This window comes from Lepidochelys kempii, chromosome 1 (assembly GCF_965140265.1).
Source record: "Lepidochelys kempii isolate rLepKem1 chromosome 1, rLepKem1.hap2, whole genome shotgun sequence".
NCBI lineage: Eukaryota > Metazoa > Chordata > Testudines > Cheloniidae > Lepidochelys > Lepidochelys kempii.
Genome location: NC_133256.1, coordinates 350,745,774 through 350,866,222, shown reverse-complemented (window position 1 = coordinate 350,866,222; position 120,449 = coordinate 350,745,774). Strand labels below are relative to the sequence as shown.

The window sequence follows — 120,449 nt, the reverse complement described above, 5'->3', positions numbered from 1 at the left end:
GGGGTGTTAGGGGACGAGAGCTGAGGAAGCGTTGTTCTAAGTCAGCCATAAAAATGTTGGCATCCTGTGGGGCCATGCGGGTACCCATCGCAGTGCCGCTGATCTGAAGGTATACATTGTCCCCAAATGTGAAGTAGTTATGGGTAAGGACAAAGTCACCAAAGTTCAGCCACCGGGTTAGCCGTGACATTATCGGGGACAGTGTTCCTGACGGCTTGTCGTCCATCTCTGTGTGGGATGTGGGTGTAGAGGGCTTCTACATCCATAGTGGCCAGGTGGGTGTTTAGTTTCAGTTCCTAACAGCCAGAAATTTTCTGTGATGAATGGATCCACTGACTTTCCTGTTGAAGGATCCAGTGTGGAGAGCTTTGAGAAGGGCTCAGATGGGGTGAAAGCTGTTAAGGAAGTTGAAGAGTCCTCTAGCCAAGTGGCTGTGTTGGGCCAGCTTGTTGGGGAGACCAGGTTGTTGAGAGAGGAATGTCTCCATGCTAGTTCTGTGAAGGAACAGTCTGTGGCCCAGGTTCAGAGGGACGACTGGGGAGCTGAGTCTGCGGAGCAGAACAGCTGGGCAGTTAATCTCTCGAGCGTGCGGGGGATGGCAGGTCTACTCTCATCTCTAGACACTGGATAGGACTCGTAGTCTCTCAGTGAACTTAACATCTGATTCCATGTGGAAGCAGAGCTTGGTAAGGGAAGGACCACGGAACTTGGAGTCTGGCTTGTTAGTGAAAATGGATAGTTTCTCTTTAAGACAGAGTCCAGCCTTGGAATTGGTAGCAGTTAAGGATCTGAAAACTGGTGAACTGGCTTCTGTCTGGGGTAATGCAAATTACTTGGCTGGCAGGGAGCAGAAGGACTTGCTAATAGCTGTTAGCACAGAGAGCACGCCCAATCACCCAGTGAATTCCATTAAGCAAGAGAAATCAGGGTTTGATCCTTCAGGACAGGAAGGAAAGAGACACCTTAATTTTGCAAAGGGAAGCCACAGGCTAACCCTAAAAGGCCCAAACCCAAGTGGTATTGAGCCAAAGGGGTGGCATGACAAAAATGGTTGTAAATGGACACTTGCAATGAATTTGTTGTTATTGCTAATGGTAATTCTTGTAACTAATGTGTTGCTAATACCAAAAACTGCAAAAAGGTACAATGTGCCTAATCTTTTGGAAAATCCCTTGAACATGGTAAAAGGAATACATGAGAACACACTTTGTGTTAAAAGGCCTTGTTATACTGATGTTTCACAGTTAATGCCTGTAAACAGTCTTGGAACTTTTCACAGGGGAAAAGACATTCCAAACCTGATGTGCTGTATGAAAAGGGAAACTGAGGCACACTACCATATTGCTTTCATGGCTAAAGGCCAAGATTCCTATACTATGGACAACATTAATATCTACATTGACTTGATGTTAATTGGGTTTCAAACATTTGCCAGAGATTGTATGGATAAGGTAGCTACGTTCTTTAGCTCTTGGCAAGATCACATGAGACATACAGGAACCATGCTGGAAAAGCAGATCCAATCCGCTATTGTTCTAACCAAGTTTTACCTTGAGTTTGTAAAGAGATTCATTCATGTTATTGAACATGACTTTGATGAACCATTTCTGTTCTACACTGGTACGGCTTCGAACCCAATACCAGCTGTAGTAAGACAGAACCCAGGATGGGGAGCTCTTAGGATGCAGTCAGTGACGTTTGTGTCATCCCGTCCTGCACCAATTTTGCGTTGGGGCTGTGATGTTATTGACTTGAACTGGGACCGTATAGATCATCGTTGCAACCAAGGTCCTGTAGTGGCACCAAATCTTATATAAAGGGGGTCAAATGAGGTGTCTAAGACAAGGTGATGGTTGGCTGGTTAGGATGATGCTGTCTGTGTGTGTGTATCATTTTTGTAGTTAAAGTTATGAATATTGGCTCTGTACTGTCTGTATTTCAAACCTGTGCTCTGCTTCTGGGTGATGCCCCAGACAAGTTGGGGTCAGCTCTGCCTAGCCTGCTGGATGGCCCATTAAGGACCATCAGCTACACAACTGACCCGTTGAGAGAAGGCAGACACACCTTGTGACTCAGCCAGGCATGCGGGGACCTGCCTTTTGGACAGAACTCTAAGGTTTTTCTGTGCCATGTGCTGGATAGCGTGTCCTTGGGACAAAGAAAGCGAAGACCACATGGCAAGAGACTATAAAAGGGTGATGTCTCATCTCCATCTTGTCTTCAATTCTGCTTCTTGCCTCTGGAGGAACCTTGCTACAAACTGAAGCTCTGAACAAAGGACTGGAGGGCCCATCCCAGCTGGGGATGTTCTCCAGAGACTTGATTTGAACCTGCCGTTTATTCCATCACTGCTACAAGCCTGAACCAAGAACTTTGCCATGACTGTATGTCACTGATTCCATTTCACCAATTCTAGCTCTCATCTCTATTTCTTTCCTTTTATGAATAAACTTTTAGATTTTAGATTCTAAAGGGTTGGCAACAGCGTGATTTATGGGTAAGATCTGATTTGTATATTGACCTGGGTCTGGGGCTTGGGCCTTTGGGGTCGGGAGAACCTCTTTTCTTTTACTGGGGTGTTGGTTTTCATAACCATTCGTCCCCATAACGAGTGGCCCTGGTGGGGATACTGGGAAACTGGAGTGTCTGAGGGAATTGCTTGTGTGACTTGTGGTTAGCCAGTGGGGTGAGACCAAAGCCTTCTCTGTCTGGCTGGTTTGGTTTGCCTTGGTGTGCACAGAAACCCCAGCCTGGGGCTGTCACTGCCCTGCTTGAAGCAATTTGTCCTGAATTGGCACCTCTCAGTTGTGTCCCGCCAAAACCAGCATCATTATAGGGAGCCCCCCGGACGGGGCAGCTCCTGGGAAGGGCTCACTGGCCAGGGATTGCTGCCGGCTCTGCACGGCCCCTTGGGCAGGGAAATGAAATCCAGGGCCCGGGGAGGAGCAGTGGCGATGGGAAGGTGGCGCCGGGCACTCACCTGCTCAGGGTCATAGAGCCCGATCCAGATGTCACCAGCTTGTGGGAACTGGCTGAGGTACCTGGTGTGACGCAGCAGGGTGGGGGGAGTGTTGACCTGGGAATGTGGCAGGGGAGTTTCACTGGGGATGGGAGACCTGAGAGCCTGTCACCTGAGCCAGGAGGAGGAAGGGAGAGGTAACACCTCTGCCCGGGGAAACTGGACAAAGGCTGCAGGAGGGAGCCTGCTGGGGGGATTTAGTTTCAGTTTGGGGCTGGGTGGTGGAACGCAGGGAACCCCAGGGCTGGGATCTGAGCTCCCTGCCCCCCAGAAGGACTTGACTGAGGGGTCCTGGTTGTACTGTTGCCGGCACCCAGTGCCGAGAGGCTGAACAACAGCTTGAGTGGTTCGTTACCCGGTGTGCTACACCCAATAATCACAACGGGGTGGAGAAGCAGAAAAGTTTATTTGCAGCTGCAAAAAGGTACAGGGAGAATAAAATCTCAAATCCTGCACAACAGAGCAGGAAGTTACACAGGCTTTTATACATCCTTTTTCCCAGCATACTTATCCAATAGCAAGCTGCTCCAAGTATCCATATAGCCAGCCAATCCAGTTCCCAGCTAGTTCCCTGATTCTCTGTATCATTTGTTAAACTATACATAAAGCTGCTTTATTCAGCATTGTTCTTCCATATCTCCCCTGTGTGGCCTTGCTTAGTTTCAGGCAGTCTGACTCTGCAACATACTGTTGCAGATTCTCAGCATAACTGCTGTGTGTGCCTCCAGGCGGGGGGGCCAAGGACACTTGGGCCTAGCACGCAGAGCTGCTGCGAGTGCCTCCAGGCGGGGGGGGGGGCCAAGGACACCGGGGCCTAGTGCAAGGGGGCTTCATCGACACTCGTGGTCTTCCATCCCCTCGAGTTACCTAGTGGCCATGCCCCAGTGTTCCCAACAACTCCCCCCTTTGAGAACACTCAACAGCCTTGGCTCTGAGTTTTCTCACTTGGGCTACTTATTTCTTTACAATATGACTTTGCATAAGCACTTTGTGATAGCCCTGAAGAGAATGACTTATTAACTTTTGCAAAAGGGCCCTGACACATGATACCGCACAGCATAATACCAGTAATACAAGCAATACAGGAAAGAGAAATTTCAATAGCAGGCTAAATAAACCACCAAGCCAGGACGACAAAACCCCAGCCTGAAAACAAGGTTTGCAACCAATTGTTCTCTGGGGCAGTATAGGCATCCTGTGCTCCGGGCTCGGGCCTGGGCCTCAGCCTGTACCACCTTTTCATAGATCTCAGAACTGCTATCATTTACATATACACAACATCGGGGCCCGACGGGGGCACAAACCCCTCCTTGGGATGCCAAGAGATAGTCCAAAGCCAGCCTGTTTTCGAGGGAAAACGTCCTGAGCTGCTGAACCTCTTTATTTAATGTTTTTACTGCTGACCCTAAATCACTAACCGAGTCCTCTAACTCTAAGGCCACTTTCTCAAGTACCATCTGCAGCCTTACAGTATAGCGGCCTATGCCTGCCAGGGCTGGCCCGGTAAACCGTGGCGCTATTCCCAGTACAGAGCACCCTACCAGCTTCTCGGTTGTGAGGGGATTCTTCATATTGCCCGCCAATGCCTTAGTCAGTCGCCGCAGGGTCTTTTCTCGTGACTCAACAGAGGTGTCTCGGGCATTTCTAATCTTTCCTTTGGGCAGTGTGGCAGTTATGGAAAGATGAGGAACTCCATGAGCTATATAACAGCTACCTGTCCAGTTGGCTGGCAGCACCTTGTAAGCCTTTCGGCCACATACAAAATAGTGACCCTGTAGGGCCCAGTAAGGACTGTTTCTTAAGGGGATTTCTGGGATATTTAAGGCTGCTTTTTTAAACAGTTCATATGCCCCTAGGGGGGCATCCCATCCTTCTGATTGGGTACAAGTGGGGGCATTTCTAATTGTGCCATTTAAATTACACTCGCCATAGGGATCACTACAAACCCACCATTGGCTTGCTATGTTGGAGATATTAACTGGACGGCAAGTTACATTTCCAAACCCCTTTTTTGTGGTAAGATTATTTGTAAGTGTTTCCCTAAAAGGGGAGGAACCATTACACCCACACCGTTGGCCTCCCCTGTTGGTCTTTATTTAATACCCATCAGCCCACTGTGTAATAACACAGGAGCTCTTTCCCACAGGATGCCCATAGGGATCAGATTGGCTTCGGGTAAAACATAACACTCCCTCAGTGAGTACTGCAACTGAATACTCCTGGTCCTGATAGGTGGCTTGCTGTAAAGAGGTCTTGTTCCAGAACGGTGAGTCCGTTCTTTTCTGCTCTTTGGTGGTGGCTAATTCTGCTAGGGTCAAGGGCAGCATGTCAAGGGGCATTCCCGTTTTGGGGGACAGTGGAGTTGGAGCACATACCCAGCAATCAGTCTGGTTTGTTAAAGTAGCAACATGGTGCGCAAGCAAAACAAAGGAGTTATGCTCCCGATATGCACAATTTGGAAATACCAATACAGAGAATAACAATGTTACCCAATTAATTATTACCAGAGTCTTCCCAACCCAGGGTCTCCAGTACCTGGGTGGGCCCATTTTAGCATTAAGGTGTCCGCTATTTGTGTCTTTTAAACAGTAGCTTTAGCCCGAGATCGTCACTAGATGAGGAGTCAGCAGGTTGGACGGTCCACTGTTCTGCTGACGAGGGGGCAGGTACGGCCTTCAGACGAGAGTGATGGATCCAGTTCTTGTGTCCCTCGATCTTTGCCGCTGTATGGGAGATCAGCAGGACGGTATAGGGTCCTTTCCACTTTTCCTGGAGAGGCTCGTCTTTCCAGGTGCAAACAAGCACAGAGTCACCGGGCTGTAAGGAGTGGACGGGAGAGTCCAAGGGGAGAGGCTGGGAATTCTTGGTATACCTGTGAAGAGACAAGAGAACAGCAGACAGGGAACACATATACTGTGACAAAAAAACATTACCCAACTCCCATTCCCCTGACAGAACCGGGGTGCCATTCATGGGCCATGCCCTTCCAAACATAATTTCAAAGGGACTAAGCCCTAATCTACCCTTTGGGAGAACGCGGACACGGAGCAGGACGAGGGGCAAAGCATCAGGCCATCGCAGTGAGGCTTTTTGGCCCACTTTTGAGAGATGCCGTTTAAGGGTCTGATTGGTCCGCTCCACTACCCCACTGGCTTGCGGTCTCCAGGGCGTGTGGAGTTTCCAGGGGATCTGTAAGGCCTGTGAGATGCTTTGAATGATTTTTGACGTGAAATGTGTCCCATTGTCAGATTCCATCCACAGGGGGAGTCCAAAGCGAGGAATGATCTCCTTAACAAACTTGAGGGCCACTGTCCTGGCAGTGCAGTTACGGCATGGGAAGGCTTCTGGCCATCCGCTGAACCGATCCACTATGACAAGGAGATATTTGAACCCTTGGGTCAGGGGAAACTCAGTAAAGTCTATTTGCCACACTTGTCCGGGGCCCGGAGTGGGTTCTAGGGCAGCTGGTGGCACAGGATGTCCCGGTCGGGGGTTATTCTTTTGGCAGACTAAGCAGTCCGCTTGTACCTGGGCAGCCAGGGGTCGGCGTCCGGAAGTGATAAAGTATTTTCCATTAGCTGGATAAGTGCTTCCCTGCCAGCATGAGCATGCAGCACCCCAAAAGCATACTTTGAATCAGTAAAAATGTTGACCCGCTTTCCTTTTGACAGTTCAAGTGCACGGGTCAGGGCTATCAGTTCGGCAAGCTGGGCAGAGGTCCCAGCAGGCAAAACTTCAGCTTCCACAGTGTCATGGAGGGTCACAACAGCATAACCCGCCCTCCTTTGCCCATCTATTACAGTACTGCTACCATTAGTGTACCACTCATAATCTGCATTTGGGAGAGGTACATCCTTTAAATCCGGACGGCTGGAGTACTGGACATCTATGATCTCTAAACAGTCATGTTTCTGTTCCTCTGTTTCTGGCAAGAGAGTGGCTGGGTTAAGGGAGGGGCAAGGCTGTAGGGTGACTTCAGAGTTCTCTAACAGCTTAGCCTGGTACCGAGCAATGGAGCCTGGGTGAGCCAAAGCCCTCCCTTTGCATCCAATAAGGCTCGGACCATGTGGGGAGTATAGATTTGCATAACCCCTCCCAATGTTAGCTTCTCGGCTTCCTCAAGCAATAGGGCAGTAGCTGCGACCGCCCGTAAACATGCCGGCCAACCCTTTGCAACCTGATCCAATTGCTTAGAAAAATAAGCCACAGGACGCTTCCATGCTCCTAACAGCTGTGTAAGCACTCCTAGCGCCACCCCCCTTCGTTCATGTACATACAACTGAAACGGCTTAGAGAGATCTGGCAGGCCCAGAGCCGGGGCTTCCATCAATTTTCTTTTCAGGATTTTAAGTGCCCTGTCAGCCTCTGGGGTCCAATAGAAGGGGTCATGATCTGCTCCTTTTACACAGTCGTACAGGGGTTTAGCCCACAGTCCAAACTCTGGGATCCATATCCTGCAAAAGCCTGCCATACCCAGAAATGCCCTGAGCCGCTCACAATTATTTGGAGAGGAACTTGACAGATAGATTCCTTTCTTTTTCTTGAAAGCTGACGCTCCCCTTGCCTTAGCTGTAACCTGATCCCTCTCCACCTCAGACAACAGGGTTCTCAGGAGGATATTACAGTCGTCTCAATCGGCTTGTGACTACTGAGGCACCCCTCAAAGACTGATATAAACCTGCTTGGGTTCGTTGAGAATTCCCCAGCCTGTGTTTTAAAAGCTGCTAAGTCTATTGGATTGAACGGCACATGGGTGTAAACTTGCATAGTGGTAGCCTGACGTCCGTCTGCCCCTGGGCAAGCCACAACAGTCTCGGTAAGCAAAGGATAGAGTACCACCGAGGGGGCAATCTCTGTAACCCGAGGCATCCTACCCTTATACGGTGGGGGTGTGGGGGCCGAAGGGGACACCGGCTCTGCCATTACAGTGGGGGTTGGGGTCTGGGGACTAACATTTGTTGCTACCGAACCAGTCGGAGTCAGATTACAGTGCTGTAAAATATCTGGTCAAGTACATAAAGTCAGAAACAAATGCGCATACATATGTTCATTCCATTTACCCATTCACTGACAAAACAAAACTAATTGGAGGATCGTGTTGTAATTAATTGACCCTCCTGGTGGCCACCACTCCTGGTCCTCTAGTTGATATTGAGGCCAGTCAACTGTACAGAATCGTTTTAATTGGCTCTTAGTCATCGGATCCGCACCAAATACCTTCCAGTTTGCTAGAATGCACTCTAGGGGCGTACACCGTGCCCTAACCTCTGAGCTCTGTCCCTGTCCCATACCTACAGGGTAACTCTGGGCGTCCCCAGGTTCCAACAGAGCATATAATCCGGATTTTAAAGGATCCTACCTGATCCAAGGGACCGGTTCTTCACCGTGGCCCTGCAGCTGCTCCTCCCCCACGTCTAAGGGACCGGTTCTTCACCGTGGTCCACAACAGCTTCTCCACTATATGAGTGCGTTGCACCGTTGTGCCCTCTGGGGTCGATCAAATCGCGTCTCCTCCGAGGCCCCCGATGAACTCACCGGTGCGCGCTGGGCGTCGGTTCTCGCCGCAATCCTCGACCTCCAGGAGGGGTCCGGGCAAGGCTAAATTGCAGCCTCGAGCCCACCCAGGGACGCCAAAACCTGTTGCCGGCACCCAGTGCCGAGAGGCTGAACAACAGCTTGAGTGGTTCGTTACCCGGTGTGCTGCACCCAATAATCACAACGGGGTGGAGAAGCAGAAAAGTTTATTTGCAGCTGCAAAAAGGTACAGGGAGAATAAAATCTCAAATCCTGCACAACAGAGCAGGAAGTTACACAGGCTTTTATACATCCTTTTTCCCAGCATACTTATCCAATAGCAAGCTGCTCCAAGTATCCATATAGCCAGCCAATCCAGTTCCCAGCTAGTTCCCTGATTCTCTGTATCATTTGTTAAACTATACATAAAGCTGCTTTATTCAGCATTGTTCTTCCATATCTCCCCTGTGTGGCCTTGCTTAGTTTCAGGCAGTCTGACTCTGCAACATACTGTTGCAGATTCTCAGCATAACTGCTGTGTGTGCCTCCAGGCGGGGGGGCCAAGGACACTTGGGCCTAGCACACAGAGCTGCTGCGAGTGCCTCCAGGCAGGAGGGGGGGGGGGCCAGGACACAGGGGCCTAGTGCGAGGGGGCTTCATCGAGGAGCAGCTGCAGGGCCACGGTGAAGAACCGGTCCCTTGGATCAGGTAGGATCCTTTAAAATCCGGATTATATGCTCTGTTGGAACCTGGGGACGCCCAGAGTTACCCTGTAGGTATGGGACAGGGACAGAGCTCAGAGGTTAGGGCACGGTGTACGCCCCTAGAGTGCATTCTAGCAAACTGGAAGGTATTTGGTGCGGATCCGATGACTAAGAGCCAATTAAAATGATTCTGTACAGTTGACTGGCCTCAATATCAACTAGAGGACCAGGAGTGGTGGCCACCAGGAGGGTCAATTAATTACAACACGATCCTCCAATTAGTTTTGTTTTGTCAGTGAATGGGTAAATGGAATGAACATATGTATGCGCATTTGTTTCTGACTTTATGTACTTGACCAGATATTTTACAGCACTGTAATCTGACTCCGACTGGTTCGGTAGCAACAAATGTTAGTCCCCAGACCCCAACCCCCACTGTAATGGCAGAGCCGGTGTCCCCTTCGGCCCCCACACCCCCACCGTATAAGGGTAGGATGCCTCGGGTTACAGAGATTGCCCCCTCGGTGGTACTCTATCCTTTGCTTACCGAGACTGTTGTGGCTTGCCCAGGGGCAGACGGACGTCAGGCTACCACTATGCAAGTTTACACCCATGTGCCGTTCAATCCAATAGACTTAGCAGCTTTTAAAACACAGGCTGGGGAATTCTCAACGAACCCAAGCAGGTTTATATCAGTCTTTGAGGGGTGCCTCAGTAGTCACAAGCCGATTGAGACGACTGTAATATCCTCCTGAGAACCCTGTTGTCTGAGGTGGAGAGGGATCAGGTTACAGCTAAGGCAAGGGGAGCGTCAGCTTTCAAGAAAAAGAAAGGAATCTATCTGTCAAGTTCCTCTCCAAATAATTGTGAGCGGCTCAGGGCATTTCTGGGTATGGCAGGCTTTTGCAGGATATGGATCCCAGAGTTTGGACTGTGGGCTAAACCCCTGTACGACTGTGTAAAAGGAGCAGATCATGACCCCTTCTATTGGACCCCAGAGGCTGACAGGGCATTTAAAATCCTGAAAAGAAAATTGATGGAAGCCCCGGCTCTGGGCCTGCCGGATCTCTCGAAGCCGTTTCAGTTGTATGTACATGAACGAAGGGGGGTGGCCCTAGGAGTGCTCACACAGCTGTTAGGAGCATGGAGACGTCCCGTGGCTTATTTTTCTAAGCAACTGGATCAGGTTGCAAAGGGTTGGCCGGCATGTTTACGGGCGGTCGCAGCTACTGCCCTAGTGCTTGAGGAAGCCGAGAAGCTAACATTGGGAGGGGTTATGCAAATCTATACTCCCCATATGGTCCGAGCCTTATTGGATGCAAAGGGAGGGCTCTGGCTCACCCAGGCTCGCATTGCTCGGTACCAGGCTAAGCTGTTAGAGAACTCTGAAGTCACCCTACAGCCTTGCCCCTCCCTTAACCCAGCCACCCTCTTGCCAGAAACAGAGGAACAGGAACATGACTGTTTAGAGATCATAGATGCCCAGTACTCCAGCCTTCCGGATTTAAAGGATGCACCCCTTCCAAATGCAGATTATGAGTGGTACACTGATGGTAGCAGTACTGTAATAGATGGGCAAAGGAGGGCAGGTTATGGTGTTGTGACCCTCCATGACACTGTGGAAGCTGAAGGTTTGCCTGCGGGGACCTCTGCCCAGCTTGCCGAACTAATAGCCCTGACCCGTGCACTTGAACTGTCAAAAGGAAAGCGGGTCAACATTTTTACTGATTCAAAGTATGCTTTTGGGGTGCTGCATGCTCATGCTGGCCTATGGAAGCAAAGGGGAATGCTGACAGCCCAAGGCTCCCAGTCAAGTACGGGCCCCAAATCCTCCAGCTCCTAGAAGCTGTACAACTCCCCTCGGAAGTGGTGGTCGTACACTGTAAAGCCCATCAAAGGGAGGATCAAGATGTGGCCAGAGGTAACGCCCGGGCAGATAGAGAGGCTAAGCATGCTGCCACCCTGCCATCCCCTCAGGCTGAGAACGCCCATATGCATGCCCTTATCCCATCAGTAGGGGAGCTTCCAACCCCTCAGTACTCTGGGGAGGAGAGACAGCTAACTGACAGACTCAGTCTCCGGGAAAAGGAGGGATGGCTCCATTCCCCAGAAGGGAAGGTCCTCTTACCAAAGGGCCTAATCCGGCCAGTGCTGCAGAAACTACATCAAACCACTCATGCTGGCAGGGAAGCACTTATCCAGCTAATGGGAAAATACTTTATCACTTCTGGACTCCGACCCCTGGCTGCCCAGGTACAAGCGGACTGCTTAGTCTGCCAAAAGAATAACCCCCGACCGGGACATCCTGTGCCACCAGCTGCCCTAGAACCCACTCCGGGCCCCGGACAAGTGTGGCAAATAGACTTTACTGAGTTTCCCCTGACCCAAGGGTTCAAATATCTCCTTGTCATAGTGGATCGGTTCAGCGGATGGCCAGAAGCCTTCCCCTGCTGTAATTGCACTGCCAGAACAGTGGCCCTCAAGTTTGTTAAGGAGATCATTCCTCGCTTTGGACTCCCCCTGTGGATGGAATCTAACAACGGGACACACTTCACGTCAAAAATCATTCAAAGCATCTCACATGCCTTACAGATCCCCTGGAAACTCCATACGCCCTGGAGACCGCAAGCCAGTGGGGTAGTGGAGCGTATCAATCAGACCCTTAAACGGCATCTCTCAAAAGTGTGCCAAGAAGCCTCACTGCGATGGCCTGATGCTTTGCCCCTCGTCCTTCTCCGTATCCGCGTTCTCCCAAAGGGTAGATTAGGGCTTAGTCCCTTTGAAATTATGTTTGGAAGGGCATGGCCCATGAATGGCACCCCGGTTCTGTCAGGGGAATGGGAGTTGGGTAATGTTTTTTTGTCACAGTATATGTGTTCCCTGTCTGCTGTTCTCTTGTCTCTTCACAGGTATACCAAGAATTCCCAGCCTCTCCCCTTGGACTCTCCCGTCCACTCCTTACAGCCCGGTGACTCCGTGCTTGTTCGTACCTGGAAAGACGAGCCTCTCCAGGAAAAGTGGAAAGGACCCTATACCGTCCTGCTGATCTCCCATACAGCGGCAAAGATCGAGGGACACAAGAACTGGATCCATCACGCTCGTCTGAAGGCAGTACCCGCCCCCTCGTCAGCAGAACAGTGGACCGTCCAACCTGCTGACTCCTCATCTAGTGACGATCTCGGGCTAAAGCTACTGTTTAAAAGACACAAATAGCGGGCACCTTAATGCTAAAATGGGCCCACCCAGGTACTGGAGACCCTGGGTTGGAAAGACTCTGGTAATAATTAATTGGGTAACATTGTTATTCTCTGTATTGGTATTTCCAAATTGTGCATATCAAGAGCATAACTCCTTTGTTTTGCTTGCGCACCATGTTGCTAATTTAACAAACCAGACTGATTGCTGGGTATGTGCTCCAACTCCACTGTCCCCCAAAACGGGAATGCCCCTTGACATGCTGCCCTTGACCCTAGCAGAATTAGCCACCACCAAAGAGCAGGAAAGAACGGACTCGCCGTTCTGGAACAAGACCTCTTTACAGCAAGCCACCTATCAGGACCAGGAGTATTCAGTTGCAGTACTCACTGAGGGAGTGTTATGTTTTACCCGAAACCAATCTAATCACTATGGGCATCCTGTGGGAAAGAGCTCCTGTGTTATTACACAGTGGGCTGATGGGTATTAAATAAAAACCAACAGGGGAGGCCAACAGTGTGGGTGTAATGGTTCCTCCCCTTTTAGGGAAACACAAATAATCTTACCACAAAAAAGGGGTTTGAAAATGTAACTTGCCGTCCAGTTAATATCTCCAATGTAGCAAGCCCAAGTGAGAAAACTCAAAGCCAAGGCTGTTGAGTGTTCTCAAAGGGGGGAGTTGTTGGGAACACTGGGGCATGGCCACTAGGTAACTCGAGGGGATGGAAGACCACGAGTGTCCATGAAGCCCCCTTGCACTAGGCCCCTGTGTCCTTGCCCCCCCCCCCCCGCCTGGAGGCACTCGCAGCAGCTCTGCGTGCTAGGCCCAAGTGTCCTTGGCCCCCCCGCCTGGAGGCACACACAGCAGTTATGCTGAGAATCTGCAACAGTATGTTGCAGAGTCAGACTGCCTGAAACTAAGCAAGGCCACACAGGGGAGATATGGAAGAACAATGCTGAATAAAGCAGCTTTATGTATAGTTTAACAAATGATACAGAGAATCAGGGAACTAGCTGGGAACTGGATTGGCTGGCTATATGGATACTTGGGGCAGCTTGCTATTGGATAAGTATGCTGGAAAAAAGGATGTATAAAAGCCTGTGTAACTTCCTGCTCTGTTGTGCAGGATTTGAGATTTTATTCTCCCTGTACCTTTTTGCAGCTGCAAATAAACTTTTCTGCTTCTCCACCCCGTTGTGATTATTGGGTGTAGCACACCGGGTAACGAACCACTCAAGCTGTTGTTCAGCCTCTTGGCACTGGGTGCCGGCAACAAGCTGATCCAGTGCCCTCATGCTCGCCCCTGGCCAGAGCCCAGCGAGCGAGTGGGGTGCCTAGGGCATGGCATTTCTGCCAGCGCCCCGGCGCTGACGGTGATACCCAAGCCCTGCCCCCACATGCTCACTCCCTGTCTCGGACCCACCTGTCTCCTGCCTCTTGAGGCCCGTCCCCGAGGTCCCTGCTCCGAACGCTCACCTTCCAAATCTGCAAACGCCTCTGCCCCTGAGTAACTGCCTGCGTGAGGCACTGCGTACCAGGGCCTCACACCCGGGCAGAGCGTGTGTGTTTGCAGCACCAGGGCGTAGATCTGAAATGAGGCCACTGGTGGGGCTAGAATCGCTCGGCAGGAGAAGGGAAGGGATGGCAGACCCGGGCACAGGGAAGCCTTGGGCAAAGCAGCTGGAGTGTGGGGAGTGCTGCTCGGGGAGGAGCTCCAGGGGGCTTAACCTCCACGTGTTCCACCTTGCCCCACGGACACTGCTAGGTTTAGGGCTGGGCCTCGCTGGGTGTCCATTTCATACATTTCTTGTGACTGTATTTTTCTTTCCTCTGCCTAATTCTACTCACCTTCCTTCTGCCCAAGTTGTCAGAAGTAAGTGCTGAGGTTTGGGATGGTCCTTCATTGCTGTAGGAGTTTCTCCCAGCCTGGGACCAGTCCCGCAGAAAGCAGGCGGAGAATCTTTACCCTGGCTGCAGACAGCTCCCTGGGGCCAGACGAGTGGGGCTGTTGCCCATGGTCTTTGTCCTGGCTGGGTCCTGGGTCACTGAGCAGCATCCTGAAGATAAGGAGCGAGACCTTGAACTTGGCCCAATGGTCTCTGGGAGGCCAGCGTAGCGAGTGGAGGGCGGATGCGGCATGCTCGCGGTAGCCAGTGCTGTTGGGGAGATGCGCTGCAGCGTTCTGTGCCAGCAGGAGTTGTTTAAGAGCGACCAGCTTCATGCCCAGCTGTATTGCGCTGCGGCCGTGCCGCTGGGAGGTGACGAGGGCGTGAGTAACTGAGGCCAGGGCACCGTATGCAGGACGGAGCAGGGTCTCCTGGACAGACAGAGGTGGTAGAACACATTCCCTGCAGATGCTGCCATGTGTCAGGCTGCCTGGCCCGCCCTTCTAAGGGGAGACAGGTCCCAGCTGACCCAGCTGATTTGCCTCCCCAGGTGAAGAGTGTGACGGGTTACCCCTGGGGTGCCCTTGGAACTGGGGTACCACTGAGCCCTCCTGACCCACCAGCCTGGGCTCCCTTCATGCTGTACTGCTGAGGCAAGCCAGCCAAGCCCTGTGCCAGGCTTCAGAGAACACATACACACACAAACACCAGTTACTCAAGTGCACTCCCCTCTGTAGTGTAAACCCAAAATTGTCCTGCCTTGTGCTGCACAGAGAACTGTATAGCGTCGGTTCATGGAATCCGCCCCCTCCCTCGGGGTGCAGGCCGATAATGCAACAGCTTTTTGCCACCCGCCCCCCCCATCATGTTTTCCACACTCTGGTCTTAGACCAAACAAAACAAGTTTATTAACTAGAAAGGATAGATTTGAAGTGATTAAAAGGGACAGCAAACGGATCAAAGCAGAATACCCAGCAAATAAAACAAACACACAAACTAAGCTTAAAATACTGATGAAACTGTTGTTTTAGGCAGATGGCAGAGATTCCTGAAGGCCGGCTGCACTTGCTTTCACCTTAAATCTCCAGTTATTCCGTCCACAGGCCAGACACCCTCTAGCCTGGGTTCAGCCCTTCTCCTCTAGTTCTGTCTTTTTCTCCAGCAGCCTTCTTTCTTGGGCGGGGAGCCAGCGAAGGATGACCCAGGATGATGTCACTCCCCTGCCTTAAATAGTTTTTGCTTACGGTGGGAATCCTTTGTCTCCCACCCCGTTCAGTGGAAAACCACCAGTATTCTCATGGAGTCCAGTACCAGGTGACTTGGTCACATGTCCCCATAGGGCCACCATAGCCATGACTCAAAGGCTGTTTGCAGCACCCCCAGGAAGGCTCCCTCCCCACCGGGTGGGAGATTAGCATCTTCTAAGACCTATTGTTGTTGTACCAATAAAATAAAAACCAGCAGGATCTTATTAAAGGGAAAAAGGCAAAATACCACATTTATTGTGAATACAGAAAGAATCATAGTAAGCAGTTAGTTATAGCTATAACATTCCATTCAATCTCATATTTATTCTCACATTCATACAAACACACACACACACACATACACACCCACACACACAGGTTCTGCAAGGTTGTTATCATAGTTACCAGCCTTAGAGTTGCTCATGCCAAGCCACTGGCCAGGTGGCCTGGACATGAGGAGGGAGCAGGGCCTTGTCAGATGCTCATCTGATGCTCCTGGAAGTTGGTTTGCAGAATCAGACCCCAAAGTTCTCACTTTTTAGAGTCTATTTTTATAGGAATTTCTTCCTATGCCAGTCTATGGGAATTGCTTCATCATGCTGTTGCTGAATCAATCAGCAGATAGCACATTCCTGACGGCTCCAAGATGTTATCTTGTTCTTTGGTTCTCCCATTCTTGAGGCTGTTGGGTGGATTCCAGTCTGCCCTCCGGGGGGGGGGGTCCCCTCTGGTTATTTCCACTTGACGCCTTCTTCAGCCGATGGACACTGGATTCTTAGGCTGGCACCTCCCTGATCATTCAGTTATTATCCACACCAAGCATCCATCCACATCCATCCTCTATCTCTATTTTAATCACAATGGTTAATACAACAAAAGGGTGGGGAGTCTCTGGGTGCTGTTTCTGTTGTTAGAGTATTGCTTTGAGTCTCTCTCTCTGTGAATTGCTTTGAGAACAGACTCTGTCTTAGAATGTACTAACACAGTTAGCAGCTTGCAAGTTTCACACAGAGAGGGAGAGAAACAGCACCAAAAACCAAGAGACCTCTTAATTAGTAATACCCTGGAATTTAAACTCTGGGGAATCAAACTCATTTGTGATTTTAATACAGAACTTCTTTAATATGATCCAACATAATCCCCCTTTTGACACTAAGATTTATAATCGTCAGTGTCACTTTCTATGTAGCCTATTCAAGAGAAAGTACTGTGAGGCAATTTGAGTTTGTGATTCCAATTCATGCCACATACATGATCCTAGTGATGTATCTTTACTACAAGGTTCTGGGGCATCAGGCAAGGTGAGGCACACCCACTTTTGAGGAGTCCGTTCGGTACAACCTCTAGTGTCCAATAGCTTCCCTCCCTCCCCAGCCCACTGGCTCAAGGTCCAGGGTAGCCAAAAGGATCCCATGTGTAATATGGGGAGTGGGTTAACCTTCAATACCTTTGCCTCCAGGGACTGTTGGTGTGCAATTTTGACAACAATTTCTCCCATTAACAAGTCTGGTTTACAATACTGGAAACATATTGCATCCATTCATATTGATAAGTGTCAAACAATGATCTCTTTCTTTTTTAACAAATGCATCAAACCCTTAATATTTCCCAATATGACCCAGAACATTTTGTGTTCCAAAGTAGCTAGGGCAAGTATCTGCATTTCAGTGCATCCCATAGCTATGGCTGTGTAGTTTCCTATTTCTAATATTTTTTTTTTCTTATGGATAAGCCATGTGGTAGTATTAAGCCATTACTAAAGATTCCATTGGCCTTCTAGGTTACCCAGACCAATTTGGACCAAGTCTACATTGGCATGTACTTGTTTTTGTATCAGGCTGTCCTGTAGCTGGGACAGAAAGCTTAATTTATTTTTAAGTTCCTGCAGGTCTTCAGTATTTTTTTTTTTTTAAACACACAACAGTGCTAGCAACAACACAAAACACAAGACAAAACATAGAACACAGAACACAATTTCTATTGTGACAGTAGATTCATGGTATTGGGTTGCTTTTCAGCTGGCAGCTTTTCCTGATTTTCTGAAAGACAAAAAGAACATGTTTCTACCCCTTTTGGGGTGGCAGATTATTGCTTAAAATATTTCTTTTACAAATACCCTTGCTGATTGCAGGCAAAACAGAGAAATTGCCCCCATATTTTCCTGTTTTTGTTCTATAGGCAGGCCAGGTTTCAAAGGCTTTTATCTTTTAAGGGTTATGGGGAAATTATCCCACTGTTTAGTCATTAAATCCCTGAGTTTTCCTTCTTATACAGCAGACCAAGTTTATAATGTTTTTCCTGCTGTGTTAAGCTTTAAGTTTTATTTACAGGTAATAACTGAGAAGCATCATTACCATACGACCTTAAAGGATTTTTCCAAAAATCATACACACTATACGTTGTTACAGGGATACTTATTATCATTAAATTTATTAAAATTATCTTGTTATCCCATGCCTTTTATTTAGACAATTTGTTTGCTGACCAGGTGTGTCCTTTATCTGCAGCTCCTTTGTGCTGCTAGTTCTTTCCTTCCTTTATCATTTAGGTCATTTGCATTTTCACAGAAACTTCCTGCTTTTGGATTTAAAGCCATCAGCAGCTCAGAGACTCTATCTTAAAAGGTTTCAGAGTAACAGTCGTGTTAGTCTGTATTCGCAAAAAGAAAAGGAGGACTTGTGGCACCTTAGAGACTAACCAATTTATTAGAGCATAAGCTTTCGTGAGCTACAGCTCACTTCCTCAGATGCATATCGTGGAAACTGCAGCAGGCTTTATATATACACAGAGAATATGAAACAATACCTATTCCCACCCCACTGTCCTGCTGGTAATAGCTTATCTAAAGTGATTTCCAGCACAAATCCAGGTTTTCTCACCCTCCACCCCCCACACAAATTCACTCTCCCATGGGCTATCACCAGCAGGAGAGTGAATTTGTGTGGGGGGGTGGAGGGTGAGAAAACCTGGATTTGTGCTGGAAATGGCCCAACTTGATGATCACTTTAGATAAGCTATTACCAGCAGGACAGTGGGGTGGGAGGAGGTATTGTTTCATATTCTCTGTGTATATATAAAGCCTGCTGCAGTTTCCACGATATGCATCTGAGGAAGTGAGCTGTAGCTCACGAAAGCTTATGCTCTAATAAATTGGTTAGTCTCTAAGGTGCCACAAGTCCTCCTTTTCTTTTTATCTTAAAAGGGACACAATCAACTTTCACCAGAGTTTTGATTACTTTTAACTTCTGCTTCCCAAACACACAGCAATATGAAAAAGAAAACCCAACCTATTGTGGCTCCCTTTGGAGCCCTAATAGCATTTTAATTAAGTAGCATGGTATGTTTGCATTTCTTTTGCCCCTTCTACAATAAACCCTGCACATGTTCTGGGGCAAATGCACATTCCTTCCATAGTTTAACTTCTATAACATTATCCAGATCCATTTTTACATAAGGTGTCACTATTTCTTTTTTTGCTTACAGAGTTTTCATGTACCTTTATCAAAGTGACAGTCTGATTACTCAGAGCCATTTTAAGACTCAGTGTTTCTAACATTGCTTCTTTTCGTTTTGTGCACCTCACCCCTGCTGCTGCTTCAGAGAGGCACTGTCTTTTTTAATTTTTTTTTTTTACTACAACTCTCATCTGCTATTTTGTTACAAAAACAAACAAACAAAAAACAAACAAAAAGAATCCCAAATTTTTTTTTTTTTATATTCTCCTGATTTTGACTGCCCTGCTGCAGCCACAACTTAAAAACATTTTAAATTTTGTAAAGCATTGAGTTACCTTTTAAGGGTTAAATGCCAAATCCCAAAGCCAAACAACACTAATTACCTGTGTCTAGCAAAAAGGTCTGTCAGTTTTGCAACTTTGAATTAAAGAGTCAAATGGATTTTTAGTGGCATTATTTAAAACAAAAACAAAACTAACTGGTCCTTAGAACTTTACATATTTACACACACACAGACAGATACATACACGTTTTCTTTTCCTTAACATCCCTTCCACACTGCTCTGTTTTTTACATCTTTACATTCCCTTTATACATTTGAGGCAGTTAAGTTCCAATAGAACCCTCTTATGTTCTTTCATCAAATTTGACTAAATTGTCCAGTCAAATGATTTTAATCAGATAGTTTATTTTTGCCTGGCTAATTTACAGACATTCCTTTGGAAAAGGGCCCATTTTTCTTTCAGAATGGCTGCAAAGAAACCAAGAGTGCTCTAACACTTTTCCTTTTTAACATTTTCGGTTAAAAGTTGTTTGGGTGAAATACAAAGTTTAACTGCTTAATTCCCTCCAGCCTCTGCAGAGTTAACTTTTTTTTTTTTTTTTTTACTCTCTTTTCTCTTTGTAATTATGCCTGGGGGTGCCGTACATAGGACCTTCTCCCCCTTTACCTGCCTCCCTCCAGCCTCTGCAGAGTTAACTTTTTCACTCTTTTTGTATTCCTGAAGTGCCTCTTTCACTATTTTCAGCTGGCTTTGGATATTTGTAGCCAGCACCTTCCAATTGTCTGCTCCCTTTTCCATTTGTGCCTTTTCCTCTTTACATGAAGACAAGCGGAGGGAAGAATCCTTACATGCCTCCCACAACAGCCAAATTGCTGCTGCATCTCTTTTGGCAGCACTAGAAGGTTTGTATATGAGGATATACTGAGCCAATCTATCCTCTAGGTCCGAAATAGTGCAGACATCAGCTAGGGCTTGTTTAGTCCAAGGACTGTGCCCAAATTTTTGAAGGATTTGTTTAAAAGGTGTAATTTCTTTAACAAAAGGTGAGGTTGGAGTTCCTTCTGACTCCATTCCTCCCTCTAGTACTGGCTTACCCTGTTTTCTTTTAAACATCTTAACATGGATATTTCAATCTCTTTGTCACTGCTGGTATTACTTAGCAAGTGACACAGCCTAGATTCTGAAATCATAGCTTAATCTATGCGGTTTTCCCCTGCTACCTTCCCGGAGGCCAGCAGGTCCAGTTAACCTATTTCTCCCTGCTACCTTCTCGGAGGCCAGCAGGTCTGGTTAACCTGTTTCTCCCTGCTACCTTCTCGGAGGCCAGCAGGTCCAGTTAACCTGTTCTTCCCTGCTACCTTCTCGGAGGCCAGCAGGTCCTCTGCTACCTTCCCGGAGGCCAGCAGGTCTAGTTTAATCTGTTTTCCCTGCTACCTTCTCGGAGGCCAGCAGGTCCCCTGCTACCTTCTCAGAGGCCAGCAGGTCTGGTTTAATCTGTTTTTCCTGCTACCTTCTCGGAGGCCAGCAGGTCCCCTGCTACCTTCTCGGAGGCCAGCAGGTCTGGTTTAATCTGTTTTTCCTGCTACCTTCTCGGAGGCCAGCAGGTCCCCTGCTACCTTCTCGGAGGCCAGCAGGTCTGGTTTAATCTGTTTTTCCTGCTACCTTCTCGGAGGCCAGCAGGTCCCCTGCTACCTTCTCGGAGGCCAGCAGGTCTGGTTAACCTAATAGAAATGCCTAGCTCACTAGAGCTGGCGGTGTGCACACCAATATTTACAATAACTGAGGTTTTTTACCAATATTCCCCCTTTCGCAATTCTCCACCAAAATGTTGTACCAATAAAATAAAAACCAGCAGGATCTTATTAAAGGGAAAAAGGCAAAATACCACATTTATTGTGAATACAGAAAGAATCATAGTAAGCAGTTAGTTATAGCTATAACATTCCATTCAATCTCATATTTATTCTCACATTCATACAAACACACACCCACACACATACACACCCACACACACAGGTTCTGCAAGGTTGTTATCATAGTTACCAGCCTTAGAGTTGCTCATGCCAAGCCACTGGCCAGGTGGCCTGGACATGAGGAGGGAGCAGGGCCTTGTCAGATGCTCATCTGATGCTCCTGGAAGTTGGTTTGCAGAATCAGACCCCAAAATTCTCACTTTTTAGAGTCTATTTTTATAGGAATTTCTTCCTAGGCCAGTCTATGGGAATTGCTTCATCATGCTGTTGCTGAATCAATCAGCAGATAGCACATTCCTGACGGCTCCAAGATGTTATCTTGTTCTTTGGTTCTCCCATCCTTGAGGCTGTTGGGTGGATTCCAGTCTGCCCTCCGGGGGGGGGGGGGGTCCCTCTGGTTATTTCCACTTGACGCCTTCTTCAGCCGATGGACACTGGATTCTTAGGCTGGCACCTCCCTGATCATTCAGTTATTATCCACACCAAGCATCCACCACATACATCCTCTATCTCTATTTTAATCACAATGGTTAATACAACAAAAGGGTGGGGAGTCTCTGGGTGCTGTTTCTGTTGTTCGAGTATTGCTTTGAGTCTCTCTCTCTGTGAATTGCTTTGAGAACAGACTCGGTCTTAGAATGTACTAACACAGTTAGCAGCTTGCAAGTTTCACACATAGAGGGAGAGAAACAGCACCAAAAACCAAGAGACCTCTTAATTAGTAATACCCTGGAATTTAAACTCTGGGGAATCAAACTCATTTGTGATTTTAATACAGAACTTCTTTAATATGATCCAACATTGTTCTCCCTAATGGCCCTTCCCAGCCATCCATCCAGACGGCTTGCATTCTGTCCAGTGGGCATTCTCCAAGTGTAAACACATTTGTAATAGATGCACCGACAATATTCCTAACTTCAGATACAAAAACGATCCATGCTTATGGGGAGGATAATCCTATTCAGTAAATGGAAACCTTGCCAGTGACACCTCACATGCCGTATCCTGCACAAAAGACATGGTCATTGTGCCACACTCATATCGTAACAGTATTACTATGAAGAATATGAGGCGTAATGCCACAACGAGAATGATGTAAGTCACATGATAGATGATCGTGTGACTAGACTTGGCCTGTGGAGGGGCTGGGGGTCGTAGTGAGCCAGAGGGGGGCTGCAGGCTCCTGCAGGGCTCCCTGAGGAAGGCAGTCGAGGCTGGGGAGAAAGCCCTGTCCCCAAAGGAAAACAAACTTCCAGCTAGGCTAAGCCATAGGGTTGCCAACTTTATAATTGCAATAAACTGAAGGGGGGGCTCTGGGCTGGGGCAGGGGTTTGGGGATGAGGGGTTTGGGGTGCAGGCGGGGGCTCTGGGCTGGGGCTGAGGGGTTCAGATTAGGGGAGGGGGCGAGGGCTCTGGCTGGGCGTGTCCCGTACAGTCAGTCAGCCTGTCACCACCTCCTGCTTGTGTGGGTCCATCTCCCAGCAATGGGAGAACAATTCCAGAGGGAAAAGTGTGATCATCATATCGCACAGCTTGGCGGGCAGGGTGTGTGTGTTTGGGGGGCAGTTCTCAGAAAGGGGGTTAAACCATTGTGGTGCCAACCCCCTAACTGGGACCTACAGGAAACCCACACCATGTCCCCCTGGGGGATAGATCTGCCCCAGTTCCTGCCCCAAAGCTGCCCCGATTGCCAGGCAGTGACTGAGCAGCACTATTGCCTGCCCCCTTGGTCCCTCAGGGGCCCCTCTGCACTGGGGTGGGAGTGTTGGTTCCCTTAACTATCACCACCTGGGATGATTTGCCCATTCAGCCTCTTCCACGGCCCCTCCCCCCAGCAGTGCTATGCCCCCCCGCCCCAGGACCAGCGCCCAGCACAGGCTGAACTCAAATCCCCAAGGCTACAAAACCAGACAGACGGACAGGTGAGTCCCTGCCCCCTCTTCTCCCCTCTCCCCTCCGCGCTGGGTGCTGGGCTCTCAGTGGCAGGCGAGCTCTCAGGGCCTCATGGCCATGCCCTGTGTGAGCTGCCTACCGGGCTATCCACCACCCACAGGCCTGCCCCCCTCTCCCCACCGCACATGGACGGGAGCTGAGCAGCCTGTCCCAGAGAGCGGTGCCCAGGGCCCCATGCTCCCCGGCTGGCACTGAACCGGTATCTCCCTGTTTGTGACTCCTGACACATCACCCCCTGCAGGGTGGCACCTGGCCCCCATCTCACTCCCGCAGCCCCAGAGTGTGACACTGTATGATTAAAATATGGCCATGTTTGTCATTGTTGTTACCACTGTTACAGAATTGCAACAAATCCTATAGGAAGTATGTCATGTACGGTATGGAAAAGTTACAATCAAATATGATTATCCTCTTTATATGCATGTATCATTTTTGTATCTGAAGTTATGAATATGGACTGTGTACCTGTATGTCAAATGTGTTTGCTTCTGGGGTAACACCCACAATGCAGTTTGCATCCAGTCAGGCCAGCACATTGTGAATGGACTTTTCAAGTTGACGGCCCATTAAATGACACTTGGCTTGCAGGATGGGCCTTCCTGTGGAGGCTTTAGCCAAAATATGGGTAACAGCTGCTCCTATGGCTCATCAAAGCAGGCAACGGCATGTGACTTGTTCATGTGACCCTGGACTCCATCGTGTGCCTGTAATTTCCCACAGACTAAGACTCAGAGCATCCCCTCGACATGGGAGAAGGTATAAAAGGCCCTGGAAGCATCTCCATTGGGCCTCTTTCCTGCTCTGATCTCTGCACTATGGACTTACACTAACAGGAGCATCTTGGCTATTGCTAAGGACCTTCTAATCTTTTGGAAGTTACCAGAAACGTTACAAGCCAGCAGTTTGTTACATCACTGCTGCAAACCTGACCCAAGAACCTAGCAATGATTCTCTGTATACGATTGCTTTGACCATTTAACTCTCTCCTCTATCTCTTCTTTTATAAATAAACTTTTGGATATTAGATACTAAAGGATTGGCAGTGTGATTATTGGGTAAGATCTGAGTTCTGTTGGCCTGGGTATGTGGCTGATGTCTGGGGATTAGAAGGACCCTTTGTTTGATTACACTGGTTTTAAGTAACTGCTCATCATTAAGTGCAGTGTCTGGCTGGTGAAACAAGGACTGGAATACCTAAGGAGACTGCATTATTGACTTCTTATTAGCCAGTGTGGTGAGACAGAAGTTTACGTCGTCACTGGCTTGGTATATCCTATGAAAGAATAACCACTAGTTTGGGGTGAGTCTGCCCCTATTCCTCAGCACTTTGTCTTGAATCTGGCATCCTCAGCTATGTGATCCACTGAGGCACAGTGACAGACCCTACAGCCCTGTGACAGGGTGCTGGGTACCAGCCCCCTGCCACGCCAGCCCAATTAAGGGGAGTAGGTTGGAGCTGGCTGAATAGGCCTGTGCCTGCCTGGCAACTAGCAACAGCTGTCGCAGAATTAGCCAGGGGCTATGTACTGGGGTGGCTGCCCCACTCCTATCCTAGATGGGGCTTTAGCAGGCCAGGGAGGCGGTGCAGGTGGGCGGCCAATCAGAGAAGGCCTGCTAGGGAGCCAATCAGAGGCTGAGTTAGAGACAGCCAATCGGAGCCAGACTCAGCCACATATAAAGACTGCCTAGGAAGGGAGCAGGCAGTCTCTCCCTGGTGGTCAAGGGAGGAGGATGGGCCCTTCTGCTGGAAGGGAGCATCTTGGACAGAGCAGTGCTGGGGAAGGCCAGAAGGAGCTGGGGAGCTCTGGCCAAGGAAAGGCCAGGCAGGTGCATAGGGCCAAAGGGGAAGTGGCCCAGGGACAATAGCAGGGCAAAGGGAGAGAAGGAGGGTGGAGAGCCTGCTGCTAGAGGGTCCCTGGGTCAGGACCCAGAGTAGCGGGTGGGCCTGGGTTCCCCCCCTTCCCCTTGTGCTACACTGGGCTGACGAGGAGCGTGGCCTGATCCAGGCTGTGGCTGGGCCCTGCAATAAAGGGCTAGACTTAGAGGCTGCAGCTGTCACCTACAACTGGTGCAGATTGTGGATAGCTGATAACACCAAAGCCCCGGAAGGGGGTGAGCCTGGAGCAGAGGGCACCGCTGGAGGGCAGCGTCCTGAAGAGGGTGCTGCTGAGCGGGGAGCAGTGAGGGTCCCCGAAGCAGCAGAGCAGGCCAGGGGCAAGGCACCATGTGAAAAAGCTGCTCCATGACTGGACAGAGTGAATTCCTGGTGCAAGCAGTGGGAGGCGCCAGCGGTGGTGAGTCCTAACCCCGTCACTGGCTATAAAAGGGCTGGGAGGGAGGAAGTCGGGAGAAGGGGGAAGAGAAAGGGAGAGGCCAGAGGCTTGGGTCTGCTGCATGTAAAGCCTGGCTGGGAACTAAACCTATACATAGGGGGAATGGATACAAATAAAGTGCATTGGTGATTGCATCCACCTGAGGTGTCCCTGACTGGTTTGGGCGGGCAGTGGGGCCAGAGGTAAGAGGGGCCCAGCTGCATCTTGCTACAAGCTCCTAATTCCAAATAGCCTCCATATTCCCCCCCCGATCCTTCCTCCCTCTAGCCCCCTGCCCCCCATAAGCTCCGTTTCCCCCTGTGGGGGAGGGGCTGATGCTGTGATGGGAGGGGCAGCGTCCCCTCCCTGCTGGACAGAGGGGCAAGAGGCGGGAGAGGTCGGGGCATCCAGGCTGCCCACCAGCTCAGTGCTCCTGAAGACAAACTGCTGAGACATAAGCCCTTGTTTCAGAGGCCTGGTACAAGGCAGGACCTGCTCACAGAATTTGGCAAGAACAGGGCTGATATTGCAGAAATAGACATTCTTAAGAAGTGCTAGTCACAGAGTGCTCATGCAAACACATCCTGATATCAAGTGGTACCAGAACATCCCAATATCAAGGATGATACAAAAACATTCCCCAAGCATAACAGGAACACACTGACCCCTTCTAAAAGATAAGGTCAGTATGACTGTACTTAATAGAGACATTTTGATTAAACCAAAATGTACAAGGTGATGAGCAATAACTAGCCATGTAAGGGGGGCAGTAACAACAGTACCTATGTCAGAGGGGCAGTGCTAACTTGTTTGTATTAGGGTATAAAGATTTATTTTAGAGGGAGTATTTTTGTCTAAACTCGGGAGGAACAGAAAGTCCCGCCATTCACTGAGCTGGTCCATTGTTATGGGCACACATGTCTTAGTGGTCCAGTAAAGTCTGCGGGATACTAGTACTGTGCTTTGTCGACAATAAACCTGGTCGGGTGCCTTCGTCCCTTAACGGATTTTGTGGTTATTGGGCAGTTCGCTCGAGGTCTGCAGTGCCAGCTGTCTGTGCAGGGCTGGGGTGGCACACAGAGGGAACACACACATGCAACCAAACATCTATCAACATCTAATCACAAGAGTAACATTACCAAGAGTATTGGCTTGAAAGAACCCTGGGTAACCAAGTCACCAGAGAAAGTTGAAGCTGTTATGATGGCGCCTCACCCTGAAGATATGTCACAGGTTCCTTCCTTTGGTTTGTTAACTATTACCATAAATTCTTGCCAAACCTGGCTGCAGCGTGTTACCCACTGAACCAGTTGCATCAGAAAGGGAAATGCTGGAATGGACCAAGCAATGCAGAGAGGCTTTCCAGAAGGCAAAGCAGCTAGGTATGTCTGAGCAAGTGTTAATTCACTACAACCTGGAGCTAGGAATCTCCTTGGCATGTGATGCATCATCCTATGGAATTGGAGCAGTGATCTCCCACATGATGCCTGGTGGTCTGGAGTGAGCTTTTGCTTCCAGATACCTAGGTCCAATAGAAAACAACAATGCCCAGCTAGACCCTGAGGCCTTGAGTCTGGTCTGCAGAGTTAAGGAATTTGGGCATTCTCTGTTTCCGTTTATGCTTGTGACGATCATAAAAGTGTTGGTGTCCATTTTTAGCCCCAAAGGGGGCATACCAGAAATGGCTGCTGTTCATGTTCAGAGATGGGCTTTATTTCTGGGGGCCCATAACTATGATATCAGATTTAAGGGAACTTACGTAGTGGTATCCTGTTAATTAAATTGTCTCGTTAAGCAACTCCCATCTTTTCATGTATTTATACCTGCTCCTGTATTTTCTACTCCATGCATCTGATGAAGTGGGTTCTAGCCCCGAAAGCTTATGTCCAAATAAATTGGTTAGTCTCTAAGGTGCCACAAGGACTCCTTGTTGTTTTTGCTGATACAGACTGACCCGGCTGCCCCTCTGAAACCTGTTAAATGTTTTACTAGTTCTACCCTTTAAAACTTTCTTTTACCTGAATCAATATCAGAAATCGACCTGTTTCAAAGTACCTGGTGTAATGGGACCTGAGGGCAGCTGGAGGATGTTAGGGAAACATTATGACAGGCTTCAGAGTAACAGCCGTGCTGGTCTGTATTCGCAAAAAGAACAGGAGGACTTGTGGCACCTTAGAGACTAACCCATTTATTTGAGCATGAGCTTTCGTGAGCTACAGCTCACTTCATCGGATGCATATGAATGTAGCTCACGAAAGCTCATGCTCAAATAAATAACTTGATTATGTAAAGAGTTGTCACTTTGGATGGGCTAGCACCAGCAGGAGAGTGAATTTGTGTGGGGGGGTGGAGGGTGAGAAAACCTGGATTTGTGCTGGAAATGGCCCACCTGTTGATCACTTTAGATAAGCTATTACCAGCAGGACAGTGGGGTGGGAGGAGGTATTGTTTCATGATTTCTGTGTGTATATAAAGTCTGCTGCAGTTTCCACGGTAAACATCTGATGAAGTGAGCTGTAGCTCACGAAAGCTCATTCAAATAAATTGGTTAGTCTCTAAGGTGCCACAAGTACTCCTTTTCTTTTTGCGAATACAGACTAACACGGCTGTTCCTCTGAAACCTAACCAACTAGTGAGTCATGCTGACTTAGCCTCATAATTAATTGCTTTGAACCTATGGGAAGCAGATATCGTTCACCTTTTACAGCAACAGTAATTAACCCAACTCACCAGAGATACCACAAGGTCATTAGTGGCCCAGCCAGGGCGAGCACCTAGGTCCTTAACAGCCACTTAGCCACCCTGCAGCCCTGGGCCTGCTGTCTGTGCTTGGCTATGCAGACTATCCAAGGAGGCCTGTCTGGCCAAGCCACCTCTCTAAAGCACCCTGAGACACCAGGTGAATTTGCCTAGCAAAGAACTGAGTGTGCCAGGATGTCTAAGAGCGCAGAGAGCAGTTATGGAGGAAATGGACATTACAGAAAAGAGAAATTTTCTTTGTATCAGTCTTCCCCATGGCAGTTGTTGGGCAGATTGCTGCCCTGGACCCGCTCTTTCCAGCTCATGAAGATTGGGAGGCTTGGGAGTGGCCCCAGCTTCATCCCAGTGGGAGGCACTGAGGTGGTAGGGTTGCCAACTTTCTACTCACACAAAACCGAACACCCTTGCCCCACCTGCCGCAGGAGGTCATCTAGTCCAAGCCCCTGCTCAAAGCAGGACCAACCCCAACTAAATCATCCCAGCCAGGGCTTGGTCAAGCCTGACCTTAAAAACCTCTAAGGAAGGAGATTCTACCACCTCCCTAGGTAACGCATTCCAGTGCTTCACCACCCTCCTAGTGAAAAAGTTTTTCCTAATATCCAACCTAAACCTCCCCCACTGCAACTTGAGACCATTACTCCTCGTTCTGTCATCTGCTACCACTGAGAACAGTGTAGAGCCATCCTCTTTGGAACCCCCTCTCAGGTAGTTGAAAGCAGCTATCAAATTCCCCCCTCATTTTTCTCTTCTGAAGACTAAACATCCCCAGTTCCCTCAACCTCTCCTCATAAGTCATGTGTTCCAGCCCCCTAATAATTTTTGTTGCCCTCTGCTGGACGTTTTCCAATTTTTTCACATCCTTCTTGTAGTGTGGGGCCCAAAACTGGACACCGTACTCCAGATGAGGCCTCACCAATGCCAAACAGAGGGGAATGATCACTGTTATACCAATAAAATAAAAACCAGCAGGATCTTATTAAAGGGGAAAAGGCAAAATACCACATTTATTGTGACTACAGAAAGAATCATAGTAAGCAGTTAGTTATTGCTCTAACATTCCATTCAATCTCATATTTATTCACACACACATTCTGCAAGGTAGTTATCATAGTTACCAGCCTTAGAGTTGCTCATGCCAAGCCACTGGCCAGGTGGCCTGGACATGAGGAGGGAGCAGGGCCGTGTCAGATGCTCATCTGGTGCTCCTGGAAGTTGGTTTGCAGAATCAGACCCCAAAATTCTCACTTTCTAGAGTCCATTTTTATAGGAATTTCTTCATAGGCCAGTCTATGGGAATGGCTTCATCATGCTGTTGCTGAATCAATCAGCAGATGGCACATTCCTGACAGCTCCATGCTGCCAGATGTTATCTTGTTCTTCGGTTCTCCCGTCCTTGAGGCTGTTGGGTGGATTCCAGTCTGCTCTCCTAGGGTCCTCTGGTTATTTCCACTTGACACCTTCTTCAGCCGATGGACACTGGATTCTTAGGCCGGTACCTCCCTGATCATTCAGTTATTATCCACACCAAGCATCCATCCACATACATCCTCTACCTCTATTTTAATCACAATTGTTAACAAAGCGAGATGAAAACAACAAAAGGGCGGGGAGTCTCTGGGTGCTGTTTCTGTTGTTACAGAGTATTGCTTTGAGTCTCTCTCTGTGTGAGTGGTTGTTACAAAGAATTGCTTTGAGAACAGACTCTGTCTTAGAATGTACTAACACAATTAGCAGCTTGCAAGTTTCACACACAGAGGGGAGAAACAGCACCAAAAACCAAGAGACCTCTTAATTAGTAATACCCTGGAATTTAAACTATGGGGAATCAAACTCATTTGTTATTTTAATACAGAACTTCTTTAATATGATCCAGCATAATCCCCCTTTTGACACTAAGATTTATAATCGTCAGTGTCACTTTCTATGTAGCCTATTCAAGAGAAGGTACTGTGAGGCAATTTGAGTTTGTGATTCCAATTCATCCCACATACATGATCCTAGTGATGTAACTTTACTACAAGGTTCTGGGGCAACAGGCAAGGTGAGGCACACCCACTTTTGAGGAGTCCATTCGGTACAACCTCTAGTGTCCAATAGCTTCCCTCCCTCCCCAGCCCACTGGCTCGAGGTCCAGGGTAGCCAGAAGAATCCCATGTGTAATATGGGGAGTGGGTTAACCTTCAATACCTTTGCCTCCAGGGACTGTTGGTGTGCAATTTTGACAACAATTTATCCCATTAACAAGTCTGGTTTTACAATACTGGAAACGTATTGCATCCATTCATATTGATAAGTGTCAAACAATGATCTCTTTCTTTGTTTTAACAAATGCATCAAACCCTTAATATTTCCCAATATGACCCAGAACATTTTGTGTTCCAAAGTAGCTAGGGCAAGTATCTGCATTTCAGTGCATCCCAAAGCTATGGCTGTGTAGTTTCCTATTTCTAAATTTTTTTTCTTATGCATAAGCCATGTGGTAGTATTAAGCCATCGCCAAAGATTTCATCGGGCTTTTAGGTTACCCAGACGAATTTGGACCAAGTCTACATTGGCATGTACTTGTTTTTGTATCAGGCTGTCCTGTACCTGGGACAGAAAGCTTAATTTATTTTTGATTACCTGCAGGTCTTCAGTATTTTTTTTTTTTAAACACACAACAGTGCTAGCAACAAGACAAGACAAAACAGAACACAAAACACAACTTCTATTATGACATTAGATTTATGGTATTGGGTTGCTCTTTAGCTGGCATCAGCTTTTCTTGATTTTCTGAAAGACAAGAACATGTTTCTGCCCCTTTTGGGGTGGCAGATTATTGCTTAAAATATTTCTTTTACAAATACCCTTGCTGATTGCAGGCAAAACAGAGGAATTGCCGCCACATTTTCCTGTTTTTGTTCTATAGGCAGGCCAGGTTCCAATGGCTTGTCTTTTAAGGGTTATGGGGAAATTATCCCACCGTTTAGTCGTTAAATCCAGGAGGTGGGGTACCTCAGTTTTCCTTCTTATACAGCAGACCAAGTTTATAACATTTTTCCTGCTGTGTTAAGCTTTAAGTTTATTTACAGGTAATAGCTGAGAAGCATCATTACCATATGACCTTAAAGGGTTTTTCCAAAAATCATACACACTATACAGTGTTACAGGGGTACTCATTATCATTAAATGTATTAAAATTCTCCTGTTATCCCGTGCCTTTTATTTAGACAGTTTGTTTGCTGACCAGGTGTGTCCTTTATCTGCAGCTCCTTTGTGCTGCTAGTTCTTTCCTTCCTTTATCATTTAGCATTTGCATTTTCACAGCCGTGTCCTGCTTTTGGATTTAAAGCCCTCAGCAGCTCAGAGACTTAATCTTAAAAGGGACACAATCAACTCTGATTACTTTTAACTTCTGCTTCCAAAACACACAGCAATCTGAAAAAGAAAACCCAACCTATCCTGGCTCCCTTTGGAGCCCTAATAGCATTTTAATTAAGTAGCATGGTATGTTTGCATTTCTTTTGTCCCTTCTACAATATACGCTGCACATGTTCTGGGGCAAATGCACATTCCTTCCATAGTTTAACTTCTATAACATGATCCAGATCCATTTTTACATAAGGTGTCACTATTTCTTTCTTTCTTTTTTTTTTTTTTTTGCTTACAGAGTTTTCATGTACCTTTATCAAAGTGACAGTCTGATTACTCAGAGCCATTTTAAGACTCAGTGTTTCTAACATTGCTTCTTTTCATTTTGTGCACCTCACCCCTGCTGTTGCTTCAGAGGGGCACTGTCTTTCTTAATTTCTTATTTTTTTTTTACTACAACTCTCATCTGCTATTTTGTTACACAAACAAACAAACAAACAAACAAACAAATGGGCTAGCTTAACGGGGGAGGGATAGCTCAGTGGTTTGAGCATTGGCCTGCTAAACCCAGGGTTGTGAGTTCAATCCTTGAAGGGGCCATTTAGGGATTGGGGCAAAAATTGGGGATTGGCCCTGCTTTGAGCAGGGGGTTGGACTAGATGACCTCCTGAGGTCCCTTCCAACCCTGATATTCTATGAAAAACCAACCAACAAAACAAAAAGAATCCAGAATTTTTTTTTCTCCTGATTTTGACTGCCCTGCTGCGGCCACAACTTAAAAACATTTTAAATTTTGTAAAGCATTGAGTTACCTTTTAAGGATTGGTTTCAGAGTAACAGCCGTGTTAGTCTGTATTCGCAAAAAGAAAAGGAGGACTTGTGGCACCTTAGAGACTAACCAATTTATTAGAGCATGAGCTTTCGCTGTAGCTCACGAAAGCTTATGCTCTAATAAATTGGTTAGTCTCTAAGGTGCCACAAGTCCTCCTTTTCTTTTAAGGATTGAATGCCAAATCCCAAAGCCAAACAACACTAATTACCTGTGTCTAGCAAAAAGGTCTGTCAGTTTTGCAACTTTGAATTAAAAGAGTCAAATGGATTTTTAGTGGCATTATTTAAAACAAAACCAAAACCAATTGGTCCTTAGAACTTTACATATTTACACACACACAGATAGATACATACACATTTTCTTCTCCTTAACATCCCTTCGACACTGCTCTGTTATTTTACATCTTACATTCCCTTTATACATTTGAGGCAGTTAAGTTCCAATAAAACCCCCTTATGTTCTTTTAGCAAATTTGACTAAATTGTCCAGTCAAATGATTTTAATCAGATAGTTTATTTTTGCCTGGCTAATTTACAGACATTAGTTTGGAAAAGGGCCCATTTTTCCTTCAGAATGGCTGCAGAGAAACCAAGAATGCTCTTTCTCTAACACTTTTCCTTTTTAACATTTTCACAAAGTTTAGCTGCTTAATTCCCTCCAGTCTCTGCAGAGTTAACTTTTTTTACTCTCTTTTCTCTTCGTGATTATGCCTGGGGATGCCATACATAGGACCTTCTCCCCCTTCACCTGCATCCCTCCAGGCTCTGTAGAGTGAACTTTTTCACTTTCTCTCTGCATTCCTGGAGTGCCTCTTTCACTATTTTCAGCTGGCTTTGGGTATTTGTAGCCAGCACCTTCCAATTGTCTGCTCCCTTTTCCGTTTGTGCCTTTTCCTCTTTACACGAGGACAAGCTGAGGTAAGAATCCTTACATGCCTCCCACAACAGCCAAATGGCGGCTGCATCTCTTTTGGCAGCACTAGAAGGTTTTTACATGAGGATGTATTGAGCCAATCTATCCTCTCGGTCTGATATAGTACAGACATCTACAAGGGCTTGTTCAGTCCATGGCTTATGCCCAAATCTTTGGAGGACTTGTTTGAAAGGTGTAATTTCTCCAATGAAAGGCGAGGCTGGAGCTCCTTTTGGCTTCATTCCTCCCTCTACACCTGCTTTACCCTGTTTTTTTTCTTTAACATTCTAACGAATTTTTAACTTCTCTGTCACTCCTGATTTTATTCAGTGAGTGGCTTCTTTGTCTCCCCTGGTTTTACTCTGCGGGTGACACAGCCTAGATTCCCTGAACCTGCTACTCCTTATTTCAGCAAGTAGCCTGGCCTGGTCCGTGGATCTTCTTGCTGTCCCTGATACCTTAGTGAGCAATAGGGCTTAGGTTTAGTAATCGTAGCTTAATCTATGCGTGTGTCCTCTGCTACCTTCCTGGAGGCCAGCAGGTCTGGTTAACCTAATAGAAATGCCTAGCTCACTAGAGCTGGCGGTGTGCACACCAATATTTACAATAACTGAGGTTTTTTACCAATATTCCCCCTTTCGCAATTCTCCACCAAAATGTTATACCAATAAAATAAAAACCAGCAGGATCTTATTAAAGGGGAAAAGGCAAAATACCACAATTATTGTGAATACAGAAAGAATCATAGTAAGCAGTTAGTTATAGCTATAACATTCCATTCAATCTCATATTTATTCACACACACACACAGGTTCTGCAAGGTTGTTGTCATAGTTACCAGCCTTAGAGTTGCTCATGCCAAGCCACTGGCCAGGTGGCCTGGACATGAGGAGGGAGCAGGGCCTTGTCAGATGCACATCTGATGCTCCTGGAAGTTGGTTTGCAGAATCAGACCCCAAAGTTCTCACTTTCTAGAGTCCATTTTTATAGGAATTTCTTCCTAGGCCAGTCTATGGGAATGGCTTCATCATGCTGTTGCTGAATCAATCAGCAGATCATAGAATCATAGAATATCAGGGTTGGAAGGGACCCCAGAAGGTCATCTAGTCCAACCCCCTGCTTGAAGCAGGACCAATTCCCAGTTAAATCATCCCAGCCAGGGCTTTGTCAAGCCTGACCTGAAAAACCTCTAAGGAAGGAGATTCTACCACCTCCCTAGGTAATGCATTCCAGTGTTTCACCACCCTCTTAGTGAAAAAGTTTTTCCTAATATCCAATCTAAACCTCCCCCACTGCAACTTGAGACCATTACTCCTCGTTCTGTCATCTGCTACCACTGAGAACAGTCTAGAGCCATCCTCTTTGGAACCCCCTTTCAGGTAGTTGAAAGCAGCTATCAAATCCCCCCTCATTCTTCTCTTCTGCAGGCTAAACAATCCCAGCTCCCTCAGCCTCTCCTCATAAGTCATGTGTTCCAGTCCCCTAATCATTTTTGTTGCCCTTTGCTGGACTCTCTCCAATTTATCCACATCCTTCTTGTAGTGTGGGGCCCAAAACTGGACACAGTACTCCAGATGAGGCCGCACCAATGTCGAATATAGGGGAATGATCACATCCCTTGATCTGCTCGCTATGCCCCTACTTATACATCCCAAAATGCCATTGGCCTTCTTGGCAACAAGGGCACACTGCTGACTCATATCCAGCTTCTCGTCCACTGTCACCCCTAGGTCCTTTTCCGCAGAACTGCTGCCGAGCCATTCGGTCCCTAGTCTGTAGCTGTGCATTGGATTCTTCCATCCTAAGTGCAGGACCCTGCACTTATCCTTATTGAACCTCATCAGATTTCTTTTGGCCCAATCCTCCAATTTGTCTAGGCCCTTCTGTATCCTATCCCTCCCCTCCAGCGTATCTACCACTCCTCCCAGTTTAGTATCATCCGCAAATTTGCTGACAGTGCAATCCACACCATCCTCCAGATCATTTATGAAGATATTGAACAAAACCGGCCCCAGGACCGACCCTTGGGGCACTCCACTTGATACCGGCTGCCAACTAGACATGGAGCCATTGATCACTACCCGTTGAGCCCGACAATCTAGCCAGCTTTCTACCCACCTTATAGATGGCACATTCCTGATGGCTCCGTGCTGCCAGGTGTTATCTTGTTCTTCGGTTCTCCCATCCTTGAGGCTGTTAGGTGGATTCCAGTCTGCCCTCCGGGGGTCCTCTGGTTATTTCCACTTGACACCTTCTTCAGCCGATGGACACTGGATTCTTAGGCCGGTACCTCCCTGATCATTCAGTTATTATCCACACCAAGCATCCACCTACATACATCCTCTATCTCTATTTTAATCACAATTGTTAACAAAGCGAGATGAATACAACAAAAGGGCAGGGAGCCTCTGGGTGCTGTTTCTGTTGTTACAGAGTATTGCTTTGAGTCTCTCTCTCTGTGAATTGCTTTGAGAACAGACTCTGTCTTAGAATGTACTAACACAATTAGCAGCTTGCAAGTTTCACACACAGAGGGGAGAAACAGCACCAAAAACCAAGAGACCTCTTAATTAGTAATACCCTGGAATTTAAACTATGGGGAATCAAACTCATTTGTGATTTTAATACAGAACTTCTTTAATATGATCCAACATCACATCCCTTGATCTGCTGGCAATGTTCCTACTAATGAAGCCCACAGTGCCGTTAGCCTTCTTGGCAAGAAGGGCACACTGTTGACTCATATCCAGCTTCTCGTCCACTCCTGTAACCCCTAGGTCATAGAATCATAGAATATCAGGGATGGAAGAGACCTCAGGAGGTCATCTAGTCCAACCCCCTGCTCAAAAGCAGGACCCATCCCCAATTAAATCATCCCAGCCAGGGCTTTGTCAAGCCTGACCTTAAAAACTTCTAAGGAAGGAGATTCCACCACCTCCCTAGGCAACACAGTCCAGTGTTTCACCACCCTTCTGGTGAAAAAGTTTTTCCTAATATCCAATCTAAACCTCCCCCACTGCAACTTGAGACCATTAGTCCTTGTTCTGTCCTCTTCCACCACTGAGAATGGTCTAGAACCATCCTCTCTGGAACCACCTCTCAGGTAGTTGAAAGCAGCTATCAAATCCCCCCTCATTCTTCTCTTCTGCAGGCTAAACAATCCCAGCTCCCTCAGCCTCTCCTCATAACTCATGTGTTCCAGACCCCTAACCATTTTTGTTGCCCTTCGCTGGACTCTTTCCAATTTATCCACATCCTTCTTGTAGTGTGGGGCCCAAAACTGGACACAGTACTCCAGATGAGGCCTCACCAATGTCGAATAGAGGGGAATGATCACTTCCCTTGATCTGCTCGCTATGCCCCTACTTATACATCCCAAAATGCCATTGGCCTTCTTGGCAACAAGGGCACACTGCTGACTCATATCCAGCTTCTCATCCACTGTCACCCCTAGGTCCTTTTCCGCAGAACTGCTGCCTAGCCATTCGGTCCCTAGTCTGTAGCTGTGCATTGGGTTCTTCCGTCCTAAGTGCAGGACCCTGCACTTATCCTTATTGAACCTCATCAGATTTCTTGTGGCCCAATCCTCCAATTTGTCTAAGTCGTTTTCTGCAGAACTGCTGCCTAGCCATTCGTTCCCTAGTCTGTAGCGGTGCATGGGATTCTTCCATCCTAAGTGCAGGAGTCTGCACTTGTCCTTGTTGAACCTCATCAGATTTCTTTTGGCCCAATCCTCTAATTTATCTAGGGATGATGGATTTGGGGTGTATGGGGGACTCCAGGCTGGGGCTGAGGGGCTTGGAGTGTGGGAGGGGGCTCTGGGCTGGGTCAGGGGGTTGAGGGGGTGAGGGATCCAGCCGGGGGTTCAGACTCTGGGGTGGAGCTAGGGATGAGGGATTTGGGGTGTAGGAGGGTGCTCTAGTCTGGGATCGAGGGGTTTGGAGGGCAGGAGAGGGATTAGGGCTGGGGCAGGGGTTTGGAACATGGGAGAAGCTCGGGGTGAAGGCTGCGGGAGGTGCTTATCTCAAGCAGCTCCTGGAAGCAGCAACATGTCCCTCCTCTGGCTCCTATGCGGAGGCACGGCCAGGTGGCCCTGCATGTTGCCCCATCCGCAGGTGCCGCACCTGCAGCTCCCTTTGGCCACAGTTCCCGGCCAATGGGAGCTACAGGAGTGGCGCTTGTGGCAGGGGCAGCGCATGGAGCCCCCTGGTTGCCCCTCTGCATAGGAGCCGAAGAGGGAACATGCAGCTCCCAGAAGCAGCTGCACGGAGCCATGGCAGGTCGGGGGCCTGTCTTAGCCCTGCTGCACTGCCGACCGTACCTTTAACTGTTTGGCTGGCGGTGCTGACTGGAGCCTCCAGATCCCTTTTCAACCGAGCGTTCCGGTCGAAAACCAGACACCTGGCAACCCTATGAGGTAGTGTAACGATGCTGGTTCTGGTGGGACCCAAATGAGAGTGCCAATTCAGGACAAATTGCTCAAAGCACAGCAGTTACAGCCCCAGGCTGGGGTTTCTGTGCACACCAAGGCAAACCAAACCAGCCAGACAGAGAAGGTTTTGGTCTCACCCCACTGGCTAACCCCAAGTCACACAAGCAATTCCCTTAGACACTCCAGTTTCCCAGTATCCCCACCAGGGCCACTCGTTATGGGGACGAATGGTTATGAAAACCAATACCCCAGTAAAAGAAAAAAGATTCCCTCGATCCCAAAGGACGAAGCCCCAGACTCAGGTCAATATACAAATCAGATCTTACCCACAAATTACGCTGTTGCCAACCCTTTAGAATCTAAAATCTAAAGGTTTCTTCATAAAAGGGAAAAGAGAGAGACGAGAGCTAGAACTGGTTCAATGGAATCAATGACATACAGTTATGGCAAAGTTCTTGGTTCAGGCTTGCAGCAGTGATAGAATAAACGGCAGGTTTAAATCAAGTCTCTGGAGAACATCCCCAGCTGGGAGGGGTCCTTCAGTCCTTGGTTCAAAGCTTCAATGTAGCAAAGTCCCTCCAGAGGTCAGAAGCAGGACTGAAGACAAGATGGAGATGAGGCATCAGCCTTTTATAGTCGTTTCCGGGTGTACGAACCCCTCTTTGTTCTTACTGTGGAAAATTACAGCAAAACGGAGTTTGGAGTCACATGGGCAAGTCCCTGCACACTTTGCTGAGTCCCAAGACGTATCTGCCTTCTCTCAATGGGTCAGTGGAGTAGCAGATGGTCCTTAAGGGGCCATCCAGCAGGTTAGGCCTAAGTTTGAAATACAGACGGCAGAGAGCCAGTATTCATAACTTCAACTACAAAATGATACACGCATATAGACAGCATAATCCTAACCCCAAACCATAACTTTGTCTGAGATACCTTATTTGACTCCCTTTATACAAGATTTGGTGCCAGTACAGGACCTTGGTTGCAACAATGATCTATACGGTCCCAGCTTATGTCAATAACGTCACAGGTGGGCCTTGCAAAAAGCCCCGCCCCGTGCTCCTCACCTTCCCCCAAGGTCCCACCACTGCCCAGGCCAGAAGCCAGGCCATGGTAAGAGCCACCCAGGGAGCCCGGGCCACGGTGCCGAGCCCTGGACTTTCACCTGCCCTGGGCATCGCACCCTGGGGGTGAGTACATGGAACAGGGGCTCCTCTCTGGCACCCCCGGGCATCCCTTACCACAGCCCGGCTCCGGCTTCTGGGCCATGCTGGGGGCCGTGAGGGAAGAGGAGGATCAGAGGGCGGGGCCTTGGGGAAGAGGAGGATTGGGGCGGGGCCTTAGGGGAAGAGGAGGATTGGGGCGGGGCCTTAGGGGAAGAGGAAGATCAGGGGCGGGGCCTCGAGGGAAGAGGAGGGCCAGGGGCCAGGCCACACAGCGGGGCAGGGCTCCTGCATGTGTCCCTCTCTTACCTTTAGAAAAGGTGATCCCCCTAGGCTGGTGGGGGATCAGGGACCATGAGCAGTGGCTGTTCTGTGCCTCAGAGTTGCCAGCCCGAACTCCTGCTATTCCAAGCTCCCCGGAGCATCAGCGGGCTGCAGCCCTGGGTCCTCCCTTGGTCCCTTTGGCTCGTTCTTGGGCAGCGGCTCTCTGCCTGTTAATCCTTCACAGCAACGGAGCCTCTAACCCACTGCCCGAGGCCCCAGGACCAGTGCTGGCTCCCGAGGTACCCCAGTAGCCTAGCCCCCCCCCCCAGACCCCACCAAAGGCTGCAGCAGCTGGGCTCTCAGGGCCCGCGGTGGGTGCAGCATAGCACACAGGCAGGCGTCATGCGGGCCTGACACGCCGTCGCTCTTAACTTACCAGATGAAACACAAGAGAACATAAATAATCCTGATCCCAACCGGAACCCCTGGACGCCAGCCCCCTCACAAGCTCCCCTGCCTTGGGGCGTCCTAGGGGAGCCGTCGGAGTTCAGCAAGGCTGGTTCCCCCAGCTCGTCAGGCAACTTCTCATCCTGAGCTGGTGAGAATGGCCGAAAGAGCTCCCCCTTGTTGGGACCAGCCAGACCCATTGTCAGTCCCAGTAGGTGACCTTGTTGCTAGGCGGCCTTTGTCCTGCTAAGCTGGTTCCTCTGGGCAGCCTTTTGTCTAGAGCGATTGCACACTAGTGCTTGGCCACTAGGTAGGCAGCCCGCATTGGTTAGCCCGTTGCCACCCCCTTTCACGTTCCAGTCCAACACATGGGCAGATGCACGAGAGAGACGACAACCGGCGCTCACACTCAGAACAGAGATTGCAGCCTGGCGAAGATACATCCAAAGCGTTTGTCACTTACTATAGAACTCATTGACGGCACAGACAGACTCCCTGGCTCCTCACCCAGGCTCCTCGCCCAGCACTAACAAAGGTAGGTAGCCATGGGGTGAGGGGTGAAGTGTTGTCATGGGTCAGACACTGGCTAAGGGATGGGAAACCCAGAACAGGGTTAACTGGTCAACATTCACCATGACAAGAGATTAACAGCAGGGGCCTCAGAGTTCCCTACTAGGTCCTGTGTTGTTTCCTACATTTCTTAATGATCTAGAAAGGAGGGTGAGCACTGAGGGGGCAAAGTGTGCAGATGGCACAGAGTTATTGCGGTTAGTCATGGGGAGCGAGGGCTGCGAGACACTTCACAAGGCCCCAAACAAGCCAAGGAGACGGGCGACATGATGGCAAAGGAAGCTCAGTGCTGCCAAAAGCCAGGTATTGCTCCCGGAAGGGAATTCTCTGAACTGTCACACACCTGGTGGGGTTGTGCATCACCCAGGAAAGGGCCCTGGGTGTCAGCGAGGAAGCTCCATGGAGAAGTCTGCTCGATGTGCAGTTGTGCATAAGGGACAGGATGGAGAATAATACATAAGAACATATGTAAACAGAGTCATCAAGGCAGAAGAGGATCAAAGGGTGCTCAAAAAGGTGAGGAAAAAGCAGCAGGGAACATCCTTCCCTATAGACTTTTTGAAGATAAGAATGGCCATACTGGGTCAGACCAAAGGTCCATCTAGCCCAGTATCCTGTCTTCCGACGGTGGCCAGTGCCAGGTGCCCCAGAGGGAATGAACAGAACAGGGAATCATCAAGTGATCCACCCCCTGTCACCCATTCCCAGCTTCTGGCAAACAGAGGCTAGGGACACCATCCCTGCCCATCCTGGATAATAGCCATTGACGGACCTGTCCTCCATGAATGTGTCGAGGACTCGAACCCCAGACGGCACGGTTCGTTGTCTGACCGCAGAGAGACAGGCAACACCAGCAAGGTCCGAACACAAGCTCTTTATTGAAGAGTGCACACAACAACAGAGAGCAGCCCGTCTCCAGGGAGAACCAGCTGCCTCTTAGGTAAAACTCATAGGTTTTATAGACAGTTCCGTCGTGTCACAGATTATTTATGAAGCAGCCCCCCCCATGTTAGTTAAAAGTTCTCTTTCTCTATTATGCATGCATACCTACCCCCCATTGTATATAGCTTTTAGCAAGTCGTAATGCCTCACCAACTTTTTTATTAGTATGGGTGTCAAAACAGGAGACGAGGCATTAAGAATAGACATAGAACTGAAACAGGGAGTGGAGACAGTGTGTCTCCTTATCTAAACAAACCGTTCGCATCTGGTACGAAAATGCAGGAATGCAGGCCTCCCCTTTCTCACTCCCTGCAACTTAAACAAGTATTCTTTTTATCTCGTTCAGAGACTTTCCCAGCAACCCTTATTGGCCTGACTTTGGTTCAGTTGGCATAACTGCTTCATGTTTTAATTTTTTTTTCCTCACCTAACAAATGTATCTAGTTCTTTTTTGAACCCTGTTATAGTCTTGGCCTCACAACATCCTCTGGCAAGGAGTTCCACAGGTTGACTATGCGATGTGTGAAAAAAATGCTTCCTGTTGTTTGTTTTAAATCTGCTGCCTGTTCATTTCATTTGGTTACCCCTGGTTCTTGTGTTAAGAGAAGGAGTAAATAGCACTTCCTGATTCACTTTCTCCACACCCATCCTGATTTCATAGACCTCTCTCATATCCCCCCTTCGCCGTATCTTTTCCAAGCTGAAGTCTCAGTCTTTTCAATCTCTCCTCATGGCAGCCGTTCCAGACCCCCAACCATTTTTGTTGCCCTTTTCTGGACCTTTTCCAAGTCCAGTGTATCTTTTTTGAGATGGGGCGACCATGTCTGCAGGCAGTGTTCAAGGTGTGGGTGTCCCATGGATTTCTATAGAGCCAACATGATATTTTCTGTCTTATTATCGACCCCTTTCCTAATGATCCCCAACATTCTGTTCACTTTTTTGACTGCGGCTGCACATTGAGTGGATGTTTTCCGAGAACTATCCACAATGACTCCAAGATCTCTCTCCTGAAGCATAACAGCTCATTTAAACCCTATCATTTTATATGTATAGTTGGGATCATGTTTTCCAATGTGCATTACTTTGCATTTATCAACACTGAATTTCATCTGCCATTTTGTTGCCCAGTTCCATCAGTTTTGTGAGATCCTTTTGTAGCTCTGTGCAGTCTTGAGTAGTTTTGTATCATCTGCATATTTTACCACCTCACTGTTTACCCCTTTTTCCAGATCATTTATGAATAAGTTGAATAGCACTGGGCTCAGTACAGATTCCTGGGGGACACCACTATTTACTTCTCTCCATTCTGAAAACTGACCATTTACTCCAACCCTTTGTTTCCTATCTTTTAATCAGTTACCAATCCATGAGAGGGCCTTCCCTCTTATCCCATGACAACTTACGTTGCTTAAGAGTCTTTGGCGAGGGACCTTGTCAAAGGCTTTCTGAAAATCTAAGCACACTAATCCACTGGCTCCCCCTTGTCCACATGCTTGACCCCCTCAAAGAATTCTAGTAGATTGGTGAGCCATGATTTCCCTTTACAAAAACCATGTTGACTCTTCCCCAACAAATTATGTTCATCTCTGTGTCTGACAATTTTGTTCTTTACTAGAGTTTCAACCAGTTCACCTGGTACTGAAGTCCGGCTAACTGGCCTGTAATTGCTGGGATCACATCTGGAGCTCCTTTTAAAATTTGGCGCCTGTGATGTTATTGACATGAACTGTGACTGTATAGACCATCGTTGCAACCAAGGTCATATAGTGGCACGAAATCTTGTACAAAGGAGGTTAAGTAAGGTGTCTATGAGGAGGTTATGATTTTCTGGTTATGATTATGCTATCTGTATGCATGTATCGTTTTTGTGTTTAGAGTTATAAATATTGGCTCTGTACTGTCTGTATTTCAAACTTGTGCTCTGCTTCTGGGTGATGCCCCAGCCAAGTTGGGGTCAGCTCTGCCTAGCCTGCTTGATGGCCCCTTAAGGACCATCAGCTACACAACTGACCCATTGAGAGAAGGCAGACATGCCTTGGGACTCAGCCAGGCATGCAGGGACCTGCCTATGGACAGAACTCTGTGTTTTTTCCACGGCTTGTGGTTGGAATAAAGGAAGCAGAGGCCACATGGCAAAAGGACTATAGAGGGCAGAAGCAGGATCTCCATTTGGTCTTCAATCCTGCTTCTTACTTCTGTAAGAACCTTACTACAAACTGAAGCTCTGAACAAAGGACGGAAGGACCCATCCCAGCTGGGGATGTTCTCCAGAGACTTGATTTGAACCTGCCGTTTATTCCATCACTGCTGCAAGCCTGAACCAAGACCTTGGCCATCACTGTATGTCATTGATTCCATTTCACCAATTCTAGCCCTCATTTATATTTCTTTCTTTTATGAATAACCCTTTAGATTTTAGATTCTAAAGGGTTGGCAACAGCGTGACTTGTGGGTAAGATCTGATTTGTATATTGACCTGGGTCTGGGGCTTGGTCCTTTGGGATCGAGGGAACCTTTTTTCTTTTACTGGGGTATTGGTTTTCATAACCAGTCGTCCCCATAATGAGTGGCCCTGGTGGTGATACTGGGAAACTGAAGTGTCTAAGGGAATTGCTTGTGTGACTTGGGGTTAGCCAGTGGGGTGAGACTGAAGACTTCCCTATTTGGCTGGTTTGGTTTGCCTTAGAGGTGGAGAACCACCAGCCTTGGGCTGTAACTGCCCTGCTCTGAGCAATTTGTCCTGAATTGATACTCTCAGTTGTGTCCTGCCAGAGGCCGTGTTGTTACAGTGTCACATTAGCTATCCTCCAGTCATTTGGTAGAGAAGCTGATTTAAATGATAGTTTACAGACCACAGTTAGTAGTTCTGCAATTTCACGTTTGAGTTCCTTCAGAACTCTTGCGTGAATACCATCTGGTCCTGGAGACTTATTACTGTTTAGTTGATCAATTTGTTCCAAAACCTCCTCTAATGACACCTCAATCTGGGACTATAGCAAAGCAGGACTGTTCTTAATGTTTCCTCTGAATAGTGTGGGGGTGCCTCAGTTTCCCTATGCAGTTCTTAAGTATCTAGGTGGTGGGGTAAGGGTGTATGATCGTTGCAGAGCCCTAGAGGGCAGGTGTGTGCAGGGGTCTGGACACAAAGAATGGCCGACACCCTGTTTCCTGGCACCTGATGGCCTGGCCCTTCCCTCCTGCAAAGTGAGAGCTAAAGGGTTGGAGAACAAAGGAATCAGGTGCCCTCCTGGCCTGGGAAAGGGACAAAGCCCAGAGGAGGAGGGGCTGGAGAGAGTTTCAGTTTGGGGCTGGCTGGGGACATGGAGTGAAGTGCAGATGTGGTTGTCTGGCTCACTGCCCCCCAAAATGGACCCAGCTGAGGGGTCCCGTTCTCTGCACCTACAAGCTCTGTGTTAGACCATGTTCCTGTCGTCTAATAAACCTTCTGTTTTACTGGCTGGCTGAGAGTCACGTCTGACTGCGAAGTTGGGGTGCAGGACCCTCTGGCTTCCCCAGGACCCTGCCTGGGCGGACTCACTGTGGGAAGCGCACGGAGGGGCAGAGGATGCTGAATGCTCCGAGGTCAGACCCAGGAAGGTGGAAGCTGGGTGAGCTGTGTGTCCTGCAGACAGGCTGCTCCCCGAGAGGAGACTTCCCCAGAGTCCTGCCTGGCTTTATGGGGAGCAGCTCCAGAGCATCGCCCGGGGACTCCGTGACAGGGACAGTTCCTCAGATTTGTCTCCTAAAAAGCATAGTTCAAGTTTGGGAATCTTCCTCACACCCTCAGCCATGAAGGCCGACGCACTGAATTCATTTAGTTTCTCCGCAAAGGCCTTACTGTCCTTGAGGGCTCCTTTAGCGTCTCGATCGTCCAGGGGCCCCACAGGTTGTTTAGCAGCTTCCTGCTGCTGATGTACTTTAAAAAAAATATTGTTACTTTTTGAATGTTTGGCCAGCTGCTCTTCACATTCTTTTTTGGCCTTCCTAATTACATTTTTACACTTCGTTTGCCAGCGTTTATGCTCCTTTCCATTTTCCTCACTAGGATTTAAGTTCTACTTTTCCAAGGATGCCTTTTTGCCTCTCACGGCTTCTTTTACTTTGTTGTTTAGCTGTGATGGCACTTTTTTGGTTCTCTTACTATGTTTTTAAATTTGGGGTGTGCATTTAAGTCGAGCCTCTATTATGGTGTCTTTCCATGCAGCTTGCCGGGATTTCACTTTGTCGCTGTACCTTTTTAATTTCCTCATTTTTGTGTAGTCTCCTATTACAGTGCTGTTACATAAATCAATGGTGTGGCCTTGTCGGGATGCTGTGTGCAGTCTGGGTCAGCTCCGGGGTGGAATGATGCCCACATGGAGAGAGACTGACAGATTGGGATGGTTACCTTACAGAGGTGATGCAGGACAGGGGACACGCTAAAGATATATTTCAGAGTAGCAGCCGTGTCAGTCTGCATCTGCAAAAAGAACAGGAGTACTTGTGGCACCTTAGAGACTAACAAATTGATTCGAGCATAAGCTTTCGTGGGTTACAGCCCACTTCATCAGATGCATAGAACAGAACAGACAGTAAGATATATATACATACATGCAGAGAAGGTGGAAGTTGCTCTAATAAATTTGTTAGTTTCTAAGGTGCCACAAGTACTCCTGTTTTTTTTTGCTAAAGATATAGAGAATAATGACTGCTCTAGGGAAGGGAGATCAGGCATGTCAGTTCAGCCTATCTCCTAGCATAAGAACACAGGGATTGTTGAATACTGAAAGGCACTAGAAAGTTAATACTTTTCACAAGCATCTTGTGATTAGACTGTGGAACTCACTGCCACAGTATATTATTGAGGTCAATAGCTGGATTTACCTGGATAACAAGAACATGCAGAGCTCTAACAGTGAGGATAAAACTATCCCAGAGCTCAGGCTGGGCTATAAACCCTCCTGCCGAGCATTGGGGGTCAGGCAGCGTCTTCACCAAAGCAGGTTATCTCCTCGCTGCCACTGCTGGGATTCTTGCCCCGTCCCATGAGGCAGCTGGTCCTGGCCATGGCCGGAGACAGGAGACTGGGCTACAGAGCCCCGGGCTGATCCTCCCTGAACCCCCGGGATGGGAAAGAACCGGCTGCAGCCTGGTCGAGGGAGACGGCAGCGATGTGGGGGGAAGAAGGACTCAGGTTCCTGCAGAGGCCCAGGATGGGCCCGTTACCCAAAGCCTCTGCCTTTGATCTCACCCTAACAAAGGCTTCCTGATGGTCCCAGTTCAGCTGAAGGGCGGGTCACAGCGTCTCTGTTTGCTTTGGGTTGGGATCCTTGTATTTGCCAGCTGGGCTGATTTGCATGTTCAGCATCCTGCCCCCCCCCTCTCCCCCACACCGCACCCCCAGTAGGTCTATAAATACCCCTGGGAGAGAGCACCCTGTACAGGCTGAGCTCCGATCCTCATCGCTCCAGACCCGCCACCCAGACAGACAGGTGAGTCCCTGCCCCTCCCGTCCCTCCTTCCTCCTCACTGGGTGGCAGCCGAGCCCCGTGATGGGGCCTCATGGCCGGACTTGCCCTGGGTGAGTCCCTGGGGCCGTCTCTGCCCCACCCCTTCCCCCACAGCGCAGCCCCCGCACCCTGTCCCCCTGGGTTGGTGCTGAGCATCCTCTCCCTGGGGCTCTGCTCCCCACGCCTCTGCCCTGCCCTGCCTTGTCTTGCCCTGCGTGGCTGGAGAGGAGGGGCAGGGAGAGCCGCAGGCTGATGGGCCCATGGGAACCAGCCTAGGGAGACGGGCCCCACACAGCTCCCCTGCCCCATGGGGGGCTGTGAGCCTGGATCCCTGGGGCTGAGGGCTGGGATCCCTCAGGACCCTTCCGGCCCAGCCAGTCCCCTTAGCAAACAGCCCAGCTCTGGAGCGCTTCCCCCTGGGAAATGCCCCATGGTGGGGTGGGGTCACTCCCAGGGTGTCTCAGGCTCTTGTGGCCCATCTCCCTGGTGTATTTTTCCCCCAGGGGAAACGAGAAGATGGGGCCAGTCGCCTACTTCAGCCTCTGCCTCCTTGGCTGCCTGATCTTTAGCCCCTCGCTGGCAGGTGAGTCCCTGCCCGGCCCCTCTGGAAATAAATTCATTTTCCTTGTCGCTCCCAGAGCCTCTGCTCCTCTCCTGCTGCTGGGGGTCACTCCCCAGGGGGAAGCCCAGGCCCTGCGGCCCCTCCCCAGGGAGCGAGTGAGAGAAGGTGGATGAAATGCCCCCCAGGGTTGGCTCTTCCCATGAGGACTGGGTGGGGCCAGTCCCTGGGCAACAGGTGCTTAGCCCCCGTCAGCTACAGGCTCCCACCCTGCCCTCCCGTGGTCCCCTGCCACTGGCTGGATGTGTCCCCACGGGGTCCCTTTCCAAGGGCTGGTCATGGCTCTGCTCCCGCCCTGGCTTCTCCCCCATCTGATCCCAGCTGGGCTGCCCCATTCCCTGCACACCGTGCCTTTCTCCTCTAGACTGTCCCATCCCTCCCTCTGCTGGGATACGGTTCTGCCCCATCCTTCTGTGCCCCCAGCCCTGAGAAGGGCAGTGCCTGCACAGTGTTCCCCCTCCCCTCCGTCCCAGCCCCACAGATCCCTGCTATCCCCCCTCTTCATGCCCCATCTCCCTGGGCACCTCTCTCCCCTTCCCTCTTCCTACCCCCTAGATCCTTCCATCCAGAACTGGGCCCTTGCTCCCAATTTCTTCTCTAGTCCCAGTCTGTGCTAACCCCATTTCTCCCCCCCCCGCCCCCGCCAGATTCCCTGGTCCCACTCTCCTCATGGCTCAAGGAGAGAGGGGGACAAACTCAGGCTGGAAGGAATTCCCTCTGCCTGAGGGCTTCAGCTGAACTGGGGCCACTGTGGCTGGCAGCTCCATATTCCCCTGCTTCCCAGGGCTGGGAGTCCATGGGGCTCCCTGGGGCAGGGGACGGTCTATCAGCCACCCCACCAATGCACTGGCTCCTTCCTCCCCCCAGGGAGCAGGGGGAAAGGAGCCCACGCCCCATTCAAACCCAGAGGCCCTGCCCTGCTGGGATCCCTGCTCAGGGCTGGGTGTGACGATGTGACTCAGCAGGGAGGGGGGAGTGTTGACCTGGGAATGTGCCCTGGGGATGGGAGACCTGAGAGCCTGTCACCTGAGCCAGGAGGGGGAGGGGGAGGTGACACCTCTGCCCAGGAATGTGAACAGAGGCTGCAGCAGGGAACCTGCTGGGTGGGTTTAGTTTTCAGTTTGGGGCTGGGGAGAGGAACACAGGGAACCCCAGGGCTGGGGTCTAAGCTCCCTGCTCCCCCAGAAGGACGTGATTGAGGGGTCCTGGTTGTACCCACAAGCTCTGTTTGGGGCTGTTCCTGTTGTCCAATAAACCTTCTGTTTTACTGGCTGGCTGAGAGTCTCAGTGGATCCCAGGAAGAGGGGTGCAGGGCCTGGACTCCCCCACACTCCGTGACAACTGGTGGCAGCGGTGGGATGTACTGCACCCCGTGAACGGCGCTTCCGGCAGTAAGTGACTGGGGAGCAGTAAAACGAAGGGGAATTGACGGGGACCAGGCGTGCTGAAGATTCAGAGAGAGACGGTTTCGGGGGGCGGTTAACCCCTGGGAATGTGTGACCAGAGAGAAAGACTTTTGCAGTAACAGGGTCCCCCAGGGGATTGCAGCGAGCGGTCCCAGGGGCGGAGGAGTCTGCAGCTCGACCCTGGCAAAGAGTCGGTGACCTCAAGAAGGACGGGCACACGAGGGGCTTTTCCTGGAAACCGTGGGAAGCTGCCCGGCCTGCGAGTGGCCAGCAGGGAGATGTACGCTAAACGCCTGAAGAGCGACCTGGTGGAGCTGTGCAGGCAGAGGGGGCTGCGCATCGGGAGGTCCACCAAGGAACAGCTGATTGCCCAGCTGGAGGAGAGGGATCGCTTGGATGACCCGATCCCTGTCCCTGAGGGAAGCTGCCCGGGGGACGCAGCGTGGGCCCTGGGGCCTGACCGGGCTGGGAGGGGTCAGACTGCTGCTGAGGACATCCCGAGACCCTTCCTACCTATGTCCGGGGGAGGGGTTGGGGGAAGCCCAGCGAATACCGAGGGCACCCTGACCCCGGCACCCAGCAGGGGATCCTCCCAGCGGAGCTCCCCATCCCTGGAGCGGAGGCGGCTGGAATGGGAGAGGGAGATGAAAATGAGGGAGCTGGAGGATCATGAAAAACAACGTCAACATGAGGAGAAACAACGTCAACATGAGCAGGAGGAGAAGGAGAAACAACGTCAACATGAGCAGGAGGAGAAGGAGAAACAACGTCAACATGAGCAGGAGGAGAAGGAGAGGGAGCGTCAGGAGAAGGAGAGGGAGCGTCAGGAGAAGGAGAGGGAGCGTCAGGAGAAGGAGAAACAAAGACAGCATGAACTGGAGCTGGCCAGGCTGAGGAGCAGTGGGACCCCGGCTGCGGTGAGTGAGGGGGGACCCAAGACGGCAAGGAACTTTGATAAGTGCTTCCTGGCCCAGCGGAAGGAGGGGGAGGACATAGATAGCTTCCTGACGGCCTTTGAGAATGCCTGTGAGCTGCACAGGGTTGACCCTGCAGACAGGCTCCAGTTCCTCACCCCCTTACTGGACCCCAAAGCCGTGGAGGTGTACAGCCGAATGACAGGGGCGGAGGCAGGGGACTACGAACTGTTCAAACAGGCCCTGCTCCGTGAGTTTGGGCTGACCCCCGAGATGTACCGGAGAAGGTTCCGGAGTCAGCGTAAAACGCCTGAGGTCACCTACCTACAACTGGCCAACCGGATGCAGGGGTATGCCCGCAAGTGGACAGCTGGGGCCCGAGCTAAAGAGGACCTGCTGGACCTAATCGTACTGGAGCAGCTGTATGAACAGTGCCCTTCCGACCTGAGGCTGTGGCTGGTGGACAAAAAGCTCGAGAACCCCCAGCACGCAGGGCAGCTGGCCGACGAGTTTGTGAACAGTCGGTCAGGGGGTAGCCGGGAGGAGCCCCAAAAGAACAGGCCCCCCCCGATGCAGAGAGAGAGTCACCAGGGGGCCTCCCAGCGGGGAAATAGGGAGAACCCCCTCCCAAGGGGAACGCCTGGCGTCGGGCCCCTCCGACCTGCTCGAGGGGACCAACGTGACCTGAGCTGCTATCACTGTGGCCAGAGAGGCCACGTACGGTCCCAGTGCCCCGGGCTCAGGGACAGACTGAGCAGACCCAACCTACCCAGGGTTAACTGGGTAGGGACCCAGCTGGACGAGGGGCAGACGACCCAGGAAAGGGGGCCTACCAGTTTACCACCTGCCCCGGAGGGAAGAGTACCCCAGGCCAGCTCCACCAGAGGGCTGGAGGCTCTGGACTCAGGGTGCTCAGTTTACAGGGTGGGCGCGGGGCTGTCCCTCCGGAGAGAGTGCCTTGTTCCCCTGGAGGTGGATGGGAGGAAGGTCAATGGATACTGGGATACGGGCGCGGAGGTGACGCTGGCCCGGCCCGAGGTGGTGGCCCCAGATCGGGTGGTGCCCAACACCTATCTGACCCTGACAGGGGTGGGCGGGACCCCATTTAAGGTGCCCGTGGCAAGGGTACACCTGAAATGGGGGGCCAAGGAGGGCCCCAAGGATGTGGGGGTACACCACCATTTGCCCACTGAAGTTTTGATGGGGGGAGACCTAGAGGACTGGCCAAGCAAGCCCCAGGCCGCCCTGGTTGTGACGCGTAGCCAGAGCCGGCGAGGGGCACTGCGCCCTGACCTCGGGGAGGGTATCACACCGGAGGCGCAGGACCCTACCCTGGTGGGGAGGGAGGGCCGAGGGGCACGGCTTAGAGAGGCGGAGGCCTCAGACCTGGCCAGCGAGAGGGAACCGGGCCCCGTCCCTGCCCCAGCTGCTGAGTTCCAGGCCGAGTTGAGGAAAGACCCCTCCTTGCGGAAGCTCAGGGACCTGGCCGACCTCAGGGTGGTACGGACCATGAGGAGAGGCTGCCAGGAGAGGTTCCTGTGGGAGAAGGGGTTCCTGTACCGAGAATGGGCTCCCACAAGGGAAGTAGAGTCCTGTGGGATCAGGAGGCAGCTGGTGGTCCCCCAGAAGTATCGCCGCAGGCTCCTGCACCTGGCCCATGACATCCCCCTCGCAGGGCACCAGGGAATCCGGCGCACCCGGCAGAGGTTGCTACAGAACTTTTACTGGCCCGGGGTCTTTACCACGGTCCGGCAGTATTGCCGATCCTGTGACCCCTGTCAGAGGGTGGGGAAGGCCCGGGACAAGGGGAAAGCGGCTTTGAGACCTTTGCCCATCATAGAGGAGCCTTTCCAGAAGGTGGCCATGGACATCGTGGGGCCTCTCAGCAAGACGACCCGGTCGGGGAAGAAATACATTCTGGTGGTGGTAGATTTTGCCACCCGCTACCCCGAGGCAGTGCCCTTAGCTTCCATTGAAGCAGACACCGTGGCCGATGCGCTCCTGACCATTTTCAGCCGAGTGGGGTTCCCCAAGGAAGTCTTGACAGACCAAGGCTCCAACTTCATGTCGGCCCTGCTCCGGTGCTTGTGGGAGAAATGTGGGGTCCGGCACGACTGGGCCTCAGCGTATCACCCCCAGTCCAATGGGCTGGGGGAGAGGTTTAACGGGACGCTAAAGATGATGCTGAAAACCTTTATGAACCAGCACCCGCAGGACTGGGACAAGTACTTGCCTCACCTGCTGTTCGCATACAGGGAGGTGCCCCAGGAGTCTACCGGATTTTCGCCTTTCGAACTGTTATATGGCAGGAGGGTGAGGGGCCCCCTGGACCTGATGAGAGACGAATGGGAGGGGAAGGCCACTCCCGATGGAGAGTCAGTGGTGGAGTATGTCCTGATCTTCCGAGAGAGACTGGCTGAACTCATGGGCCTGGCCAGGGAGAATCTGGCCAGAGCCCAGAAGAAGCAGAAGGTCTGGTATGACCGCACGGCACGGGCCCGTGCCTACGCCACCGGGGATCAGGTGATGGTTCTCATCCCAGTGAGAAAGAACAAACTACAGGCCGCCTGGGAGGGCCCTTTCAAGGTCGTCAAGCAGCTCAATGAGGTAAACTATGTGGTGGAGCTGTCAAACCGGGCGCACCACCGCCGGGTGTACCATGTGAATATGATGAAGCCATATTATGCCAGGGGGAATGTGGTGTTGGCCGTGTGTGGACAGTGGGAAGAGCAGGGAGATGACCCTTTAGTAGATCTATTCCCTGGGACCAGAGCTGGTTTCCCCCTGGAAACAATTCCCCTCTCGGATCAGCTAACCCCTGCCCAGCAAGCTGAGGTCAGGGGGGTGCTGCATCCGTACCGACAGCTGTTTTCCAACCAGCCTGGACGCACTAATCTGACTGTCCACCGGGTGCAGACAGGGTCACACCCGCCGATAAGATGCTCCCCCTTCCGAGTCACAGGGAAAACTGCTCAGGACCTGGAAAGAGAGGTCCGGGACATGCTGGCTTTGGGGGTGATCCAGCCATCTGCCAGCCCTTGGGCCTCGCCGGTGGTGCTGGTCCCCAAAAAGGACGGGTCGGTCCGGTTCTGTGTGGACTATCGGAAGCTCAATGCCATCACTGTATCTGATGCCTACCCCATGCCCAGGCCGGACGAGCTCCTAGACAAGCTGGGAGGAGCTCGGTACCTCACCACCATGGACCTTACAAAGGGCTACTGGCAAGTGCCGCTGGATGCAGATGCCCGGCTGAAATCGGCCTTTATCACCCCTCTGGGGCTCTATGAGTTCCTGACCCTGCCTTTCGGCCTCAAGGGAGCGCCGGCCACCTTCCAGCGCCTAGTGGACCAGCTCCTGAGGGGGATGGAGAGTTTTGCCGTGGCGTATATTGATGACATCTGTGTCTTTAGCCAGACCTGGGAGGACCACGTGTCCCAGGTTAGACAAGTGCTGGACCGACTCCAGGGGGCTGGGCTGACTGTAAAAGCGGAGAAGTGCAAGGTGGGGATGGCGGAAGTATCTTACCTGGGCCATCGGGTGGGAAGCGGCCGCCTAAAGCCGGAACCAGCCAAGGTGGAGGTGATCAGAGACTGGCCCGCTCCCCACACCAAAAAGCAGGTCCAAGCCTGTATTGGGATGGCAGGATACTACCGAAGATTTGTGCCCCACTTTAGCGCCATCGCCACCCCCATCACGGAGCTATGCAAGAAGGGGAAGCCAGACAAGGTGGTCTGGACCGAGCAGTGCCAGGAGGCTTTCCGGGCGCTGAAGGAGGCTCTGGTCAGTGGCCCAGTTCTGGCAAACCCAGACTTTGACAAGCCCTTTGTGGTGTTCACCGACGCCTCAGACACAGGACTGGGGGCGGTCTTAATGCAGGAGGGTGAAAAGGGGGAGAGACACCCCATCGTGTACCTGAGCAAGAAGTTGCTACCCCGGGAGCAACACTACGCGGCCATCGAGAAGGAGTGCCTGGCCATGGTGTGGGCCCTCAAGAAACTAGAGCCCTATCTCTTCGGGCGACACTTCACTGTCTACACCGACCACTCTCCCCTGACCTGGCTGCACCAGATGAAAGGAGCCAACGCCAAGCTCCTGAGATGGAGCCTGCTCCTGCAGGATTACGACATGGACGTGGTCCACGTGAAGGGAAGTGCCAACCTGATAGCGGATGCGCTGTCCCGGAGAGGGGGCCCCGAACTTCCCCAGGTCACTGGTCAGCGTGACCCCGCTCAGTTCAGTCTCGAAGGGGGGAGAGATGTGACGATGTGACTCAGCAGGGAGGGGGGAGTGTTGACCTGGGAATGTGCCCTGGGGATGGGAGACCTGAGAGCCTGTCACCTGAGCCAGGAGGGGGAGGGGGAGGGGGAGGTGACACCTCTGCCCAGGAATGTGAACAGAGGCTGCAGCAGGGAACCTGCTGGGTGGGTTTAGTTTTCAGTTTGGGGCTGGGGAGAGGAACACAGGGAACCCCAGGGCTGGGGTCTAAGCTCCCTGCTCCCCCAGAAGGACGTGATTGAGGGGTCCTGGTTGTACCCACAAGCTCTGTTTGGGGCTGTTCCTGTTGTCCAATAAACCTTCTGTTTTACTGGCTGGCTGAGAGTCTCAGTGGATCCCAGGAAGAGGGGTGCAGGGCCTGGACTCCCCCACACTCCGTGACACTGGGTTCCACGGGCCCCGTTCTGCCGATGTGGGGTCTGGGCAAACCCAGCTTCTTCCTGCAATGCCAGGGCCTGGAGGGTTCTGCCCGCCAGACACAGCCCCAAACGGGACCCAATGTTATTTATGCTAATGGGAAAGCCACGGCTGTGCCTCTGAAACAGCCTTTAACGGCGGTGTCCTTTCCCCACCATTGCCCGCAGGGGCACGAGATGTGACCTGTCCCGAGGGCTGGCTGCTCTTCCAAGGCAACTGCTATGGATACTTCTTCCAAGAGAAAACCTGGATAGAGGCTGAGGTGAGAGGCGGCGACGGGGGGTGGAAGCAGCGGGGCTCAGGGGTGCTGGGCTGGAGCCGGAGGCTGTGAGGATGGGGAGGGTTAGGCTCAGTATCAGAGTCAGTGAGCGGGGCTGGGCTGGGGAATCAGCTCTGGTGGGAGGCGTGGGAGCCCAGGGCTGGCACATTTCACACTGCCCCAGCCAGAGCCCCCGGAACAGGCTGTGAGGGATCAACCTGCCCTGGCCAGGCTGGGGAGCAGAATGCAATGTAAACTTAGCTCCCGGTGGGGCGTGATCTCCTCTGGACCCAACGCGCCTGTCCTGTGCTGTGTCTGCCAGGGATGGCCTGGGCCAAGTGGGGTCCCGGCTCCAGAGGGGCTGCTCCTTACTCGGTGTTACCAAAGCAGCTCCCTTGGCTCTGGGGGCAGGGCTGTGCTGAAGGTCTCCGGTTCCATCCCCATTGCTGGCTGGCAAGTGGCCAGGGAGTCACTGCCCGGGACCTCATGGGGGGGCTGTGGCCCCGTGTAATGCTGGGGGGGCGCTGGGTGCATGTGGATGTGACCATGGGGCTGGGAATTCCCTGTGCTCGTGCTCTGGAGGGGCTGGGGAAACTGTGGTTCCTGTCATCCACATTCACAGGAGGAGGGAGGCTTCTCCTATTGGTGCTGGGGGTGGGGAGAGGCGCTAACAGGGGGTCCTGTCCCCTCACAGCCCTTGCTGCCCGGGGGAGGCAGGGCCCCAGAACAGGGCTGGACTCGCTCCTGCTGCTCCCTGCAGTGGGGCTGGGGGGTAACTGGTTTTGTTTCTTCTTGGCCCAGGTTGAGTGCCGGCACCATGGGAACGGGGCCCATCTCGTCTCCATTCACAGTACTGGAGAAAATAATGTGTTGGCTCTTTATGTCAAGCGGTACCACAGAAGGAACAGTCCCGTCTGGATCGGACTGTTGGATCTTGAGGAGGTGAGTGCCTGGTGCCCGCTGGGCCCCTGGCAGCCCCCCCGTACCCCGGGTTCTGTTTCTCTGCTCAGTGAGGTGGTTGTTTGGGGCGGGGGTGCCGCCAGAGCAGGATTTCCATTGGAACGGGGTGAAAAGGGGCTGTAACCGTCTGGGTTTTCAGTCACCGGATAGATCCCCAGCGCCCAGGGCAGAGTATAAACTGCTGGTATTAATATTCACATTCGTTACACGAGCGCCCAGGGACCCCCACACCGGCCCGTTGTGCTCAGACCGTACACGCCTGGCACGAGAGTCAGCCCCAGCCCCACACGGACGAGACGTCTAGACGAGGGCTCGTGGAAAGGGGCAGCCACACGGGCAGGGCGAACAATGCCAGGGCAGCCGAGCCCTGGGAGTGCTGTCACTCTGGGTGTATGCGTCCTCAGGGTGGGCTTAGTGATGGGGGGGTCCCCTGGCCAGAGGCGCTTCAGCTCCAGGCCTGTAGCGGGATCCCCGGTGGGGCCCGATACCCACCCAACACAGGCCCAGGACAAGGCAGGTCCTGGGGCTGGCAGGAACGGGAAGGTGGCAGATACCCCCTAGCTACAGAGGCTTAATCGCTTACAGTTCAAAGTGGGCAACCGCGGTTCTTGTTTGGCCCCTGGGCCAGGCCAGTCGCGAGTCAGGGCTCTGCAGGCCAGTGCCGGGGGGAGGGGAGCGGGGCGGGAGGTGCTCCAGTCCAGTCTCTAGCCCAGCAAAGAGGCTGGTTTCCAGGACAGGATCAATTAGTGTCTCTCCCTGGGGCCCTGCCCAGCTGCTGCTGCTCCCCCATGGGCTCGGGCAGGACGCCGGCAGGGATGCTGTGTATGGTCATGTGTGTGACGTGGGACTTGCATGAGGACAAATCTTCTATGTAATCCACACAGCCAGCTGCGGAGGCTGGACAGGCCGTTTCGGAGAGCTCTGGGCGGTGGCACGTGGTGGGTGCGGCTGGCCCTGCTGCCCGGCGGGAAGCCGGAGAGCAATGCACCGGTGGTACCGATGGGAGACGGGGGAGCTCTGCGGGCAGCACTGCTGGGCCGCACAGACGCTCCCTGCTGCAGCCGCTCCTGTCTGGACCAGGGCACGGGAGAGGCTGGTGCTTCGGGGGCAGCGTCGGAGCAGACCCCTGCACGAGGCTCCCTGCAGCCGACAGGCTGCCACTTGCTAAACACGCCCGGCTGCTCTTGGCCTCCTCACTTCTCACTGTGATCAAATGCCAGAGACAGAGACCTCCTGGCCCACCCCTCGGGGCGTTAACAGAGCCTGGGGCAATGTCAGCACGGCCTCTGCCCCTCGGCAGCTCCCCCTGCGCCCACCCACTGAGGAGCTGCCTACCGAGGGACATGGCCCCATACAAAAGCCTGGGGAATTAATAACAGGGAAAGGTCAGGGTAAGGAAGCCAGGACCAGGAGCAAGCTGAGGCGGCCAGGACTGAGCAGGAGCAAGGCTGGGAAACAAGCAGGAGCAGGACATGGAGCAGGGCTGGAGCAGGACAGGAGCACGAAGAGGAGCAGCAGGCACAGGGAGGATCGCGGCCGTGGCATGAACACACTGAGCAGCCAGAGAGCTGCTGGGCTAAGAGCCGGCCAGCTGCCCTTCCTGCCCAGGCAGGTGGTGCAGTCAGTCCGGTGGCCTGCAGCCGGCTGGCTGCGCGGGTTGGGTTGCCAGGTGACTAATTCTGCTGCAGGCCCTGATCCCTGACAGTGCGAACCCCAGCTTCATCCAGCGCCCCCGCCCCCCAGAACTAACGCCGGGATCTCTGCAGCGGGGAGCAGAGTAACTCTCCTGTGGATGGGCTTTGGGAGCGTCGTCGTGTTGGTCGGTGCACACGGGAGAGAACGGGTCAGCAGCGTGGGTCTGCGGGACAGCGCGTGGGATGACGCTGCCGTGGTTGCCTGTCGGGCTGGGTTGGAGATGGACGTGGAAGCTGAGGGCAGGTCGGGGTGCGCTCCCCTCGGCGAAGTGGGGATGGCAGGGGCAGGGGGTGCTGGAGACTCTCCCTTCACTTGCTATTTTCATGCTTCCGAGGGCTTGGGCTGGTCCTGGTGTAACTTCAGCTGCCAGTAAGTGTAGCCCTGGTTGTCAGCGCTGACATTTCACAGCAATGATCAATGTCTCCAGTGTCACTGGGCAGCCTCTGCCCGTGCCCTTCCCCTGGCCCCTCGGCTCCGGGACATGTCTCTAGCTGTGTAATCTTGGGTTTTACAGGGGCTCTGCTCTCCTTTGTCTCTGCAGAATCAAAGCTGGAGATGGGCCGATAAATCCCTGGTCAGCTTCAGTGCTTGGGATAACGGGCAACCTGATAATCAGAACCTAAACGAGGCCTGTGTAGTGTTAGAAAGTCCAGGTAAGTCGGTGGATCAGACCCACATGCACTTACAAGGGGAACCCTGGCAGTTCTGTGACCACACAGGTCCTGAGATACTGATCCGAGTTGTCCGCAGCGCGCTCTGGGGTGCCGATCCCTGCTCCTCTCTCTTCCCTGCCCCATGCTGGGAGGGCAGTCAGGAGAGAACCCCTTGTCTGACCTGGTAAAACTCCTACTTACCAGATCCCCTGCGTCAGTTCACATCTCTGCTCCAGTGACAGGCAAGAGAGACGTGTGTGTACACACACACACCCTGGCCCCAGAGGGGGACTCTGCTGAGCTGTTAAAGGGGGATGGCTCTGAGTCACTGTTGCACCCCTGCTCTGCAAACACTGATCCACACAATGATGTGGGCACCGAGCTGCATTTGGCCCCCTTGCGGGGTCGTGTTACTCACAAGCATTTGCACACATGCCGGCTGCTTGTGAAAGTGCTGCACCATCTCGGAATGTCCACCGACTGAGCACGAATGAAGGTTCCCAAGGAAACTGGCACCGGGAGGGGATCGTTCGCAGAAGCTGCAGCCAGGGAGCAGACCCCGTGGCAGTAGCATACGTGACCGAGGGCTCACGGCGCCAGTGGGGAGGGGAAGAAGTTCCAAATAGCCCAGACGGCGGCAGTGACTAGCCCAGTGGTTTTCAACCTTTTTGTATTGGTGACCCCTTCTGCACAGCAAGCCTCTCAGTGTGACCCCCGTTATACGTTCACAAGGAGAGGGGTCATTTAATGTAATGGGGTTCGGGGCTGTCAGCCCCACAGAGCTGACAGCTCCCTGCCCCCATGTAACCACCTTGCAACCCCATAAGGGGTCCGGATCCCAAGTTTGAGAACCTCTGGACTGGCCAGTGTTAGTGGATAACGAGGGGTCGCTTTGCAGACAGGTTCTGAACAGGAGAGGAGCGAAATACACAATGAATCCCCTGCCTGGCCCTGATCACTGAGTGCTGTGTCCGCACGGGGCCTGCAGTGCCAGTGGGTGTGGGGAGTGAGGGGCAGGGTCGGGGCTCAGACCAATTCCATTTATCACTGGGACAGGCCTGGGCTTGCCATAAGCCGGGTGTGGTAGACAGTCACACGCTATAGTAACAAGCAGCCAATTGACCATTGGGCTCTGTAATAATTGATTAACGTTTTACTAAAACATTAATTCTTTGTTACTTTTATAAACTATTCCTAAATTGCACCCATATAAGGAACATGGAAGACCCAAAGCCAAGGAAAGTGCCAGACTAAGTCTGCCTATGTAACCTTAACGGAGCCCCTGGTACGGGCGCATCATGATACGGTCTTGAGTTACAGGCTCACTGTCTGTCAGGCCTGATGCCAGCAGATGGGCACAGCCAGGGCCGCAGTCACTGGACGGGGCTAGAGTCAAACAGCAGCAGAAACCCGCACCCACGAGGAGCAGTAGCACATGGACCAGGCGTCTCCCCTTTCACGCTGAGCCTCGGCATCTCTTTGCAGTGTTATGCAGACAAAACCACACAGGATTGTTTCAGGGGACAAGACAAGATGTCACGTTTATTATAACACAATTTGATCTATAACCACTAGCTAATAGCTAATACTTACTTACACACACACCCCCCCAAATGTTCTGCAGCTGCTGAATAGCTACCAGTCCTGAATGTAGCTTGGGCTCGTGGCGGCTAACTGGCCAGGAAAGCCGGGCACAAGGGAGGGCTGGGACTCTATTGGGCATGCACCGATGCCCTTCCATGTTGGCAGCAGAATGTTACCCTCCAAAGTCTTCCATCTCCCCCATCCTTTTTGTAGGCTTTAGTTTGAATCCAGAGTCTATCGGTCTTGCTGTGTCACTCTGCCTCTGGGTCCGGTGTGACTGATCCCCTGTCAACTGCAGACATGACTTGCAGCCTAGGACCTGGCTTTGATGTTTCTTCAATTGTACCTTTGTTCTTTTCTTTTGAGGGTGGACTCCTCTTCCTTTGTCAGGGCTGTTGTCTGCATCTTCAGCCGTTGGGTGTTTACACTTTCTTTCATCAGGACAGGCTGGGGCTGGAGGTTGATTCCATCATCCGTACATACCTCATTCCCACATCTAAACTACACTAATCAGATTACAGCAGGGTTTTGCAAAAATGGAGTGAGCATTTTAAAATGGAGTTTGGGGCAAGTTAAAGGAATGACAAACAGTGAGCAGAAGCTACAATGTTGAAGCAGTGCAAATTTCAGTGATTTAAGAAGCAATTGGCTTGAAAGTGAAATTCAATTAGCCAGTTATTGGGGTAACCAATTAGCCAGTTATTGGGGTATGAATGAATGTTGTTTAATTCATAAACTTTGCTTATGAAGTTATATGAATAAAGTGAACAATTAAAAACAATTTCATTGATCAGTTTTACAGCAGGATGGGGCTGCCCCAATCTGTGCACAGGAGCTGGGATCTTCTCCGAGGGGCATGGAATGGGGCAGGGTTGGGGTCACTGTACAAGCAGAAATGGCCCACCCTGCCCCACCCCATGGGTCATTTCTGTTTTTCTTTCTAGGTTTTCAGAAATGGCATGATTATCCCTGTGAACACAGACACTCTTTCATTTGTAAGCGCAAACCCTAGGGGAGGCAGCTTGCCTGCACCTGGGGTTTCGGTCCCTCTGGCTGCCCTGGGGGACCAGGTCCTGTGTCCCTGGCTGCAAAGCCCCTTTGGCAAAGCATCGCTGTGTTATGCTGTGTCACTCCCGCTCTGCTGTGCCCCCTTCTCTCTCTGTCGCACCTCTGCTCTGTTCTTCTCAGCAATCTCTGCACAGTGACGTGATAATAAACTTTCCCTGGAGCATTCAGCTCAGTGTGTGTCTCCTTCCTCCTGTTCCTGATCCTGGCCTGGACACTTCCATGTGTTGCCTGGCTCCAGCCTCAGCACCCCAGAGCTAGGGCTTCAGGGGCAGGAAAGGGAATGAATTAAGAATGAGGAGGGCCTGGCCTTCTGGTGAAAACATCGCTACCCCTGAGACACGGCCCATTCATCCTGCTCCCCGCCCCCCGCCCCCGGGGGCTCATCCCTTCTGTCCTGTTTTGGGGGTAAAAGAGAAGCGTTAGTGGAGATGGGCTGGAGCTGGAGTTGCTCCTGTTCAAGTTTGGTTTGATCCCAGGTGGCGTTCGGAGTTGCCAGTGGCACTTGGGATGGTGTTTTAGGCCCACTCTGGTCAGGATGTTTTCAGGATGAGGATGACGAAGACCAGGAGACGGTGCAGGCAGCAGCTCTGATGAGAAGGCTGGCGTCGGTGCCTTTGTCTGCGTCCCCGGGATTCCTGCTGAAGTGTCTTTGTGGATAGCAGAGTCACTGGTCCGTCCGCCCGGCATTTTAAAGCCTGTGGAGAGAGCAGGAATACAGAACCGAAAAGACGGAGTCAGGACTCCAGGGTTCCAGTCCCAGCTCTGCCGGAGGCCTCTGCGTGACCTGGGGAACATCCCTTCCCCTCTCCCCTGCCATATTTATCTCTGTCCCTGACTGACGGGGGCCTCCTCTGCCCCCAGCCTTCATACAGCCTCTCTCAGAGCGTCCCCTTATTGTGCTGGCCCCAGGTCTTTCCTCCAGGAAAAGGGGCTCTCCTGATTCAATCCCATTCAAATAGCAGCTAGAATAGTCACCAAACTGGCAAACCAAGTTTCTTCGATTTCAGCTTTAAAACCTAACTGGCCTCCTGGCAAAGCCACAAACATGAGGCCTGTTCGGGGTACCAGAGGTAGGGGACCCGCACAGTACAGCTCCTTTCAAGGAATCCAATGGTTTAGCACAAGCTGGACAAACTCAGCCCTGTGTATGTGAGCGGGATCTGAATGGGCTCCCCTCTGCCCTGTGGGGATGAGCTGGGGGAGCAGACCTCAGGAGCAGACCGTATCTGACACGCCTGGGCTGCCTCGGTGCTCGGCAGACAGACCTGCTTTACCACAGTGCTCAGCTGGGCTGTTCCGGGTTAGTCTGGGACGCGGGGTGTGAAATGTTGTTATCCTCATTGTACGAATCCAAGGCGGCAGGACCGTACTCACCCTGCCTGATCGACCCTCACGCGCTGGGCGGGGCGAGTGACCCCAATCCAGGACGAGCCCGAGGGGGTGGGGCCAGGTGTTCTCTCCTGCCGGGGCTGGGGACTCTGTTTAAAGACAACGTGATCAAAGACAACACAGAATGCAGCAGCAGGGGGGTCCCCCACTCCCCAGGGAACGCACTAAGCGCCGGGCTAATTGGCAGAGCCTCAGAACTCAGCGTCGCAGCTCGAGGCAGAAGCGGGAAACAGCAAATGGGGCAGAGCCAGCGACGAGCCCACGGCAAAGGGGTCGGGACAGAGACAGCAGCGACAGTGTGAGCAGCGGCAGCCGGGCCATTGCGCAGCACCCCCGGGGCGGGAGGTGAAGCCAACGAAGACACCCCTGAACTGTGGGACTTCCCTGTCGTGGGAAACCAATGGGGCGTGGAGGGGATGGGGCAGTGTGCACTCAGGGACATTTGTCCATCCAACAGCCAGACTGCAAGGTGGGAAACTGAGGCAAATGTACCCAGGGAATGGTCCCACTCTCGTGGGGAAGTTTCCTGGCTTCTGTGCTACCCTGATGGAATTGGAGAGTGAAAGGACCCCACCCCGGATGCCTGCCTGCCCTCATTGTGGATAGCTCTTTGAAATCATCCACTCAATGTGCAGCGGCAGTCAAAAAAGCGAACAGAATGTTGGAAATCATCAAGAAAGGGATCGATAATAAGACGGACAATGTCCCACTGCCTCTATAGAAACCCATGGGACGCCCACACCTTGAACACTGCGTGCAGATGTGGTCGCCCCAGCTCAAAAAAGATATACTGGACGTGGAAAAGGTTCAGAAAAGGGCAACAAAAATGATTAGGGGCATGGAACAGCTTTTGTATGAGGAGAGATTAATAAGACTGGGACTTTTCAGCTTAGAAAAGAGATGGCTAAGGGGGGATATGATAGAGGTCTATAAAATCATGAGTGATATAGAGAAAGTAAATCAGGAAGTGTTATTTACTCCTTCTCATAATACAAGAACAAGGGGCCACCAAATGAAATTAATAGGTAGCAGGTTTAAAACAAACACAAGAAAGTATTTTTTCACACAACACACTGTCAACCTCTGGAACTCCTTGCCAGAGGGTGCTGCGAAGGCCAACACTATGATGGGGTTCAAAAGGGAGCTAGATAGATTCATGGAGGACAGGTCCATCAATGACTATTAGCCAGGATGGGCAGGAATGGTGTCCCTAGCCTCTGCTTGCCCGAAGCTGGGATTGGGTGACAGGGGACGGATCACTTGATGATCACCTGTCTGTTCATTCCCTTTGGGGCACCTGGCCCTGGCCACTGTCAGAGGACAGGATAGTGGGCTGGATGGACCTTTGGTCTGACCCAGTCTGGCCGTTCTTATGTTCTTATGCCCTCGAGGACTCCACTTCCCTCTCCCATGCGGCAGAGTCCTTGTCACCCTGACAAGGCTGGGCCCAGATTCCCTGGGGTACTTGACCATGGGAGACTCAGGACGGAGCGAGCGTGTCCCCTCTGAGGGGTAATCTCTGCTCACCAGCCACTTCCCTGACCCAGCAATCGCTGCATTGAGTTTAAACCACACACAACTTATTAAACAGCAACTGCAAAAAAATGAGGGGGAAATGGAAAAGGTGGAAGGATCCAGAAACCCGCCTGATGGGCCAGGGGATACCACAGACTAGGGTCTCTGGGACTCTGGGATTCACAGCCTGTTCCCTACATTTCCAGGCCCTGGCTGCGCTGCGGTGACACTGCAGGTCAGACACCTGTTCTGGCACTGCCCAGATGCCCTCAGGCTGCAGGTGCTGGGACCCTTCTCCCCAGCATTGCCCCCCCCATCAGGTTTATCCCGCCCCCCCCCCCCCCGAGTCTGGCCTGCCAGGGCCTCTGATCTGGTGACGTCTCCCTGTGCTGGGTCCACTGCCCAGGGCCCCTTCGCTCTGCCCAGCTGCTCACCGCACTTGGCTCCAGAGTTACTGGTGTAAGCTGAGTCTGGATGAGCTCTCCCCTGACATCGAGTGGTGAGCTGGGGAAAAGGACTTCAGGAGCTGATCTCCCTTGCATGGGCACTCCCACCCTGCCTAGGTGCTCAGCAGGATGGGATTGCTTGCCCAAATGGTCACTTTCGGCTGGTGTGCGATCCCCAAGCTCCTTGTTATTGGAGCAGGAGCAATAAAGCCTTGTTATCATTGTTGTGTGAACCAAGGGCAGCAGAACTGTACTTGGCATGTCCTGAGTGAGGGACTCACCTGCAACTAAATGGCACTCACAAGGCATGGGACACGGTTCCAACACTCCAGTGAGTTGAGTGTCATCTTCAGTTCCTGTATAACCCTGCTGCCAGGCCAAGTTGATAGCAGCAAGGGCTGGGTTCAGCACACAGGGGTTCCCTCTCAAAGCAAATGCAAAACTGGCTTGAGCCCCCACCCAGTGACCTGGGAAAATCTTACACACCCCCTGGGCGCCTCGAAGAGGCAATAGTTCCCCTCTCGCAAGCACGGCGTCTCGGTGTAGCAGAGACATGAGGTAAACGACATCAGCATTAAATTGGGGAAACACCCCAACTAGTGTTCATTAACCAAACCATGAGCAAAGACCCACCCCAGCAAATTGGGCCACGTCCTTTCCCTCGGGTTCTTGAGTCCCAGAACCCAAACGTCTCTTGAGTCCAGCAAGCCACAAATCACCCAAAGTTCAAAAAGTCCAGCCCCAGAGTTCAAAAGTTCATCTGCAGAGTGTTGCTCCCCAGTCTGGCTAAAATGTGCCTGTGTGTGGGGGGAAAGAGGTAACGGGCACCTTACGTGTCCTGAAGCTGACTGCCCCACAGGGCTCAGCTCTGCTCTGCTCTCTCACAACCGGCTCCGCTCTGCACAGCTCGCCTCGCCGTCTCACGAACGCTCCGCCAGCCTAGCCACAAACAGCACCACTGCACTCCAGTTCTTCTGGCTCCCCGCTGCTTGACAGAGCGCTCAGTGATTCCAGCTCATGGGAGCCTTAGTGCTGGTGCACCAGGAGGCCAAAGTGAATTCAGCACAGTACCTGTAGCAAGACTCTTAATAGACCCAAAACTAGCTCTGACATTCCACACTGGAGAGAGACAGAGGTGCAATGGGTGTGTCAGGCCCTTACAAAGGGGCCCACACCACCAGGTACAAATACCTGCCTCAAGCCTCTCTCAGTTCACAGAGTTTTGGAACCCATGTCCCCTGCCTAGCGAGTGCTACTTAGTTGATGGCGAGTCCCTCCATCATAACAAAAGGCCACGTGCAGTTCCAAGCACAGTTCCCATAATCAGGGTAATAACGATTTATTCTTCCCGCCCCAATAACAGAGACACTGGGGATCCCACAACAGCCAAAGTGACCATTTGGGCAGCTATGGCCTCATTCTAGGCGGGGTGGGTGTGCCTATGCAAACGAGATCAGCCCCTGAAGTTCTTTTCCACAACTTGCCACACCTCACCACCAGATGTCAGGGTGGAGCTCATCCTGACTCTGCTTACATCCTCCCCCCAGCTGAGAATTTGGCGTCCCGACAAATCATACTCCCTTTATACCAACTCATTGGTTTCCTCCAAAGGGCCTCAGGAAGCCCACTTTAGCTCCCACAATCCTGTGCGCTAAATGTATTGGCTCCTCACTAGTCACCCCAGGTGCATCATAAGTTAACCGTTTCACTGGTCTTATCACCCTGTCTCGTCTATTGAGAATCTCTGTTGCCGAGGTAGGGGGAACATCCTCTTGAGTGACGGATGGAGAGCCTTCCTTTGAGGGTCCCTTGGCTACTGGCGTAGGCCCCTGCACTCCTAGTTCTAACGCTGGAGGGTCCAAGGTGCCCAGGACATCCTCTACGTGTCTGTCCCCATTGTCCAATAACCTGTGTGTGTCATCACAGGGGGGTCTCATCAGCAGCACCGGGGTATCAGAAAGGGGCCTAAATAATTCCGGCATGGGGTTTAGGGCGGAAGAGGGAAAACTCTCATTTGGTTCAGCTGATCGAGACTGAAATCTTGTCTCCATCCCAGGATACACCAGGGTTGTGTCTTCCTCCTCAGACTCACTCTCAGATGTGCAGAATAGGGGTAAGTTAGCTGCACGGGGCCCACTGTCTCTGTTGGATGGCGGCTTTGGTCTAGCACCTCTGTTCTGCCCGGCTGCCCTGTCGTAGCCCATCTCATAAGGGGTGCTTACCAATTCCCCCACAGGGAGCAAAAGGTTTCTATGCACCGTCTTTATTTGCCCTGGACCGTCTTCAGGTTTGATCTTGTAGACCGGCAGATCTCCCAGCTTTTCCATCACCAGGTAAGGTATTGCCTTCCATCTGTCAGCTATCTTGTGTTTGCCAGCAATACCCAAATTTCGCAGCAGGACTCTGTCCCCTGGCTGGAGCTCCTGCGAACGCACTCTAGCATCATATCGATGTTTGTTGCGGTCTGCGTTCTTCCGAGCCGCAGCGGTAGCTAAGCGATAAGCATCCCGCAGCTTTTCTCTTAGTCGGGATACATATTGCTGATGAGTTTCATAGCTATCTCCATCCTCTGATACACCAAAGCACAAGTCTATGGGTAATCTTGGTTCTCGCCCAAACATCAAGAGATATGGGGTGACTCCCGTAGCATCGTTCTTTGTGGCATTGTAGGCATGCACCAGAAATGCGACATGCTGGCTCCAGGTTGCCTTCTGCTCTGGTCGCAAAGTTTCCAACATATCTAATAGGGTTCGGTTGAACCTCTCTGGCTGAGGATCACCTTGGGGGTGATAAGGCGTTGTCCTAGACTTTTTAATTCCTGCTATCTTCAGCACCTCCTTCAGAAGGTGACTCTCAAAATCCCGCCCCTGATCAGAGTGTATCCGAGCCGGGAATCCATAGACTGAGAAATATTTGTCCCACAATACTCGAGCGACGGTGGTGGCCCTCTGATCACGTGTGGGATATGCCTGTGCATACCGTGTAAAATGGTCAGTCACTACTAGAATGTTCCCAGCATTCCTCTTGTCTACCTCTACAGACAAGAAAGCAATGCATACCAATTCCAAAGGTTTGTTGCTGGTGATGTTCTTGAGATATGCAGCCCTTGTGGGCAGAGTTTTCCTTTGAACACATCGAGCGCAAGTCTCACATTTCCTGCGAACATCTTCAGCCATTCGGGGCCAATAGAACCTACTACGAATAAGTTCCAGGGTCCTCTCCATCCCTAAATGCCCAAAGTCTTCATGAGGGCCCTCATGGCCAGGGCTCTGTACTTTTTTGGCAGCACTAGTTGTGCTCGTTGTTTTTGTGAAGGGTCGGTGGTCATTCGGTGTAGCACTCCCTGAATCAGTTTTAGTTTGTTCCATTCTCTCAATAGTAGTTTACCCTCCAGGTTAGGTGGGACAACCACAGCTGGGCTTCGCCCCTCCCTTTTGGCAAGTAGTGTATCACGAATGTCAATATCTTGCCGCTGGGCTTCTTGCCAGTCAGCCGCATTGAGCATGGGCAAAGGAGATTGGTCCAATACACTATAGTTCACTGAAGCAGAAGGCATGCATTCAGGGGGCAGGCCCAAAGCTTCTGCAACACATCCCTGAAAGTCTTCACGGGCCTCTGGCTCTCGGCGACTCACACTGCAAATAGCTCTCACTCCATCTGTGGGTATCACAGCAACTTCTGGAGCCTGCGGACGCCTGGACAATGCATCTGCGTCTACATTGCTTCTCCCTGATCGGTACTGAATGCTGAACTCATAGCTAGCCAAGGTGGCCACCCATCTCTGCCCTGTAGCATCCAGCTTAGCACTTGTTAACACATACGTCAGTGGATTGTTGTCTGTCCACACCTGGAACTGAGCACCATACAAGTAGTCTCGAAATTTCTCAGTGATGGCCCATTTCAAGGCCAAAAACTCCAGCTTGTGGGTGGGATAGCGAGTTTCACTATCAGACAATCCTCGGCTGGCAAAGGCTACAGGTTTACATTTGCCTTCCACTTCCTGGTACAGGACTGCTCCCAGACCCTCCAAACTGGCATCAGCATGCAGGATAAATGGTTTGCTTGGGTCAGCAAAAACTAGGACTGGAGCATGAGTTAGGCAAGTAATGATTTCTCGAAAAGCCCTTTCACATCTCTCATCCCACTGTGGCCCAAATGGTTCAAAGGGGCCATAGTGTCTCTGCACAGGAGGCTTTGGGGACCTCCCCTTATTCTTGGTCTTAGATTTGTTCTTGCTGGACTGATGTCCCCTGGTAAGATCGTTCAGAGGCTTTACAATCGTAGCATAGTTTTTCACAAATCTGCGGTAGTAGCCACTAAATCCAAGGAAGGTCTTGAGTTCTCTGTAGTTACTTGGACGTGGCCATATAGTGAGTGCTTCTATTTTATCAGGATCAGTACTCACACCCTCTTGGGATACAATGTGACCCACATACTTCACTGAGGTTCTGCAGAACTGGCATTTGTCAATTGAGAGCTTCAGACCATAATCCTCCAACCTATCAAGCACTTTAAGAAGTCTTTCTTCATGCTCCTCTAAGGTTCTTCCAAACACAATCAGGTCATCCAAATAAACTAACACTTGCAGTAAATTCATGTCTCCCACAACTTTCTCCATGAGACGTTGAAAGGTGGCAGGTGCTCCAGAAATCCCTTGGGGCATGCGTTCGAACTGATAAAACCCTAATGGGCAAATGAAGGCTGTCTTCTCCTTATCTTCTTCTCCCAGAGGGATCTGGTAGTACCCACTTCGAAGATCCAACACAGAGAACCATTGGCTTCCCAGCAAACAGTCTAAGGCGTCTTGCACTCGAGGCATAGTGTACTGGTCGACCACAGTACGGCTGTTTAGGGTGCGGTAGTCAATACACATCCGGATTTTCCCATTCTTTTTACGGACTACCACAATGGGTGAGGCGTATGGGCTGCGGGACTCTGTAATGATGCCATTCGCAGCCAGCTCCTGAAGATGATGCCGCACATCTTCCATCTCAGAGAGAGCAATCTTCCTAGATCTCTCCCTGAAAGATCAAGAGTCATGTAGTCTGATATTGTGTTCTACTCCTTTTGCACATCCCACACCCCACTCATGCAGTGAGAACACCTTGGATCTTTCACAAAGTTTCTTCCTCAGGCGATCTTTCCACTCCTCGGACACTGGTGAATCTCCAAAGTCAAACTTTGCTGGGTCTATCGTCGGAACTTGAGTTTCACACTGGGGTGTTACAATTGACTCGGGTTCAAAGAGGTCTGCTATCTTTTGTCCTCGCCTCACAAAAATATCACGACTTGTTCCATTAGCAATCAGTATAGTCACCCCCTGGGCTTCAGCAGGTAGGGTTATGACTCCACTGGGGACTGGCCCTCCTTCAGGGAGCCCTCCCTCGGTCGGCTGCTCTACCACTGCTAATGTTCTCTTACTGCCTTTCCGGCAGGTACTCATGACAATCACCTCCTTTTCTGTCATTGCAGGCACCACTAAGGGGACCGGGCCTGCATACCTCAATGCTCCCACCGGCAAATCAGGCATCACTCTTTTTGTGTCCTCAATTTTTCTGTAGGCTGCAGCACAATGTGTGTGTATCACCAAGGTATTCAGGTATTGGTCCCCTGCTCGCTGTCTGCAGTAATCTGCAAGTACCTTAAAGAGGCTGGAGTTGGTCCCTATTAGCACGGACACCTCAGAGACACCTTTAGGGTCAGGGCATATTAAAGCTGCAGTGTCCACCTCCTGTCTTACCCCAGCGATCTCTTCTGGGAATTCCAGGTGTACAATGACATACCCCTGATACTGGTATTCATTCATGCTGAGACCACGCAGGCCAAGCCCTGTCAAGGTCTGTATAGGCAGATGCGTAAGCATCTGCTGGTAGAAAGACTGGAATACGATAGTCACTTGGGATCCCGTGTCAAGCACTGCTCTACATTCTGTCCCTTCAACCTTTACAGTGACCTCTGCTCGAGGTCCTATCAATCCTGGTGGGATTCGGGTGGCATGGTTCTTCGCAGGGGAGCCTCCAAACCCTGCAGGCCTAGGCGGCTCCCTCCTCAGGCTCTGGGGCCGTTTCCCGACTTTCCCCAGGTGGTCCTCAGCTTTTGGTATACGAGCGGGGGATTCTCTGCATTCTGACCCCTGGCAGCAATGTGCCCATCCTGGCCACACCGGTAGCAGAAGAAGGATTGCCCTTTCCCATGTTGCCGGGGTGGGGCAGAGGTTCTAAATGTAATCTTCTGGACCGTGGTAACGGGGGGTTCCTTGTACCCTGAAGTCTTTGCTGAATCGATAGTATTCTCTAGTTCAGCCACTTTCTGTGTCAGGACCTGCACTCGTTGGGTAAGTTCCTCTTGAGGATTCACCATCAGCGCCTTGGGCATTCGTATGGATGTTGTGGCAGTTGCCTGGGGTGGCTGAACCTCCCAAACCTCACCAGCTGCCTGCCTCTCTTCCTCCTCTCGGACCTCTTTTATCAGCCGGTGGATTGTCTTGGTGCTCCCTTAATCGAAGGTGGAGAAGGATTGGGTTCTGATATTGAATTCCCCTCACGATCTGAGCCAATCTAGTCCGGTCCATTTGCTCAACCACTATTGCTTCCCTCATGATGGCTCTCTGTAACAATTTCTCCAACCTCTGTATATAGGCAGAAACTTTCTCTCCCTTTTGTTGCCTGGCATTGAGGAACTTGCAGTAAACATCCTCTGAGCCCTCGGTTCTCCCAAAGGCGTGATCAAGGGCCTCTAGGCAGTCCTTTACCTTGACTCCAGGGTTACTGAGCTTCAGGGTGCGAATCACATCTAGGGCTGGCCCCCTGAGGTACTCTACTAGTTGCCTTCTCTTTTCAGCATCAGGTGCTGCCCACTCCTGCAGCATTTCAGTGGTGTGTTCCAGCCAGGGTTCAAATGCTTCCTCGCCAGGCATTGGGGTGGGACCCCCAGAAAACAACCTCAGTTTACGATAGGGGCCTGACTCAGGGTGGGGTGGCACAACCTTCTCTAATGCTCGCCCCAAAGCCTTCACCCACTCATCAGGTGATGGAGCAGCCTCCCGGGGTGGGACTCCTGGGTCAAGGCCCAACAGACCCGGCATATCAGCCAAGGTCTTCCCCTCTTTCCCCAAAAAGGCCGACATTTTCTTTAAAAACTCCACTTCAGAGGCAGAGGCTGGTGAGGGCTGGCTCCCAGTAGTTATTACCTTCCACTACCATCTTCCACTGCTATCTTGCCTGGAACCTGTAGAGGGTCCACAGCCGTCGACGGCTCACACAGTACAGCAAAATTTCCGTCCTCCCTCACAAACATGCACCCACACATTTTACACTTACTCAGGTACTCAGTGGATGCCCTTAAGGCAGGCTCTATTGAGCCTTCATCAAACGCCTCCGGCACCCCGGTCACCAGGACACAGTTCCTAGGGTTAATATTCATCCCCTTGCACCAATCCTCTAGCAAGTGTAGGGCCATTATACAAACTGTAATTTCCTGGCTCCTGGGTCCCACACCACTGTGGTGCCTGGTAGCTCCAAGATCCCTTTGCTCATGGGGCTGGGCTGCTGTAGGGTCCCCTCACCCCCCGGGCAGCTGGTAGTTGCAGGGAGTCCCTGCTTCCCATTGTGGGCGGGAAGCTGCGGGGGTCCCTCACTCTTTGTGGCGGCTGGATAACTGCAGAGTCTGCCAGCCTCCCTGCCATGGCTAGGCAGATGCAGGGTCCACCAGCAGGCTTCTGACTAGGGAAATACAGTATATTCCAGAGGTGCAAGTCTGGTGGCTTGTGATATTTGCTGGTGCCCTTCTCTGTGTGATTTGTGAGTGGCTCAGGGAGCATTCACGCAATCTTGCTGTGTGTGGGACTCCACCTGCTGCTGTGTTAAGTGATAACTTGACCTGGAGGGGTTTGTTGTTTGTCACTATCAAAGCATTGTGAGAAGCAGCTCAGACTGGGGTCACAGTGGTACCCCAGTTCCAGGTTGTACCCCGGGGATCCCATCACAATGGATTCTTCATCAGTGTGTTGGGTTGGTCGGGAGTAGGGGTGGAGCACTGCCTGTTTCCAGAAGAAACCAGCAGCTAGTGTCATCCCTGTGACACAGCCATATCCTCCACCGCTGCTGGCCTGACAGTCATTGGATCACGTTCATCTGCTCTCTGCTAACTGATGAGCCCATTATTAGACATTTGTTCCCTATATAGATATTTAGAGACTGTAATCAAGTCACCCATTAACTTTGTCTTTGTTAAGTGAAATAGATTGAACTCCCAGAGGTCTATCACTCTATCGCAGCTTTTCTAATCCTTTCATCCTTTTAGTGGCTCTTCTCTGAACCCTCTCCAATTTATCAGCATCCTCCTTGTATTGCGAACATCAGAACTGGACACAGGATGGCAGCAGGAGTCACACCAGGGCCAAATACAGAGATAAAATAACCTCTCTACTCCTGCTTCAGCTCTCCCTGTTTATACACCCCAGGATTAGAATAGCCCTTTTGGCCACAGGGTCACACTGGAAGCTCATGTTTGGCTAATTATCACCCATGACCCCAAAATCTCTTTTAGAGTCACTGCTTCCCAGGATAGAGTCCCCCATCCTGTAATTATGGCTGACATTCTTTGTTCCTTTTCCCTAGAGATCACGATGGCTGGAGATGGGGCAATGACTGTGGGTGGCCAGCGCTCCGGGGTGATTCTGAAAATTCTCTTTCTCAGGTCTTGTCTACACTGCAATGTTCTGCCAGCAAAAGTTTTGTTATTGATCAAAAGGCAGCATAAGAAAATCAGTATTGGATGTTCACAATACACTCCCTCTGTGGGCAGAGACCATCCACACTTAGCCAGGAATAGGGCACCTGGCTCAGAACCAGAAAAGGTTCAGAAAAGAGCAACAAAAATGATTTAAGGCATGGAACAGCTTTTGTGTGAGAAGAATTAATAAGATTGGGACTTTTCAGCTTGGAAAAGAAACGACTAAGGAGGATATGATTGAGGTCTATAAAATCATAACTGGTGTGGAAAAAGTAAATAAGGAAGTGTTATTTACTCCTAATTGTAAGCAGTGTCAGGATGAGCTCCACCCTGACACCTGGTGGTGAAGTGCGGCAAGTTGTGGAAAAGAACTTCAGGGGCCGATCTCATTTGCATAGGCACACCCACCCCGCCTAGAATGAGGCCATAGCTGCCCAAATGATCACTTTGGCTGCTGTGGGATCCCCAGTGTCTCTGTTATTGGGGCAGGAAGAATAAATTGTTATTACCCTGATTATGGGAACTGTGCTTGGAACTGTACTTGGCCTTTTGTTATGATGGAGGGACTCGCCACCAACTAAGTAGCACTCGCTAGGCAAGGGTCATGGGTTCCAAAACTCTGTGAATGAAAAGATGTTGGGGGATGGGTATTAATACTTAGTGGCATGGGTCCCTGGAGGAGGGCCTTACGTGCTAATTGCACTTCCTTCTCTCCTCTGTGGAATATCAGAGCTAATTTTGATTCCATTAGGAGTCTAGTTACAGGCTGCTAAGCTGAGCTCACTTTAGACTAATGGTGTACTAGCCCTAAGGCTCCCCTCCTACAAGCTGAGTTTACAAAAGAGCTGATCTGACCAAGGGCTGAAATCACTGAGCATTGTGTTAAGTAGTGGGGGAGCCTGAAGATATATTGTGGAGCAATTTGTGGGACGGCTGGAGCACCATGTGGACTGGCTGATGGAGTAGTTCATGGGACAGCAGGAGCTGCTTGGGGGACGTGGAGTGGAGCGGAGCAGTTTGTGGGACGGCGGGAGCTGCTTGTGGGCCGCAGAGCAGAGCCGAGCGAAGCAGTTCATGGGGTGGCTGGTGAAGCGGAGCGGAGAGAAGCCCTATGGAGCTGCGGGGCGGTCAGCTTCAGATCATGTAAGGTGCCCCTTACTTCTCTCTCTCCCCCCCCCACCTCCACCCAGGTTGGGAGGTGAAACTCTGCATATAAACTTTCGAATTCTGGGGCTGCCCTGACCAGGGACAGAGACTTTTGGGTCATTGGACTTTTGGGACTTTGGGTGATTTGGGGTTGCTGGACTCAAGAACCAAAGGGAAAGGGCATGCCCCAATTTGCTTGGGTTGGGTTTTTGCTCATGGGTTTTGTTATGAATCCTGTTGGTGGTGTTTCCCCAACATGCCACCTTGTTTCTCTCTGTTATTAAAAGGCTTTTTGCTACAGTCAGACTCTGTGCTTGCAAAACAGCACAATAAAGATAATGGATTTCAAGAAGGCAGACTTTAGCAAAATCAGGGATTTAGTCGGTGAGATCCCATGGGAAGCATGAGGGAAAAACAGTTCCAGAGAGTTGGCAGTTTTTCAAAGAGACATTATTAAGGGCACAAGAGCAAACTATCCCACTGTGTAGGACAGGCAGGAAGTCTGTCCAGAGACCACCCTGGCTTAGCCAGGATATCTTCAGTGACCTGAAGTTCAAAAAAGAGTCCTACAAAAAGTGGAAACTAGGCCAAATTACGAAGGATGAATATGAAGAAACAACATAAATATGCAGGGAAAAAATTATTAAAGCCAAGCTGCAATACAAAATTAATCTACTTAGAGACATAAAGGGTAACAACAAAACATTCTATAAATACTTTAGAAGCAAGAGGAAGATGAAGGATAAAGGAGTTTGAGGCGCAAGTGGTGTTCTCGTCCATCCTCCCCGTGGGAGGAAAAGGCCGGGGTAGAGACCGTCGAATTGTGGAAGTCAACGAATGGCTACGCAGGTGGTGTCAGAGAGAAGGCTTTGGATTCTTTGACCATGGGACGGTGTTCCAAGAAGGAGGAATGCTAGGCAGAGACGGACTCCACCTAACAAAGAGAGGGAAGAGCATCTTTGCAAGCAGGCTGGCTAACCTAGTGAGGAGGGCTTTAAACTAGGTTCACCGGGGGAAGGAGACCAAAGCCCTGAGGTCAGTGGGGAAGTGGGATACCGGGAGGAAGAATAAGCAGGAGCGCGTGAGAGGGGAGGGCTCCTGCCTCATACTGAGAATGAGGGGCGATCAGCGGGTTATCTCAAGTGCCTATACACAATTGCACGAAGCCTGGGAAACAAGCAGGGAGAACTGGAAGGCCTGGCAAAGTCAAGGAATTATGATGTGATTGGAATAACAGAGACTTGGTGGGATAACTCACATGACTGGAGTACTGTCATGGATGGATATAAGCTGTTCAGGAAGGACACAGGGCAGAAAAGGTGGGGGAGTTGCACTGTATGTAAGGGATCAGTATGGCTGCTCAGAGCTCAAGTATGAAACTGCAGAAAAACCTGAGAGTCTCTGGATTAAGTTTAGAAGCGTGAGCAACAAGGGTGATGTTGTGATGGGAGTCTCCTATAGACCACCGGACCAGGGGGATGAGGTGGACAAGGCTTTCTTCTGGCAACTCGCAGAAGTTACTAGATCGCAGGCCCTGGTTCTCATGGAAGACTTCAATCACCCTGGTATCTGCTGGGAGAGCAATACAGCAGTGCACAGGCAATCCAGGAAGTTTTTGGAAAATGTAGGCGACAATTTCCTGGTGCAAGTGCTGGAGGAACCGACTAGAGGCAGAGCTCTTCTTGAACTGCTGCTCACAAACCGGGAAGAATTAGTAGGGGAAGCAAAAGTGGATGGGAACCTGGGAGGCAGTGACCATGAGATGGTCAAGTTCAGGAATCTGAAGATTGGACAAATAACTAGGGAAGAGTATAAAAATATTGCTCGGGCATGCAGGAGTGAAATCAGGAAGGCCAAATCCCACCTGGAGTTGCAGCTAGCAAGAGATGTTAAGAGTAACAAGAAGGGTTTCTTCAGGTATGTTAGCAACAAGAGGAAAGCCAAGGAAAGTGTGGGCCCCTTACTGAATGAGGGAGGCAACCTAGTGACAGAGGATGTGGAAAAAGCTAATGTACTCAATGCTTTTTTTTGCCTCTATCTTCACGAACAATGTCAGCTCCCAGATGGCTGCACTGGGCAGCACAGCATGGGGAGGAGGTGACCAGCCCTCTGTGAAGAAAGAAGTGGTTCGGGACTATTTAGAAAAGCTGGACGAGCACAAGTCCATGGGGCCGGATGCATTGCATTCGAGAGTGCTAAAGGAGTTGGCGGCTGTGATTGCAGAGCCATTGGCCATTATCTTTGAAATCTCATGGCGATCGGGGGAAGTCCCGGACGACTGGAAAAAGGCTAAGGTAGTGTCCTTCTTTAAAAAAGGGAAGAAGGAGGATCCTGGGAACTACAGGCCAGTCAGCCTCACCTCGGTCCCTGGAAAAATCCTGTAGCAGGTCCTCAAGGCATCAGTTCTGAAGCACTTACATGAGAGGAAAGTGATCAGGAACAGTTAGCATGGATTCACCAAGGGCAAGTCATGCCTGACTAATCTAATTGCCCTCTATGACGAGATAACTGGCTCTGTGGATGAAGGGAAAGCAGTGGACGTGTTGTTCCTTGACTTTAGCAAAGCTTTTGACACTGACTCCTACAGTATTCTTGCCAGCAAGTTAAAGAAGTATGGGCTGGATGAATGAACCATCAGGTGGATAGAAAGCTGGCTAGGTCGGCGGGCTCAACGGGTAGTGATCAATGGCTCCATGTCTAGTTGGCAGCCGGTCTCAAGTGGAGTGCCCCAAGGGTCGGTCCTGAGATCAGTTTTGTTCAATATCTTCATAAATGATCTGGAGGATGGTGTGGATTGCACTCTCAGCAAGTTTGTAGATGACACTAAACTGGGAGGAGAGGTAGATACGCTGGAGGGCAGGGATAGGATACAGAGGGACCTAGACAAATTGGAGGATTGGGCCAAAAGAAATCTGATGAGGTTCAACAAGGACAAGTGCAGAGTCCTGCACTTAGGATGGAAGAATCCCGTGCACCTGGGGACCAAATGGCTTGGCAGCAGTTCTGCAGAAAAGGACCTAGGGGTTACAGTGGATGAGAAGCTGGATATGAGTCAGCAGTGTGCCCTTGTTGCCAAGAAGGCCAATGGCATTTTGGGATGTATAAGCAGGGGCATAGCGAGCAGATGGAGGGACGTGATCGTTCCCCTCTATTCGACATTGGTGAGGCCTCATCTGGAGTACTGTGTCCAGTTTTGGGCCCCACACTACAAGAAGGATGTGGAAAATTTGTAAAGAGTCCAGCGGAGGGCAACAAAAATGATTAGGGGACTGGAACACATGAGTTATGAGGAGAGGCTGAGGGAACTGGGGATGTTTAGTCTATGGAAGAGAAGAATGAGGGGGGATTTGGTAGCTGCTTTCAACTACCTGAAAGGGGGTTCCAAAGAGGATGGCTCTAGACTGTTCTCAGTGGTAGCAGATGACAGAACAAGGAGTAATGGTCTCAAGTTGCAGTGGGGGAGGTTTAGGTTGGATATTAGGAAAAAAATTTTCACTATGAGGGTGGTGAAACACTGGAATGCGTTACCTAGGGAGGTGGTGGAATCTCCTTCCTTAGAAGTTTTTAAGGTCAGGCTTGACAAAGCTCCGGCTGGGATGATTTAGTTGGGGATTGGTCCGGCTTTGAGCAGGGGGTTGGACTAGATGACCTCCTGAGGTCCCTTCCAACCCTGATCTTCTATGATTCTATGATTCTATGAAGGACAAATGATACGGCTAGATTTTCGCTGGAACGTTTCAAGGGAGACTATGCCAGGCTGGGGAAGACGCTTAAGGAAATCGAGGCTCAGGTGATCTTTAGTGGGATTCTGCCTGTTCATAGAGAAAGGCAACAAAGATGTGACAAGATTATGACTATCAACAAATGGCTCAGGCACTGGTGCTATAAGGAGGGCTTTGGGATGTATGGCCACTGGGAGGCATTCATGGACAGAGGACTGTTCTCTTGGGATGGACTTCATCTGAGTAGGGACGGAAATAGACTTCTAGGATGGAGGCTGGCACAATTGATTAAGAGAGCTTTAAACTAGGAATTTGGGGGAGATGGTAGGGAGATGTCCAGGTAATCTCCACGCCGGATTTTAGCATTGAGAGGAAAGAAAACGAAGTAGGAGAGGATACAGCCATGGGTAGGAGAATGGACATCAGGAGGAAGGGTAGTGTACCTACCAGTCTAATAGGTCATTTTGGCTGCAGAATGTCTGTGCTAATCAGGCACAGAACGTGAGCGAGGCCAAACAGCAAAAATGAAGATGTTTGTACCCTAATGCGAGGAGCCTGGGTAACAAAATGGAGGAACTAGAGCTACCGGTGCAGGAAGGGAAACCAGATATTCTCGGGAGAACAGGAACAGGGTGGAATAGTCGTCGCGACTGGAGTACGGGTATTGCGGGGTATGTGCGGTTTAGGAAAGACCGAAATGAAGGTAGAGGTGGTGGAGTAGCACTGTCTATCAATGAGGAGGTCGACTGTAAAGAAATAAGAAGTGATGGAATGGATAAGACAGAGTCCGTCTGGGCAAAAATCACATAGGGGAAGAAAACTACTAGAGTCTCCCCTGGGATAGAGCTTGGGGTGTGCTATAGACCGCCGGGATCCGATGTGGATATGGATAAAGAACTCTTTAATGTTTTTAATGGAGTAAATATTAATGGGAATTGTATGATCATGGGAGACTTTAACCTCCCAGATAGAGACTGGAGGACGAGTGCTTGTAATAATAACAGGGCTCAGATTTTCCTAGATGCGATAGCTGATGGATTCCTTCAGCAAGTAGTTCCTGAACCAACAAGAGGGGATGCCATTTTAGATTTGGTTTTGATGAGTAGTGAAGACCTCATAGAAGTAATGGTTGTAGGGGACAGCCTTAGTTCAAGTGATCATGAGCTAACTCAGTTCAAACTAAATGGAAGGATAAACAAAAATAGATCTGTGACTAGGGTTTTTGATTTCAAAAGAGCTAACTTTAAAAAATTAAGGAAATTAGTTAGGGAAGTGGATTGGACTGAAGAACTTGTGGATCTAAAGGAGGAGGTGGCCTGGAATTACTTCAAGTCAAAGCTGCAGAAGCTATCGGAAGCCTGCATCCCAAGGAAGGGGGGAAAATTCATAGGCAGGAGTTATAGACCAAGCTGGATGAGCAAGCATCACAGAGAGGTGATTAAGAAAAAGCAGAAAGCCTACAGGGAGTGGAAGATGGGAGGGATCAGCAAGGAAAGCTACCTTATTGAGGACAGAACGTGTAGTGATAAAGTGAGAAAGGCCAAAAGCCATGTAGAGTTGGACCTTGCAAAGGGAATTAAAACCAATAGTTAAAGGTTCTATAGCCATATAAATAAGAAGAAAACAAAGAAAGAAGAAGTGGGACCGCTAAACACCAAGGATGGAGTGGAGGTTAAGGATAATCTAAGCATGGTCCAGTATCTAAACAAAATACTTTGCCTCAGTCTTTAATAAGGCTAATGAGGATCTTAGGGATAATGGTAGAATGACAAATGGGAAGGAGGATATGGAGGTAGATATTACCACATCCGAGGTAGAAGCGAAACTCGAACAGTTTAATGGGACTAAATCAGGGGGCCCAGATAATCTTCATCGAAGGAAGGAGATTCCACCACCTCCCTAGGTAACGCATTCCAGTGCTTCACCACCCTCCTAGTGAAATAGTGTTTCCTAACTTGCAGCCTAAACCTCCCCCACTGCAGCTTGAGACCATTGCTCCTTGTTCTGTCATCTGCTACCACTGAGAACAGTCTAGATCCATCCTCTTTGGAAGCCCCTTTCAGGTAGTTGAAAGCAGCTATCAAATCCCGCCTCATTCTTCTCTTCTGCAGACTAAATATCCCCAGTTCCCTCAGCCTCTCCTCATAACTCATGTGTTCCAGTCCCCTAATCATTTTTGTTGCCCTCCTCTGGACGCTTTCCAATTTTTCCACATCCTTCTTGTAGTGTGGGGCCCCAAACTGGACACAGTACTCCAGATGAGGCCTCACCAATGTCAAATAGAGGGGAACGATCACGTCCCTCCATCTGCTGGCAATGCCCCTACTTATACAGCACAAAATGCTGTTAGCCTTCTTGGCAACAAGGGCATGCTGTTGACTCATATCCAGCTTCTCATCCACTGTAACCCCTAGGTCCTTTTCTGCAGAACTGCTGCCGAGCCATTCGGTCCCTAGTCTGTAGCGGTGCATTGGATTCTTCCGTCCTAAGTGCAGGACCCTGCACTTGTCCTTGTTGAACCTCATCAGATTTCTTTTGGCCCAATCCTCCAATTTGTCTAGGTCCCTCTGTATCCTATCCCTACCCTCCAGCGTATCTACCTCTCCTCCCAGTTTAGTATCATCCGCAAATTTGCTGAGAGTGCAATCCACACCATCCTCCAGATCATTTATGAAGATATTGAACAAAACCGGCTCCAGGACCGACCCTTGGGGCACTCCACTTGAGACCGGCTGCCAACTAGACGTGGAGCCATTGATCACTACCCGTTGAGCCCGACAATCTAGCCAGCTTTCTATCCACCTTACAGTCCATTCATCCAGCCCATACTTCTTTAACTTGCTGACAAGAATACTGTGGGAGACCGTGCCAAAAGCTTTGCTAAAGTCAAGAAACAACACGTCCACTGCTTTCCCCTCATCCATAGAGCCAGTTATCTCGTCATAGAGGGCAATTAGATGAGTCAGGCATGACTTGCCCCTGGTGAATCCATGCTGGCTGTTCCTGATCACTTTCCTCTCCTCTAAGTGCTTCAGAATTGATTCCTTGAGGACCTGCTCCCCGATTTTTCCAGGGACTGAGGTGAGGCTGACCAGTCTGTAGTTCCCCGGGTTCTCTGTCTTCCCTTTTTTAATGATGGGCACTGCATTAGCCTTTTTCCAATTGTCCGGGACCTCCCCTGATTGCCATGAATTTTCAAAGCTAAACCCAGCCCCACCCTTACTTCCCTCCTGCTTCTGGCTTCAGATCTGGCCCCCATTATTCAGGTGCCCAGCACTGAAGGCGGTACCCCCCCGTGCAGCAGCGTGGACACAAAGAGAGCGATACGTCCCGTGCCACTCCTCTGTCCGTGCCGCTGGCTACAGCGCTGCCTTCAGAGGTGGGTGGACAGCCAGTGGCCACTGCCGCCTGGCCGCCCATCTCTGAGGGCCGCGCCACGTCGAGAAGCAGTGCAGAAGAAATAGCAGCCGTACCTCCCTCCCTGCCTTCCGCGCTGCCGTGGGCAGGGGCACCGAAGGAAGTGCGGCCTCGCCGTACAACGCCACCCTTACTTTTGAGCTCCTGCTGGCCGCGGTGCTGCTTTCCGAGCTGGTGGCCAGCCGGCAGCCACTGCTCTCCAGCCACCCAGCTCTGGGCGCAGAAGTCAGGGTGCGATATAATACCTCGCCACCTGGACGTCCGAGCTGTTGCTAATGGCGGCGCTGCCTTCAGAGCTGGGCAGACATCCAGCGGCCGCCACGCTCCAGCCGTCCAGCTCCGAAGGAGCCCACAAATAAGGCTGGCGTGGCCTACCCGTGCTTCTGCGCAGCTGATGATGGCGGCGCTGCCTTCAGAGCACGGCGGACGGAGAGCAGTGGCTGCTTGCCAGGGCGTTCACGTTGTTTGCGGTGTGGGAGAACTATTCTTTTAATCCCATTCCCGTCCCATGGGGTGGAATGGCAGGATTAAAAAAAGGTCCCACTCAGGACTCTAGTCAGGGGTTCCAATATGGTTGCTCATCCCGGGTGCTAAAATTCCTAGTTATGGCACTGTTTGTGGGCACCCTGTCTGCGGGAGCTGGCAAAAGCCCCGTATCATGGCCTTGATGCCATGGCCATGCCTGACTATTGCCGTCTCAGTCACCTTAGCCAAAACCTGAGAGTGCTTTCGCTGGGAGAAAACCACACGGAGATCCTGATCTTGAGCACTGGCCCAGACGCTTTAGAAATGTTGTCGGCTTTGACTCCAGCCAGGACCGTGGTCTGGGTGGCCGGTGGCTGAGAAGACGGTGCTGGGGTAGTTCACACAGCTCCTCCTGGCTGTGGGGCAGGAGTGGTTAGTGCGGCCTGTCCCCAAGGTACTGGCTGATGTGGCGAGCCTGGGGGAGAATTATAAGGCAGCTGCTGAATCTCTGAGGCCTGAAGCCATGGTAGGGAATTCTGGGACATGTCCTGGAAGCCGCCAAAGCCAGCATAAGTCACGTAGTGTCCAGAATGACACTGTGTTGACTCTCTATGTCAACCTAAGCGCCACGCCCTCTGCGGATGTGGAGTTATTAAGTCGGCGTAGTGGGTGAGTGACATCGCTGGGAGAAACGTTTTAGTGTAGATGCTTACAGGGTTAGGTTGACCTAAGCAGCCTTGCGTCGACCTAACTTGGCCGTGTAGACCATGCCTTACGCCATCACGGTTAACATAACCTGAGACCACGGGGTTCCGGTGTTCTCGGTAAGATTAATTCATGCAGCGTCCTACAAGCATTTCATAAAGTCTGAACACGACACACGTTCTTGTAGCTATAACACCTCGTGTAACAACACGAACCCCCGGATGCGCCGGACTGGTTGCCAGCTATGCATTAGTCAGTGTTCAGTGGGGCCCGGAGCCGTGGCCTGAGTTGGCATCCGCTCTGCCTGCGTCACAAAGCCTCGTAGAAAAGGTGCCTTTCCCAAACTCTTGGTGTTTTGAACAACTATTTAAAGCCACCACTAAACACAAAGCAGAAGCCAGCAGTGGCCTTGCACTGCACAGCAGCAGCTGGCCAAGGCTAACGCAAAGGCCAAGCCATACTGAGCTGTATTGGACCGCAGGGAGAGTCAGGGGAAGCTGGCTATCCCAGAGAGCAGCGAGATCCTCCCCCCTGCCAGGGCAAGGAGCCAGCACTTTCTTATCTCAGCTCATTGTCCTCTCGGTCTGTTGCTCACTCAGGGTCGGTCCTAACTGGTCACGACGGTTGCATGACTAAGGGAATTGCAATTGTGGCAGCAACTGTCACCTCTTAATGGGGCAATAAAATGGCACCTCCCATAACGGTCTGTGCAGGGGAGCTCTGGGCCTGACTCCTCGGCCCGTATCCCTAGCAGCGTGGGGTGGGTGCTGATCAGGACGGGGAGAGGCTGGCTCCCTGTCGGATGTTCTAGAAGAGATGTGGGGCACTGGGAGGGCAGGATCTGGTGCCCATCACAGGCCTGTGGTGCTGCCTGAGAGGGATGGCGAAAGCCACCTCAGTGCAATGCCCCTGCTCCATCTGGGAGGTGGGACAGCAGGACCCTCTGGTCAGTCGTACCTGGTGCTGGGGAGTAACTTGAGTATGGCTGGCCCTGGAGCCTGGGCAGGAAGAGATCGGCCCTCAGAGCTCCCAGTGCCAGGTGGTGGGGCCCTGGCCTGTCTGCATAATTGAATCAGCTCCCGAACTCTGGGGACCTTGGGCTGTTCCCACCACTAACCAGGACACCCTGGTCTCCTCAGCGACTCCCAGAGGGGCTGTTCCAGGAATCAGTCCCTTATGGCTATGAGCGATGAGGGTGGGTGACATTTGCCCTGTAACACAACGTGGGTGTCAAACAGCCAGCAAATGAATGACAGCTCCATGCAGAGACAGAGCCTGAGCAAGTTTTTGGGGAGGAAAAGGTTTTCAGCAGAAACCCTGGGGCAGCAGGATATTACAGCACCTGACCCCTGGGACGGGAACTTTCCCATGTCCCCTTAGTTAGCCATAGGAACCACATTGATGTCATGAAACAGCCTGCTAGATGGAATTGTCTCAGCCAATAAGAGCCCAGATATACTCATCTCTTACATTGCTATAGAAATACCTGCTCTTCCATGATAGAATGTTAATTAGCAGCTGTTAAAGAGAATAATTTTTAATTCAGCAGCACTGGATAATTGGCACCCAAGTGTATTAAAAGACATGGCCAAGGAGCTGTCTGAAGCACTAATGTTGATTTTTAAGAAATGTTGAAACACTGAGGAACTTTTTGGAGGACTGGAGGAAAGCGAATCTTGTGCCAATATTTAAGAAGGGAAATGGGATGCCCTGGGTAACTATATGTCAGTTAGCCTGACACTGATTGGGGGCAAAATAATGGAAAGACTGTTCTAGGGTGCTGTCATAAATATAAAGGGAAGGGTAAACCCCTTTGAAATCCCTCCTGGCCAGGGGAAAGCTCCTCTCACCTGTAAAGCGTTAAGAAGCTAAAGGTAACCTCGCTGGCACCTGACCAAAATGACCAATGAGGAGACAAGATACTTTCAAAAGGTGGGAGGAGGGAGAGAAACAAAGGGTCTGTGTCTGTCTATATGCCGGTCTTTACCGGGGATAGACCAGGAATGGAGTCTTAGAACTTTTAGTAAGTAATCTAGCTAGGTATGTGTTAGATTATGATTTCTTTAAATGGCTGAGAAAAGAATTGTGCTGAATAGAATAACTATTTCTGTCTATGTATCTTTTTTGTAACTTAAGGTTTTGCCTAGAGGGGTTCTCTATGTTTTTGAATCTAATTACCCTGTAAGATATCTACCATCCTGATTTTACAGGGGGGATTTCTTTATTTCTATTTACTTCTATTTTTTATTAAAAGTCTTCTTGTAAAAAACTGAATGCTTTTTCATTGTTCTGAGATCCAAGGGTTTGGGTCTGTGGTCACCTATGCAAATTGGTGAGGCTTTTTATCCAACATTTCCCAGAAAAGGGGGGGTGCAAGTGTTGGGAGGATTGTTCATTGTTCTTAAGATCGAAGGGTCTGGGTCTGTAGTCACCTAGGCAAATTGGTGAGGCTTTTTACCAAACCTTGTCCAGGAAGTGGGGTGCAAGGTTTTGGGAAGTATTTTGGGGGGAAGGACGCGTCCAAATAGCTCTTCCCCAGTAACCAGTATTAGTTTGGTGGTGGTAGTGGCCAGTCCAAGGACAACGGGTGGAATATTTTGTACCTTGGGGAAGTTTTGACCTAAGCTGGTAAAGATAAGCTTAGGAGGTTTTTCATGCAGGTCCCCACATCTGTACCCTAGAGTTCAGAGTGGGGGAGGAACCTTGACAGGTGCAAACAATAAAGAATCAAGGCATGGCAGCATAATTACTGGCAATTAGCATGGGATTTTGTTAAGATTACAAATATGGTTGATAAAGGTAACTGTGTTGACATGAAAGACTTCGACTGTGTAAGGTATTTGGCTTAGTCCCAATGGACATTCTGATTAAAAACCTACTACAATATAAAACCGTCAATGTCACTCATACTAAATATGGTAAGAACTGGCTAACTAATAGATCCCAGAAGGTAACTGTCAATGGGGAATCACCATCCACCAGGGGTGTATGTAGCAGGGTCTTGCAGGGATCAGTTCTCAACCCTATGACAATCAATATCTTCTGCAATGATCTGGAAGATAATCTAAAATCACTGCTGGTGATATTAGCAGGTGAGAGAAGAATTGGTGGAGCGGTAAATAATGGTGGGGACGGGTCAGTTCTACAGATCTGCTCTAGTGAAACCAGACGCTCTGGGCCGGACACAGAACTCACTGGTGGGGTCTCTGGCCCATGTGACGCAGGAGATCAGACGAGATGATCACAATGGTCCCTTCTGGCTGTAACATCTGTGAAAACCAAGGCTCCCAGCCTGCCCCAGGCCCCTCGCAGGCCTTTGGGTCAGCGACTCTGAGCCTGTGTCCAAGTCCCTGGATAACAGACCCTGAGTCAACAGCCTCTTCCCCAGCACGGTCTGTAACAGGCAGCCCCGGCTCCTCATTCCACTGGCGCCATCGCTGTACGGTTTGGGTTATCGCCCCTCCCCCCATTCCCCACCTCCCGTCGTCGTTAGCAAACACAAGTGAACTGTGGGGGGAGAGACCCGGAAGGAGAGGCTGAGGGAACTGGGATTGTTTAGCCTGCAGAAGAGAAGAATGAGGGGGGATTTGATAGCTGCTTTCAACTACCTGAAAGGGGGTTCCAAAGAGGATGGCTCTAGACTGTTCTCAATGGTAGCAGATGACAGAACGAGGAGTAATGGTCTCAAGTTGCAGTGGGGGAGGTTTAGGTTGGATATTAGGAAAAACTTTTTCACTAAGAGGGTGGTGAAACACTGGAATGCGTTACCTAGGGAGGTGGTAGAATCTCCTTCCTTAGAGGTTTTTAAGGTCAGGCTTGACAAAGCCCTGGCTGGGATGATTTAACTGGGAATTGGTCCTGCTTTGAGCAGGGGGTTGGACTAGATGACCTTCTGGGGTCCCTTCCAACCCTGATATTCTATGATTCTATGATTTACAGCACTTGGGGTGAGTCTGATTCCTGTCACAGGAGTCACTCAGGGCTTGGGGGCTCAGGGCAGGTGTATATGGTGGTGGCAGGTGCCTTGTGAGGGGTGCTCAGGGACACGAGTGGGTGGATGCGGGGGCTGTGAGACAGCTGTGCGGGGGTGGATTGCTCACCGCTGGGTGCTCAGGGACAGGTGTGGGTGGTTGCTGGGTGCTCACCTCTGGGTGCTTGGGAACGGGGGGGGGGCGGTGGGTCACTCAGGCAGGAAGTTACAGGAAGTTAAACCATTGCTGTGTCCCCCACCCCATGCTCTCTCTGCAGGAATCCTGCCCCATGTGCCCCTCTGGGCCGTCCGTCTGCCTCAGCCCCTGCCCCAGGGCCCCCTCCCCAGCGCCAGGCAGTGACTCAGCAGAGATAACGCTGGCCCCACAAGCCACTCCAGGGCACCGCAGGGGGCAGCAGGAAGCTGAGCAGAAGCAGGGGGCAGATTGCCATCTCTTATCTGTGTCTTCACTCGGTTTGAACTGTCACATCTGGTCCCATTTCCAAATTCACCCTCCCCCCGCCGGGCTATAAACTCCCCGAGGACCCAGCACCTGGCACAGTACCCCAGTGCTCTGGACCAGCTGCCTAGACCGACCGACAGACAGACAGACAGGTGAGTCCCTGCCCCCTCCTTCCTTCTCCCCTCCACGCTGGGTGCTGGGCACTCAGTGGCAGCCAATCGCTGGGATGAGGTCTGGCGGCCAGACTTGCCCTGTGTGAGCTGCCTGGGCCCTGGGACAGGGTCCACCCGGCTCTCCACCCCCCACAGCCCTGCCCCACACCCGACATGGACCGGAGCTGAGCATCCTGTCCCAGAGAGCGGTGCCAAGGGCCCCATGCTCCCCGGCTGGCACTGAACCGGGTGTCTCCCCCTTTGTGAGTCCTGGCACATCACCCCCTGCAGGGTGGCACCTGGCCCTCATCCCCCTTTGGCCCTCCCCCACCCCAGGGATGTTTCATAAGCCCTCCCAGCCCCCACTCCGATGGAGCAGGGAGGGTGCGGGAAACCCCCATAGCAGATCAGGGAGGGCAGGAAGGGTGGGAGAAGCCCCCACAGCTGAGGAGGCCTGCATGGCAGGGAGCTGACAAACAGTCTAATCTCCAGCTAAGCTCACCCTTGCTGCGGCCGTGCGGTAACACAGAGGCCCTAAATGCCGACATCTAGGAACACACAACACAGGCCAGACTTACAGGATGGGGGCCTCTGTCTTGGGAACCAGGAACTCTGTAAAAGATTTGGGGGTGGGGCTGGATAACCAGCTGAACATGAGCTCCCATTGCAATGCTGTGGCCGAAAGGACTAATGCAAACCTGGGATACAAAACCAGGGGAATCGGAAGTGGGAGCAAAGAGGTTATTCTACGTCTGTTTTTGGCACTGGTGCGACTGCTGGTGGGATCCTGTGCCCAGTTCTGGTGTCCATGGTTCAAGAAGGATGTTGATAATTTGGAGAGGGGTCAGAGAAGAGCCAAGGGAAGGATTAAAGGATTAGAGAACCTGCCTTATCTGTTTAGCTGAACAAAAAGAAGGTTAAGGGGGGACTTAATTCCAGTCTATAAATACCTACATGGGGAACAGATATTTAGCAACGGGCTCACCAGTCTTGCAGACAAAGGTGGAACATGATCCAATGGCTGGGAGCTGAAGCTAGACAAATTCAGACTGGAAAGGAGGCAGAAATTGTTACCAGTGAGAGTAACTGGAACAACTTCCTCAGGGTCGTGGTGGATTCTCCATCATGGGCAATTTAAAAATCAACATTGGAAGTTTTTCTAAAAGCTCTGCTCTAGGCATTATTGTGGGGCAGGTCTCTGGCCTGTGTTTTACAGGGGGGTCAGCCCAGGTGATCACAATGGTCCTTCCTGGCCTTGCAATCTATGCATAAAATTCACATTAGGAGTCAGCTGGTGCTTGGAAATGAGATGAGTGAAGTTGCCAGGTGTCATGCTTCAAAGGGTCGGTGCTATGCCCGGCCTATAAACAGTCTCAGTCGCCCCAGATACAAGCAGCCAAGCAACAGAAATGTGAGAACAGAATCACTTCGGGTGCAAGTCTTACGCGGCTTTCATTTGGCCATGGTCAGCACCTACATACCCTGGTAATGGGCTCCCTTGAAATGCAGCAGAGAGACAGACACGAGGGAGCGTGGGCAGCCCAGAACAGGGCCAATACCTTGGACGCCGGCAGCGGCCTCAAGTTATAACCCAATTCTCACGGGCCTGATTGTCCCTGGCACCACACGTCACCATTTACACCAGCGCCCGGTACGTGTATATCATCACCCAGGGAGGATGGTGCATTCCAGAGTCTCTTTGCACAGGTGTAAATGACAACACCCAATGCAGGGCATTGATGAGCCAAGCACAGGGTGCGTGATGGGCCAAGTGCTTCCTTGGGCTTGAGGGCCAGGAATTAGAAGTTGCCATTTTACCCTGCACTGATGAGGGCTTGATCCCGAGCTAGTGTGACTCCCATGGAGCTGCGGCTAGTTTACACTCGGTGCGGTTCTAGCCCCGGTGATTCTAACAAATCTGAGCAACGCCCACCCGCTGGGGGTCTGACCCCAGTGGACAGGACAAGGAGTAATGGTCTCAAGTTGCAGTGGGGGAGGTTTAGGTTGGATCTTTGGAAAAACTTTTTCACTAGGAGGGTGGTGAAACACTGGAATGCGGTGCCTAGGGAGGTGGTGGAATCTCCTTCCTTAGAAGTTTTTAAGGTCAGGCTTGACAAAGCCCTGGCTGGGATGATTTAATTGGGGATTGGTTCTGCTTTTGAGCAGGGGGTTGGACTAGATGACCTCCTGAGGTCCCTTCCAACCCTGATATTCTATGATTCTATGATTCAATCACCCTACACCAGACCGTACCCACTAGGGATCCCGCCCACCGACTTCAGGGGGACTCCAGCTGATTTACACTCCCTGGGGATCTGCCCGGAACTTTTCAGTCAGGGCCAGGGCACGAGGGCTCCCTGCAGCCACATTGATCTCAGTCCTGACAGATGGGGTGAGGGGGCTGGGGGCGGGGGGGGAGGAAATAGCTTTCATTTTATCTGTTATCTCAGCCCTGACAAACGCTTTCTCCTGGTCACAGGGACTGTCTCAGGTTCTTGTGGCCCATCTCCCTGGTGTGTTTTCCCCCCAGGGGAAGCGAGAAGATGCGGCCAGTCGCCTACTTCAGCCTCTGTCTCCTCGGCTGCCTGATCTTTAGCCCCTTGCTGGAAGGTGAGTCCCTGCCCGGCCCCCAGTGCTGGAGCCCCCAGGTGCTGTTTGCCCTCAATAGGAAGTGAATTCATTTCACTCAGGGGGCCCCAGCCCCACCATGTTGGAGAAGCCACCACAGCTGTGTCCCCAGAGCCCCTTCCCCACCAAGCCCATTAATCCAGACCCCACCCAGCAGCTCAGCACCTGCCTGAGGAGAGAGGCTGCTTCCTGCTGCCCCTGGCTTGAGTGCAGAGGGAATCCCTGAGACCTCCTGGGGCTGAGTGTGAGAGACAGGCTGGGAGCTAAACCTGCCCCCATCTCCTGCTGCTGCCTAGGGAATGACTTTCCTCACCGGGTGGGGGGTCGCGTCCTACCCAGGGAACAGAATGTGGGGAAAATGTCCCAAATGAGTCACTTCTCTTTTCACTGGGCTCAGAATGGTGCCTCTTCGTCAACTTGATCCCTCTGCTTTTGATAACCCAAAACCTTCCCTCTTTCTCCCCTCCAAAGAAAAATCTGGGGATCACAGACTATTTCTCTCCCCCTGAACCCCTTCCTTACATAGCCCCACAAATCTCTGCAGTTACTCCACATACTGCTAATCCCTCCCACACCCATCTGTTAGTAGCTCTCTGCCTTCCCTTCCCTCTATGGGTCCTCAGCTATCAGAGAATCATAGAAATGTGGGGCTGGAAGGGGCCTCCAGAGGTCACCTAGTCCAGGCCCACCCCCCATACTGAGGCAGGACCAAGCAAATCTACATCATCCCTGACAGGTGTCTGTCCAACCTGGTCTTAAAAACCTTCAGTGACAAGGAATCCACAACCTCCCTTGGGAGCCTGTTCCAGAGCTTCCCTGCCCTGCGAGTTAGAGAGTTTCTCCTAATATCTGACCTAACTCTCCCTTGCTGCAGATTAAGTCCACTGCTGCTTGTCCTGCCTTCACTGGACATGGAGGCAATTGATCACCGTCCTCTTTATGACACCCCTGAACATACATGAAGACTGTTCTCAGGTCGCCCTTAGTCTCTTTTCTCAAGGCTAAACATGCCCAGTTTGTTTGACCTTTCCCCATAGCTCAGATTCTCTCAACCTTTCATCATTTCTGTTGCTCTCCTCTGGACTCTCTCCATCTTATCCACGTCTTTCTGAAAGTGCGGTGCCCAGACCTGGACACAGAACTCCGGCTGAGACCTCGCCAGTGCCGAGCCAAGCAGGACAATGACCTCCTGCGTCTTACACACAACACTCCTGTTAACACACCTGTGACAGTCCTCGCTCGGGGGTTAGTCGGTAGGGGAACGTTCCCTAGTGGTCAGGGCTTAGGCACGTGACGTGCAGGGGGTTTGTTGGCAGGGGGGCCCAGGCCCTCCCACTACACCGGGCTCCAACCCAGGGCCCTTTGGGGGCTCTCAGTTATCTGACAACCAGGGCAGCTTAAGGCTGCCCTCCCTGGGCCAATTCCTACCACCCCCTCCCCGTGATTGTCCCCAGGACACTGTCTGGGTTTGGATGGTGTGAACAGTGTCCGTTCACCACCGAGCACCTTCTGGTGGCTGCGTGCAGGCGGTAGCTCTCTTCCTCTCTCACGTTGGCATCTGCCTCCTCCTGCAATATGGCCCCCTCCTGGGCCCGATCAGCCCTAGGGCCTTCCCCTTCTAGGGCCGTCCAAGCCAAGTGCAGGGGAATTAGCAAAACTCAGAGTCCGTGGGAGAGGGGAATACTCCGCTCCCAGGCTGCTTCTGTAATAGGTCCTCCCTTCCCTCAGTGAGGATATGGACAGTTGTCGAGGGGAGAGATTCTGCCTTTCCCTTAGCTCAGCTCCCCTCTGCTGGAGCGGCAGGTCACAGGTCTGCTCTCTTCCCTGGGCTACCACCAACTGAGCTGCTCCCCTTCCCTTTAACTCCTCCTCCAGTTGGAGCATTTCCTACAGGTGTGGTGGAGCCGCAAGTTCCCTAACCTCTGTTTGCGCACGGTGGGGTTTGTATACCCCGTCACAGCACCCCAGGGTGATATCAGCCGCCTTCTCAACTGCATCACACTGTTGACTCATACTCAGTTTGTGACCCACTCGAACCTCGAGATCCTTCTCAGCAGCGCTATTGCCTAGCCAGTTAGTCCCCATTCTGTGCTTGTGCATTTGATTCTTCCTTCCGAAGGGAAGAACTTCGCACTTGTCTTTATTGAATTTCATCTTGTCGATTTCAGACCAATTCTCCAACTTGTCAAGGTCATTTTTAATTCTAATCCTGTCCTCCGAAGTGCTAGCAACCCCTCCCAGCTTGGAGTCATCCATTGTGAAGTCCATTGTGATTATTGTGCTGCTGTAATTTCTACTCTTCCTTAGAATCATGAAATCTTTCATTTCATGGTCACTTTCACCCAATTATCTTCACTTCAGATTCTCAACCAATTCCTCCCCGTTAGTCAGAATTAAGTCTAACATGGCTTTTCTTCTTTTTACTTTCTGCGCTTTGGGAAATAGATGTTATCTCCAATACATTCTAAGAATGTTTTTTAAAATTTTATGTTTTGCCATATTGCTTTTCCAACAGATATCTAGGAAGCTGAAGTCCCCCCATTAGTACCAGGGGTCTTGTCTTTTGGATATTTCTGTTATTTGTTCTAGAAATACCCCATCCACCTCCTTCTCCCCCTGATTTGGTGATCTAGAGTAGATCCCTACCATGACATCACCCCTCTTTTTTCCCCCTTTTATCTTTACCCGGAGACTTTCAGTTGGTCTGTCTCTCACCTTCTGGACCTCAGAACAAGTATATACATTCTTGATGTCTAATACAAAATCTCCTCCCTTTTTTCTCTGACTGTCTTTCTTGAACAAGCCATACCTCTCTATGCCAGTATTCCAGTCATGAGATCTATCCCACCAAGTCCCTGTGAGGCCAGCTAAGTCATGATTTAGCTTATATACTCATACTTCCTGTTCTTCTGTTTATTCCCCATACTCCTTGCGTTTGTGTATAGACACCTGAGATGCAGAGCAGATTCCCACCCTGTTATCCCTCTTGTTGCTCCTATGACCCCATTGTAATTTTCCATTTCCCCTCCCCCAACATTTAATCTTCTGTTAAGGTCACCTGTGGGATTTTGTCACTGCCCCTTTTCAGCCCAGTTTAAAGCCCTCCTCAGTAGGTTGGCAAATCAGTGTGTGGCGTCCCTTCATCCTCTAATATACTACAATGCCCCCAACCTCCCCTCTGCTCCCAGTCCCACCAGTGTCCCCATGACACCCAGTGCTGCCCACCTCACCCCATAACCCCCTGTATACTTTGACTCAACCCCCTTGCTACCCCGCCCCATCAGGTTCCCCAGTGCCCCTGCACAGAAGATAGGAGGCGACCATCTTCCTTGAGGGCAGCCCAGCTCCTGTCCCCCCGGGAAGGGAGACAGTGGTAATGTTCACTAGGACAGCCTCACTGCCACAGACAGAGGGGGCAAGGGGGGGGCAGCCGGTTTCACTGAGTGGCTTCAGCTCCATGGAAAGTAGCAGGAGACAGTGGCCATTTTGAGAGAAGGCAAACGTTCCGAGGATTGTTGAGATCTGCAGGAGCTGGAATGATGGCAACTGACAGCTCCGATCCCATTCTCTTCTCCGAAACAGCCTCTCCCCGCCATTTCCTCTCTCCCCATCCCGCCTCCTCTCTCGGATCAGGAGCCGAGGCCAGGTCCTGTCCCAGTGGCTGGCTGTACTACCATCACCATTGCTACGGGTTCTTCCCCGGAAAAACGACCTGGGCAGAGGCTGAGGTACCAGGCTCCTCTCAGGGGCCCTGGGGACGTGTGGGTTAGTTGGGGGGGGGGGGCTGGAGGGGTTGGTGACGTCACCACTGGTCCCTGGGCCCAGGTGCTGGAACTAGGGCTACGGGCGGTGCAGCCGCACCCCCGGCTTGAAGTGGTTTCCATCACACCCAGGGTTCGCGGCTTGGTTCGGTGGCTCTCAGCACCCCCACTGTGCAGCTGTTCCAGCTGTCCCTGTCCGGGGGTGTCTCTCTGCAGCGGTGGGGTGGGGAGGCTGCAGAGGTGACGTGGCTGGTGCCAGGCCCTGGGGCTCGGGAACAGGCACCGAGAGGGGGCTCTCTCCTCACAGCCGTCCCTGCTCCTGCTGCAGCCTTGTGGGGCAGGACCCCACACCAGTGCCAAACAGCGCCCCCTGCAGGGGGGTAACAGGCCTCACCGATGTCCCTGCCACAGGTGGAGTGTCAGCATCAACGCAAGGGGGCCCACCTCGCCTCCATTCTCAATGAGGCAGAAGGGAACGTGGTGGCCAGATACATCAAGAAGACACGCTCCAAGGATTCTGTGTGGATCGGACTCCACAACCCCCAGCATGTGAGTGCCCAGAGCCGGCTTTGGCCTCTGGCAGCTGCTTCTCCTATTGGAGGTTTCCCAGGCACTCTGCAGAGACCATGCTCCATGGACCCTTCATAGGAGCTGCCAGGATCTCCCTCCCCCATTCCTTCTCCCCTTCTCCCTGTCATGGGCACCAGCATCTCCCACTGCACTCCACCTTTAACCCCTGCCCTCCTGCACCCTTTCCATCTCCATCCTACGTTGAGGTCTAACTCCCCTTTGGCTTTTCCCTTCTAAATACAACCAGGCCCTGGTCTCCCTGGTCATCAAATGAACCTTTGACCTGAACCTACCTCTCCAGCTACTGCCCGATTTCCCTTCCCCTCTCCCACTTCATGCAATGTGCAGTGCCCTCCCCCCACATCCCATCTCCACTCCACCCTCACCAAGTTTTTTAGCGACTTTTTCCTGCCCAAAACTTGAGTCTCTGCTCCCCAGTGGCCTCTGGATTGCCCCTGACACTGCTGGTTGCTCCCTCAGCTTGGGGATCGTGTCATCACCTGCTTCCCCTTAGGAGAGCCCCCAGCTCGTTAGGGCAGGGAGATGAAGGGGGAGCAGTCACAGGCTGGGAAGGAGGCCCCAGATGGGGACGTAGCAGTTGCAAGTGTAACGCTTCTGCCAGGTGGAGTTGACAGCAACCAGGCCTGGGTTCAATATGTAGGGGTTCCTCTTAACAATATAACACAGAACTGGCTCGAGCCCCCACCTGGTAACCTGGGACAATTACACACCACCCCTGGACACCTCTAAGAGGCCATACTTCTCCTCTCATACCCACCAAGTGTGGGTGTAGAAAATAATTTTTTAATAGAAGGAGGGAAGGAACCCAGCATTAATTTGGGAAAACGCCACAAGCAGGATTCTTAAACATAAAACCATGAACAAACCCCCCACCCCATAGTGTGCTGGGTAGCGCCCTTCTGTTTCAGGGTTGAGTCCAAAACCCTTTCATTTATCTGTGATGGGTTCCCCTCTAGGATGCCACCTGGAATTGGGGTACCACTGAGCACCCTGACTCACTAGCCTGGGCTTCTTCTCACACTGTACTGCTGTGACAAGCTGCAAAGCCCTCCAGTCTGCACTTTCACCAGCATTCACACAGGTAGGGACACACCCTGCTGCAGTTACACACAGGCTCTCTGACAACCAGCTTCCCAGCCTAGGACCCCAGAGCAGCACCGTCCTGCCCTGGTCAAATCTGGCCAGTGTAAAGGTTTATTACCCGGTCCGACGCTCCCTCAATGTGAAGAGGAAAACGCACACTTGTGGTAACCAAGCAGAGGCTTCCCCCAAGCACTGCAGTCAAAGCTCACTGGTTTAGAGTGAAACAAAAACAAGTTTATTAACTACAAAAGATAGATTTTACGTGATTATAAGTGATAGCAAACAGATCAAAGCAAATTACCTAGCAAATAAAGCAAACTAAGCTTAATATACTAAATAGATTGGATATGAATTAGCAGATTCTCACCCTTACTCATGGCACAGGCAGACTTTAGAGTCTCAAGGCACAAACTATGCTTGCTTTACAGCTTGGAATTCCTAGGTGTTTCATACAGAGGCTAGAAATCCCGTTAGCCTGGGTCCAGCACTTCCCCCAGTTCAGTCTTTTTTCCTCAGATGTTTCCAGGAGTCTCCTTGTGTGGGGAGTGAAGAACCACAGATGATGTCACTCTCTGCCTTTAGCATAGGGTGGGAACCCTTTGTTTCAAAGCTTGGTTCCCAGAGCGGTTTGTGGAAAAATACTGATATCCCAAGATGGAGTCCAGCATCATGTGGCCTGGTCACATGTCCTTGTAGAGTCATAGCAGCCATCACTCACAGGCTGTCTCTAGCATTCTCAGGAAGGCTCATCAGGTGGGGGATAAGCTTCTCTTAAGGCCTATTGTTCTTTCTAATGGCCCATAACCCTGAATAAGCCCTTTACAACCAGCTATTTAGACTGAAAGCATGCTGTCTAGTGGACGATACCCAGGTGTAACTACATTTGAAGTACAGATACATAGTCAGTATTTATAACTTCAGATAGAAAAACTATATATGTATACAAAGAGGATAATCATATTCAGCAAATCATAACTTTTCCAGTCACACCTCACATGACTTATCTTGCATAAAATCCATCACAATTATGCTATAATCCTATCACTATGAAGAATATGGGGTGCAGTGTCACAGTACCCCTCCCTTCTCTGTCTACCGCACCCCACTCACATTTGTTATCCTTAGTCAGTGAACACCCCAAGTTCAGAGGTGCACCTGCGTGTTCACCTCACAGCCTCGTGGGATAGGGAGGAGAAGGCATCTTGTTCACTCCACCATCCGGGCCCTTGCTCTAGCATCATCTGCCCTGCGGCCACCTCTCTGCTCCACTGTTTGCTGAGGCCCACCCGCTGTTTCCTGTGCCGCTTGTCACTGACGCACACCGCCACTTTCTCTTGCCACCTGCCTCTCTTCTGTGATCTCTGCAGCTTGGTCTGCTGAGGTTCCACCCGGCGCTCAGTCACTTTCGGCTCTCCGTGGAGAACCTCATTGCTGAAGCAGGCTTGGCAGAAACGCTGTCCTACAGCAGACGTTTTCAGCTGTAGTGATCGCTTAACAAAAAAAAAGACCCCTAATGGAGCCTTAATTAGCTCTGTCTTTGAACAGTAGGAGGGGCATTTTAAACCATGCCTAAGACTCTTAGGCAGAGCCCCTACCTCCAGGGAAGACACCTATCCCCGCCCCCTCTCACCCTTCACAGGGTCTGGCATCTGAGCCGCCTGGTTAGCGAGTTCAGTTCAGCTGAGGGTGACCTCCTCAGTCAGGGCAGGCTAAGCACCGTTCTGCTGCCCTTTCCTGATACAGTAAGGATAACAACATTTCATTAGCCTACGTTCAGTACTAAAGCGATTTGTAACCCAACACCAGCCAGAGTTGATCACTTTGCCAGCCCAGCTCTGTCTGCTCATACCTAGCCAGACTGGGTTTGTTCATTTAATTACGGTCCGGTCCTGAAGCCCAGCTCTTCACTAGTTGTCAGGGCAGAGCTCATTCAAGCCTTGCTTACATGAACATAGGACTGAAAAGAACCTGCAGGCTCACCGAGTCCAGCCCCCGCTATGGCAGGCAACCCTGTTATATCATCCCCTTTGTAAACTTGTCAAGCTCCATCTGAAGCTTTGTCTCCATCAGTTTCCTTTCCATCCAAACTTTTCATGGGGGCGCTGGGGTCAGGAGGCCCCCTGAACAGCACACACAGACACAGGCTATGGATCCCATTAAGAACGGCCATACAGTGTGTCAAGGTTCCTTCCCCACTCTGAACTCTAGGGTACAGATGTGGGGACCTGCATGAAAGACCCCCTAAGCTTATTCTTACTAGCTTAGGTTAAAAACTTCCCCAAGGTACAAACTTTGCCTTGTCCTTGAACCCTATGCTGCCACCGCCGAGCGTTTTAAACAAAGAACAGGGAAAGAGCCCACTTGGAGACGTCTTCCCCCAAATATCCCCCCAAGCCCTATGCCCCCTTTCCTGGGGAAGGCTTGATAATAATCCTCACCAACTGGTACAGGTGAACACGGACCCAGACCCTTGGACCTTAAGAACAATGAAAAATCAATCAGGTTCTTGAAAGAAGAATTTTAATTAAAGAAAAGGTAAAAGAATCACCTCTGTAAAATCAGGATGGGAAATACCTTACAGGGTAATCAGATTCAAAACATAGAGAATCCCTCTAGGCAAAACCTTAAGTTACAAAAAGACACAAAAAACAGGAATATACACTTCATCCAGCACAGCTTATTTTACCAGCCATTAAACAAAAGGAAATCTAATGCATGTTCCAGCTAGATTACTTACTAACTTAACAGGAGTTGTAAGGCTGCATTCCTGATCTGTTCCCGGCAAAAGCATCACACAGGAAGACGAACCCTTTGTCCCCCTCCCCTCCAGATTTGAAAGTATCTTGTCCCCTCATTGGCCATTTTGGGTCAGGTGCCAGCGAGGTTCTCTTAGCTTCTTAACCCTTTACAGGTGAAAGGGTTTTGCCTCTGGCCAGGAGGGATTTTATTGCACTGTATACAGAAAGGTGGTTATCCTTCCCTTTATATTTATGACACAGGGTCAGACCAAAGGTCCATCCAGCCCAGTATCCTGTCTACTGACAGTGGCCAATGCCAGGTGCCTCAGAGGGAGTGAACCTAACAGGTGATGATCAAGTGATCTCTCTCCTGCCATCCCTCTCCACCCTCGGACAAACAGAGGCTAGGGACACCATTCCTTACCCATCCTGGCTAATAGCCATTAATGGACTTAACCTCCATGAATTTATCCATGATCAAACAGGTAATGATTCCTCAGACCTGAGGCTGGATTGAACCCAGAGCCGGAAACGTGTGAGGCTCTGTATCCCATTTTCTAGTCTCCTCATCCATCTAGCTCCCCCTGGCCTGGAAAGAGATTGGATCTAGTACTCTGACTCCCAAAGCCAGAGCCAGCACCCCTAGAGGTGAAAGGCTCCATGTCCCCTTCTCTGATTCTACTGAGCTAGCCAGTCCTGATAACTTGGGGCCAGACTGGTGCTCAGCCCACTACAGGAGAAAAGGCCCTGTATCCCATTCCCTGACCCAACCAGCATCTCCATCTCAGGTGCACTTTTCTTTTGCTTAAACAAGATGAGATCACCCAGCTTAAAACCACCAGTGCCCGACGGCAGGCTGTGCCCATGGGGTTTAGGGACTAGAACATACTCTAGAGCGACTCTGTTCCATTACGAGGAGTTTTGTTAATTCAGGCAAAGAGCTTGGAAGGCAGAAGGTAAAGTTTATGTGCTAAGTGTTACTATTGGATCAGGGTCTCCAGGGCCTCTTCCCCTGAGCTGGCCTCTCCCCACCCACTGCCCCACGGACCTTCCCCGACTCCCTCCCACTGCCTGAGTAGGGCACATCTTTGTTGGGTTCAGGTGTTTCTATGGTGCCTTATCACCAAGGTCTCTTCTCCCCGGGACCCAACAACCTTTCTTCCCTGTCTCTGCAGAACAATTGCTGGAAGTGGACAGATGGGTCGCTGTATCATTACAGTGCTTGGAACCCTGGGGAACCAAACAATGTGCATAACGCTGAGTACTGTATCGAGCTGCTGAACTACAGGGGTAAGCAGACAGCTCAAACACACATTCACCCACAAAGGAGCCAAGACAGGACCTGGCAGAGATGGCCTCCTGTCCAGGCACCCTGCCTCTCTCTCTCTGCTCACACTGCTGCGCTCCAGAGATAATCCCCTCATCTCACCTGGGAACTCCTCCCCCACGCGTCCCAGGTTGAGGCTCGGCTCAGCTCCAGTCCGAGGCAGGCCAGGCTGTACATTTGGCCCCAGATGCTCAGTTAAAGGGAAAGACCAGAGCAGAGGAATTGCCCACTAGGGGCCACATAGGTGGGGCATGGGTTCTTCAGTTGGTGCCTTGGTGGCTTTTGCCACCCTGATTCCGGAGGCAACCAGGGGGCTCTTTGGGCCCCAGGGCAATTTAGAGCAACCTCAGGGCTGCTCTGACTGTGGCAGTAACAACCTGGATTGCCAGAGCTCAGTGGCTTCCGCCACACCCTGCCTGTCCCTTATGCTGCGGGGGCCAGGACTGGGCAGGGCAGCTGCCTCTGCTGGGTTTCCCTACGCACAAGGAATCCCCAGCTGGTCGTTTAAGCCAGCTTCCAGCTATCCGTGTTGCTGGAGTGGCCTGGGGGGCGGAGAGGGGCTGAGGGTCTCATCCCATTCGCTGGCAATAGGACAGAGAGCTGGGTGAACAGGGAAAGCTCACTCCCTAATTCATGAGTGACTCATTGTTCATGAAAACAACCAGGAGTTCGGTGGCACCTTAAAGACTAACAGATTTATTTGGGCAGAAGCTTTCGTGGGTAAAACCCCACTTCTTCAGATGCATGGAGTGAAAATTACAGATGCAGACATAAATATACTGGCACATGAAGAGAAGGGAGTTACCTCATAAGTGGAGAACCAGTGTTGACAGGGCCAATTCGATCAGGGTGGATGTAGTCCACTCCCAACAATAGATGAGGAGGTGTCAATTCCAGGAGAGGCAAAGCTGCTTCTGTCATAAGCCAGCCACTCCCAGGCCCTATTCAAGCCCAAACTAATGGTGTTAAATTTGCAAATGAATTTTAGTTCTGCTGTTTCTCTTTGAAGTCTGTTTCTGAAGTTTTTTTGTCCAAGTACAGCTACTTTCAAATCTGTTACTGAGTGTCCAGGAAGATTGAAGTGTTCTCCCACTGGCTTGTGTGTGTTACCGTTCCTGATGTCCAATTTGTGTCCATTTATTCTTTACGTAGGGACTGTCCGGTTTGGCCAACGTACATGGCAGAGGGGCATTGCTGGCAGAGGATGGCATAGATCACATTAGTAGACATGCAGGTGAATGAGCCCCTGATGGTGTGGCTGATGTGGTTGGGTCCTCTGATGGTGTCACATGAGTAGATATGGGGACAGAGTGGGCAACGAGGTTTGCTACAGGGATAGGTTCCTGGGTTAGTGGTTCTGTGGTGTGGTGTGTAGTTGCTGGTGAGTATTTGCTTCAGGTTCGGGGGCTGTCTGTAAGCGAGGACCCAGAAATCACCTACTACAGGACAGGCGCCACAAGGAAAATAACAGAACGCCACTGACCATCACATACAGCCCCCAGCTAAAACCTCTCCAATGCATCATCAACGATCTACAACCTATCCTGGAAAACGATCCCTCACTCTCACAGACCTTGGGAGACAGGCCAGTCCTTGCTTACAGACAGCCCCCCAACCTGAAGCAAATACTCACCAGCAACCACACACCACACAACAGAACCACTAACCCAGGAACCTATCCCTGCAACAAAGCCCGTTGCCAACTGTGTCCACATATCTATTCAGGGGACACCATCACAAGGCCTAATAACATCAGCCACACTATCAGAGGCTCGTTCACCTGCACATCCACCAATGTGATCTATGCCATCATGTGCCAGCAATGCCCCTCTGCCATGTACATTGGTCAAACTGGACAGTCTCTACGTTAAAGAATAAAGGGACACAAATCAGATGTCAAGAATTATAACATTCATAAACCAGTAGGAGAACATTTCAATCTTCCTGGACACTCAATAACAGATTTGAAAGTAGCTGTACATGAACAAAAAAACTTCGGAAACAGACTTCAAAGAGAAACAGCAGAACTAAAATTCATTTGCAAATTAAACACCATTAATTTGGGCTTGAATAGGGACTGGGAGTGTCTGGCTCATTACAAAAGCAGCTTTGCCTCTCCTGGAATTGACACCTCCTCATCTATTGTTGGGAGTGGACTACATCCACCCTGATCGAATTGGCCCTGTCAACACTGGTTCTCCGCATGTGAGGTAACTCCCTTCTCTTCATGTGCCAGTATATTTATGTCTGCATCTGTAACTTTCACTCCATGCATCTGAAGAAGTGGGGTTTTACCCACGAAAGCTTCTGCCCAAATAAATCTGTTAGTCTTTAAGGTGCCACCGGACTCCTGGTTGTTTTTGTGGATACGGACGGATACGGCTCTCCCCCGATCATTGTTCATGGGCCATGCTAGTCACGTGACTCGCCCAGCCGCAGATGCTCCTGAGTCTGAGTGTTCAGGAGCGTTGGCACGAATGCTCCTTCCCTCAACCTCACACTGGGCAGGATTTGCTTTTCCATTATCTCCTACTGAAAAAGAGTCATTCATCCAATCATGGAGCGGGAGCAATGCCATGTGACCTGCATGACCAATCAAACACTCAGCAAATCGTTAAAGTGAAAAATTTGCAAAGCCAGTGTGGGTACCATTTCTGAATAACGCGCCCAGGGCTCTGTGGCACTGCAAACGGGAGAAAGGGTGAAGTTCACAGCAATTCATAGATTCAGAGATACTAAGGTCAGAAGGGACCATTATGATCATCTAGTCCGACCTCCTGCACAACGCAGGCCACAGAATCTCACCCACCCACTCCTGCGAAAAACCTCTCACCTATGTCTGAGCTATTGAAGTCCTCAAATCGTGGTTTAAAGACTTCCAGGAGCAGAGAATCCTCCAGCAAGTGACCCGTGCCCCATGCTACAGAGGAAGGCAAAAAACCTCCAGGGCCTCTTCCAATCTGCCCTGGAGGAAAATTCCTTCCCGACCCCAAATATGGCCATCAGCTAAACCCTGAGCATATGGGCAAGATTCACCAGCCAGAATCCTTTGTGCTGTCCCTTGGGGAGAGATGCTGCCCCGGGCCACACACAAACCCAGATGTGCAGGAGATGGAGGTAGGGCCGGCTCATTCAGCACAGAGCGAGCTGGTGTCACACTTCCTGAGCTTGTCTCCCTGCTGGCACCTAGCCAGGGCTCTCACGCTCTCCTTTCTGGCCTTTTGAGGGGTGTTGGGGGGGGTGGGTGGTAACAGCAGTCGCAGATCGAGAGGCAGCGTGGTCTAGTGGACAGGTACGGGACTCTGACTCCAGAGACCTGGCTTCTATTCCCAGCCCTTCCACTGAGCTTCTGGGTGACCTCGGGCAAGTCACTTCTCCACTCTGGGCCTCAGTTTCCCTTCCCACCTCTTGTCTATTTAGACTGTGCGCTCTCTGGGCAGGGATTGTCTGTCAGTGTGTGTATGGACACAGCACCTAGCACCAAGAGGCCCCGTTGTGCTCTCATCAGACACATTCCAACACAATAGAAGAGGGTCTTCCACTGTCACGCTGACTCAGCGTCCCTCAGAGAGCGATGGAACCTGTCCCTGTCTGAGGCACATGGGCCTTCACCTTCAGCCTCCTCATCCTCACAGCCTCCTGCACAGGAGCTGTGGGGTCTTCTCTCAGCAGGATGCAATGAGGGGGGGGGTCACTGTAAGGGCAGGAATGGCCCCACTTGCCCTTCCCCTGCCCCAGTGTTTTCTGTTTTGCCTTCTAGATTTTAAGAAATGGAACGATATTACCTGTAACAAGCAAAACACCTACATTTGCAAGTATGGACTCTAGCGAGGGGAGTCGCTCGCCTGCGCCTGAAGGGGGAGCTCAGCACCTGGGATGCAAAAGACCTGGGCTCCTTGGGCATGATCAGGCAACGTCCCAGACATTCGGATGCTTTTGCTACTTCAAGGACCAGTCCCCTCCCTCCCTGAGAGACCAGATCTCACTTCCCCAGCTGCAAACTCTCTTCCCCCAAGTGTCTCTGTTCGAGTTACACTCCTGCCCCTTCCCTCCCTTCCCCTCAATGTCTGCATCCCACTACAATAATAAACTCTCCTGAGCATGCAGTTCTGTGTGTCTCCTCTGTCCCATTCCTGGCCCCCATGTAGACGAGTCCATCCTGCCCCCTCTGACTGTGTCCTGAACCGCCCAGATCCCACTGGAGGAGAGGAAGGGAACCCCCAGAGGGAGGCAGGATGGGCCTGGCCTTTTGGATAAGGGACAGGATTTGGTCTCCCTCCAGAGATCTGCAATAAGCAGAGTTTCCTCTTTTCTGGCCCACCCTCCCTGTGTCATCTCCTCCTGGTCTCATCTCCACTCAGGCACTAAGTGCCTCAAAGCAGGGACGTGTCTGTCTGTTCTGTAAACATCAGAGCCCCGCAGAGCTGGAATCGTGACTCAGGCTGCGAGTTTGTGACGGAGGTCACGGATTCTGTGACTTTCCGGGACCTCCGGGACTTTTGCAGCAGCCGGTGAGCCTGGCTCGGGGGCAGCTCAGGCAGTCCCTGCACCAGGAGCACCAGCCACTGCTGGGGCAGTCCCAGGCCACCATGCCCCCCCCCCCCAGCGCTTACCTGGGGGGCTCCCCAGAAGCGGTGACATCCCCTCGCTCAGCTGCTATTCAGAGATGTGGCCAGGCAGCTCTGTGCACCTGCTTCCACCCAGGGCACCATCCCCGCAGCTCCCATTGTCTGGGAGGCGGCCAACGGGAGCGGTGCTTGCAGGCAGAGGCAGCGCACAGAGCTGGGCTGGCCACGCCTCCCCCTAGCAGCTGAGTGAGGGGGATGTCGCTGCTTCCGGGGAGCCCCCCAGGTAAGCACTGCCAAGAGCCCACCTCACCCTATCCCTTGCCCCAATCCCCTGCTCCTCCCACACCCAAACTCTGCTGCTGGGGAGGGGGAAGGCGTGGAGCCGGGTAGGGAGCCTGCCAGCCCCACCAACTCCCAGCACCACCAGGGTCCCAGGCCATGCGCTGCTGCCCGCCCTCTCTCCATCACCAGCAGGGGTCCCGGGTCACACCCCCCCCACCTGCCCACCCCAGCACAGGGCCACCCTCCCCCAGCACCCACAGGGCCTCTGGGCAGCCCCCGCCCCCCAGTTTTAGTCACCAGTATTTTTAGGAAAAGTCATGGACAGGTCACAGGCCATGAATATTTGTTTACAGCCCGTGACCCATCTGTGTCTTTTACTAAAAATACCCATGACTAAAACGTTGCCTTAATTATGACCCTCCACAGCCGGCACTAGAGGACTAAGAGCTAGTAGCTGAGAGCTGTAGCAGACTCCTAGGATCAGGCACTGCGAGGGACACGTAGCACACACACTTATTTGTCTGCTACACATGGTGGCTGCTGCTGGGATTAATACACAGTGGCAATGTGATCATTTGTGGAGTAGGAATCCCACTCAGGAATCATCACAATTTTCATGCAAAGCAGCAAGTTAACAAAGCTTGGCGGAGTGCTGTATAGAAAGACACATTGCTGGTCCTCATTGTGAATGGGGTGCCTCAAAGCCTCCCTGATTCGAATAGTCCCCGACCTGTTGTGCCCCTCTAATAGCCCTGGTATCTGACTGCTCAAAATCAGCTCCCAGGCGATCCGCCTCCGCGCTCCACCCTGGGGGAAACTTTTCACCCTTAGCCTCACAAATATTATGGAGTGCTCACAAGGCTGCTATGATCATGGAAATATTTTCCTCATTTAGGTCTAACTGCCACAAAGGCAGCACCAGCATGCTTTTAATTTGCCACAGACACATTCTACGGTCATTCTGCACCCTCTCCGCATATTGTTGAAGTGCTCCTTGCTGCTGTCCAGGTTTCCTGTGTAAGGCTTCATATATGGGAATAAGGGGTATGCTGGGTATAAGGGGTATGCTCGGTCTCCCAGGATCACTGGCCATTTCAACATCCCCCACTGGAATCTTCTGGTCTGGAAAGACAGTCCCTGCTTGCAGCTTTCTGTACAGGCCAGTGTTCCTGAAGATGCAACGCCCTGCGCTGATGCCAGTGAAATGCCTATGGTGCTCCACAAGTGCCTGCAATACCATAGAGAAGTACCCCTTTCTATTGATTTACTCCATCGCAAGATGGTCCAGGGCCAAAATTGGGATATGTGTTCCATCTGTCGCCCCACAGCGGTTAGGGAATCCCGTTGCTGCAAAGCCTTCCACTATTTCACACACATTGCCAAGAGTCACAGTCCTTCGTAGGACAATGCAGCTAATGGTCCTGAACACCTGCATTAATGCAGCCCTGTGATGGGGTGGATCAACCCCCCACTGCTACATCAGGGGTTAATCCTTCCCTCCTAGCAGAAGAAGCCCTGCCTCTGAGGCTCTGCCAGGCATGCTCTGTCTGGAAGTCAGGTATAAAAGTCTGCAGAGCTGCTCAGTCAGGGGGAACTGCCAGAGGGGAAGGAGGCTTGTCACTCTCTCCAACAGAGGAGAGGCCTGCACCCAGGATGCAGAGGCCAGACACGCCCAGACACGCTGCAGAGGGGAGGCAGAGGATGCCACAGATCTGGCAGAATCTGAGCAAGGGGTAGGAAGTGACCCAGAGAGTCCTTAAAGGGGAACGGTGCTGAGACCGTTCAGGCCGGTGTGTTTCAGGAGGATCCCCACCAGACCACTGGTGAGGAGAACTCGCCACCAACAGGGCCCTGGGTCGGGACCTGGTGGAGGGGCCGGGCCTGGGTCCCCCTACCTCAGCCACTCACCTTTGAGAGGGGATGGCCCACACAGTGAGTTGGTAGGACTCTGGTCATTGGGCCGTACTGCCCTAGAGGTGCATCATATAGAGTCCGACTGCTAAGCTGCATTACCCCATCAGGGGAGGGGAATTAGGTAGACTGGCCATTGGGCCATACTGCCCTAGGAGTGCATCGTATAGACTCCGGCCACTAGGCTGTATTACCCCATCAGGGGAGGGGAATTAGGTAGACTCTGGCCATTGGGCTGTACTGCCCTAGGGGTGCATTTTATGGACTCCGGCTGCTAGGCTGCATTACCCCCCTTAGGGGAGGGGAATTAGGTAGACTCTGGCCATTGGGCCGTACTGCCCTAGTGGCGCACTGTATGGACCCTGGCCACTAGGCCGCATTACCCCACTATGGAAGTGGAAGTAGATGGAGTCTGGCCATTGGGTCACACTGTACTAATTAACGAGGGGTTTAGAACATGGACTTGAGCGTAGAGAGGCTGTGTTACCTCCCACCCCCCGACTTAGGGGGCCGACGAAGTACTAACATTGCCACACGCCCCAGCAGTGGACTTCCCAACTCCAAACTGATTTGCAGCCGACCAATAGGAACCTGGAGTTACGAGCTTCATAACAGGGACCAAAACAGCGGAGAGGAGAGCTGGCTCCATCCCTTCAGACAGAGCTGGCAGGCACACAGCAAACAGGGGCAGTTGAGAAATGCCGACAGGCCGTCGGAAGCCCCTGGAATGATGGGACAGAAAAAACTGCATCATGGGACGTAGAGCCTGCACCCATGATGCACTGCGATCCACCCCACCTTCCCAGAGCTCCAAGCTGCAGAAGGTGGCCAGGAGCGCAGCGGGCTCGCGACCCACAGCGCACTGCTCTGACTGTCCACGTTAGAATACCAACTGTGGGCGCGCTCTGCCAACAGAAGGAGCTTTGTGTGAACCGGCACAAGCAATGTATTAATACAGGGTTTGCTTGTCGGAGTGACTTGCGCCGACAAAACTGTGTAGTGTAGACAAGGCCTAATATTTTCTCCCCTCCATTATCCAAGTCATAAAGGAAAATATTGACTAGTCCTGGACCCAGTGCTTTCCACTACGGGGCCCACAGAGACACCCTCTCAGTTTGACAGCAAACCATTAATAAGTACTCTTTGAGTACAGTCTTTCAACCAGTGGTGAATCCACTTTATAGTAATTTAATCTAAACCAAAATTCCCGCGATTCTTTATGAGAATGTCAAAAACCTTATGTGACTGGCAGACCAGGTGCCAGCTCATGCTAAGGCCCTTAGCTCTCAGCCGAACACTGGAAATACAGAGCTGGAGCCAGTCTGGCTCACGGTGGGTTGGGATGTTTACAACAGGTGTGAGAATTAAGAATGTGTTGAGTGGGCAGGGCTCCTGCCTCATACTGAGACAGAGGGACGATCAGGTGTTATCTCAGGTGCCTATACACAAATGCACGAAGTCGGGGAAACAAGCAGGGAGAACTGGAAGTCCTGGCACAGTCAAGGAATTAGGATGCGACTGGAATAACAAAGACACAGAGTGCTGCAGCGGCCCAGGAGCCAGCAACCAGAGCTGTAAACAGGGAAGTCTGAGGGGTAGTTTGTCAGGGGAGTTTGTCTTGTGGTGCTTGTTTGGTGTGGTTTTTTTTGTTGTTGCTGTGGGGGGTGGGGTTTTGGGTGTGGTTTGTGTTTCCCAGATGAACAGGGTTTAGGTGGGAAGGGTCTGACAGACACAGAGGCAGCAGTGGGAGTGACTCATGTCGTGAAAGACACAATGGAGATGTCTGGATGTGGAAGCTGCCTTATGTCCATGGTCCTGGAGGAGGGACCTGGTAAGAGTTTTGTCTGCATGAAATGCCGTCTGCTCGAGCTGATGGAGGAAAAGATCCAAGGTTTGGAGATGCAGGTGGAAAGTCTGGTAGAGTTTAGGAAGGGGTTTGAGCAGATTATGGAGGTATCTGAAGGGAAAAGCTCAGACTTGCAGATGGAAGCAGGGCTGGGGAATTCTGAGGGGAGACTGCTGGGTGAAGAAAGTGGTCAGTGGAAGCATGTGACTAAAAGAACCAGGCAGAGGAAAAGATGTGCTAGTGAAGGAGAAATAGAGCTCAAGAATAGGTTTGCAGAGTTGGAAAATGAAGAACGGGCTCAGCAGGTAGTCACTGAAGGTGGAAGGGCAAGAAGAGAAGAAGAGAAGAGCGGCTAGTCCTATAGGAAAAGGGGAAGAGTCAACGGAGACTACACCAAATATGAGCCCTAGGAGGATACAGGATGGGTTAAAGAGGGAGAATAGGGATGGAAAGAACTTGCAGCCAGAGGGAACAGGGGATAGACTGGAGAATAGCACCGTCACTAGGAAAAGGCAGGTCTATGTGATTGGGGACTCTTTACTGAGAAGAATAGACAGGCCTGTAACCAGAGCTGGTCCGGAGAATAGGAGGGTGAGCTGTCTTCCAGGTGCTAAGATACGGGATGTAGACCTAAGGTTGAAAAGGATTCTAAAGGGAGCAGGAAAGAATCCCCTAATTATCCTTCATGTGGGAACAAATGATACGGCTAGATTCTCACTGGAAAGTATGAAGGGAGACTATGCTAGGCTGGGGAAGACGCTTAAGGAAATCGAGGCTCAGGTGATCTTTAGTGGGATTCTGCCTGTTCCTAGAAAAGGGCAACAAAGGTGTGACAAGATTATGACTATCAACAGATGGCTCAGGCAGTGGTGCTATAAGGAGGGCTTTGGGATGTATGCCCACTGGGAGGCATTCATGGACAGAGGACAGTTCTCTCGGGATGGACTTCACCTGAGTAGGGAGGGAAATAGACTTCTAGGATCGAGGCTGGCACAACTGATTAAGAGAGCTTTAAACTAGGAATCTGGTTTAAAGATGGTTGGGAGATGTCCAGGTAATCTCCACGCCAGAATTTAGCATTGAGAGGAAAGAAAACGAAGTAAGAAAGGATAGAGCCCTCTTTAATGTTTTTAATAAAGTAAATACTAATGGAAACTGTGTGATCATGGGAGACTTTAACTTCCCAGATAGAGATTGGAGGACGAGTGCTAGTAATAATAATCGGGCTCAGATTTTCCTAGATGCGATAGCTGATGGATTCCTTCAGCAAGTAGTTGCTGAACCGACTAGAGGGGATGCCATTTTAGATTTGATTTTGGTGAGTAGTGAGGACCTCATAGAAGAAATGGTTGTAGGGGATAGTCTTGGCTCAAGTGATCATGAGCTAACTCAGTTCAAACTGAATGGAAGGATTAACAAAGGTAAATCTGCAACTAGGGTTTTTGATTTCAACAAGGCTGACTTTCAAAAATTAAGGAAATTAGTTAGGGAAGTGGATTGGACTGAAGAATTTATAGATCTAAAGGTAGAGGAGGCCTGGGATTATTTTAAATCAAAGCTGCAGAAGCTATCGGAAGCCTGCATCCCAATAAAGGGGAAAAAATTCATAGGCAGGAGTTGTAGACCAAGCTGGAGGAGCAAGCATCTCAGAGAGGTGATTAAGAAAAAGCAGAAAGCCTACAAGGAGTGGAAGATGGGAGGGATCAGCAAGGAAAGCTACCTTATTGAGGTCAGAACATGTAGGGATAAAGTGAGACAGGCTAAAAGTCAAGTAGAGTTGGACCTTGCAAAGGGAATTAAAACCAATAGTAAAAGGTTCTATAGCCATATAAATAAGAAGAAAACAAAGAAAGAAGAAGTGGGACCGCTAAACACTGAGGGTGGAGTGGAGGTCAAGGATAATCTAGGCATGGCCCAATATCTAAACAAATACTTTGCCTCAGTCTTTAATAAGACTAAAGAGGATCTTAGGGATAATGGTAGGATGACAAATGGGAATGAGGATATGGAGGTAGACATTACTATATTTGAGGTAGAAGCGAAACTCAAACAGCTTAATGGGACTAAATCGGGGGGTCCAGATAATCTTCATCCAAGAATATTAAAGGAATTGGCACAATAAATTGCAAGCCCATTAGCAAGAATTTTTAATGAATCTGTAAACTCAGGAGTTGTACCGTATGATTGGAAATTGCTAACATAGTTCCGATTTTTAAGAAAGGGACAAAAGTGATCTGGGTAATTATAGGCCTGTTAGTTTGACATCTGTAGTATGCAAGGTCTTGGAAAAAATTTTGAAGGAGAAGATAGTTAAGGACATTGAAGTCAATGGTAATTGGGACAAAATACAACATGGTTTTACAAAAGGTAGATCGTGCCAAACCAACCTGATCTCCTTCTTTGAGAGAGTAACAGAGTTTTTAGACAAAGGAAACGCAGTGGATCTAATTTACCTAGATTTTAGTAAGGCATTTGATACCGTGCCACATGGGGAATTATTAGTTAAATTGGATAAGATGGGGATCAATCGGAAAATTGAAAGGTGGATAAGGAATTGGTTAAAGGGGAGACTACAACGGGTCACACTGAAAGGTGAACAGTCAGGCTGGAAGGAGGTTACTCATGGAGTTCCTCAGGGATCAGTTTTGGGACCAATCTTATTTAATCTTTTTATTACTGACCTTGGCACAAAAAGTGGGAGTGTGCTAATAAAGTTTGCGGATGATACAAAGCTGGGAGGTATTGCCAGTTTAGAGAGAGACTGGGATATCCTACAGGAAGATTTGGATGACCTTGTAATCTGGAGTAATAATAATAGGATGAAAGTTAATAGTGAGAAGTGTAAGGTCATGCATTTAGGGATTAATAACAAGAATTTTAGTTATAAGCTGGGGACACATCAATTAGAAGTAACAGAGGAGGAGAAGGACCTCGGAGTACTGGTTGATCACAGGATGACTATGAGCTGCCAATGTGATATGGCCGTGAAAAAAGCTAATGCGGTCTTGGGATGCATCAGGCGAGGTATTTCCAGTAGAGATAAGGAGGGGTTAGTACCTTTATACAAGGCCCTGGTGAGACCTCACCTGGAATACTGTGTGCAGTTCTGGTCTCCCATGTTTAAGAAGGATGAATTCAAACTGGAACAGGTACGGAGAAGGGCTACTAGGATGATCTGAGGAATGGAAAACTTGTCTTAAAGGAGACTCAAGGAGCTTGGCTTGTTTAGTCTAACTAAAAGAAGGTTGAGGGGAGATATGATTGCTCTCTATAAATATATCAGAGGGATAAATACTGGAGAGGGAGAGGAATTATTTAAGCTCAGTACCAATGTGGACACAAGAACAAATGGATATAAACTGGCCACCAGGAAATTTAGACTAGAAATTAGACGAAGGTTTCTAACCATCAGAGGAGTGAAGTTTTGGAATAGCCTTCCAAGGGAAGCAGTGGGGGCAAAAGATCTACCTGGCTTTAAGATTAAACTCGATAAGTTTATGGAGGAGATGGTATGATGGGATAACATGGTTTTGGTAATTAAATATTCATGGTAAATAGGCCCAATGGCCTGTGATGGGATATTAGATGGGGTGGGATCCGAGTTACCCAGGAAAGAATTTTCTGTAGTATCTGGCTGATGAATCTTGCCCATATGCTCAGGGTTTAGCTGATCGCCGTATCTGGGGTCGGGAAGGAATTTTCCTCCAGGGCAGATTGGAAGAGGCCCTGGAGGTTTTTCGCCCTCCTCTGTAGTATGGGGCATGGGTCACTTGCTGGAGGATTCTCTGCTCCTTGAAGTCTTTAAACTACAATTTGAGGACTTCAATAGCACAGATATAGGTATGAGGTTTTTTGCAGGAGTGGTGGGTGAAATTCTGTGGCCTGCGTTGTGCAGGAGGTCGGACTGGATGATCATATTTGTCCCTTCTGACCTGGATATCTATGAATCTATGACTTGGTGGGATAACTCCCATGACTGGAGTACTGTCATGGACGGATATAAGCTGTTCAGGAAGGACAGGCAGGGCAGAAAAGGTGGGGGAGTTGCACTGTATGTAAGGGAGCAGTATGACTGCTCAGAGCTCCGGTATGAAACTGCAGAAAAACCTGAGTGTCTCTGGATTAAGTTTAGAAGTGTGAGCAACAAGGGTGATGTCGTGGTGGGAGTCTGCTATAGACCACCGGACCAGGGGGATGAAGTGGACGAGGCTTTTTTCCGGCAACTCGCAGAAGTTACTAGATCGCATGCCCTGGTTCTCATGGGAGACATCAATCACCCTGATATCTGCTGGGAGAGCAATACAGCGGTGCACAGACAATCCAAGAAGTTTTTGGAAAATGTAGGCGACAATTTCCTGGTGCAAGTGCTGGAGGAACCAACTAGAGGCAGAGCTCTTCTTGACCTGCTGCCTCACAAACTGGGAAGAATTAGTAGGGGAAGCAAAAGTGGAGGGGAACTTGGGAGGCAGTGACCATGAGACAGTCGAGTTCAGGATCCTGACACAGGGAAGAAAGGAGAGCAGCAGAATACAGACCCTGGACTTCAGAAAAGCAGACTTTGACTCCCTCAGGATCCCCTGGGAGAATAACATGAGGGGGAAAGGAGTCCAGGAGAGCTGGCTGTATTTTAAAGAATCTTTATTGAGGTTACAGGGACAAACCATCCCGATGTGTAGAAAGAATAGTAAATATGGCAGGAGACCAGCTTGGCTTAACAGTGAAATCCTCGCTGATCTTAAATACAAAAAAGAAGCTTACAAGAAGTGGAAGATTGGACAAATGACCAAGGAAGAGTATAAAAATATTGCTCGGGCATGCAGGAGTGAAATCAGGAAGGCCAAATCACACCTGGAGTTGCAGCTAGCAAGAGATGTTAAGAGTAACAAGAAGGGTTTCTTCAGGTATGTTAGCAACAAGAAGAAAGTCAAGGAAAGCGTGGGCCCCTTACTGAATGAGGGAGGCAACCTAATGACAGAGGATGTGGAAAAAGCTAATGTACTCCATGCTTTTTTTGCCTCTGTCTCCACGAACAAGGTCAGCTCCCAGACGGCTGCACTGGGCAGCACAGCATGGGCAGGAGGTGACCAGCCCTCTGTGGAGAAAGAAGTGGTTTGGGACTATTTGGAAAATCTGGACGAGCACAACTCCTTTAGCACTCTCGGATGCAGCGCATCCGGCCCTATGGACTTCTGCTCGTCCAGATTATACCAGGTATAATTCGCAGCAGTTGTGTGCATGACCTGTCAGGTGTAATTCGCAGCAGTTGTGTGCGTGTCCTACCAGGTGTAATTCGCAGCAGTTGTGTGCGTGACATATCAGGTGTAATTCGCAGCAGTTGTGTGCGGGTCCTATCCGGTGTAATTCGCAGCAGTTGTGTGCGGGTCCAATCCAGTGTAATTCGCAGCAGTTGTGTGCGTGTCCTGTCAGGTGTAATTCGCAGCAGTTGTGTGCGTGTCCTACCAGGTGTAATTCGCAGCAGTTGTGTGCGTGTCCTGTCAGGTGTAATTCACAGCAGTTGTGTGCGTGTCCTACCAGGTGTAATTCGCAGCAGTTGTGTGCGTGACATATCAGGTGTAATTCGCAGCAGTTGTGTGCGTGTCCTGTCAGGTGTAATTCGCAGCAGTTGTGTGCGTGTCCTGTCAGGTGTAATTTGCAGCAGTTGTGTGCGTGTCCTGTCAGGTGTAATTCGCAGCAGTTGTGTGCGTGTCCTACCAGGTGTAATTCGCAGCAGTTGTGTGCGTGTCCTGTCAGGTGTAATTCACAGCAGTTGTGTGCGTGTCCTACCAGGTGTAATTCGCAGCAGTTGTGTGCGGGTCCTATCAGGTGTAATTCGCAGCAGTTGTGTGCGTGACCTACCAGGTGTAATTCGCAGCAGTTGTGTGCGTGTCCTGTCAGGTGTAATTCACAGCAGTTGTGTGCGGGTCCTGTCAGATGTAATTCGCAGCAATTGTGTGCGTGTCCTCTCAGGTGTAATTCACAGCAGTTGTGTGCGTGACCTACCAGGTGTAATTCGCAGCAGTTGTGTGCGTGACCTACCAGGTGTAATTCGCAGCAGTTGTGTGCGTGTCCTGTCAGGTGTAATTTGCAGCAGTTGTGTGCGTGTCCTGTCAGGTGTAATTCGCAGCAGTTGTGTGCGTGACCTACCAGGTGTAATTCACAGCAGTTGTGTGCGTGTCCTACCAGGTGTAATTCGCAGCAGTTGTGTGCGTGTCCTGTCAGGTGTAATTCGCAGCAGTTGTGTGCGTGTCCTGTCAGGTGTAATTCGCAGCAGTTGTGTGCGTGTCCTGTCAGGTGTAATTCTGGCAATGAGGGGCGATCAACAGGTTATCTCAAGTGCTTATATACAAATGCACAAAGCCTTGGAAACAAGCAGGGAGAACTGGAGGTCCTGGTGATGTCAAGGAACTATGACGTGATCGGAATAACAGAGACTTGGTGGGATAACTCACATGACTGGAGTACTGTCATGGATGGTTATAAACTGTTCAGGAAGGACAGGCAGGGCAGAAAAGGTGGGGGAGTAGCACTGTATGTAAGGGAGCAGTATGACTGCTCAGAGCTCCGGTACGAAACTGCAGAAAAACCTGAGTGTCTCTGGATTAAGTTTAGAAGTGTGAGCAACAAGAGTGATGTAGTGGTGGGAGTCTGCTATAGACCACCGGACCAGGGCGATGAGGTGGATGAGGCTTTCTTCCGGCAGCTCACGGAAGCTACTAGATCGCATGCCCTGATTCTCATGGGTGACTTTAATTTTCCTGATATCTGCTGGGAGAGCAATACAGCGGTGCATAGACAATCCAGGAATTTTTTGGAAAGCGTAGGGGACAATTTCCTGGCGCAAGTGCTAGAGGAGCCAACTAGGGGGGGCGCTTTTCTTGACCTGCTGCTCACAAACCGGGTAGAATTAGTGGGGGAAGCAAAAGTGGATGGGAATCTGGGAGGCAGTGACCATGAGTTGGTTGAGTTCAGGATCCTGACGCAGGGAAGAAAGGTAAGCAGCAGGATAAGGACCCTGGACTTCAGGAAAGCAGACTTCGACTCCCTCAGGGAACGGATGGCCAGGATCCCCTGGGGGACTAACTTGAAGGGGAAAGGAGTCCAGGAGAGCTGGCTGTATTTCAAGGAATCCCTGTTGAGGTTACAGGGACAAACCATCCCGATGAGTCGAAAGAATAGTAAATATGGCAGGCGACCAGCTTGGCTTAATGGTGAAATCCTAGCGGATCTTAAACATAAAAAAGAAGCTTACAAGAAGTGGAAGGTTGGACATATGACCAGGGAAGAGTATAAAAATATTGCTCGGGCATGTAGGAATGTTATCAGGAGGGCCAAATCGCACCTGGAGCTGCAGCTAGCCAGAGATGTCAAGAGTAACAAGAAGGGTTTCTTCAGGTATGTTGGCAACAAGAAGAAAGCCAAGGAATGTGTGGGCCCCTTACTGAATGAGGGAGGCAACCTAGTGACAGAGGATGTGGAAAAAGCTAATGTACTCAATGCTTTTTTTGTCTCTGTCTTCACTAACAAGGTCAGCTCCCAGACTGCTGCGCTGGGCATCACAAAATGCGAAAGAGATGGCCAGCCCTCTGTGGAGATAGAGGCGGTTAGGGACTATTTAGAAAAGCTGGACGTGCACAAGTCCATGGGGCCGGACGAGTTGCATCCGAGAGTGCTGAAGGAATTGGCGGCTGTGATTGCAGAGCCACTGGCCATTATCTTTGAAAACTCGTGGCGAACCGGGGAAGTCCCGGATGACTGGAAAAAGGCTAATGTAGTGCCCATCTTTAAAAAAGGGAAGAAGGAGGATCCTGGGAACTACAGGCCAGTCAGCCTCACCTCAGTCCCCGGAAAAATCATGGAGCAGGTCCTCAAAGAATCAATCCTGATGCACTTGCATGAGAGGAAAGTGATCAGGAACAGCCAGCATGGATTCACCAAGGGAAGGTCATGCCTGACTAATCTAATCGCCTTTTATGATGAGATTACTGGTTCTGTGGATGAAGGGAAAGCAGTGGATGTATTGTTTCTTGACTTTAGCAAAGCTTTTGACACGGTCTCCCACAGTATTCTTGTCAGCAAGTTAAGGAAGTATGGGCTGGATGAATGCACTATAAGGTGGGTAGAAAGCTGGCTAGATTGTCGGGCTCAACGGGTAGTGATCAATGGCTCCATGTCTAGTTGGTAGCCGGTATCAAGTGGAGTGCCCCAGGGGTCGGTCCTGGGGCCGGTTTTGTTCAATATCTTCATAAATGATCTGGAGGATGGTGTGGATTGCACTCTCAGCAAATTTGCGGATGATACTAAACTGGGAGGAGTGGTAGATACGCTGGAGGGGAGGGATAGGATACAGAAGGACCTAGACCAATTGGAAGATTGGGCCAAAAGGAATCTGATGAGGTTCAATAAGGATAAGTGCAGGGTCCTGCACTTAGGATGGAAGAACCCAATGCACAGCTACAGACTAGGGACTGAATGGCTAGGCAGCAGTTCTGCGGAAAAGGACCTAGGGGTGACAGTGGATGAGAAGCTGGATATGAGTCAGCAGTGTGCCCTTGTTGCCAAGAAGGCCAATGGCATTTTGGGATGTATAAGTAGGGGCATAGCGAGCAGATCGAGGGACGTGATCGTTCCCCTCTATTCGACATTGGTGAGGCCTCATCTGGAGTACTGTGTCCAGTTTTGGGCCCCACACTTCAAGAAGGATGTGGATAAATTGGAGAGAGTCCAGCGAAGGGCAACAAAAATGATTACCAGCAGGACAGTGGGGTGGGAATAGATATTGTTTCATATTCTCTGTGTATATATAAAGCCTGCTGCAGTTTCCACGATATGCATCTGAGGAAGTGAGCTGTAGCTCACGAAAGCTTATGCTCTAATAAATTGGTTAGTCTCTAAGGTGCCACAAGTACTCCTTTTCTTTTTAAAAATGATTAGGGGACTGGAACACATGAGTTATGAGGAGAGGCTGAGGGAGCTGGGATTGTTTAGCCTGCAGAAGAGAAGAATGAGGGGGGATTTGATAGCTGCTTTCAACTACCTGAAAGGGGGTTCCAAAGAGGATGGCTCTAGACTGTTCTCAATGGTAGCAGATGACAGAACGAGGAGTAATGGTCTCAAGTTGCAGTGGGGGAGGTTTAGATTGGATATTAGGAAAAACTTTTTCACAAAGAGGGTGGTGAAACACTGGAATGCGTTACCTAGGGAGGTGGTAGAATCTCCTTCCTTAGAGGTTTTTAAGGTCAGGCTTGACAAAGCCCTGGCTGGGATTATTTAACTGGGAATTGGTCCTGCTTTGAGCAGGGGGTTGGACTAGATGACCTTCTGGGGTCCCTTCCAACCCTGATATTCTATGATTCTATGATTCTATGATTCACAGCAGTTGTGTGCGTGTCCTGTCAGGTGTAATTCGCAGCAGTTGTGTGCGTGACCTACCAGGTGTAATTCGCAGCAGTTGTGTGCGTGTCCTGTCAGGTGTAATTCACAGCAGTTGTGTGCGTGACCTACCAGGTGTAATTCGCAGCAGTTGTGTGCGGGTCCTGTCAGGTGTAATTCGCAGCAGTTGAGTGCGGGTCCTGTCAGGTGTAATTCACAGCAGTTGTGTGCGTGTCCTCTCAGGTGTAATTCACAGCAGTTGTGTGCGTGACCTACCAGGTGTAATTCGCAGCAGTTGTGTGCGTGTCCTGTCAGGTGTAATTCGCAGCAGTTGTGTGCGTGTCCTCTCAGGTGTAATTCACAGCAGTTGTGTGCGTGACCTACCAGGTGTAATTCGCAGCAGTTGTGTGCGTGTCCTGTCAGGTGTAATTCGCAGCAGTTGTGTGCGTGTCCTACCAGGTGTAATTCGCAGCAGTTGTGTGCGTGTCCTGTCAGGTGTAATTCACAGCAGTTGTGTGCGTGTCCTACCAGGTGTAATTCGCAGCAGTTGTGTGCGGGTCCTATCAGGTGTAATTCGCAGCAATTGTGTGCGTGACCTACCAGGTGTAATTCGCAGCAGTTGTGTGCGTGTCCTGTCAGGTGTAATTCACAGCAGTTGTGTGCGGGTCCTGTCAGGTGTAATTCGCAGCAGTTGTGTGCATGTCCTCTCAGGTGTAATTCACAGCAGTTGTGTGCGTGACCTACCAGGTGTAATTCGCAGCAGTTGTGTGCGTGTCCTGTCAGGTGTAATTCGCAGCAGTTGTGTGCGTGTCCTGTCAGGTGTAATTCGCAGCAGTTGGGTGCGTGACTTACCAGGTAGAATTCACAGCAGTTGTGTGCGTGTCCTACCAGGTGTAATTTGCAGCAGTTGTGTGCGTGTCCTGTCAGGTGTAATTCGCAGCAGTTGTGTGCGTGACCTACCAGGTGTAATTCGCAGCAGTTGTGTGCGTGTCCTGTCAGGTGTAATTCGCAGCAGTTGTGTGCGTGTCCTGTCAGGTGTAATTCGCAGCAGTTGTGTGCGTGACCTACCAGGTGTAATTCGCAGCAGTTGTGTGAGTGTCCTGTCAGGTGTAATTCGCAGCAGTTGTGTGCGTGTCCTGTCAGGTGTAATTCGCAGCAGTTGTGTGCGTGACCTACCAGGTGTAATTCGCAGCAGTTGTGTGCGTGTCCTGTCAGGTGTAATTCGCAGCAGTTGTGTGCGTGACCTACCAGGTGTAATTCGCAGCAGTTGTGTGCGTGACCTACCAGGTGTAATTCACAGCAGTTGTGTGCGTGTCCTGTCAGGTGTAATTCGCAGCAGTTCACACAAAGCTCCTTCTGTTGGCGGAGCGCGCCCACAGTTGGTATTCTAACGTGGACAGTCAGAGCAGTGCGCTGTGGGTCGCGAGCCCGCTGCGCTCCTGGCCACCTTCTGCAGCTCGGAGCTCTGGGAAGGTGGGGTGGATCGCAGTGCATCATGGGTGCAGGCTCTACGTCCCATGATGCAGTTTTTTCTGTCCCATCATTCCAGGGGCTTCCGACGGCCTGTCGGCATTTCTCAACTGCCCCTGTTTGCTGTGTGCCTGCCAGCTCTGTCTGAAGGGATGGAGCCAGCTCTCCTCTCCGCTGTTTTGGTCCCTGTTATGAAGCTCGTAACTCCAGGTTCCTATTGGTCGGCTGCAAATCAGTTTGGAGTTGGGAAGTCCACTGCTGGGGCATGTGGCAATGTTAGTACTTCGTCGGCCCCCTAAGTCGGGGGGTGGGAGGTAACACAGCATCTCTACGCTCAAGTCCATGTTCTAAACCCCTCGTTAATTAGTACAGTGTGACCCAATGGCCAGACTCCATCTACTTCCACTTCCATAGTGGGGTAATGCGGCCTAGTGGCCAGGGTCCATACAGTGCGCCACTAGGGCAGTACGGCCCAATGGCCAGAGTCTACCTAATTCCCCTCCCCTAAGGGGGGTAATGCAGCCTAGCAGCCGGAGTCCATAAAATGCACCCCTAGGGCAATACAGCCCAATGGCCAGAGTCTACCTAATTCCCCTCCCCTGATGGGGTAATACAGCCTAGTGGCCGGAGTCTATACGATGCACTCCTAGGGCAGTATGGCCCAATGGCCAGTCTACCTAATTCCCCTCCCCTGATGGGGTAATGCAGCTTAGCAGTCGGACTCTATATGATGCACCTCTAGGGCAGTACGGCCCAATGACCAGAGTCCTACCAACTCACTGTGTGGGCCATCCCCTCTCAAAGGTGAGTGGCTGAGGTAGGGGGACCCAGGCCCGGCCCCTCCACCAGGTCCCGACCCAGGGCCCTGTTGGTGGCGAGTTCTCCTCACCAGTGGTCTGGTGGGGATCCTCCTGAAACACACCGGCCTGAACGGTCTCAGCACCGTTCCCCTTTAAGGACTCTCTGGGTCACTTCCTACCCCTTGCTCAGATTCTGCCAGATCTGTGGCATCCTCTGCCTCCCCTCTGCAGCGTGTCTGGGCGTGTCTGGCCTCTGCATCCTGGGTGCAGGCCTCTCCTCTGTTGGAGAGAGTGACAAGCCTCCTTCCCCTCTGGCAGTTCCCCCTGACTGAGCAGCTCTGCAGACTTTTATACCTGACTTCCAGACAGAGCATGCCTGGCAGAGCCTCAGAGGCAGGGCTTCTTCTGCTAGGAGGGAAGGATTAACCCCTGATGTAGCAGTGGGGGATTGATCCACCCCATCACAGGGCTGCATTAATGCAGGTGTTCAGGACCATTAGCTGCATTGTCCTACGAAGGACTGTGACTCTTGGCAATGTGTGTGAAATAGTGGAAGGCTTTGCAGCAACGGGATTCCCTAACCGCTGTGGGGCGACAGATGGAACACATATCCCAATTTTGGCCCTGGACCATCTTGCGATGGAGTAAATCAATAGAAAGGGGTACTTCTCTATGGTATTGCAGGCACTTGTGGAGCACCATAGGCATTTCACTGACATCAGCGCAGGGCGTTGCATCTTCAGGAACACTGGCCTGTACAGAAAGCTGCAAGCAGGGACTGTCTTTCCAGACCAGAAGATTCCAGTGGGGGATGTTGAAATGGCCAGTGATCCTGGGAGACCGAGCATACCCCTTATACCCAGCATACCCCTTATTCCCATATGTGAAGCCTTACACAGGAAACCTGGACAGCAGCAAGGAGCACTTCAACAATATGCGGAGAGGGTGCAGAATGACCGTAGAATGTGTCTGTGGCAAATTAAAAGCATGCTGGTGCTGCCTTTGTGGCAGTTAGACCTAAATGAGGAAAATATTTCCATGATCATAGCAGCCTTGTGAGCACTCCATAATATTTGTGAGGCTAAGGGTGAAAAGTTTCCCCCAGGGTGGAGCGCGGAGGCGGATCGCCTGGGAGCTGATTTTGAGCAGTCAGATACCAGGGCTATTAGAGGGGCACAACAGGTCGGGGACTATTCGAATCAGGGAGGCTTTGAGGCACCCCATTCACAATGAGGACCAGCAATGTGTCTTTCTATACAGCACTCCGCCAAGCTTTGTTAACTTGCTGCTTTGCATGAAAATTGTGATGATTCCTGAGTGGGATTCCTACTCCACAAATGATCACATTGCCACTGTGTATTAATCCCAGCAGCAGCCACCATGTGTAGCAGACAAATAAG

General features: G+C 51.0%; 1 protein-coding gene and 1 long non-coding RNA gene across 7 annotated transcripts; both read left to right on the top strand.

The window, feature by feature from the left end:
• Positions 1-9,170: 9,170 nt before the first annotated feature.
• On the top strand, positions 9,171-13,620 carry LOC140907146 (uncharacterized). The gene is made up of 2 exons (XR_012157391.1): positions 9,171-9,241; positions 12,147-13,620. It is a non-coding gene; the product is annotated as an uncharacterized lncRNA (long non-coding RNA).
• A 44,216-nt stretch (positions 13,621-57,836) lies between these two features.
• Positions 57,837-102,878, top strand: LOC140905542 (C-type lectin-like). Of its 6 annotated transcripts, none has more exons than XM_073329040.1 (7): positions 57,837-57,900; positions 86,339-86,675; positions 89,206-89,285; positions 92,886-93,031; positions 93,476-93,613; positions 98,652-98,766; positions 102,564-102,878. In XM_073329040.1, exons 3-7 carry the CDS (start codon positions 89,219-89,221, stop codon positions 102,629-102,631), a joined length of 534 nt encoding a protein of 177 aa, XP_073185141.1. In that variant the 5' UTR covers positions 57,837-57,900; positions 86,339-86,675; positions 89,206-89,218; the 3' UTR covers positions 102,632-102,878. The 6 variants fall into 6 exon arrangements, with proteins under 6 accessions (XP_073185141.1, XP_073185138.1, XP_073185140.1 ...); XM_073329037.1 differs by having other exon boundaries at positions 89,155-89,285; XM_073329039.1 differs by lacking the exon at positions 57,837-57,900 and adding an exon at positions 74,733-74,816 and having other exon boundaries at positions 89,155-89,285.
• The last annotated feature ends 17,571 nt before the right edge of the window (positions 102,879-120,449 follow it).

What these genes read in the sequence shown, in the direction of transcription:
- LOC140905542 (XM_073329036.1), top strand. An exon ending in CTTTAGCCCCTTGCTGGAAG is followed by an intron (nt 89,286 to 92,885) that starts GTGAGTCCCTGC and finishes TCTCCGAAACAG; the next exon opens with CCTCTCCCCGCCATTTCCTC. An exon ending in CGAGCTGCTGAACTACAGGG is followed by an intron (nt 98,767 to 102,563) that starts GTAAGCAGACAG and finishes TTTGCCTTCTAG; the next exon opens with ATTTTAAGAAATGGAACGAT.